General features: G+C 36.6%; 1 protein-coding gene across 1 annotated transcript; it reads right to left on the reverse strand.

The window, feature by feature from the left end:
* Positions 1 to 23,041: 23,041 nt before the first annotated feature.
* Positions 23,042 to 23,484, reverse strand: LOC118831586 (60S ribosomal protein L31-like). The gene has a single exon (XM_036738977.1). The coding sequence runs from the start codon at positions 23,464 to 23,466 to the stop codon at positions 23,089 to 23,091; it is 378 nt and encodes a 125-aa protein (XP_036594872.1). The 5' UTR covers positions 23,467 to 23,484; the 3' UTR covers positions 23,042 to 23,088.
* Between the last annotated feature and the right edge of the window lie 120,695 nt (positions 23,485 to 144,179).

Below are 144,179 nucleotides of genomic sequence, written 5' to 3' on the forward strand. Positions count from 1 at the left end.
GACTGGATGTGAACTCAGGTCCTCCTGACTTCAGGACCAGTGTTCCATTTACTGTGCCACCTAGCTGCCTTCTATGTGGTTTTTAAATACTTAAATTTCGTTTCAAGACTTGCCAGACCAAGAGGTGATGATATGTCTTAATTCTGTGCTTATCTCAGGGGGATGTATAACAGAATAAATACGATGGGCAGACAATGTGGTAAGAACAAGGGATAGCTAGCAAACAGCTTATATGCTTCATTGGTATCCTCACTGAATGTCAGGAGAAAGTGAGAATATGAATGAGATACACACAGACATGAGATAGGTGTGGATAGACTCTTTGTGGGGGGGCAGGGCTCCTCTCATATGTTATACCATACTATTCCATGCCTTGATATACTTAGCAACATTTCTCTTTCAACATGAATGGGGCAAAACCAAAACAAAGCAAAACTATACATAAAAGAAATTAAAACCCCATTTCATAGAATCGCAGAATTTCAGAGTTGGAAGGAAGCTCAGTAGACACTTCATCTAATCTATAATCAACAAATAATCCCCATAAGTCTGTGTTCGTGTGTGTGTGTGTGTGTGTGTGTGTGTGTATGCGTGTGTGTGTGTATGTGTGTATGTGTATCTGATTTTTTTCTGAAGACCTCAACTAGGCTCTTTATTAGTCCTTTATTGTCAAGGCAGCCCTTTCTATTTTAGGTAGTGCTCATTTTTAGGAACGTTTCCTGGACATCAAGCCTAAATTTCCATCTTCAAAACTTTTAAACGTTGCTACTAATCACGTACTCTGGGACCAAGCAAAATAAATCTAACATATCTTCCACAGGGTAGATTTTCAAATATTTAAAGACAGCAACCTAACATTACTTTAATTTTTATTACCATCAAAACACTGTTGAACTCTTTTGAGTTTACATTCCACCAAACACCCAGATCCTTTTAATTTTTCATAATTAATTAATTTATTTTTAGTTTTCAGCATTAATTTTCATAAGTTTTTGAGTTTTGGGTTTTTCTTCCACTCTCTCCTCCCCCCTCCCCAAGACAGCAAATAATCTGATATAGGCTCTACTTAGACATTCATATTAAACTTAGTTTCACTTTAGTCATGAGGTAAAGAAGAATTAGAACTAATGAGAAGAACCACAAGAAAGAAGAAACAAAACAAAATAGCAAAAGAAAAGGAAAGCAAATTGTATGTTTCAATCTGTAGTCAGACCCCATAGTTTTCCATCCTGAGGCTTTTGGCTTTGTCTTAGATCCTTGCGTTGCTGAGAAGAGCTAAATCTATCAAGGTGAGTCATTGCACAATGAGGCTGTTACTGTGTATGCCAGATCTTTTTTAAAAGGCAAATTGTAATTTATCAATAACTTCCCTATCCTTACATTTAAAGTTTATTATGAAGCTGTTTCACTTGTGAAACATTTTAAACATTTATCTCTATTACATTTCATCTTGGGAAGGATTTCGAAGCCTTGTTCCATGTCTTCTTCTTCAATACAGCCTCTAACCCCAGTTTATTGTTCTTAGAATTCCTTTGTGTTTTCAGCCCTTTCTGAACTTAAATATTACTGACACTATTCTCATGGGGCATGCCATTTTTTTCATCCTTCAATGTCTGCCCTAATAAATGTAATTTTCCAACTTCTTTTGCATTAAACAACATTTTTACATTAAAATATATGCTATTATATTTTCTGTGTATCCACAAAGGTGCTTTATGACAATTCCTACGTTTCCTCTGGATTATTTCTTTTTCTATCACCACAATGTCATGAGTTGCATCACTGGTATCTAACTTGGATTTTGTCTTTCTGTACTTTTTTGAGTCTCAATTTGTTATTCTTTTCCCCTTCATCGTAGCTATTCTCTGTAGCATATAGCTTAGCAACTACACAAAGGAAATTTTCTCCCTCTGCCTTTCTTTTTTTAGTTTAATGCTTTTGATTTGATTTGAAAGACAAGAAAATATATTCTTAGCTCACCTTGTTCACAGCCCTCTATCTCTAGCCAAGAGAGCTAGTCATTGCTACATTTTAAATTTGTTCCATAAATCTCAAACTCAGAAGCCAACTTCTTAAGTAGCTGTTTACTTTCCAAATCCATCTCTTTCTTCTGAAGCTCTTGATTTTAATTGACAGTAGCAATTCAAACACCACATGTGCCCCTGACATCATAAGTCTCTTACCTATGTCTTCATAATTCTTAGTAATGCTATCTCAATTCCATTTGGCAGCAGCATCTGTGTCAGAGTAAGTAACCAGAAGTAAGTAGCAGTCATTTGATTTAACAAATTCTAGAAGACACATGCCTGAAGAAAACAATATAGACCACTTTTTTATCAGCTTAACAAAGAATTGACCCAGCACCCCTCAGCAGGGATTCAGTAAGTATCACCACTTATCTTTTCTTCTTATTATTATTACTGGGTGGTATTCCACCTGATACCAACGATAGATGCAAATCTATGGATGCAAATAGTCATTTCTTGGAGCTCAAATAGCTGCTTCTCTTCAATGAGAACCAATTCCTTGCTTTAAGACAAAAGTGCCATATTAACTATTAAGTTCCAGTTGTTCAATGGTCTTTTTTTCCCTTTCCTCTCTATGTCACTTCTGCCTTACAGATTCATAGGAGAGGATTGCCAGCTGTTTTTTCACATGCTTTCTTTTCTTTGTTTTTGTAGTAAAACCTTTCTTCCATTTTTAAAGTTCTATCTGAAAACTAGATAAGTTTGTTCATTTTCCTGAGGCAATCTGAATTATTTCAGATGGAGTTTTATTCTCTAAGTTCAGAAGTTCTGGGTATTTCCTTCTATTATTTCCTACATTGTGGTATGTTTTTCTTTGTCCTGTCATGTGCTTCCAAGAGACCTATTAGCTTTATTTTGACTCTACACATCCTGTCTTGGAGATTAGTATGTTTTACTTTTATTTTGAGTACATTTTCTTTTAAGATTGTTTTCTGCTTCTCATCTTCTAAATTGCCTTTCACTTTTGTATACTTGCACTCTCAATCCATTTTTCTTTCTTTTGTTTCTTTGATGAGACTTGATATTACAGATTCTATTTTTAAAAATTCTGCCTGTTATTTTTGCTGTGTAGGTCACACATTCTGCCCATGTAACTCTCATTTCTCTTTTGAACCATTCAGGAACAGTATGTTGTAGGTCCATGTTCTCGTCATATTCCTCAGAGCCCTCTGTCTCATCAAGCTTTGAAAATTTGTTTTTGTTTTATGATATATATTTACAGATACCTGAACTCATTTACTAGATCTGGAGGCTATATTTTCTTCCTTTGTTATCTTTTCTCTGTTGATTTATCTGCTTATGTTCAAGATCTTTGAGCTTTCTCCTTCTTGAGATCTTTGAATATTTCAGTCCTTTCCCCACTCCCTCCACTCCTTATTTTTCTCTATTCACCATCTTACTTTGTTTCCTCTGACAGTGTTGCCCTTTGGGGATGAATCTAAAAGCATCTACACCTCCTCTCATACTAGGCAATTCACGGTTTCCCAGCCTAGATCTTTACCCCAACTGACTTTTAGGTGGTCAAAACTGGCCCCAGCGAATATTGTCCTCTTTTCCTCAGGCTTGATGGAAGACTATGTAGTACATTCCCACTCACAAAATGTTTGGTCCTGGTGCCCTCCCATGGCCTTCTGTTCCTTAGTTCTTTGACTCCACAATGACAGTCCAGAGAGCTGCCAACTGGTGCTGAATACTAAATGATTGTCTCTCCAACACCAGCTGTGCTAGTATTATGGGGCTGTCTTCTTATTGAGGAGGTTATGAGGTGGCAGCAGGAAGTGGTAGATTCCACTACTTTTCTTCAATATTATTGATAAATATGTTGAAGACCATGAGCAAGAATGAATCACAATTGTATTCTCCCAGAGACATCTCCCCACACTATCAAAAAATTTTTATTTTAATTAAATCTAATTAACTTAATTTTTAATTATTTGTCTATTGTTTGGGTCCTGATATTCATTCAGTCCTGAATGCTCTCAAGTGTACTACTATCAACTGGCTTACATTTTTATAAGCAAAAATATGTAACAAAATATGTTTTCCAGTGATAAGTTGAAATATAAATTAATAATTTCTGTGTAATTTTCCAATCTACTAGTTTAATGACTGTAAGAAAAAAGAACAGACTTGGTCTGGCATGTTCTTTTCTTGTTAATATTCTTAGTGATCATTACTTTCATTTGTAAATTAAAGGAGAGTAATAAAACACACTTGTAAAAAGTCATTTGAGAATGTTTCCAAGGATCAAAATGAAGCATATTGAGTAAGAAGTTGCAAACTCCATCCTCTTCCCCTCCCTCAATTTTTTTGAAAACTGAAATATTCACTATTCTCAGCTCTGTGACTCTTCTCTTGTTCTCCATGATTTTTTTAAATGACTATGACAGCCATTACCTCCAACTTTTGTTTTCTAGTACTATAGGAGGTAGTTTGGCCAGGTTTAGTGACTTAAATTTATAGAGGACTACTTGATACTCTCATACTATCTCACTTATCTTGGCTTTCAAATAAAAATTTCTGTTCTTCCCTTTCCAATCTAAAGATCCTCCTTGACAGTGAAAAGAAAAGAAAAATATGTTGATTGGTTTTATCTTAATTCTGTTGTGTGGTGTTATCCCATACATTTTGAGCCATAGTTCTCTCTAGGGCAGCTAGATGTCTCAGCTCTGGGTCTGGATTCAGGAAGCTGTAGCTGTGTAGTCATTTTTTCAGTCATGTGACTCTGTTTGGAGAGTTTTTGGCAAAGATACTTGACTCATTTGCCTTTTTTTCTCCATTGTGTTTAAATCTGGCCTCAGACAGCTGCATGACCTTGAGTAAGCTACTTAACCTCTGTTTGCCTTCAAGGCAACCAGATCACTCACTGGATATCATGCTGGGCCTGGAGTCAGGAAGACCTGAGTTTAAATCCAGCCTCAGACACTTACTGGCAGTATGACCTAGAACAAAGTCACTTAACCTTCGTTTCCTTTAATCCACTGGAGAAGGAAATGGCAAACCACTGCAAATATTTGCCAAGAAAAACCCCATGGAAAGTATGGTCCATGGGTCATGAGGAGTCTGATGCAACTAAATGACATAATTCTATCTCCTTTGATCATTCTAGTTTTTCTCACCATAGATTATTTTGTTTTCATGTCTTTAGCATTTTGAGTAAGGTTCTTTTGATCTCTAGTGCTATTAGCATGTGCCACGGATTCGTATTTATCTACTTTCATCTTCTCTTATTTCCTTGCATGTCTTATAAACAAACAAAAATTCTAGTTATTAATGAGGCCTCTGCTCATCTAAATTCTTATTGTTTCAATAGCTATACATTTTCTTCTTTATTGTAATTATTTCTATTTGTCTTCAGAATTGTATTTTTGAGAGCTTCATATTCCTCTGTAAGCCTCTTTTCCCTATATTATTCTAGGTTATGTGATGCTATATATTCTTTCTGTGAATCATTTGAATTTTACTTTTATTCTTTTCAAGTCCAAACTTCTTAGCATATCCCTGGATTTCCTCTACTTCTCTATTATGAATTGAAAGTCTATGTCCTATTCCCTTGTCCCTATACCAAAGTTTTGAAATTTTTTATTTCAGCAACCAATACCTTCTTGTGGGTCAAAATCACATCCAAAAAATTTTACCTTTTTAAAACAATCAAGTCAACACTCATTCAATCCAGGAAATTATTGGTTCCTTAACTTTTGGCAGAGGGAACTTTTCAGCAGGAATCCATATAATGAAACTAAGTCACTTTTAAAAATCAAGCATATATGTTGCATTTTCATCTATTTGTTGTATTCTCAGATTCACTTATAAAGTTCCAGGGGTGATCTGACTTGTTGGATCTCATGTCAAGTTTTCCACCAAGATATTTCCCTTCACTGCTTTTAGCTATCTTGTGAGGTAATAATGCTAGTAATCTGCTATATTTCCTTGTAATATTCCAGAAATACATTTGTAAAATAAACTTGTGTTGCTCTTGGCTAGCGTGGCTACTTGCGGCTTTCCTCTCTTATAAAATCAATTATGAAATTCAACCAATAGATTTGGTAAAGAGATCAAGTGTTTGATGGCTAAGGTGATTTTGCAATTCATTTGGTCCCCTCTTTTTAGCTACTACTTTATGTTGACTAAAGTTCTATAAGAATCAGTAATAATTAGAGTCAATATCTTTACTTTTGTCCATATTACATTTTTCTGAATCAATAGCTTGTTCAATTAATTTGGGTTGAATCTATTATAATCATATCACTTCTAAGCTTTATTCTATTCTATAATGTATTACTGATGTTGATCTTTAATGGATCAATGGACATGTTGTACAGCGATAATCAATATGGAAAAGATTGTCAAGTCAGTAACAAGCACCTGTAGGATGTATAGCAGCCAAACCCCAGGAAAACCATCTCAGTAGAAGGCCAAATCAGATTGAGGGTAATCAACAGGCTTTAAATCTGTTAGTGAGTTAGGGGAATGTCTACCCCGATCATGTGAAGATTTCTTCGAGTGAAATGGGGAGATGAGAACAATTTGTTCCAACAGCCATAAAGGCAGCTGAAGCAGCTGCTGTAGAGCACTTAGAACTTGGATGGACATCAAAGACACCAAGGTCATCCTCTGCATCCCAGGACATCACCAGTCATCTTACTTTTCTCTTGCCTCTAGATTCCAATGACTGTGGAAGAGAGAGTGAGGTTGATGACTTTGTGCAACTCTGCCTCAATTTAATCCAGCTCATTTGCAAGTCAAGACATCACCCCTTGATGTCATTGCTCCTCTTTGAAAAAATAATGAAGAACAGCTGAATTACATTACCCATTTAGTAATGACTTTCCCCACCATGGACTGCCTGTCTGATTTCCTTTGTACCTTTCTGAGGCATCATGCAATGCTAAGTGATATATTTATAGTAATTTTGTTTGTGCTTTATTCTCCTTTTCAAATGTAAAGCCCTTGTTTATGTCTAAATCTATGTCTTATCCAAGTTTGATGTTTTCCTAAGTGTTTTGTTTTGTTTTGTTTTAATGGCAGATAAGAAGCACATGTTTTTTTAATTAAATAAATGGCAAAATCTTTAAGTTCATATTCAAGATTTTACACAAATTTCCCATCTTCCTCCCACTATTTCCTTCTATGTATTATATGGTTCAAACTATGCCACCACCAACTCCTTTATCCCATGACCTGAATTTTTCATTCATTATTTTCATTCCTCATATAATTATTTGTGTCTGAGGCAGTCTACCCCCTTACTCCACACCTAATGAACTTTTGCCTTCTTTTAAATCTAAGTCAAATACCTCCTCTTCCATTAAAGTTTTCCTTGATTTTTCTTAACTCAGTAAATTGTTTTTTACATGGTCCTCCCCAACAAATTTACAAAACAGTATTTCTGTATTTTTGTTACAAATTTGTCCTTGCTTCTTACCCTATTGTTTAAAGTGAAACTCTATGAAGGCCCAAATCATGTTTTAAACACACACACATATAGACATATTCATATGTGTGCTGTCATTGAGAAGAGCAAACTATAGCCACAGTTTCTTCTATCACTTAATATGCTGCAAATGAGAGCCAGGATAGAGCAATGGACATATGTTAACTTTGGAGCTCAGAAAATTTGGAACTTTGGGAAATTATTGATTCTCTCTAGAACTCAGTATTCATCTCTATAATGAGGGAATAGGACTACATGGCCTCTTAGGGTCATTCAGCATTAAATCTACATTCCTGTGTGTTGTGGCAAATTGGGGCTACTTGAATGTTGAGGTTTTTTTTTCAGTTGAATACACAATTTTCAAATGTAGAATACTGTGACAGAAATTTATGTCACACTGTTGTACAAGATCATTAGTGTCTTTAAAGAGCTTTTTAAAATTTCCCTGACACAACTTAGCATTTTAGTAAGATGACAGATTGAAATAAAAGCCTTTTATAATGTCATCAGGCCATGGTGACACCAAATTGCTTGGTATTGTATACTTTTAAAAAATCATGCTTTGAAAGTCTGTTGAAATCTTGTCAAAACCCCAAAAATCAAGCTTTTCTTTTTCACCTTAACATCTTAAACACATTTAATGGCATTGCTTCCCCAAATAGTTGCTGAATAAATGAATAAATGAGGAGTGGACATACCTTCTCTCTTCCTATCTCTTGCTTTCTAGCTTGCCTTTATGCTTTGACTCTTTCTATTAAAGGGTTGAGCTACTCTCCAGAAACTGTCTTATTTTCTGGCATTTTATACCCCCCTCACTTAGAATAGCACCTGGCATATATAGTATGTACTTAAGAAATGTCCTTCCCTCCCTCCCTCCCTCCTTCCTTCCTTTCTTCCTTCCTTCCTTTCCTCCTCCCTTCCTTCCTTTCTTGCTTCCTCCCTTTCTTTTTTTTTGTTTTCCTTCTTTCTTTTTCCTTTTCTTTCTTTCCCTTTCTTTCTTTCTTTCTTTCTTTCTTTCTTTCTTTCTTTCTTTCTTTCTTTCCTTCCTGCCTTCCTGCCTTCCTCCCTTTCTCTTTTTCTCTTCTTTTTTCTTTCTATATACATTCTGTGTATAGTTTTTCTCATATATATGCATATATGTCTATGTATTTATGCATATATACTTTGAAAATTTTACTGTGATAGCATTTTAAATATGAGCTATTAAATGCAAACTTCACTGCTCTCTTCTTTAGTTAGCAGAGCTTTTGTTCTCAACACTGCCATCAGAATATCAAATCTCTTTGTAATTGGTGGCTTATAAGTAATTTCAGGATAAAAAGAACAGAACCCATTTTATAGAACATTTTCTATCTCTTTTCCAGGTCAGTGACTTGACTTGATCTATGCAGAGGCCTCCCTTTTCTTACTACTTGTGAATTAGCATATTGAAACGGGCGATAAGTATCAAGAAGTCTAAATTTTTATCTCAGATCCAGCATTCTAATGTTCCTTGATTGATTCTTTCTCAAGAAATTGCCATGGTGACCATTTTGTTGTTTCATAAGGGTTGTCAGAAGTTTATGTGTATTTGAAATCCACTTTGAAAATAGTCACAAATACTGTCACATGGGTGGATAAATGAGAGATTCCACCTTTCAATCAAGACAAATGGTAGCAAGTTCCACCTTTGACACATACTGTGTTTATAATACTTTTTGGCTAGCTGCTTCACCTCCAGTGCTCTAATCAATTTTCTGTGGCTGTACGTTGAAGTTTCCCAACTTCATTGGTGAAGTTACTTCCTCAATGACAGTGCCAAACACTTTTTTTTTTAAGGAATACGCATATGGAATGATCATTGTTTTGATCATTTGTTTGGTAGTCGAGAGACAACAATTCTGAGAAACTTGACAGGTCTTTGTCTGGATTAGTTCCCCAGATCTACCAAGCAAGAGAAGTGGGCTTCCACAGATTGCAGTAGAACACTAAGGCCAACATAATGAGGAGAGTGTATTACTTGTCCTCGTAACTCACTGACATATATTCACAGGAAAGAAGTTCAGATATAGGTCAAGTCCAACACTGAAGATGAAAATGTCACACTTCTGCAATAAGGTAACAAATTAAAGTTATGTGGATAGCCTATGAAAACCAATCAATCTCAGCAAGACCTTTGGCTGCCAATGGGATTTTTGAGTCCACACTATGAAAATGTCGAACATGATCATCATTTCCTTGTCTAGTGAATAGCCTTTACATTACAACCTTACTTAAAAGTCATAGAGTTAGAAGTGAGTGACTGTGAAGGTTCCATAAAACAACTTTAAGTCATGGAAAGTAGCAAATGTGACAGGGATGATTCATTTTTAGATCAACAATGCTGCTGGCTCCATCTTCTCCCTACAGTTTTAGTAGAAAATTAAGCTGCTGTAAGCTTACATTGGCCAACTTGCCAGATCACTGAAATTGAAAACCACAAAACTAATATGTATTCTATATAATTCTATCTTTCTTCACTGAAGCAGCTTATCTTAATTGATATTGGGAAGTGAGTTTCAATATAGAGACAGTTCACTGCTTCTTTAGTCCAGTCTAGCACCATTAATGGAGAGAGTGAAGCCTGAAATTTGCCAAGGAAATCGATTTTTATCCAGCTGTCATCAAAATTACTGGGTATCCCTTTTAAATCAGGCACATGGGTGACATGCATTTAATGCAGAGATGTTCCAAAATGATTGTTTGCTTCATGTGTGCCCAATGATGCCTGATAACTAAGACCCTGAAAATTAATGGAGAAATATGACAAGGGTTACCAAAGTGTCAGTGGGAGATAGAATTTGAACTATTCAATCATGTGATCAAACACAATGCTTATCTATGGATGCATTTCCCAGAATAGTTCACACCTCATTGAAGCTTTGTTCCATGTGCCATCTCTATTGCCTCTTACTTTCTTTGGTTAAAACCAATGTGATAAGAAGTGGTGATTTAAGGCTATGATAATGATGATAAATCATGTTTATTTACTGCCTAATACACATCAATTATATTATTTAATACTCTCAACACCCTCATGAGGTATAAAACTATCAAATTTTAGAGTTGAAAGAGACTTTAAACATCCTAGTTCAAAAAAAAGCTAGTTAGGATAATCATCATTATTTGCATGTTGATGTTTTCTTCTCCTCCTCAGATTGGCATGAAATGGGTATCCCTACTCATCACTTTACATCTGAAGTATCACAGTAACCTTTTGTTTATCTTTTTTGCTTCAGCCAATTCAATCTTATTCATCTTCTACCCTACTGCCAAAGTGACTTTCCTAAAGCACAGTTCTGACCATGTCACCTCTTTATTCAATAAGCTTCCATTGCTTTCTATTGCATCCAAGAGCAAATATAAATGCTTTGTTTGTCATTTAAAGTTCTTCATAACCTGACCACCTTCCCATCTTTCCAGTTTTATATCTTACTCCCCTCCATGTACTTTATGGTCCAGTTTCACAGACTTTATTGGTGCTTCTTCACGTTACACTTCGTCTCCAAATTCCTTTCCTTTTCACTGGATATCCTTACTACTCAGAATGTTCTTCCTCCTTACTTCCACCATTTGGCTTCTGTGGTCTCCTTTAAAAGTTCATTTCAAGCCTTGTGCAAGGAACCTTGAAATATCTCTCTTACTGCTGTCATCTTCCCTCTGAGATTGCCTTCAATTTATATTATATGTAATTTATAGGCACAGTTATTTGCATGTTGTTTCTCCTATTACAGTGTGAGCTCACTGAGAAATGAGATGATTTTTCTTTTCTTTTTTTCTGAAAGGGGGAGGTGAGACAATCACCCAAGGTCACAAGCTAGTAAATGTCAAATGTCAAGTGTCCAAGGTCGGATTTTAACCCAGGTCTTCCTGACTCCAGGACTTGTGCTCTATTTACTGACCCTAGTTGTCCCTGAGATGATATTTTTAGTGTGATTTTTTTTATTTATTTGTGTCTCCTCTGCTTATGACAGTATCTAGCACATAAGTGCTTAGTAAATGCTTGCTTATTGACTGATTTGGTTTCTCTCTCTCTTGAATTACTTGCAGTGTCTATCTTCCCATTGCTTGCTCCAATGCTGTCCCCAAAGTGAAAGTGAAAACTGTCAATGCTATGACACTATTACTGTTGTGACAGTACTGTGTCCAGATCTTCTAATAACTCCCCCCTCCAAACAACCTTAATTGTGGGTAGTCACAAATCAGAAACTGAAACCTCTAGGCTTTGAACCTTCTCCCTAAGAAAGGTAATCTAAATTTATTTCCAAAAATCAATTCTAAATAAATTTGATGAAGTTTCCAGCTATAGCTTCATCTCTGTCACTGATAAAACAAAACAAAACAAAACAAAGCCTAAATGAAAGTATGACACATTATTGTGCCAAAGACTGAGGTGTTCCATTAAATGCTATTTTCAAACATCTAACACATTTGAAATCTACCCAACTATATGAGCCTTCAGTGTTTCATATTGTCCTTCGAATAAGAAAATAGACTCTCAAAAGCTCTGCAAAAATTCCAGTACACGGTGCCTTTGGCTTTCCCCTCATCAACCAGTTAATTATTTCAATCTTTCAAGGATCTGTTATTTCACTGATGTTATTATTTCCTCCAGTGACATAAAAGACCAACTTTCTATAGCTTAATAGGTGGTTTTTGAGAACATTTGTGGCCTCAAATATCATTATCCTGCAGGAAATTTAGTGATAACATTCTCCCAACTTAGCTTGGATGGTCCTAGAACAACAGATATGTAGCCCATCATCAGAAATGTACATTTCTGGTTTGGTAATATGTGCAAGAGCATGTACCTTGGTGCAAGAGACTTGTGAAGTTTCTTGAAGCCCAGATCACTTCTGGGCCATGATGAGTAACCAAAGTAACATTTCAGTGATAACCCATTAACACTTTTAAAAGAAGATATAAGGTTATTCTGAAGATTCATTTCAATTAAAGATGAGTTCTAATTTCCTTTCTAAATGCTCATAAGTAATTTCTTCAGTATAACCCTTTATAATTTGATAAGAAATTATCATGAACCTAATTCTATCTACCTCTCTTATTGTGAAAATCATGAAAATATTTGTTAGATTCCGGTTCTATAACATTTTCAGGAAAGGAAGAAACAAAGGAAGGAAGGAAGGAAGGAAGGAAAGAAGGAAGGAAGGAAGGAAGGAAGGAAAGAAGGAAGGAAGGAAGGAAGGAAGGAAGGAAGGAAGGAAGGAAGGAAGGAAATAAAGAAGGAATTATGCATTTATTTATTACTGTCAGGCACTGTGCAAACAAGGAGCTTTAGGTGGTTTTGTCCTGGTAAAAGTCATATTGGGTAAAACCTTGCTATCCCCACCTCAAAAATATAAGGTGAGCTGGATACATGTTATATAGGTCTTTAAACACCAAACACAGGACTTTATGCTTGATCCTAGAGGCAACAGGGAGCCACTGAATTTTGTTGTTTAGGGGATTACATTATCAGACCTACATGTTAGGAAAATTACTTTGGCAGCTGAAATGAGGATGGATTAAATAGAGGAGAGATCCAGAGCAGGTAGATGAATTTTATTCATATTTTATATGAAGGTGATTGCAATAGTGCTTGCAAGAAGTAGCAAAATCCTCAATGGGGTTGTTGTTGAATGAGTAGAGAGAACAAAAAATTTGTAGAGATGTGGATGTAGAAATGAGATTTAACCACCAGATATGTAAGTTGGGGGAGAACAAATCAAGAGTTATGTAGGTGATCAGAAGAATGATGATAAATAGAGAAATCTGGAAGAAGAATGGGTTTGGGGGAAAATGTTAAGCTGCAGATTTTTATGGGACATCTGGTTCAAAATATCAAATAGGCAATGATATGGGACTGAAGCACAGGGGAACACAAATTACGTATTTAACAAATTATTGCAATAATACCTAGAGTGCAAGCCTTATAGAAATGTTGTAAGGATCAAATGAAATCATACATGTGAAGGTTTTTTATAAACCTAGAGAGAGGTCAAGTCATATGTGTCTATATGGCTTAGGCGAATTGCTCTCTCAGCTTTAGTTGTTACATGTAGAAAATAAGGGATTTAAAAATAAAAAAGGCAATATAAGGAGACAGAATTTATGTTCTTATGTTTTCTTTTGATTTCCCTTAAGCTTATTATAAATTTTGACTGTAAGTCTGTCATATCCATACACAGCTCATATTGGACATTTCTAATAGGGACCTTTTCTTGGTTCAGACAGATATCTATTCTTAATGGGTAATTTTTGTGCTCTATAGTTAATCAACAATGTTCTAAATTGTCCCCTTATTATGACCCCTAATGGGACAAAAGCTTAATGAGGTGTGTGTGTGTGTATGCACCAGGACTGGTTAACAGGGCCAATGACCTGAAAATGGGAAGGGAAAGGAAGGAGGGAATAAATATTTATATGGTGCATACTATGTTCCAGGAACTATGCTAAGTTCTTTTTATAAATATTATCTTATTTGATTCTCATAACAAGGTCTGGGGTTCTTATTATCCTCATAAGACAACAGAGGAAATTTAGGCAGTTAGACATTAAATGACTTGCCCAGGGTCATACAGCTAAGTATTTCAGGTTAAATTTAAACTAAGGACTTCTAACTCTAGGCCTTAAACATTATACTGTCATCTGCTTTAATGGTACTTCAGGTGATGGATCCCTTCAAAAAAGGTTTATGTCAGAGGCATAACTGTAAAGGTCAGGCTCTCAAGGATGTAATCTGGAAAAAAATGTCCATCTTATGTATGTAACATATTGGTTTATATTTGTTATCCTGTTATCAACTGAAGAAACATTGACATAATGTCATGAGACTTGGTTTTGAAATCTGGCTTCTACATTTACCAGAGTGATGGCCAGAACCATCACTTAATCTTTCTGAGACTCAGTGTCTTGTTTTGTAGAATTATGATAATAACATATAACTGCTTATCTCATCAGAGCATTGTAATGAAAAATATTCCAATAGCCTTAATTTTAATAAAAATATTAGATTTTATTACATCTGTATTAAAAACTGATATGGAAGTTGTAATATTAGGACAAATTATATAAATAAATAATAAATTACAATTATTACCTTTCTTATTTTTCAGAGAGCAGGATCTGTTTCATTTTTCTCTTTTTTCCCTAGCGCAGTGCTTGGCGCAAATTTGGGACTTAATAAATTCTTATTGATTCATCCAAAAGAAAAAACTAGAAGGAACGTTATAGGCCATTTGGTATAAATTCCTCAATTTGCAAGTGAGGCAAATGAAATCTAGCAGGAATAATTACTTGTCCAAAGTCACAAAGCTAGTCATCATAAAGATGGGAGCTGGACCTACAACCTCAAATTCTAGAGTAAGGCTTGTTTTTAATCATACTCTCTCAAATCTTTGGTTTCTTCATGTATCCTTTTAAATAAAAAGATAGATCTGTAGTGTCACAGGGAACAGCAGAGAAAAATGGTTAGAGAGGCTTTGACTATATTTGGGTAGAGCAACAGAAAGATGGGAGAATAGGTTGCTTATCCCTGAAAGGCAGTTTGGTATATTCAAAAGACCACTAGATTTAAAACTAGATAATTTCAATTTCAATTGCTATTTATAGTAAGTTCAAGTGCTGGAGAAATTGATTTCTTTCTCTGGGCCTCAGTTTCTCCATCTGTAAAATGATGGAGTAAAACTCCTGTATCTCCCAGATCCAATAGTATATGGTAGCATGATCACATGTCTTTTTATGCCATCTATATACTTTCATGCAAGATCCATCAGCTTTATTTCCCTCTTTACCTTCAGTATATACATCTCAGATTCGTTCTTGACTTCTGAATTGCAAATAACTGCCTTTGGAAATATATATGAAATGATCATTTTTCCCTGAAAGGGAAACTAGCTAAAATTTGGACTCTCTCCTTGACAACTACATACAAACAATTTCTGCACTACTATGAAAGAAACAATGTGAGAGATGCTTCAGTGAGGCTGCTGAGAACACTAGAAAAAGCAGGGTCAACTTTTCTTTTACAAGTTATCTATAAACAAGTACTGCAGAAGTTTCTGAAAGACAGGCTTTCTCTTGTGAGTTCTAAAGAAAACACAAAATAAACAGAGCATGAGTGTGGGACATGATTCAAAACATCAAGGTCAGGGATATTGGATTCTGTGATTTTATATCATGCATATTTTGTTGTTCAGTAATTTTCATTTGTGTCCAACTTCTTGTTATCCCTTTTTAGAGTTTTCTTGGCAAAGATACTCAAGTGGTTTACCATTTCCTTCTCCAGCTCTTTCTACAGATGAGGAAATTGAGTTAAACAGGGGTAAGTGAATTGCCCAGGGTGATAGAGCAAGTAAGTTTATGAAGTAACACTTGAACTCAGGTCTTCCTGGCTCCAGGCCCAGCACTCTATGCACTGTACCATCTAGCTGCCCCATGAACTATATAAAATAATATAAAATAACAACAACAAAAAAAAAAAACATTAGAGACAATAGCAGGCAGGGCAATACCATATTCACACTAGTTACTTTGCCACTTACTTGAATATTATTTTCTACTCAAGTGCTACATAGAGCCACAATGTTTTCCTAGTGAGCTTTATAGTACATGTCTGATGAAACTAAATGAATTAAATTGAAAATATGATATAAGCAATGACAGCAACCTATACCTTTTCTTGTATACATCCTCTAACGATTTATCTTGCTTGCTTTTATTTCCAATGCTTTCCCCAAAACTACTATTTCTAGTTTGATAAATCACGGAACAAAGGTAATTAATAACAAAATGAAAATTAAAGCAATAGAAGAAAGAGATCATTTAACAAGTTAAATATTCATATTTACTATAATTTGAATCTGAATTCTTTGATTACTCTATTTATGATAGTTTGTGGTAATTGAATGTTTTCTTTGAAATGATATCCATCTGATTAGTCTTTCAATACCTTCCTAAACAACTTTTATGATTTTATAGCATGATAGACCATTTATTATGAAATTACATAGTTTATAAAACGAGTCATGATAAGAAGTCTTTTATATTATCAAATGCCAATAGTTCAAAGAAGCTTATGGAAATGACTATTATTTTAATTTATGATATTTTAGGTATAGCAGGTTCCTTATTAAAAAAAGAATCATGACCTTTACAATAAGCTGAAAAAAATGTCATTTAATTGCTGCTAAACACAGAATAAAAATAGGAAGGATATACATGTTTCTACCTAAAGCATGAATCCTGTCTATGATATCATTATACTCTTACTCATCATCATCATTTACATTCATATATTTTAAGGTTTGCAAAAATCATTTACATATGTTACATAGTTTAATTGTTATAAAAATATGATGAGATAGCTGACATTATTACCCCCTTTTAAAGGTGAGAAACCAGAAGCTGATGTAAGTTGTCATTTTGTCAGAGTCTTCAAGCCTAGTAAATGTTATAGGCAGATTGATACTCAGTTCTCCCTGACTCCAAGACCAACAATCAATCTACTGGGTCACTTATCTAAAATCCCTCCCAAATGCTATTTCCATTATTTCTGGGAGACTTCAGTGGAAATAATGGTACCATATCTCCCTAGAACCAATGGCAATTACTTCCATAATTCAAATTACAAGGATATAATGAGAATTAGTTAACAGCTCATGTTGGTGTGGAGGGTGGGTGGTTGGAGCCTTCGTGTTCTGATTCTATATTAGATGGACTTAAAAATAGCTAAAATTGGGGGTGGAGCCAAAATGGCAGCTATAAAACAGGGATTCACTTAAGCTCTCCCCAAAACTCCTCCAAACACTTGTAAAAAAAGGCTCTGAACAAATTCTAGAGCTACAGAACCCATGAAATAACAGAGGGAAACAAGTCTCCAGCCCAAGATGGCCTGGATGATCAGTGATAAGGGTCTACCACACCATTCTGGGAGCAGAGCTGAGACTAGCATTGGTCTCACCACAGGAATGACCAGACTCGGAGTCGGGCGGAGCAGGCCTTAGGGCCATGAATCCCTGAGCTGTGGCAGTTACCAGATTTTTCAATACACAAATGCCAAATTCAACAGAGCAGGTTAATGGGAAAACTGCTAGATCCAGTCGAGAGAAGTGAGAGGTCTGGTCCCAGCCCCAGGGGTGGAAGAGGTTGCAACAGCAGCAGCAGGAAGCTCCTGCGGCTGCTTCAATCCCAGGCCCACTCAGTGGGAGGAATCAAGTGGCAGATCAGAATGAGAGTGCAGGGATTTGCTTTGCTGGTGCACAGGCAGGCTTGTCTTGCTTTGCCCTGCTTGGATCTGGGTTGCAGTGCTGGTTACCAGTTCTTGGAAGAGGAGGAGTGCTGGTGTTGCAGAGATTGCAGTGACTGGTGTAGAAGTAGCTTTGAAAACACCAGTGCTTGGATCCTAAAGTTTCGACAAAGTACCCTCTACTCTGAAGGCAATCATACCCTGGCAAAAAGTTTAAGGGTCAGGTAGGTGGCTGGGAACATGACCAGGCAGCGAAAAAGGACTCAGACTAAGACTCAGACTATAAAATCTTTTTTAGGTGACAAAGAACATCAAAACATATAGCCAGGAGAATTCAACAAAGTCAAAAAGCCAATATCAAAAGCCTCCAAGAAAAAATATGAATTGGTCTCAGGCCATGGAAGTGCTCACAAAGGGTTTGGAAAGTCAAGTAAGAGAAGTAGAGGAAAAATTGGGATGAGAAATGAGAGTGATGCAAGAAAATCATGAAAAACAAGTCAATGACTTGCTAAAGGAGACCTAAAAAATATCGAAGAAAATATTACCTTAAGAAATAGACTAACCCAAATGGCAAAAGAGCTCAAAAAAAGCCAATGTGGGGAAGAACACCTTAAAAGGCAGAATTAGCCAAATGGAAAAGGAGGTCCAAAAGATCACTGAAGAAATACTACCTTAAAAATTAGAGTGGAGCAAGTGGAAGCTAGTGACTTAATCACAAATCAAGAAATTATAACACATGATCAAAAGAATGAAAAAAATGGAAGACAATGAATAATAACTCATTGGAGAAACCACTGACCTGGAGAACAGATTCAGGAGAGATAATTGAAAAATTATTGGACTACCCGAAAGCCATGATCAAAAAAGAGCCTAGACATCATCTTTCAAGAAATTATCAAGGAAAGGTGCCCTGATAGTCTAGAACCAGAGGGTAAAATAGAAATTGGAAGAATCCACCAAACATCTCTTGAAAAAGATCCCAAAAAGAAATTTCCTAGCAATATTGTTGCCAAATTCGAAGTTCCCAGGTCAAGGAGAAAATATTGCAAGTAGCCAGAAAGAAACAAATTGAGTATTGTGGAAACACAATCTGGATATCACAAGAACTAACAGCTTCCGCATTAAGGGATCAATGGGCTTGGAATATGGTATTCTGGAGGTCAGAGGAGCTAGGATTAAAATCAAGAATTGACTACACAGCAAACATGATTATCATACTCCAAGGCAAAATGTGGATTTTCAATAAATAGAGGACTTCCCAGGTTTCTTGATGAAAGACCAGAGCTGAAGAGAAAATTTGACTTTCTTTTTTAAAATTTTATCATTTTTATTTAATATTCTAGTTTTCAACCTTGATTTCCACAAGATTTTGAGTTACAAATTTTCTCCCCTTTTCTACCCTCCCCCCATTCCAAGATCGCATATATTCTGATTGCCTCATTCCCCAGTCAGCTGTCCCTTCTTTCACCCCACTCCCCCCCATCCCCTTTCCCCGTACTTTCTTGTAGGGTAGGATAGATTTCTATGCCCCATTCCCTGTATATCTTGTTTCCCAGCTATATGCAAAAAAAACAACTTTTTTTTAAGCATCTGCTTTTAAAACTTTGAGTTCCAAATTCTCTCCCCTCTTCCCTTCCCACAGGCCCTCCCTAGGAAGGCAAGTAATTCAACATAGATCACACATGTATCATTATGTAAAACACTTCCACAGTGCTCATGTTGTGAAAGGCTAACTACATTTCCTTCCATCCTATCCTGTTCCCCTTTATACAATTTTCTCCCTTGACCCTGTCCCTTTTCAAAAGTGTTTGTTTTTGATTAGCTCCTCCCCCATCTGCTCTCCCTTCTATAATCCCCCCCCTTTTGATCCACTTCCTCTTACTTTCCTGTGGAGTAAGATAGCCAATTGAGTGTGTCTGTTATTCCCTCTTCAGGTCAAATCCGATGAGAGTAAGATTAACTCATTCCCCCTCACCTGCCCCCTCTTCCCTTCCAACAGAACTGCTTTTTATTGCCACTTTTACATGAGATAATTTACCCCATTCCATCTCTCCCTTTCTCCTTCTCTCAATATATTCATCTCTCACCCCTTCAATTTATTTCACCATTTTAGATACCGTCCCTTCATATTCAACTCATCCCGTGCCCTCTGTCTATAATTCTTTCAACTCCCCTAATACTGAGAAAGGTCTCTGGAATTACACACATCATCTTTCCATTTAGGAATGTAAACAAAACAATTCAACTTTATCAAGTCCCTTATGAATTCTCTTTGTTGTTTACCTTTTCATGCTTCTCTTGATTTTTGTATTTGAAAGCCAAATTTTCTCTTCAACTCTGGCGTTTTCACTGAGAAAGCTTGAATGTCCTCTATCTTATTGAAAAGACATATTTTGCCTTGGAGCATTATACTCAATTTTGCTGGATAGGTGATTCTTGGTTTTAATCCTGGTTCATCAGACCTCCACAATATCATATTCCAAGCCCTTCAATCCCTTAATGTAAAGACTGTTAGATTTTGTGTTATCCTGATTTTGTTACCACAATATTCAAAATGTTTCTTTCTGGCTGTTTGCGTTATTTTCTCCTTCACCTGGCAACTCTGGAATTTGGCGACAATTATCTCTCCTGAATCTATTCTCCAGGTCAGCAGATTTTCCAATGAGATATCTCACATTGTCTTCCATTTTGTCATTCCTTTTGTTCTGTTTTATAATATCTTGATTTCTTATAAAGTCACTAGCTTCCACTTGCTCTGCTCTAATTTTTAAGGTGGTATTTTCTTCAGTGGTCTTTTGGATCCCCTTTTTCAATTTGGCTGATTTTGCCTTTTCTAGGCATTTTCTCCTCATTGGCTTTTAGGAGCTCTTTTGATGTTTGGCTCAGTCTGTTTTATTTTTAATTTATTATATATATTAAGTTTTCAGAATTGATTTTCACAAGAGTTTGAATTACAAATTTTCTCCCCATTTCTACCCTCCTACCCACTCCAAGATAGCATATATTCTGGTTGCCCCATTCCCCAGTCAGCCCTCCCTTCTGTTGTTTCAACAATCCAGCTAGCAGCTTCTGTGGGGGTGTAAGATCCACCCACAGCCAGCACCCAGAAAGCTGCCAACAGCAAGGGTTCTTTTGATCTGCTTAACTAAGGAAAGCAAGGTTAAGGGGTTGACAAGTTTACTTTAATCCAGCATACAGACAGCATTCACTTAGTTCAGGGGAAATAGCCAGCACCCTGAATTTCAGAACAAAATACAAACGAATTACAAACATCAACAGACAGACCAAATACAGATTCATAGTTACCAACATCTAGGTTCAGCCTGGGAGCTCGCAACAAGGGCTGGCCCAGAGTCACGCATGCCACCACTAATGCAGGTAGAGCTCCAAAGACAGAGAGCCAACCCCTGGTTTTTATATCTTTTTCACCATCAGGGGTGAGTAGCACATGCAATTCACCCACCTGACCTAGAATCGTCACAAAGAGATGGACTTAAACCCACATGGTCTAAGAGCCTCTGCTCTCCCAGACATGTAAACTAGGCCCTCCCTGGAGTTAGCCCCATCTTGGGCCCCTCCTTAGTTGCCAATCCACACCCACTAAGGTTTTGCACCTAATAGCGGTTTGGGCCTGGGGCTTAGCACCTAGTAAGGCTCAATGAATTACTCAAAGGGAACAAAAGCCAAACTATTCAAGGGCACTTCAACTAAGTGCTAAGGAGCCTATTTTGCTTACCAACACATCTGTCACCCCACTCCACTCCCATCCCCTTTTCCCTTAATTTCTTGTAGGGCAAGATAAATTTCTATGACCCATTGCCTGTGTATCTTATTTCTTAGTTGCATGCAAAAACTTTTTTTTTGAACATCTGTTATTAAAACTTTGAGTTACAAATTCTCCCACCTCTTCCCTCCTGACCCACCCTCCCTAAGAAGCAAGCAATTCAACATAGGCCACATGAGTATCATTATGTAAAGCCCTTCCACAATACTCATGTTGTGAAAGACTAACTATATTTTGCTCCTTCCTAACCTATCCCCCTTTCTCCAATTTTCTCCCTTGACGCTGTCCCTTTTCAAAAGTGTTTGCTTTTGATTTCCTCCTCCCCCTATCTGCCCCCCCTTCTATCGTTCCTCCTTTTTTATCTTCTTCCTCCTTCTTTCCTGTGGGGTAAGAAACCCAATTGATTGTATATGCTATTCCCTCCTCCGGTCAAATCCGATGAGAGTGAGATTAACTCATTCCCCTGCACCTGCCTCCTCTTTCCTTCCTACAGAACTGCTTTTTCTTGCCACTTTTATGTGAGATAATTTTCCCCATTCTATATCTCCCTTTCTCCCACTCTCAATATATACCTCTCTCATCCCTTAATTTGATTTTTTTAGATATCATCCCTTCATATTCAACTCACCCTGTGCCCTCTGTCTACACACACACACACATATATATGTATATATATATATATATATGTGTGTGTATATATATATATACATATATATATATGTATATATATATATACACATACACATATATGTATATGCCCTTCAGCTACCCTAATACTGAGGTCTCCTGAATCACACACATCACCTTTTCATGTAGGAATGTAAACAAAACAATTCAACTTTAGTAAGTCCTTTGTGATTTCTCTTTCTTGTTTACCTTCTCATGCTTCTCTTGATTCTTGTGTTTGAAAGTCAAATATTCTATTCAGCTCTGGTCTTTTCACTGAGAAAACTTGAAAGTCCTCTATTTATTGAAAGTCTATATTTTGCCTTGGAGCATGATACTCAGTTTTGCTGTGTAGGTGATTCTTGATTTTAAACCTAGCTCCATTGACCTCCAGAATATTGTATTCCAAGCCCTTCCATCCTTTAATGTGGAAGCTGCTAGATCTTGTATTATTCTGATTGTGTTTTCAAAATACTCAAATTGTTTCATTCTGGTTGCTTGCAGCATATTCTCCTTGATCTGGGAGCTCTGGACCTTGGCAACAATATTCCTAGGAGTTTTCGTTTTAAGATCTTTTTCAGGAGATGGTCGGTGGGTTCTTTCTATTTCTATTTTACCCTCTGGCTCTAGAATATCAGGGCAGTTCTCCTTGATAATTTCTTGAAAGATGATATCTAGGCTCCTTTTTTGATCATGGCTTTCAGGTAGTCTAATAATTTTTAAATTATCTCTCCTGGATCTATTTTCCAGGTCAGTGATTTTTCTAATGAGATATTTCCCATTGTCTTCCACTTTTTCATTCCTTTGGTTCTGTTTTATAATATCTTGATTTCTTATGAAGTCACTAGCTTCCACTTACTCCAATTTAATTTTTTTTTAGTTGACATTTTATAACTTTATTTAAACGAAGTTCAATTTAGTTTTCATCCACATTGACTGTCTGTAAGCTTTTGAAAGTGGTGACAGGTACATAAGTAACCAAGGTATACAGCTTGTTAGGTGAATCTTCATCCTCATTGCGTTTCCTGGACAAACGCACTCGGATACGGTATGGGACATTCCTTATTCCTTTGTCCCAAACAGCTTTGTTGAGTCTGGTGTCAATGCGTACATCTGGAGTTCCCATTTCTTTCATGGCAAATTTGCGAATTTCTTTCAGAGCCCGGGGAGCTCGCTTTTTGAAGCCTACTCCATGAATCCTCTTGTGAATGTTGATGGTATACTCCCTGGTCACCACCTCGTTGATGGCAGAACGTCCCTTCTTTTTCTCTCCACCTTTCTTCGCGGGAGCCATCCTGCCGGGGACCAGGTCGGAAAGTCCAATTTAATTTTTAAGGTAGTATTTTCTTCACTGGTCTTTTGGACCTCCTTTTCCATTTGGCTAATTCTGCCTTTCAAGGCATTCTTCTCCTCATTGGCTTTTTGGAGCTCTTTTGCCATTTGAGTTAGTCTATTTTTAAAGGTGTTGTTTTCTTCAGTATTTTTTGGGTCTCCTTTAGCAAGTCATTGACTTGTTTTTTATGGTTTTCTTGCATCACTCTCATTTCTCTTCCCAATTTTCCCTCTACTTCTCTAACTTGCTTTTCCAAAGCTTTTTTGAGCTCTTCCATGGCCTGAGACTAGTTCATGTTTTTCTTGGAGGCTTTTGATGTAGGCTCTTTGACTTTGTTGACTTCTTCTGGCTGTATGTTTTGGTCTTTGTCACCAAATAAAGATTCCAAAGTCTGAGACTGAATCCGTTTTCACTGTCTGGCCATTTTCCCAGCCAACTCACTTGACCCTTGAGTTTTTTAGCAGTGTATGACTGCTTGTAGAGTAAAGAGTACTTTGGGCCAAGCTTGAGGGGATGCACTGTTGTTTTCAGAGCTATTTCTATACAGCCAGCTCTGTCACACTAGCACTCCTCCTTCCCCAAGAACCCCCAACCCGTATCTGACTCAAATCTTAAGCACTTTGTCCCAAGCTTTACAGGCCTTGCACTGCTGTTTTCAGAGCTTCTTCTACTCCACCATCACCACAGCTTCTGTCACCATAGTGCTCCTCCTCCCCCAAGAACCTCTCCTCACTCAGTTCTGCAGTTTCCCTCTAACCTGCTCTTTGGAGTTTGTGGGTTCGGAAGTCTGGTAACTGCCATGGCTCTTTGATTCATGGCCCCAAGGCTTGTTCTGGCTGGCTGACTCTGGGTGTGGTCTCTCCTGGCACAGCTCATGCTGGGTTGTGCTCTGCTCCCAGCATCCTGTGATAGACCTTTCCCAGTGAACATCCACACTCTCCTGGGCTGGAGACCTGTTTCCATCTGCTATGTTGTGGGTTCTGCAGCTCTAGAATTTGTTCAGAGTCATTTTTTGCAGGTGTTTTGAGGGATGTGGAGGAGAACTTAAGCAAGTCTCTGCTTTCCAGCAGCCATCTTGGCTCCACCCCCTGAAAATTTGAAGGGAATATATATATGTATATAGACAGAGAGCCCAGGGTGAATTGAATATGAAGGGATGATATCTAAAAATAATAACATTAAGGGGTGAGAGAGGAATATATTGGGAGAAAGCGAAAGATAGAGATAGAATGGGTTAAATTATCTCACATAGAAGTGGCAAGAAAAAAGCAGTTCTATTGGAAGGGAAGAGTGGGCAGGTGAAAGGGAATGAGTGAATCTTGCTCTCATCAGATTTGGCTTAAGGAAGGCATAAAATACACATACAGTTGTGTACCTTAACCCACGGGAGACTTGGGGGGAAGGGGATAAGAGAGAGGGGATGATAGAAGGCACTGTGCTAATTACTGAGGGTAGAGAAAGAAGTAAAATGTACTCCCTACCCTCAAGGATCTCAAAATCTAATATAATAGGAAGCATAAGTAATATACAGGGCAAGAAGGTAGCCATGGTAGATGGCTGGTTGAGATGTTAAGCTTGGTCTAATCTGAGGATACGTAGGTTTAGGGGGTCATATGAGTAGTTTATGTAAATTTGCACACAAATAAAAGATATGTGAAATATATATGATGTAAATCCATATTACACATATATTTGTGTATTCATACATATAGTTTGCATATGTGTGTACACATGTAATTCAAATGTTCATATATAAAATTATATTTTTAATATTTATGTGAAGAAAATTAATAGGATTTTTCAGGTATTTAAAAAAGTATCTATGATTCTATTATTGTGCCTCTTTGTGTTGAATACTCTGAAATATTTTCTTTGGAAGTTTCAATAGGTCCAAGAGGCCTGTGGAACCCTTGAGCACAGACATACATCTTGTCAATTTATACACACATGGATATAGACAGAGACCCATGAAGAGCCATCTTAAAGAAATCAAATCACAAGTGACTCAAAGAATAATGGAAAGGACCACCTCAATGGCAAAATTCTCTCAGAACCAGGGGGAGATCACCCAGGACCCTGGGCTTGGAATGGTGGCATCCCACCCCAATCTGCTTCCATACTGGCTCCCAAATACACATCTAGGGGAGCAACCCTTGCGATGATATTACATGGCAACTTCTTTGACAGGTGATATATCTCTTGCCTCTCCAGCAGACAAAGTTACTGAAGACTCAGAAAAGAAGGACCTCTCCACCAAAGACCTTAGCAGTATTGAAGAGTTTGATAAAAGAAACAGATATGCATTCGTCAATAAAAATTCCATTAAAGTAGATGCACTACTGTTTTGCTACTAAGTCCTTGTGTCTATAGGGCCTTTCCATTTGTCTTGTAGCTGAGGTTATCTATATTGATATTGATATAAATATCTACATATGTTAAGATACACAGATACAGATATTATCTCCCCCATTAGAATCTCAGTTCATTCTATTTCTATTTCCAGTGTGTAGCGCAGCACTTTGCACAATAATAAACACCATTCTTTTAAAAAAATCATTCAAACTTTTATTCATAAAGCATATCATCCCTATGAGAAGTGGCTTAAAATTCTTCACAAAGGAACCGTCTGGCCCCCAAAAGATGTGGGTAAGTCATATGATAAGTCTTAGAAGCAATAGAGAACTAGAATATTGAAGCACTCATAACCATGAAATATTAAATGAATCTAAGGTAGTAGTTTGACGTTTAGGTCTCTAATAATGAGGAACTCATCATCACTCAAGACAGCCCATGAGATTAGGACAATATATTGGAGAGAGACTTAAAAGACAGCCAAAAGAATTTGAATTTTATGCATTTGGTAATAGGGAGGCACTGAATGTCTTTGAATGGAAGTGAGTATTTTTTAGCACTTTACCAAAGCTTCCTTCCCCTTCCTTCATTCCTCCTCCTTGTGGGGTTAGGGAGACTGAAGTGAGTAATAAAACAATACTCAGCATAAAGACAAAAGAAAGATTAGGTCTCAAAGTAAAATTCAAGACTGGTAGGCTCCATTTCAGACTCTACTCCTGAACTACTCGCATTAAAAGTGATGTTAGACTTTGCAGTCTCTCCTTCTGATTGGCTGGTACCTCCCAGAACCTCAAATTTAAGAATGAGACATAGGTCAAAATTGTCATCATTCCTCCCTAGGCTCCACTACTGATAAATCTCCATAGCATCTCACCCTCTCACCACTCCCTCACCCCCCCGCCATCTTCTCTCCTCTTGCCCTATTTTCATCTCTTTTTAATGCATTTTCTTCTCTCTTTCCCACTATAGGTCTGTCTTTTTGCCATTTGGATAACCTCTACCATAGCAATTCTTTAGAGATTAGGATATTCTATGCTTTGCAGTCATTCAATATCTGTAAGTTTTGAGTGCAGGGACTATCTTCTTTATTCTTTCTTTAAAAATTTTTTTTAAAATTTATTTATTTATTTTTAGTTTACCACACACAGTTCTACATAGTTTTGAGTTCCAGATTTTCTCCCCTCTCTCCCGCCTCCCTCCCCAAGACAGCATGGAATCTCATATAACTGTCATGTATAACTTTGCATTGAATTAATTTATGCACCAGTCAAGTTGTGGAGAAGAATTTTGACCAATGGAACGAATCATGAGAAAGAAGAAACAAAACCAAAAAAAAAACCAACCCAAAAACAAAAACAAAAGAGAAGCAAAAAAGGCAAGCATGTAGTACGCCTCAATCTGTATTCAAACTTCACAGTTCTTTCTCTGGATGTAGATAACATTCTCCATCATGAGTCCCCTGGAGTTGTCCTTGCCCCTTAGGTTTCTGAGAAGAGTGCAGTATCTCAGGGTTGGTCCTCATAGAATCCATATATCTGTGGTTGTGAACAACATTCTCCTGGCTCTGCTCCGCTCACTCAGCATTATGTCGTGTAGGTTTTTCCAGGTTGTTACGAAGTCTGCATCATCCCCATTTCTTATGGCACAATAGTATTCCATCACCTTCATATACCACAGCTTGTTCAGCCATTCCCCAATTGATGGGCATCCCTTTGATTTCCAATTCTTGGCTACCACAAAAAGAGCTGCTATAAATATCCTTGTACATATGGGTCCTTTTCCCACTTGTGTGATTTCTTTGGGATACAACCCTAGAAGTGGTATTGCTGGGTCAAAGGGTAGGAACATATCTATAGCCCTTTGGGCATAGTTCCAAACTGCTCTCCAAAATGGCTGGATCAGCTCACAACTCCACCAGCAATGCAACAATGTTCCAATTTCCCCACATCCTTTCCAGCATTTATCATTTTCCTGTTTTGTTATTTTAGCGAATCTGACAGGAGAGATGTGGTATCTAAGAGTTGTTTTGATTTGAATTTCTCTAATCAGTAGTGATCCAGAGCATTTTTTCATATGCCTATAGATAGCTTTAATTTCTTCCTCTGAAAACTGCCTGTTCATATCCTTTGACCATTTCTCAATTGGGGAATGGCTTGTATTCCTATATATTTGGCTCAGCTCCCTGTGTATTTTAGAGAGGAGGCCTTTATCAGAGATACTAGTTGCAAAGATTTTCTCCCAATTTTCTGCTTCCCTCCTAATTCTTGTTGCATTGGCTTTTTTTGTACAAAAACATTTCAATTTGACATAATCAAAATTATCCATTTTGCATTTTGTAATGCTCTCTATCTCTTGTTGAGTCATGAATTCTTTACTTTTCCATAAATCTGATAAGTAAAGTATTCCTTGCTTTACCAAATTACTTATAGTATCAGCTTTTACTCCTAAATCATGAACCCATTTTGACTTTATTTTGGTATATGGTGTAAGATATTGGTCTATGCCCAGTTTTTGCCCTACCATTTTCCAATTTTCCCAACAGTTTTTGTGAAATAGTCAATTATTAGCCCAGAAGCTGGCCTTTTTGGGTTTATCTTTATTCTTCTATTTGCATTCCTAATGTATAGCTCAGTTTCTGGCACATAGTAAAAGTTCAATAAATACTTGCTGACAGGCTGACATTCTGACTTTTTTTAAGTAAGTAATCTTTAATGATTATTTACAATTTTCCCTTCCATTTACAAGGAATAAAAAAGGAGACCATTACTAAACTTATAATATTCCCTTTACCCATGAGTCATAGACTCAATGTGTGAAAGAGATCTTGGAGGTTATCTATTTTACATCAATCATTTCACTTTGCAAATGAAGAAACTAAGGCCCAGAGAAGGGAAATAAGTCATCTAAAGTCATACAGGTAGTAATAACTTCCAATGTGGTAAAAGTTTATGCAACACTAGAAGTCCTTAGCAAATTAAGGAAAAAAAATAAATATGTTTCCGCAGCTTCAAATTTGATCTCTTCATGGATATTATCCATGTTGTAGGCTGTGATCTATTATTTTGATGCTCCAAAACTCAAATGGATCTGGAATTACATTGGAATTACATTGATATGATCATTAATTCCAGTGGTATATATAACCAATCCATGTTTTCTTGTTTTTATGAAACCTATGCTTCTGTCCTACTATAAACTTTCTACTGAGGACTCATGCAATGTGCTAAGGAAACTTCACCTGAGATCTTAGTGCTCCATGGGTACTAATGGAACATATAGGCTAAACATGTTGTTCCCCACCCCTACTCTTGCTATAGAACATAGAAGAAAGAACCCTGAATTTAAAATCAAAGGACATGACTTTGAATCCTGCCTCTTCTTGATATCTGCATTACCTTGGATAAATCATCTAACTTCTTTGGGCTTTAGTGAACTTCTCTATAAAATGAGATTGTTGTAGTGCCTGGCTTCTAAAGTCTTTCCCAGCTTTAAATCTAAGATCCAATAATCAATCTACCTCACCTTCTGACCAAATATCACTTTTATAATGTAATTCACTATGATTTCAGTGGTTGAGTCTTCATTGGTGATATGTGGCAGCCTATTCATTCCCACCTTACATTTGCCTTTTGACATTTGGATGACCTCTACAACATCAGTTATTCAGAGATTGACATATTCTATACATTTAAAAATTCTGTGAATCTATAAATATATACACCTACATATGTGTATATATGAGTATATAAGTATATGTACTTGCATAAGTAAATATAAGCAGATATACTTACATAAGTATATATAAGTATACATATCTCTCTCTATATATATACATATGCAAACATTCATATATACATACATGTATATGAGTTTGTACATGTGTGTGTGTCTTTCTTTTCAGGATTGGGCAACTTCTTTTTGATTTATAGAAATAGCAGCTGAACCTGTAATTTCCTGATATAGTGAACTCTTAGATATGGAAACTCTCTGTATTAACTTCTACTTACCAGAGGACCGAAAAGCTAAATGTCTTACCTGAGTTTACTCAGACATTAGGTATCAGAGGTGTGACTTTAACTCAGGTCTTCCTGGTTCCAAGAACAGCTTTCGATCTGCTACTATACAGCTCATTTTAAATTATGATACAAACGAATACCTAAACTAAATCCAGGATTGGCTTCTGTTATTGAATCACAGTGCTCAGATTTTGGAGGATATATTTTGCCATCCAGACTTTATAAGATAATTGTCAAACAGGCTTATAGAATAGGTGACTTTCAAGCTACACTGTGTGTGTAGATATTGTAAAACAATAGATGACCTTGCACAGGGCTTAAGGTGCTTTCTGGATGCATACATACAAAAAAAATATACATGTACAGATGTATTTGAATATTTACATACATTTATGTATACATGTTTGTATATATAAAAATATGTGTATATTTGTGACCTTGAAGTATATAACATTATGCATAGATTGGTTTATATAATGCATAAGCACATAATCTGTAGAAACATTGCGTGCCTGTGTTTGAATTCATTGCCACTCTGATTTGGCTGAGTCATATGGGAATATAGTGAATCCAGCCAGTATCACAGTATCAGTAGTCTTTTGGTCATTCCCTCCTTATAGAAAATGGTATAATTAGAGTGGGAGAAAGAGTGTAATCTCTCCTATCGATAAGAAAATTCCTATTCATTTCTTGGAGGTAGATCAATATCAAAAAAAAAATTTCAGTTGTGAATGTGTTATTTTAGGGAAGAAATTGACTAATAATAACTTCTATTTGCCTATGCTCATGATTATTACATAATTATTCAACTTTTCAAGCATTTATTAAGAATCTACTGTGTTCAAGGCACCACTCTCAAGATCACCTACAGAGTAACATGTTAGTACTCATCTGGGAATCCATAAAGCCTGACTAATAGCAAATCTTTCCTGCAGACAATTAGCAATTACAGAAAATTGGGAAGAGAATATCAAGATTGGGGGAGAGGAGTGGAATAATATCAGCCAAGCAAAAGCCAACCACTTTTTAACCTTCATGAATTTGCTTTTAGGACTCTGATAGCAAAATATTGCTACCTCCCTGTGGAAAAATCCAACAGACTTTCTTCCATTACTAAAAGGACAGAGATATGAATCAATATGTGCATTGATTTCAGTGAGAGAGAAAATGATGAAGACCTGGAGAAGATAAGATCAACTCCCCTGTGGGTGATGGCTGTGGTGAGGCAAAGTAAATTTCATCTACGTCAGTCCCCCTCCCACTCACTTTCCAACTTCATATACTTTATCAAAACCTTGCAAACTTAGAAGGACCTACTAGAGGCTTTACTTTACTGGCAATGTTCAGGAAAAAAACAAATTCACCTCCAAGCCACAATCAGGTAATCGAGAAGTAAGGCATTAGTGGTGGCATGTATTTTGCAATTAAATTAAAAGATATCATCAAATAATATTAGTGCCTAGTATTATAGTGGTTTAACATTTGCAAAATACTTTATAAATATTATCCCATTTCATCCTCATGACGATTTTAGGAGTAGGTATTATTATTATTATTATTATTATTATTATTATTATTATCATCAATTTCCATTTTAATAGGCAAGGAATTTGAAGCAAATTGAGTTTCAGTGACTTGCTCATAATTACACAACAAAGCAATGTCTGAAACCAGTTTTAAACAGACTCTAGGTACAACACTATCCACTGTTCCACCTAGTTATTAAAATTATGGTGATTAATTTATATGTGAACTTTGAGCTGCTTATTATTAAAATGAATAGTTTTAGAGTTAGAATGGACCTTGTAGCTTTTCTAGTTCAATTTTTTCATTTTATAAATGTGGAAACTGATTTCCAGTTAATTGACTTGCCGGTTTAGACATGGATTTTGATATTAATATCAATATTGACATCTATATCCATCCATTGCCTATATAGATATTGATAAAAATATCTATATCAATAATGATATACATATATACATATGTAATCTCTCTATATATAATCCCTGTATATAATATATATAATCTCCCCATATAACATATAATCTCTATATAATATATAATCTTTCTAGATATAGATGTCTCTCTATGTATTTATATATAATCTCTCTCTCTATCTATATATTTAGATATAGGAATATATGTATATGTTATCTATCTGCACATATAGAAATATAAATGTACATGATTTGTATAGAACATATATCTTCTATATGGAACATATAACCATGCAAGTAAGTAGATGTATATATGTGTATAAATATGTGCGTAAATGTACAAACATGCTTAGGTGTGTGTATAAGTAGAAGGGACCTTGTAGCTTATCTGATATGTATTTGCATGTATGTATGTGTGTGTGCATGCCCCTTCTAACTCTAAATATACAATTCTATGATTTTCATATTTTAAAACTCAAACTCTGTAGGTAAATCAAGTCTCCTTAATATTGGTACTTAGGTGCCATAGTTGATAGAATGCTGTATTAGAGGTGAGGAAGATTTAAGGTGAAATTATTAGCTATATGACCCTGAACTGTTCTCACTATCTATATCAATATCTAGTTTAATTTAACCACCTAATTTTATACATGAGGAAAATGAGGCCCAGGAAATTAGTTGACTTGTCAAATGATGCAGGTAGTACATTTTTTGAGTCATGTAATTCCTGAATCAGCATTCTTGCCCCTCTATCTCATGCCCTGATATGTTTGTGTATGTGTATATATACACACACACATATATACGCACATATGTATATGTATATATACAATACACATACACATGCATACGCACATACATGCATGCATACATACATACATACATACACACATACGTACATACATGTAGGACACTTCTGCCTTTATCTTAACCCTATCCATTCCCCTAGATTTTCCCATCAGGCAGAAATACTTTCACCCTCAAACACATATATCATAAAACTGTTTGCTTCCCGAATGACTTTTTATCCCTTGCTCTACCCAGCTCCGGGCGTGACTTTTCCATAATCAGCCAGTCTTCAGATGACCATCTCCAGCCTTTCTGACACCCAAATATCATCAGTGCCATGGGGTTTCATAGTTTCAGCAGCTCTACTCATGGTCCCAATCTTTCATATTGTTCCTTACTTCAGGATTGCACTGACTTGCCATTCTTAAGAATTTCAGCCTCAGCACCTATCCACTGTTTTAGTTTTAATAAATCCCATTGTTCCTGTTTGTCTTCCAAGCTGGAGTTACCAGTTCAGCATCTTTAAAGATACTAGTTTCCCTTCTGACACATTCCCCAAAGGGAAACTTCTCTGGCCTAAAATATCTCTGTTCTGCTTCTGATTAATGTTTTCTTTTTATTTTGTAATTTAAAAAAATAGTATTTTATTTTTTCCAATTACATATAAAGAATTTTCAATGTTAATTTTTTGAAAGATTTTGAATTCCACATTCTGTGCCCCTCCCTTCCCTCCCACCCCCCCATGATGGTAAGCAATCTGATATAGGCTATACATGTGCAATCATGTAAAACATATTTCCACATTAGTCATTTCAATGTCATTTTATATTTTTGTGGTCTTATAAGATCATTCTTCTCACTCTCCTCCATAGTTCAAATATGTCTTAACAGGTTGCTAGAATCTCTTCATTATTGTCATTTTTTAATTAAGATTTTTTATTTTTAGTTTACAATACTCAGTTCCACATGATTTTAAGTTCCAGATTTTCTTCCCCCCCTTCTTCTCCACCCCCCCAAGACTTGATGTTAAGATTATGTTGTCAGATAGTCCACTGGCCTATCCAAGTGCTTCAGTAGTCCAATGGGAGGAAAATGTAGTTCCAAAGGGGAAGTTATGGTGCCTGTCAAACACTTAAAAGCAGTTCTGTATACAAAATCAACCTTTCTGAGGCTCAAGGAAGCAATATTTCCCCCATTATCTGAGATTCTATGACTGAGTTTATTTTGTTCCCTGGTTTTAACTGTCACTACCCTTTATTTTGTCCTTGCTTTACCTTATCCATGCATGCTGTTGACCTGAATGTTTGGTTAAAGGAGGCAACAAGCTAGGTGACAGAAAATTTTATATTACTTATTCATTTATTCCCTTAAAGCCAGCAGGTACATACATGTATGCAGCCAGACAAAATCTGACTGACTGAACAGAAGAATGAGAAGGTTTAAATACATTTTTAGAACAGTTGCAACTCAGCATGTCTGTGTTACTCAATTTTATGATCTCGATGTATGTTTAACCATGACACAAGAAAAGGGCTTCTAAATTGAATAGGTTGTAAATACAATAAGATAAGAGAGCTGACAAGGGTCAATTGAAACTACAACCCAGCATTTCTATGTTTAATTTACCATTAACATTCCATAACATAGTATATGCCCATAAAATATTAAACAAGATAGTTTCTCGGATTAAGGGTCTCATCCTTAATGGTTAATAGACAGATGAAAGAATGCCCTTAAGTAAGCCCAATCTGGCCTTGTTGACCTAGGAAGAGGTATTCTCTGAGTTTACTCAGAGAACAAAGAGGTTGTTAGGTTCAGACTCTTCTTCTGGTTAATCAGTTTAAGCTCTTCCTCTGGTTAATCAGTTCAGGCTCTTACTCTTATTGAAGTTACTAGATTGATATTAAATGATTATCAATGCCAAAGCAGGAGTTGCAGATAAACCTTTACCCATGGAACAAATGTAGGGGGAATATCTATTGCTCTCCAGGACAATCCCTTTCCTTCTACTTGTTTTCACCATCTTCATTCAGGCCTCAGAAGTGTTCATCAGAGCTATTTCCACAGCCTCCTAATTAGTCTCCCTGCCATGGTTTCCCCTTTCTAACCCATTATCCATATAGCTGTGAATTCAATACAATTTAAGATCTTTAAGAAAAAAATAGTCCATATCACTCCCATTCTTCAGATGTCCACTGGCTTCCCATTGCCTCTAGGATCAATTACCAACTGCTCTGCTTCCCATTTAAACCCCTTCACAATCTGGCTCCAGAGTACTTTTCCAGGCTTATTGTACAACATTTTCTTCATACACTCTATACTTAAGCCAAACTGACAAGCTTGCTATTGGTCACACCTCATATCCTAGCTAATGCCTGTGTCTCTGTGAAGAGGTTTGGGGTTGAGGGGTGCTTACTTTGGGGTACTTTTGATAAAGTACCGACATGCCGGGTCCTGCCGAAAGAATTCGACTGGAGCCTTCTCAGCCAAGGGAAAAGACAAAGTTTATTCAGCGTTTGCCATAACGGGTTGTCTTATGAAATCCCACCCTTTGTGATGCCTGTTCTCACAAATGGGCCAGATTCAATCTACTGAGCTAGATTGAATCTGAGCGCCTTCATGGAGGCAAGATGAGACTTATATACACAAAGATTGTAGGAGGGAATGAGGGGTGGTCTTGAGTAGTCTGGGATGACTAGAGGAGGGGTTTAGAGTGGACTGGGGTGACTGGGGTGAGGTCAGACTCCAGAGTGGCAAATAGCTGAAAGCTACCTGGAGCCCACAGACAATGAGAGCTAGGGTATAGATATTTTGATCATGGTCAAGGGTGGGAAACAGCCAGCAGGCAATCCAGAGGTAACCAAACAATGGAAGGCTAGGCTAGGCTATTTGGTCTTGAAAAGCTAGATCAAGTGGGTAGATTCAGGGTGGGGCTCAAGGGAGTTCCCACAGACTGTATGCCAGGTTCAAGGGGGTTCTCAGAGACTGTGCCCACATCATCTGTATGGACTGTCCCATTTCTAACCAGCTCTCCTTCATTCTCTCCTTGTAGACTCCATAGTTTACTTCAAGACTCAGCTCAAGTCCTCCTGGAATAAGCCTTTCTTGACTTCCTCCACAACATACCCCTCCCTCCAGTTGCTAGTGCCCTGTCTGTCTGAAATTATTTACATATGTGTGAGGTAAATAAAATGTGAAGACTTCACAGGGAAGATATGTATATATAAGAAATCTTTAAAAACCAAGAAATAAGGAAGTGGAAAATTCTGAGGCCATGAGAGTCTGATGACTCCGCCTCTGGGAAAGTTTACCCTGAAACTTTTTGTTCTTTCTTCTGGTTCTGGTTTAAAGATTTGCTCAGTAAGAATAGGGTCACTGTGACCTGCTTTCCCTTACTGTGAAAGTACTGTAAGAGAATGGAGAGGGTCCCCCCTCCCCTTAGCCTATTCTCCTTCTTCAGATTCATAGATGTCACCTCAGTTGTAATCATTAACTAAGGGAATGGGAATTGGAGTTTCTGTGTCTCAGTTTCCCAGTTCTTTGTCCAGTTTTCATGCTCAGATTGTAAGCCCACCTCCCAGCCAATGGTGAGAAGGGTCAGAGGTAGGTGGGAATTCTCTTTTGTTAGATATAATTATGGGTGCTTTCCCTCTTGTAAAGCACTTCCCTTGCTGGATTTGTTCTAGCGGGGGATGCCCAATTCTTGAGAATTGAATAAAATTTATTTCTGTTTCCATCCTGAGATGGCTTTTTATTAACTTTTAATTGGTGAGGGTCTTTCATCCCACACACATATATGTTATATTTTTATTTTCTGCAAGCACACTATATTTTCTCCTAAGAAATCTAAACTCCTTCTGAGCAAATAATACTTATTTTATGTCTTTCATGCCTAGTATTTAGCATAGTACCTAGCACATTGTAGATAATTAATAAATGCCTATCGATTGATAAGCCCAGGTAATCCACAATCCTATGTTATCCCACGAAATTTCTTTTCTCTGTTGTCTGGACTAAGGATCTTATCACTGTATCGTTCCTCTTTTGGGGCTTTCATTCTCAATTACTTTATGTACAAAATCAATTGGGGAAGCATATAGCAAATATCTATTCTGTATATATGTTGTATGCACATAACTATTTACGTATTTCCATCCCCTCCCATTAGAGTGTTAGCTTCTTTAGAGCAGATGCTATATTTAGCGTGTCTTTGTAGCAATATAGACAATTCTTTATAAATGCTTACTAACTGACTTTTTGTAAGATAAATATTTCATATCTTACTCGTTTGAAAGATTGGTTCACAAGCTTCCCATTAGCTGGAAATTTAATACATGATCCTGTTTGCACAGGGATCCTTGTAAAAGTTTTATTAGGAAATTGGGTCATGTGATGTTTGGATTCATATTAAAACACTCTACCACCCCCACCCCAAAATACACACACACACAAACACACACACACACACACACACACACACACACACACACACGAGTTGAATTTATCTCAGGTGCAAGGCTTCCTCACTCTCACTTTAGGTTTCTAGCTTTTCCCATCCTCTGCCCCCTCTGAGTGTCTAGAATGAGTACTCAGAATCCTTAGATTCTCCAAGTAGTTTTACTGTGAGTAGCTACAATGAAACAGGCAAGAACTCAAAATAAAAAAAGGAAATGGAAAAAAAGTTACAAAATTCTAAGAAGTCTTCAAAGTACTCAGGAGTAAAGAGAGGAAATTCAAATGGGGCCATGCCTTGATCTCCCTTAGCTCCTCTATTCACTGAACCATTTTTACTGCTTCCCTGGGGGAAGCCCTACACACAGGCCTGTTTCATCTTTCATCCTTTTTCTTCCTGAATCAGAGTCCTCCTGGAATTCACCCCGCTCTTTGTAAAGGGAAAAACCCTTCAGGTTCAGACCGAACCAGGGAGAATGTTGAGCTGAGTGAATCAGCAGTTTGTAGAGAACACTAATCCATTTCCATTTCAAACAGAAAATCTACACTATAGAATTCATTCTCTGGGACCTCCAGATTCCCAACCAGAAGGATCTCCTAGGCCATTTTGCTCAGAAGACCTATGGCATCTTATGAACATTGGAGTGATTTCTGGAAATATAAGCCTGGGTTTAATACATACTTTCATACCAAAATCTCAGTGTCATAAGGGGCCCTAAAGAGCAACTGATTCAACCTAGAGCTGAAAAACAACATCCATTTTACAAAATCCTGCACAAGTTGTCATTCACTTTTTGCTTAAAGATCTTCAGTGAGGGGAATTCTTTACCATCCAAAATGATGCATACTTCAATTTTGAATAGGGGACATTTTCCCTTAAATCATGAATAGACTTACCTCTTTGTAATCCCTGCCCATTGTTCTTATTTATGTCATCTCATTGAGTGCCAAAGAAAATAACTTTACTGTCTCACCCCTCTGATATCCCTTCAAAAACTGGATGGTAGGAATTGTTTGGCCTTCTCTTGCTCCCCCATTCAATCCCTAAGATTTGTCTTTCCCTGGCTAAGTGTTCTCAATTCCTTCAAACAGTATTCATATAGCATGAACTCCTGTCTTTTTACCATCCTAGTTGTCTTTCACTGAGCCCTCTCCAGTTTGTTAATCTCTTCCCTTAATTGTGGTGCCCACAGGGGAACACAATACCCTTTATATAGTCAGACCAGGTCATAGAATGATAAGTGTGACTCCTATGTTTCAGGCATTTTTTCAAACTTCAGGAATGAATGAAAGGAGTGCCCTTCAACTCATTTAGGAATCTGTTCTTTCCTGTGAGTTACCGTAATTCAGCTATAAATTCATGCATGTCAAGCTAAGGTTGGTGAAATGATCTTCAGATTTAGAAGCGCAAAAGTCTGACACTAGAGATCCTTGGTAAGAGAAAAAAGAATAGTTTTCTTCTTATTATTTTAAGAACTTTCTCTTTTCTTTCTCTTCCATTGTATCCCAGTCCTTGCTTAAACACGATCATGGAGTCAGAAGAAAACTCCTGACTGACTGATAAAAGAATGAAGAAGTTTAAATACACTTTAGAACAATCCCAACTCCAATTTTTAGTCTCCATATCATGACAACGGAAGTTTCTAAGTTGAATAGATGAGATAAGACAATTGACAAAGTAGTGTCAGTTAGAAATTACAATCCCAAGATATCTGTGTTTCTCCAGTATAAGCATATGCCTCTAGAATGTCAACATAAGAGAAGTCCCACTGCTCTAGTTTATCATTTAGTGGTTACAAGCGGGAAGAATACTACTTGTTAACCTTATCTGGTCTTTGAAGTTGCTGACACAGGAAAGGGTGTTTTTAGAGCCAAATAAAGCAGTTTGGTTGATTAGTTCAGGTTTTGGATCTTATTGGGTTTCAAATAATCTGTAAGGGTTGTCAACAGGAATGAACAACTGTAACAATAATCACCTCCTTGAAGGAGAAAAGATGTCATGGAGATCAGAGAAGGGAAATATTTTTTCCATGTTCACACATTCCCATAAGGAGCAGAACCCGCGACTCCAAATTCAGAACTCTTCCAACTAAACAATACTTGTATAAAGCAGCTAGGTGGCCCAGTCGATTGTGTGCTGGGATTGAAGTCAGGAAGATTTGAGTTCAAATTTAGACTGAGATACTTAGAGATATTTAGTAAATGTGTGACCTTGGATAAATCACTTAACCTCTCTTAACCCCAGTTTCCTAGAGTGTAGAATGGGTACAATACTCGTGTTGAAGTTTAGGAGTGCTGAGACCTAAAATAGCAACATGTGGGTCTTATCCAAATGAATTTGATTCAAGCCTTCTTTTAGGCAATGAAAAACAAAGTTTATTAAAGATCCACTATATTGGGTAGACATTTTTATTGCTAATGTAAGCTGGCCAGATTGAATCTGAGCACTTGTGACACTTGTATTGGTAAGAGGGCCATATTGAATCAGTGCATCTTCATGGAGGCAGGGATGGATCTTATATACAGAAAGACTTTGGGAGGGATCTAGGATTGGCCAAGTAGTTTGGGGAACAGAGGGTCCAGGGAGGATCTTGATGGGAGTGGCCAGTAGGCTGAGGTGACTAGAGGTTGGATGCCAGAAACCAGGAGAATGGGGTTTTGATAGGATCAGGGGTGGGAAGTAGCAGAAGGCAATCTGGAGGTAACAGACTATGGAGGGGTGGGCTAACAGAGACTTGGACATAGTGATAATGAAAGGCTTATAGCCTCAGGAGAACTCCAGATCAAGTGTGAAGATTCAAGGAGAGTTCCAGGGAGTTCCCAGTCACTAGGACCTATGTGATAGGTACTATATAAATATTGTTGTTTCTACTGCTGCTGCTGTTGTATTGGTTTTGTTGTTTTTCTTGTACTTCCTATCATTATGTGCTTTTGGGGGTACCATTATGGATAAAGTAGCTATTAAAATAACATTGTTTGATCCATCTGATAGGATTATACTTTTTTTTTTCAGGATCTCTCTCAGTGTGTCACTGATGACATTCTTTTCAAATCCTTGCCACACAGCATGTATTGATGAAAGATGCATTAAAATAACTTTGATGATGTAACAATAATGTCGTTAACAGTTGCTGTGGAGGTGAAAGATGAGCCAGACCAACAGCAAGAGCACACAAGAAAGCTGCTACTAGCACAAGTCCTTTGATCTGCTTTTCTAAGGAAAACAACTTTAAGGGGTTAACAATCTTATTTTAAACATACATATACCATTCACTTAGTTTAGGGGGAAAAGATAACTCCCTGAACTTCAGAACAAATACAAACAGAAATCACAAGCATATATTATATAAACAAAGCAAATAAACATGAATCAGCAGACAGGCTTCTAGCTGTCTGTCTAAGCAATACACAAACAGTTACCAGAGAGAGAAACAACAACATCTGGGTTTTCAAGTCCTGGGGGGCTGCTTTGGTGGCTACCCAGAATTTCATCACCAACACTCTTACAATGAGTGTGCCCCCAAAGGCAAGATGCTGACCTCTGAGTTTGTATACATTTCTTCAGGGTCAAAGGGCATCACAACCATGCAACTCAAACCCATGGGAACTATGCCTTCCCTTGATGAAAGCAGGTCACCAAAGACTCCAGACTCAATCAAAGATTCCTCAGTGCTGAGAAGCACTCCAAAACAAAGACAACAAAAAGTCCACTTTGCTTGCCATTACATTTGAAAAGCAAAACTCATCAAAGATACTTGATTACCTCAGCATTTCAAAAGAGAAAACAATAAAGAGTGCCACCCTAATTACCATAACAGATGATACAATTAAATTTGACAATCTTACACTAAATTTCTGTTTTTTCAGTTTTTCTTTCACTAGAATGGATTTAATGTTACTTGTTTTTACTACTGTTTTAGAGTATACACTAAATGAATTTGGGATAGAAGCATTATATTAATTCAAAAACGGATGAACTTTGTTAAAAATATCAACATCTTCTTGAGTGAAAACCTAAAAGGTGGAAGTTGTTGGAATTGACATTCAAACAAGATTCTACAGTGTGTGTGCTAATATTTTTTATGGTTATAACTGATGATAACATTTGATTGCCAGCACAATGTCTCCTACAACTTGTAATAGTAGCAGATATATGAATTCTACAAAGTAATTTTTCCCATTATCTTAAACAGTTCATTTCCCAAAGCATATGCTTCACTGAATTAATTTTTCTGCTTAGTCAAATCTGTCATCAACAGAGTAATTTTTCCCATGGATATTTTGAGACTGGATCTTTCTTAAGCATTAAGTTTCCTTTGATTAATCTAACATTTTCACTTAAAAAGGTTGATTTTTATATTTTTTGCTATTAAATATTACTTCAGGAGATGAAAATAGTCAGGGACTTTTTTGTATAGAATCTTTTATTGAACAGGTAATATTACTTCCAGTTAGGAGGCTCTCTAAGTTCTCCTAATTTTATTGTTCTTCCCAAGTAGAAGGCTATTTTGAGATTTTTCCACCTCTATTCTTCCCCCTCCCTCTCAATCAGTCATTCATGTATGCTGCAGTCAAATTAAGGTTCCTCATGCATATATCTGTTCATATTATTCCACTGTTTAAAAACCTTCAATAGCTCCCCCCACATACAGGACTCTGTGATTGAATAATATGTGGCCTCAGTTAAAAAAATCTAACTTCTAGAGACCATGTTTTTTAACTGTAAACCAGAGGTTTTCATGTGATCAGGAATTCTTACTCTGTGGTCCACAGTCTCCTATGTCTGTGAACAGATTTCAATGAGTCAAAAAACTTGGATGGGGGAAAAATTATTTTTATTTTCCTGTAAGTGAAAATTGTATTTCCTTCAATCATTAAAAAAAATGATCCTGAGAAGTGGTTCATAGGCTTCACTAGACTTCATTGGAATATCACACACACACACACACACACACACACACACACACACACACTCACACACACACACATATACACACATACACACACACACACAAAGGTAAAGAACCTTTACCAGATCATGTTTAAGACCCCTTTCCAACTCTGAAGTCTTAAGATCCTTGGACCTTATATTCTAAACCTTTTTCTACCCTGTTTCCTTTCAGATATTATGAGCTCTGTTGAAATTTGACAATTCGAGAAGTTGAGCAAAAAATTCCCTAATATTTTTTCCTAATTGCAGATGAATCTGAGATATATGTTGCAAGCCTTTATCTCTGCCTTGCCCTATAGTTCCCCTTCTCCAACACCCTGCTGAATTATCTCTACCACGATATATTCTATTGTCAGCTCTAACTTAACATATCCAAAATTGAATTTATGAGAATCTCACCTAATCTTCAACTTTTTTGAGGGTATAACCATCTTCCCCATCACACACTTTCTTACCCTTAAGTTCATCTTTGACTTTTGATTCTCCCTCACCACCATATCCAACTAATTGTCAATTTATAGAGCTAATAACTTTACACTTCCTAATTTCCCTGGTTTCCTTTAATCCTCAGCTAAAGTTCCACCTTCTGTGAGAAACCTTTCTGAGTCCTCTTTGAGAGTACCTCTAATTTATCCTTTATATATTTTGTTTGTAAGATATAGTTTTTCTGTGGTCTCCCTTGTTGAACTGAAAGTTCCTTAAGAGCACCTAAGGTAGTTGTTTTATTTCTTGTTGTTGATGTCCTTCTTAGTGTTTTGAGCACCCAGAACAGTACTTGGCAGATTGTTGGCAAAATGCTATTGACTGACTGACACTGTCTTTCCTAACCCATCACCTTCTCTCCAAGTATATGTTCTCCTCATTGTTCTGGAATTTATTTTTTTATCTTTATACAAATAAAAATAAGTTTATTTAACATATTTAGTTTTCAGCATTGATTTTCACAAGAGTTTGGATTACAAATTTTCTCCCCATTTCTACCCTCCCACCCACTCCAAGATGGCACATATTCTGGTTGCCCTGTTCCCCAGTCAGCGCTCCCCTCTGTCACCCCACTCCCCTCCCATCCGCTTTTCCCTTCCTTTCTTGTAGGGCAAGATAAATTTTACGCCCCATTGCCTGTGTATCTTATTTTCTTGTTGCATGCAAAAACATTTTTGTTTGTTTTTGAACATCTGTTTTTAAAACTTTGAGTTCCAAATTCTCTCCCCTCTTCCCTTCCCACCCACCCTCCCTAAGAAGCCAAGCCATTCAACATAGGCCACATGTGTATCATTATGTATAACTCTTCCACAATACTCATGTTGTGAAATACTAACTATATTTTGCTCCTTCCCAACCCATCCCCCTTTACTGAATTTTCTCCCTTGACCCTGTCCACTTTCCAAAGTGTTTGTTTATGACTACTTCCACCCCCATCCGCCCTCCCCTCCATCATTCCTCCCATTTTTTTTATCTTCTTCCCTCTTCTTTCCTGTGGGGTAAGATTCCCAATTGGGGATGTATGGTATTCCCTCCTTAGGCCAAATCTGATGAGAGCAATGTTCACTCATTCCCCCCTCATCCTCCCTCTCCCCTCCTCCCACAGAACTGCTTCCTCTTGCCACCTTTATGGGAGATAATCCATCCCATTCTATCTCTCCTTATCTCCCTCTCTCAGTATGTTCCTCTCATCCCTTAATTTGATTTTATTTCTTTTAGATATGTTCCCTTCATCTTCAACTCACCCTGTGTCTGCTCTCTCCCTCTCTCCCTCCCTCTCTCTCTCTCTCCATATATATATATATATATACCTATATATATATATATACATACACACATAGATATATACATACATACATATTCACCCATATGTATATATATACATAAACATATATGTATGCATATTCCCTTCAGCTACCCTAATACTGAGGTCTCATGAATCATACGCATCATCTTTCCATGTAGGAATGTCAACAAAACAGTTCATCTTTAGTAAGTCCCTTGCAATTTCTTTTTCTTGTTCTTTTTCTTGATTACCTTTTCATGCTTCTCTTGATTCTTGTGTTTGCAAGTCAAATTTTCTATTCAGTTCTGGTCTTTTCACTGAGAAAGCTTGAAAGTCCTCTATTTTATTGAAAATCCATATTTTGCCTTGGAGCATGATACTCAGTTTTGCTGCGTAGGTGATTCTAGGTTTTAATCGTATTCCAAGCCCTTCGATCTCTTAATGTAGAGGCTGCCAGATCTTGGGTAATTCTGATTGGGTTTCCACAATACTCAACTTGTTTCTTTCTGGCTGCTTGCAGTATTTTCTCCTTGATCTGGGAGCTCTGGAATTTGGCGACAATATTCCTGGGAGATTTCTTTTTGAGATCTACTTGAGGAGGTGATCGATGGATTCTTTCAATTTCTATTTTGGCCTGTGGCTCTAGAATATCAGGGCAGTTGTCCTTGATAATTTCTTGAAAGATGATATCTAGGCTCTTTTTTTGATCATGGCTTTCAGGTAGTCCAATAATTTTTAAATTATCTCTCCGGGATCTATTTTCCAGGTCAGTGGTTTTTCCAATGAGATATTTCACATTATCTTCCATTTTTTCATTCCTTTGGTTCTGTTTGATAATGTTTTGATTTCTCATAAAATCACTAGCTTCCACTTGCTCCAATCTAATTTTTAAAGTAGTATTTTCTTCAGTGGTCTTTTGGACCTCCTTTTCCATTTGGTTAATTCTGACTTTCAAGGCATTCTTCTCCTCATTGGCTTTTTGGAGCTCTTTTGCCATTTGAGTTAGTCTGTTTTTTAAGGTGTTATTTTCTTCAGTGTATTTTTCGGTATTTTTTGGGTCTCCTTTAGCAAGTCATTGACTTGTTTTTCATGGTTTTCTCACATCCTTCTCATTTCTCTTCTCAATTTTTCCTCTACTTCTCTAACTTGCTTTTCCAAATCCGTTTTGAGCTCTTCCATGGCCTGGGACCAGTTCATGTTTTTCTTGGAGGCTGTTGGTGTAGGCTCTTGCACTTTATTGACTTCTTTAGGCTGTATGTTTTGGTCTTCTTTGTCAGCAAAGAAAGAATGCAAAGTCTGAGACTGAATCTTGGTGCGTTTTCACTGCCTGGCCATATTCCCAGCCAACTAACTTGACCTTTGAGTTTTTCAGCGGGGTATGAGTGCTTGTGGAATAGAGAGTTCTATGTTCCACATTTCGGGGGGAGGTGCCAGCTCTGCCACATCAGCACTGCTCCTTCCCCAAGAACCCCCAACCCGAACTGGCCTTAGATCTTCAGCAGGCTGTGCACTTCTGCTCTGATCTGCCACTTAATTCCTCCCACCAGGTGGGCCTGGAGCCGGAAGTAACAACAGCTGTAGCTGCCCCACCTCCGCTGCCCCCGGGGCTGGAAGCCGAACCAAGAACTCTTTCTACTCCCGCAGCTTTTCCCACTAACCTTCTCTGCAGTCTTTGGTGTTTGTGGGTTAAGGAGTCTGGTAACTGCCGCAACTCACTGATTCAGGGCTCTAGGGCCCTCTCTGCCCAGCTTCTGGTCTGGATGGTCAAAGCCACCCACACTGGACTCTGCTCCACTCCGTTTCCAGCTCCCAGCTCCCAGCTCCGTGTGGGATAGACCTCACCCAGAGACCATCCAGGCTGTCCTGGGCTGGAGCCCTGCTTCCCTCTGCTGTTTTGTGGGTTCTGCCATTCTAGAATTGGTTCAGAGCCATTTTTTATAGGTTTTTGGAGGGACTCGGTACGGAGCTCATACTAGTTCCTGCTTACCAGCCGCCATCTTGGCTCCGCCCCTGTTGTGGAATTTATACTCTTCTATAGCCTTGCTCCAGTCTAATTTCCTAGCCTTATTTCATATAACTTTCATTTTTGCCTTTGATTCTTAAGCCAGACTGGGCTAGTAGCAGCTTCCTGAATTAGATATGTTGTCCCCCACTTCCATGTATCCTCATAGACTGTCTCCTATACCATGAATAATGTCCCTCCTTATCTCAGCATCTGTGATTCCTTATCTACCTTCAGACTCAGATCACTCACCACCTTATCTGTGGAGTTTTCAATAACTCCCTGGACCCACTGAAATTCTATTCCAATCTTACTTTTTAATCTGACATCTTGGTGAATATCTCTTTGGCCTTCCTAGTTGTCACCTTGTATTATATCAATTGTTTGCTTGTTGTATTTCCCACCCAACCCACAAAATAGTCTTTAATCTCTATTAGGGTAAGAACTAGATACATTTTCAGCTATATATTCCAAGATCTTATCAGGGGAGGAAGTACATGGAAAAAAATCACTATAATGCCTACTATGTACCAGGAATTGTGCTAAGCACTTTACAAATAGTATGTCATTTGTACCTCACAACAACCCTACGAGGTAGGTGCTATTATTATCCCCATTTTACAGCTGAGGAAACTGAGTTAAATAGAGGTTAAATGACTTGCTGATGGTCACACTTCCTGACATCAGGTCTAACCCTCTATCAATTATGGTACCACCTAATAACTCCTTAGCACAGCATCTTGCATATTTTAGGCACTTTAATGACAGATTGTTGAATGAATGAAAGTAGAAATTGTGAATAATTTGTGGATTTCTTTTGATGAAGTGTGATGACTTAAAGGAGACCTCAGCTTAGTGCCTATCACATTGCCTGCAAATTGTAGAAACTTAGTAAATTGCTTGTTGAAATGAAACAAATTGAATTGCTGATTGATTTTGTGATATCAAATGAAACAAATATTCAGTCAATGTTAAACAAATGCCACACAATCAAAATCAGTTGTAAACATATGCAGCATTACCACTTGTGTTTCCAAAGTTATTATTTTGACTGTATTTGAACTAAGTACTACATCATACCATCATTAGTTCTTTAAAGTCGGGAAAAATAAGATGCCCTTGAAAAACTAATGCTGGGAATTTGAATTCTTCACACTAAACACCTTAAATTTAAAAGGCAGTACAAATTCCCCTTTGGGAACCTAAACTAAAGAATTAATTGAAAAAAACATTTCTCAGTATGAGTTGTTCATGAACTATTTTCTCCCTTCAAGTTTGTCTATCAAAATGGGAGCTCTAGGCTACACAAAGCATTTCTCATGTCACCTTTGCATCTTTTCCTGAATTTCTACTGCCCTATCACTATATCACATGTAAAATGGATTCTAATATCCTAATAAGACAAGCTGTTTTGATCAATTCTTTTTTTTTTCCATTTGTCCTTTCAGCTAGTTTCTTTTCTGCCATTCATATAGGAAAAATTGAAGACTGACAAGAACCTAAAAAAATGGTGTCAGAAAGCTATAAAGGCAGTTAGGTGGTAGAGCAGATAGAGCTCTGGGCCTGGAGTCAGGAAGTCTTGAGTTCGAATCATCCTCAGAAATGACTTCTGTAACTCTGGGCAAGTCACTTAATTCTCTCAGGCTGAGTACCTTCTTCTGTAAATTGTGGAGGATAATGGCATGTACTGCAGGGCACTGTGAGCATCAAATAAACTGAAACTTGTAAAGCACTTAACACAGCTCCTGGCATCAAATAAGCATATGCTGAATGTTCTCTTTTTCCCCCTCTATCCTCTATTGTATCCTGAGGTGAAGTACGACACTGAGTTCTACTAAAACTATCCTTTGGGGGCAAAGTGTGACCAGAGCAAATATTCTCTAATTATTTATCCCTCAAAAGATTTTATTATGGTGAAATCACATGAGAATGAACATCAATGTCATTCTTTTATAAGATGTTTTCACAGAAGCAAGCTGAGAAGTGTGTATAAAGAAGGGCTAAAAGCAAGTCTTATGTTATTTTGTTGATGATGGTAGAAAAAACACATGGACCACCTAGAGGTATAGTATATATTTACAAGGCTTTACCTCCTTATTTTCCTATACATTTTTAAAGCAACAGTTGTTCAAGCCACCTCCATTTCTGTGATTACTTCCTTCTTTTATTGCCATGTAGGCCAGGGGAAGGAAGGAACCAAGCATTTATTAAGCATTTACTACCATCATTGCACTAAATGTTTTACAGATCTCATCTCATTCGATCTTCACATCCTATGAGCTAGGTGCTACTGTTATACTGATTTTACAGTTGAGGAAACTGAAGAAGTTAAGTTCTTTGCCCAAAGTCACACAGTTAGCAAATGTCTAAAGTTTAATTTGAACTCAGGTCTTTCTGACACCAGGGCCAGCACTCAATTCATTGGTCCATCTGGCTGTGCCTACAACTATAACATTTCCTTCCACTTTAGGGGCAAATAATAGTCTAATAAACATTAAAATATAAGAGAAGCAGTTTTCATTTCATAATAAACAAGCCCATTGTGCACACAATTGTATTTTAGCTGAATTAAATTTTATACCTAATCTTTGTAGAAACGACTCAGATTTCCACAGTGATTCCTACTGACTTCATTCTTCTCTGCCTAGTAGATTTTTTAATTATGTTACCATAACGTGCTATAGCAGACCCTTTGTTTACAAAGCCACAATATTTACCTCCTTTTAGCAGCCAAGATATTCAATATGACAAGTTTTGGAATCTGCCATTTTTTTCTCCTGGTAATATACCTGAAGATAAATTTTAGATAACTTATCTTCTAGATATTGCTGACTTTTGCCTTATCCCTTGATTTGACCTTTATCTCAGATGGTTTATAGCACTGTTTTGGTAGTCAGCTATTCAAACACACAGCTCTGAGCAATCATCAATGTGTCATTTTACTAGAATAAGCCAAAGGAAACATTAATTCAAAGCTAATTTATTTAATTAAATGGAAATATATAGTTAAAAACAAGCAATAGAGTCAAGTATTAAATGTTATTGGCAGCAATACACAAGTGGCTTCCACAATAGAAACGTGTTCCAACAAAGTCAGTTGACTTCCAATTAACTACTCTGCCAAATTCACCAGGAGAGTGACACATCCATTTCATGATGAAAAGTGGTTAAGCTTTAGCAGGTCATTTCTTCTCAATCATTTCTCTTTCCATCTTGGAACTCTATTAATCTTGTAAACATTGGCTTCCTAAACCAAAAATTAGAGGGTTTTTTTGTTTGTTTTATTTGTTTTGTTGCATAACAGCAGGCTTTGAAGTACTACTGGCTCCTCACAATAAAGGTAGTAAAAGCCTCTTGCCAGATCTCTCTGCAACAATGCTGTCTTTATTCCCACACTAGTTTGTCTCAACAACCCACTTGTGGGACCTCAGCATCATATGCATGTGTCTGCCAGTTTTTTCAACCCCTTTACCCGAAACTTCCCTATTCTTGTCAGCTTGTACTTCACCACTTTCAAAAGACTCCCCTTTTCTCTGCACACCTATAATGTCTGCTAAGTGATGATACCAGAAGGCAGAGCTTCAGGTTCCATACAGTCCTCTAGAACATATAGTCCAGAGTAATTTTCCACTAATGAATAAAGGTCTCTAACCCCTAAGCACAAGAAAACAGTGGATGCATGCACAAGTATACTGTGCTAAACTGGAAAACTTTAAAGTCATCTTTGCCTCTCTAATTCTAGTCCTCACTATTTTCTTTTGGTTACTTTAAAAATATGTTGTTTACTTTTAACATTCTTTTCTTTTAAAATTTCGAGTTCAAAATTCTCCCATACCCTCCTACTCCTAGAAAAACTATTGAGAAGATATGGAATGTGATATCAGTTATACATGTGAAATCATGTGAAACATATTTCTACATAAGCTATATCACAAAAAAGAAAAAAATAAAGCAAGAAAATAATCCCTTAATTCGCACTCACAGTTCATTAGTTCTCATCATTACAACTTTCCCGTTAATGTACACAATGGTCTCCTGGTTATTCTCATTTCATTTTACATTACTTCTAATAGGTCTTGCTATGCTTTTTTTCCTGTGACCACCCCCTTATTATTTCTTATAGCAAAATAATATTTCATCACAATCACATGCCACAACTTGTTCAGCCATTCCCCAATTGATTAGCAACCCCTAAATTCCATATTCTTCAATAGCACAAAAAAGAACTATTATAAATATTTTCGCATATAGAAGTCCCTGTCCTCTTCCCTTGATCTCTTTGGGGTGCAGACCTAGTAGTGGTACTGCTAGGTCAAAAGATATACACAGTTTTATAGCTCTTTGGACATAGTTGCAAATTGTTCTCCAAAATAATTGGACCAGTATACAACTCCACCATAACTTTAACAGCATTTATTTATCATAACTATGAGATAATGCCTCAGAGTTATTTTAACTTATATTTCTCTAGTCTATAGTGATTTAGAACATTTTTTTCATATGATTACAGGTAGCTTTGATTTCTTTTATAAAACTACCCATTCATATGTTTTCAGCATTTATCATTTGAGGAATGACTCTTATTTTTCTAAGTTTGACTCAGTTTTCTATATATTTGAGAAATAAGGCCCTTTTCAAAGAAATTTGCCCATTTTTTAAAAGTATTTTAAAAGTATTACTTCATAATCCGTGGCACATTTTAGGAAAATGTACTTTCCCTGCTTATTTCTTTTATTAGGTGTATTTTTGCTTTCACTTTGTCTTACGATCATACATGCTATCCTTGTCTTTTGTTTTAACTTCAACTGAAACATAATAGATTATGCTTCACATTATATTTTAGCTCTGTGAGCATCTTTCTGTTTCAAGTGTGTTTCCTGTAAAACAAAGAAACAACAACAACAATTTTTTTTAATTCTAGTCTCTAATCCATTCTGCTCTCTACTTCCCTTTTATGAGTGAGCTCATCCCATTCACATTCAGTTATGATTATTGTGTATTTCCCTAATCATATTTTCTTTTATTTCTTCTTCTTCTCTCTCCTTGTATCCTTTCCCTCTTCAAAAGTGCTTTGTTTCTGACCACTGCCTAACTTGCCTTCCCTTTTATTATTCCACTCCCCATATATCTTATTCCCCTCTCCTGTTTCCATATTGGATAGGATAGATTTCTATACCCAACTTAGTGTGTATGTATGTGTGTATGTATCTTTGAACCAATTCTGATAAGAGTGAGCTTCAAGCATTGCCTTTCACTTCCAGAATGAAGGGCAAAGGGTGATTTTTCATGCTTCCTTTTCTTGTCCATTGAATTCTTGCCTTTGTTTAGAAATACAAACAACACTATGAGTGGAAAATATTTGTTTGTTCACTTATCTTCTGCTATTGACATTATCATAACTTGAGGTATATTGATCATATTTCTTCTTGCAAATTCAAATTTCTTAGTTATTTTCTTTATGCGGTATACCTTTCCAGTTCATGAAAATTGTAGTAAAACTGTTGTCTGTTCCTCTGTCTTATTTTTCCTGTATATGGCTTGCTTACCCATTATTATTTTCATTTTCTCTCCCCTATTAGATTTTGTGCTCCTCAAAGGCAGGGACTTCATTTTACATTTCTTCGTATCTCTGGTGCTTAGTATGTCAGTGCCTGACACATAGTAGGAATGTAATAAGCATTTATTGATTTAATAACTGAACCTCTCCAACAAAAATGAACAATAGAATAAGAAAGTCAATAGGTTATATTTTCCCACTGGTAACCAGAACAGGACAGTGGATAATGGTAATGTCTTTGAAACACAGCTGAGCTCATCAATGTATTTCACTGTTGTCCACCAAAATTCATTAAATAGATTTAAAACACAGACCTAGAAGAAAAAAAGTATGATATAAACTGTTACTAATCCCTTCGATCATCCACATTGTCAAAAATTTTCTTTTAACATTATTTTTTTTTAATTTTGAAGTTGAAATTTTTTTTAAGAAATACTTGAGAAAGGTGAAGAAAAAATATCGATAAAAACAAAAATGAATAAGACCATATATTTATTCATTCAGCAGACTTTCACTGATGACCTGCTCTCTTTTAGTCACAAATGATAAAACAAAGACATTTTATGACTGTCTTTATTTTTACCTTTTGTGACTAGAACATAACAGGCTATTGATGAAAGTCTGTTGGATGAATGAATTTGTCATCTAAATGATTTCTGTTTCTATCAAGACTTCATGGAGCTAGCAGAAGGAAATAGGCATAGTCATATAATGATAACATAAGGTTGAATGCAAATTTGAATTAAGGAAGGTTCAAAGTACGACAACAGCTCAAATGAAGAAGCAATCACTTCAGGCTTGGGGGAGCAAGGAGGGCTTTATGATATTCAAACATTAAAGTGAAAGCCTATTTATATTTCTCAAACAGAATTACCTTAAAAAAAGAGGAAAGCAGCCTTTATTATTCTGTCTTCTGGGGGTTTTCTCCTTCAGTGAAACTATGATTCTGCTACTAAGAATATTGTACATTATCAAACAACAGAGAAGTAATTGTGTTGATGCTGATCATGATAATGATGGGAAAACCAAATATGAGAGGAAAATGGCTACACTTCTATTCTCACCCAACTCTATGAATGATCTGAAAAGACTCGATTCCTGTTGAAATGAATAGATGGCCTTGTTTTGCTGAAATGTTCCTGATTTTGTTTTTTGTTTTATTTCTCTCTCGTCAATTTATAGTGTCCTAGTGATTTATCTACCTGCATTAAATCTGGGGTTCATGTGCATTTTATGAGTGGTATGGAATTTTAATTAGCTTTGGATGGAACATTTTCTTTTATGTTTATATAGGGAGAATTTCAAAACCTAGAATCGAAAGGAGTTACGTTTTTCCCCCTCCAAATGGCAAGGTTTCACAAAACTGTTCTAAACTCATCATGAATGGCTTGATGTGTTATTTGTTTATTTGATTACTTATTTAATCACCAATAAACATTTTTAAGAATCTATTACATGCCAAGTATGCTGAGCCCTTGAGATACAACAAAATACAAAAGTCCCTGCCCCCGAGGATTTCATAATCTGATGTACTTATTCTGTTTATCACATATGTACTTATCTATCATCTATCTCTCATCTGTAGCTCTCTCTACATCTATCCATCAACCTATCTATCATCTTTTTAGCTACCTTATTTTCTATCATTTATCTGTTGGTAGTTGGATAGATAGTAAATTAACTAGATTAAGAAATCCTGAGTTCTCTTCTAGAGAATGCATCACTTTTACCATAAATGCTCATTGACTGACAGTAATCAGGTACTGAAGAAATCAGTCATGTTTTTTTCAAATCACAATTTAGCACTCTATGTATACCTGTACATAAATATGTATGGGGTCCGAAAAGGTACCCCTGCCAGCAGGTCATCAACAGCTTGATTGATGAGCTGCAAGGGTGACATAGAAATAGGCTTTCAATTCAAGGTTTAAATATTATAAAGCCTTCCTTGCTTTCCCCAAGCTCAAGGTGATTGTCCCTTCATCTGAACTGCTATGGCATTTTGTACCCCCCTTATGGAACTATATGTGTCATATAGATAGGAACCCTGGACTCAATCTAACTAGATGAAATATTCGAGGATCTATATTTCCCAAGATGCAGGTACATCCACTGCTGCAGCTTGCAAGCTACAGATGACTTCTCATTTGGAATGATGCTTGGCTCTGCCTTTACATACATTTTTCATGGAGAATTACCCCAAAATGATGGAGACATTTATAATACCAGTGCTACACTCAAGATGCACAGATATTATCTTGTCTTCTACCTATATGATTTGTACTAAGCCTACTTGCCTGGAGTATTACATTAGTTTTCTGATTGGTCTCTATTCTCTCCCAACTCAATTCAATTATTCATTCAGCGGCCAACATGATTTTGCTGGTACATGCCATCCCCTTAATAAAATGGAAAAAGAAAACAACTAATGAAAACCTTCAATGACTCTGTATTACCTCTAGGAACAAACATAATGTCTTCGCCTTGACATTTACAGCTTTTCATAATCTAACCTCTATTTACCCTTCTGGACTTCTTCCACTTTGCTCCGTATTTGCTATTCTTCAAACAACTCACCTCATTTACCATCTCTGTACCTTCACACTGCTCCCCCCACCACCCTTGCTTAGAATACTCTCCCTCCTCAACTCTGCATTTTTACATCTTTGGTTTCTTTCAATACTCCACTCAAATATTTCCTTCTGCAGGAGGCCTTCCTAGTTCCCCCAAGCCATTTGAAACTTTGTCTCTAGAGATACTTTCCTTCTACTCCACTAATTACTATGACTACAAATGCTTTGACTACCACTACAATGACTACTACTATTACTATTATTACTACTACTATTAACTAATTAATCTTTATCCATTATATACTGCTTACAATGATCCAGGTACTATGCAAAATATGTTGCAGATATTATCTCATTTGATACACATAACGACCATAAGAGGTAGGAGCTCGTATTATCTTTATTTTACAATTGAGAAAACTGAGGCAAACAAAGATTTTAAGTGACTTGACCAGAGTCACACAGCTAAAAAGTTTCTAAGACTGTATAATGAACTCAGGACTTCCTGACCCCAAGTCCAGTGTTCTATATATGAGCCACTTAGTTATTTTATATATTTTGCACATACCTATGTCTTGCTTCCTCCATTAATATACTTGATAATGCTTAAAGGGAAGGCCAGGGTTTGTATTTCTGAATTTCTTTTTATTCCTACAACTTAGCGGTTTTTGGTATACAGCAGAAAATTAATAATGAATGTTGGTTGATTAATTGGTTGATGGCAGAGTTAGCCCTATAGCCATAGTGATTTGATACATATTCAGTGCTTAATGCATGGTTTTTCATTCATTCATTCATTCATTCAGCACAAAGGAACTTCAGAGGATGTCAAGTCGAATCTCTCCTTTTTACCAATGAGGAGACTGCAATATCAGTCTTCTCACACATTGTATTTCCAGGCAAAACAGATTATTCAAGTTTCCTAAGTATACTACAATCTATTTTTAATTCAATTCAACAAATATTTCTTAGCCACCTTCTATGAATGAAGGATTGTCCTACATGCTAAGTATACAAAGATGAAGAAAAGACATCCATCTGTGGGCCTCAACTCATCTTGTTCCTTATCCCTCGTCTGCCCTTTCCCTGTACCATCACTTGTCATAGCTCTCTTCACTTTTCAAGATATGACTCAAATGGAACTTGAAATTAGTATAAGACAGATAATCAAGTCTGAACCTCCCATTTAATGGAAATTGAAGCCTAGAGAGGTGAAGAAATTTTCTAGTGACATAGAAGTAGGCTTCTTGATCCTTTTAGCCAGAACTGATTACTAATTCCTCTAAATTTCATGACTTGCATTACATTTTTTTATATTGCTGCCTTTTGTCTTTAAATCATAGTTATGTCAAATCCCACCCAAGATTTAAACCTTGTTTGAAATAAAGAAAAAAAATAAGATAGAATGATCCATACTGTTGTCACTGTATATATCTGACAAAGTGTAGAATACCTAGTAATTCCATGTTTACCTCCAGTCAAATAAAAACAATTATTCCATGACTATCTGAAAACATTTAGTTTTCTTCTATTTGGTCAGTTTAAAAGTTAAAACTCACTCTTATCTATGGATTCTTTGGAAAATTTGAGTATTTTCTTCTTCTACAGAATAGTTATTTTTTAATGTTTAAGCCCAGCTTTTCAGGATATATAATTTTGAGGGGTTAATTGTTTGTTCTACCAAATTTTACTTGCATCATTTTCTCCCCCACAATTCAGACTACCATCATTACCACACATATACACTCCCTGGTCCCATAATCTCCTGCTTTTTCAAGTCAAGGAAATATATTGCAATAAATATTTACTGATACTATGTCAGTCAAACTCTACATAACTCCTCACCATCCCTGTAACTACTGAAGGCAATATATTCCTTCCTTGACAACACTCCCTATGTGTTTTGACTCCTAATATTGAAATGTAAGCTTCTAGAGTCTAAATTAGGAAATTCTAGAGGGCTGCTTTTGTATACCCACCACTTAGCATGGTGTTTGGCACATAGTAAGCATTTAATAATTATTTTTTTATTCATAACATTGCATCCTCCTTTTTTTAACTTGTATTTCTTGTAACTACTGAGTGACCTTCTATCTAATTATTCTCTTTAGAATTTGAATTTTTTTAAAATACATTTAAAATGAAAAAAAATAGTTTGTTAATGTTGTAGTCCTAAAGTTTGACTGTATATATCTCAATTAGTGGAAGTTAGTAATGTGTCATTGTTTTTTGGTGTACTGTTGATCCTACTAATCTATTCCTCACATGTATTCAGATAATCATATGATTTTTGCTGGGTGATGTTATTGGTTTTATTTATTATTTGGTGTTTTTTTGATTGATATGATCAATTATGCTGATGGTTTTCCTAATATTGAACTAAACCTGCATTCTCAGTGTAAATCCCTCCTGGTCATAATGTATATTCTTTGTGATATTTGCTTTAATCTTCTTGCTGATATTTTATATTTAATTTTTGCATTAATATTTTTAAACTTTCTTTTATTTATTTTTTATTTTCAACACTCACTTTTATAAGGCTTTGAGTTCTCAATTTTTCCCTCCCTATGCCCTTCCCCCTCCCCAAGATGACATGCATTCTGTTATCAGCTATATATGTATAATCACATTAAACATATTTCCACATTAGTCATGCTGTGAAAAAATCAGAACAAAAGGGAAAAACCATGAGAAAAAAATTAAAAAGAGAGAAAATAATATGCTTTGATCTGCATTCAGGCTTCAAATTTATTTCTCTGGTTGTGTATAGCATTTTTCATCATGTATAACATCTTTTGGAATTGTGTTAGATCATTGCATTGCTGAGAAGAGCTAAATCTGTCAAAGTTATTAATCACACCATGTTGCCGTTACTGTGTACAATGCTCTCCTGGTTCTGCTCACTTCACTCAGCATTGGTAAATGTAAGTCTTTCTAGGTTTTTTTCTGAAATTCACCTGCTCATTATTTCTTATGGAACAATAGTATTCCATTACATTCATATACCACAACTTGTTTGGCCATTCCACAATTGATGGGCATCCCCTCAATCTCCAATTCTTGGCCACCACAAAAAGATATGCTATAAACATTTTTGTACATGTGATCCGTTTCCCTTTTTTAAGCTCTCTTCTGGATATAGACCTAACAATGGTATTGTTGAATCAAACGGTATGAACTGTTTGATTGACCTTTGAACATAGACTCAAATTGCTCTCCAGAATAGTTGGATCAGTTTACAACTCTACCAACAATGCATTAGTGTTCCAATTTCCCCACATCTTCTCCAACTGCATCAATATTTATTTGGAAAAGTGGTTTATTGTTTTCTTGTCTCTCTTTTTGCTCTTCCTAGTTTAGGTATCAGCACCATATTTGTGTCATAAAAGGAATTTGTTAGGACTCCTTCTCTGCTTATTTTTCCAAATACTTTCTATAATATTGAAATAAATTTTTGATGTTTGGTAGAATTCACTTTTTAGTCCATTTGGTCTTAGGGGTTTTTACCTTAGACAGTTCACTGATGTCTTGTTCAATTTGTTTTTATAAAGATAGAGTTATTTAAGTATTCTATTTTCTTATCTGTTAATCTGGTCTATACACACAGACACATGCACATATTTGTAAATATCCATCCATTTCATTTAGAATGTTAGATTGATTGGCATATTGTTGGGCAAAATATCTCCCAATTGCTTTAATTTCTTCTCAGTTGGTGTTGAATTCATCCTTCTAATTTTTGATATTGATAATTTGGTTTTCTTCTGTCTTTTTAAAATCAAATTAACCAACTGCTTATGTATTTTATTTCTTTTAGAAAATTTAGCTCCAAATTCTATTTATAAGTTCAATGGTTTTCTTACTTTCAATTTTGTTAATTTCTCCTTTGATTATCAGGCTTTCCAACATGGTGCTTCATTGGGGATTTTTATATTTTTTTTCTTTTTATATTTTTAATTACATGTCCAATTCATTGATTGGTTCTATCTGTATTTTAAAGATGTAAGCATTTAGATATATGAATTTTCCCCTAAGTATTCCTTTGGACTCATCTCATAAATTTTGATAAATTGTGCCTTATTGTCATTCTATTTTATGGAATTATTGATTGCTTCTGGAATTATTGATTTGTTCTTTGTCCCACCCCTCAAAAATTAGATTATTTAATGTAAAATTAGTTTTTAATCTATGTTTCCATAGCCCTTTATTGAATGTGTTTTATTGCATTTTGATTGGAAAAGGTGCATTTAATATTTCTGTTGATTGTGAGGTTATGATGCCCTAATACATGGTTAGTTGTTTGTGTAAGTGCCATGTGCCATTGAGGGGGAAAAAGTATATTCCCTTTTATTCCTATTAAACTTTATACAGAGGTCTATCACATCCATTATTTGTGCAGTCATTTCTCAGTTGTTTCTTTCCCTTCATGACCCTATTTGGAGTTTTCCTGACAATGATATTGGAGGGATTTGTCATTTCCTTCTCCAGCTCATTTTACAGATGAAGAAACTGAGGCAAACAAGGTTAAATATTTTTCCAGGGTCACAAAACTAGTAGATATTTGAGGCTGAGTTTGAATTCAGTTCTTCCTGACTGCAGGTCCAACTCTCTTTTCTCTGTACTACTTAGTTGCTTTGTCATATCTAAATTTTCTAACTCTGTCTTCTTAAATATTTTCTTGCTTATTTTTTGTTTAATTTCTATAGTTCTCAGAGGAGAAAATTTAGATCCTTCACTACTGTAATTTTACTCTCTATTTCCTTCTGTAACTCATTTAGATTTTCCTTTAAGAATTTGGATGTTATACCATTTGGTGCATATATATTTAGTATTGATATTACTTTAGTGTCTGTTACCTTTTAGCAAGATGTAATTTCCTTCCTTATCTCTTTTAATTAGATCTATTTTTTGCTTTTCTTTTGTCTGAGATCATGAGTGCTACCTCATTTTTTTAACTAAGCTAAAACATAAGATATTCTATTCCAGCTCCCTACTTTTACAACATTGGTTTCTCTTTAAATGTTTTTTTTTTGTTATAAACAACATATTGTAGGACTCTGTTTTTAAATGCACTCTGATTTTAGCTTCCATTTTGTTTTGGTTAGTCTTGCTGACAAGATGCTGTTTGCTCACAAGGCTTGAATTGCTGCTAATTTCCTGGATATGACCTGCTGCTGGCTTCCCAGGGCACAGCCTATGCTGGACTGCACTCCACTCTTATCCCAGTGAGACAGACCTTTATGCTCATCTTTTAAGTTGTCTTGGGCTATAAAATTGTTTCAACCCATCCTTATGCTAGTTCTGCCACTCTACAATTCATTTTGAGTCTTTATTTTAAAATTGTTTGGAGGGGAATTTGGAAGACCTAGGCAAGTCTGTGAGTCTACTGCACCATCATGGCTTTGCCCTTCCCCTATATCTGCTATTATACTGTAAACCCCAGAAAAGAAGGGTTTGTGCTTAATTCTTTTTGTATCTCCCATCAGCAACAAACATTATTTTGTATAACAATTTGTTATATGAATCAAAAATATGTATTTTTTCAGACTTTCTACCCAGAGTCATGCATCTCTAAAAGTGGGGATTTCTGGCATGGAGGTAGGCTATTATACAAGATATTCAGATGACTTTCTTCAGATATGACCCCTCCACCACAAACACACTTACACCTTCATCACACCAGAGACTCAGCTGTCTACTGACCAGCTGACTTCCATAATATAGAGAAATCTGTCAAAGAGGTTGGTTTTCATGGCAAAGTATAAATTTCAGGACCATGACTATTCAAAGGCTTATATTTCTTTTCTTCTGCTTTAATATAATCACATTTTTTAATCAGTGCCAAATTTTTTTCTAAAAGTTATGAACTTTTTGAGGCCTAAGAAGAACTGTTTGGACAATAATATAATGCTAACCATGATTAATATGCTACAAAATTCTTGAAGCAAGAACTATTTGGTTGAATGTGCATATATATTATTTGTTGGACCACACTTTTGAGTGCTTATAGACCTTTTTCCAAGATGTTCTGCAAAGTCCCAGTTCTTAAAGTGAGTGGTACATTTGTGTCCTTATAATGGAGTACTTCCCCAATCATCAGGAATACTTCACCTTGAACTCTGTATCTCCTTCATGACAATGCAGAGTATGTTTGGCTCATATTTATCTCCTTGTTTGTGCTTTACCTAGTATTTATGATAAGGGATTTCCTATTTCATGAAATCCTAAGCAAATGTGATAAATTATTGAGAGACAGTTTTTTGGACTAACAACCCTAGTTCATTCCTGATCTTCTCCACTTTCCAGAATTGAGGAGGTCAAAGGGAATCAAAGTTCTTTATATCACTGTCATCCTGAAAAAGGAAAACCAAATTAGTCCCCTAAAGACATTATTATTGTTAATATACCTAGATTTCTTATGATCTAACATCTCAAACAATGTTTTTTTTTTTTCACTAGGGAGTCCAGTCCTGGCAGGATATATGGTATTGGTGTGTAATAAAAAGTTTGGGGCTATGGAGTCTCTTTCTAATGTCATTACCATTCTCTAATTTCATTTACCAGCTCAGTATCTTGTAGCAGCATCCTTAGTAAATAAAACTATGAGGGGAATGTGAGGGCTTAAGTAAAGAAACAGAAAGAGACATGTGCTCTATTCAAACTGACCCCCCTCCCCCAAAATAAAATTGAATAGTTTGGAAAACAAATTGCAAAATGGATGTAATGATGAGAAAAAGCCCAATAATTGGGTGGCTATTTTAGATTACAAAAAACAACAACAAAAACCAAGTTAAAAAAAACTCCCAATACTACAATCCAAAAGAGCAGCTAGTCTATTCTGTATTAATAATCTCATGAAAGATGCCCTCAATACATGTTTAACTGATTCAGATAATTATTATAATAATTATAAACTAGGCAATAATTAATATTCTCATTTTCACATGAAATAATATCTAACGTTTCCTAATTTTATTCTTATGAAGTTAACAATTTGAACCCATGTAAGTCTTTACATTTATTCTTATTAAATTTAATAATATTATACTTCAGCTACAAATCCTAGCTTTTCAATTTTTTTTCTTTACAACTTTGTTATACTTATTAGGTATCCCATTCAGTTTCATGTCATGTGAAAAATTAATAACGATGCAATTCGTGTTTATATCAAAATTATTGATATAAAAGTGAAATAGTACAGAGCCAAGGAAAAAAAAACCCTGGATTATTCCACTGTAAAACTTCCAAGTTGAAGAAATATATATATATATATTTTAATCGTCAATTCTGAATATCCCTAAATGTCTTAATCATATCTCTCTGTCTGGATAGCAAGGATATCATGTTGTCCTAATGAGCAAAGGCTATAGAAACTTCTAGATCCTTAGAGTTAGAAAATTCTATGGGTCTGAGCAGGAACTGTTGTTATACAAAGGAAAGGGGCATAGTTGTAATAAACAGAACAGACGGGACTATCAAAACTGCAAAATTCTTTCATGTCATGTCTGAAGCTATCTTCAGTTCATCCCAGTTTCTGTTAGGTCACAATAGTTGATAATGAATTAATTAGATAATCAATCTAGCCCACATTTGAATACCCTCAGTTAAGGGGCATTAAATTCCTTATAATATAGAATGTGCTATTTTTCTTTTCTTTTTATATAAATTAATTAATTTATTTTTTAATTTTCAGCATTAATGTCCATAAGATTTTGAGTCCAAATTTTTTTTCCCATCTCTCTCCTCCTACCACCTAAATATAGTGTATAATTCGATATATGCTCTGAATTCACTATTTTTCAACAGTACAATTATTAACCACATTTTATTTACCGTGGCCCAGAAAAGTTCCTTCGATGTGACTTCTATGTGTTGACCTTAATCTTGCCCTCTGGAGTTTAACCTGTAGGGGGAGGGTGGGGGGGTGAGATGTGTGGGTGTGTGGGTGTGCAGGTATGGGTGTCTGGGTGTCTGGGTATGGGTGCACATATTCAAAGACACACAGAGACATGGCTACACAGCACAGAAGATAGAGTGCTGGACCTGGAAGCAGGAAGAACTGAGTTAAATCTGCCCTCAGGTATTTGCTATCTGTATGTAACAACGGTGCTGCTAACAGCTGTTGTGGCTGTGTAAGGTCAATAACACCAGCACACAGAAGGACTGCCAGCACGGGTTCCTTGATCAGCTTTTCTAAGGAAAGCAACTTTAAGGGGCTAACAATATCACTTTAATCAAACATAAATATATATATATATATATATATATATATATATATATACACATATACATACATACATATATATATATACATATACATATTCATACACACACACATATATGTGTGTGTATATATATATATATATACATATACATATTCATATACACACACACATATATATGTGAGTGTGTGTGTGTGTGTGTGTGTGTGTGTGTGTGTGTGTGTGTGTGTATACCATTCACTTAATTCAGGGGGAAAAGCCAGCACATTGAACTTCATAGCCAATACAAACAGAAATTACAAACAGAGACAATATAAACAGAACAAACACACACAGCTATCAATAGACAGGCCTCTAGCTGTCTGACCAAATAATTACATAGTTATCAGAGAGAGAGGCACCAACATCTGGGTTTTCAAAGCCTGGGGGCTCCATGATAGCAGCTACCCTGAGTCTCATCTGGTCAAATCACACGACATTTTCCAGTGAGAGCCCCCAAACAGAAAGCTAACCTCTGAGGTTATATACCCTGTTCAGGGTCAAAGGGCATCACAACCATGTGACTCAAAACCATGTGATGCTTCTTTAGGCATCACAGCCATGGGACTTGAAACTATGTGAGCTAGGCTTTCCCTTGATTTAAGCCGGTCAACAAAGACTTCTGATTTAATCAAAGAAACAAAGGCCAGACTCATCAAAGGCACTTGATTACCTAAGTGTTTCAAAAGAGAAACTAGTAAAAAAAACGTCCCATGCTAATTACCAATGTACTGTGTGACCCTGGACAACTCATCTAAATCCTGTCTACCTCATTCTCTTCACCTGTAAAATGGGAATAATAATACACCTAATTCTGAGGGTTGTTGTGGTGATGAAATGAGATGGTATTTGTAGTCTTACACTACCTATTATATATGTACATATATGAATATACAATACATATATATATATATATGTATATATATATATATATATATATATATATACATTTTTACAGGTTAATGGAAGATTAACTTGTTACATTAATAAGTCTCATGTTTTCCTCATACTTTATGTTTTCAGTGTGTATAGGTCAACTCATGCTCATTTTCATCCCCTTTATTTGAATTTTATTGAACCAGTCAGAGAGTGTAGACAGAGACATTATGGCCTAGCCTCAAGCCAAGCTTTTTCAGTTTTCTTAAATCACTGTGTTCAAATATATTTTATTAAACATATATTAACCATAGCTTCTACTGAATTTTTGTTCAAATATCCTAATTGGGTAGTGTGCTGATTTTTATTTTTACTCAAATGTCTCCTCACACAGACAAATACATGGATGACCTCCAACAGATGCAAAAAAATATGGGAGGCAAAATTTCTCAATAGATGATATGAGTTTTTGCTACTTAATGCTTCTGGGAACTAATCCTCTTAATCCCCCACCACTCACATCCACTTCTGCTCAAAGAACATGCTAGACTCTAAGGTATTATTTTACTTCAAAATTGTCCTTTCATTCTTTTGTTACTTCCCTTCAGAAAAGTCCTTTCTTTAGAAAATACTGTTCATTCAAAGTGCTGAAGATGGGCAGATTGGACTTCTGCCATGACAAGCCACAGCTGAGCAATAACCTCATATAAAGTATGTGGTGTGCATCTGGGCATAAACTTATGGGTAACAAAGCTGTCAAAACAAACCTCAAAATGACAGTGTATTATTTTCCCTCCTACCCTTCACCTGTTATTAATAAAGCCTGGGGAATGTAGGATGCCAGCCAGAGGAATGGCTAGTGGCTAAAGCTGAAGATTTATTTGTTCCCTGCAGTACTTTTACTTTATCTGTTTTCATTTGGATTTTCATGTACCTTTTATTCATTAAATAGTTCTGCAGTCATGAAGAAATCTGCCCATCGCCACTGCCTGTGGGCACAGCTAGGGATAAACAAAGATGAATTGTTAGAAGTAAGGTGAGACACCTTAATCAATGCCTTCACTTTCACTGCTCTGCCACTCAGCTAAGAAGAGATCTCAATTTTACACCACTCAAAAGGAAAATCTATATGAGAATCCTTTTAAAATGGAGAAGTAGTTAAATAGTCATTAAAGATATTCCTGCTAGATGGCAGCTGGTAAGCACGGACTAGAGTGAGCTCCGTACCCAAGTCCCTCCAAAAACCTATAAAAATGGCTCTGAACCAATTCTAGAATGGCAGAACCCACAGAACAGCAGAGGGAAGCAGGGCTCCAGTCCAGGACAGCCCGGATGGTCTCTGGGTGAGCTCTATTCCACACGGAGCTGGGAGCTGGGAGCTGGGAGCTGGGAACGGAGTGGAGCAGAGCCCAGCCTGAGTGGCGTGGACGATCCAGACCAGAAGCCGGGCGGACGGGGCCCTAGCGCCCTGAATATGTGAGCTGCGGCAGTTACCAGACCCCTCGACCCACAAACACCAAAGACTGCAGAGAAGGTTAGTGGGAAAAGCTGCGGGAGTGGAAGGAGTTCGCGGTTCGGCTTCCAGCCCCGGGGGCAGCGGAGGTGGGGCAGCTACAGCTGTTGTTACTTCCGGCTCCAGGCCCACCTGGTGGGAGGAATTAAGTGGCGGATCACAGCAGGGGTGCACAGCCTGCCGAAGATCTGAGCCCAGTCTGGACTGGGGGTCCTTGGGGAAGGAGGAGTGCGGCTCTGACAGAGCTGGCACCTCCCCCCCAAACGTAGAACATAGAACTCTGTAATCTACAAGCAGTCATACCCCACTGAAAAACTTAAGGGTCAAGTTAGTTGGTTGGGAATATGGCCAGGCAGCGAAAACGCTCCCAGATTCAGTCTCAGACTTTGGATTCTTTCTTTGGTGACAAAGAAGACCAAAACATACAGCCTAAAGAAGACAACAAAGTCATAGAGCCTACAACCAAAGCCTCCAAGAAAAACATGAACTGGCCCCAGACCATAGAAGAACTCAAAAAGAATTTGGAAAAGCAAGTTAGAGAAGTAGAGGAAAAATTGGGAAGAGAAATAAGAAGGATGCGAGAAAACCATGAAAAACAAGTCAATGACTTGCTAAAGGAGACCCAAAAAAAACTGAAAAATACACTGAAGAAAACAACACCTTAAAAAATAGACTAACTCAAATGGCAAAAGAGCTCCAAAAAGCCAATGAGGAGAAGAATTCCTTGAAAGGCAGAATTAGCCAAATGGAAAAGGAGGTCCAAAAGACCACTGAAGAAAATACTACTTTAAAAATTAGATTGGAGCAAGTGGAAGCTAGTGACTTTATGAGAAATCAGGATATTATAAAACAGAACCAAAGGAATGAAAAAATGGAAGACAATGTGAAATATCTCCTTGGAAAAACCACTGACCTGGAAAATAGATCCAGGAGAGATAATTTAAAAATTATTGGACTACCTGAAAGCCATGATCAAAAAAAGAGCCTAGATACCATCTTTCAGGAAATTATCAAGGAGAACTGCCCTGATATTCTAGAGCCACAGGGCAAAATAGAAATTGAAAGAATCCATCGATCGCCTCCGCAAATAGATCCCAAAAAGAAATCTCCTAGGAATATTGTTGCCAAATTCCAGAGCTCCCAGATCAAGGAGAAAATACTGCAAGCAGCCAGAAAGAAACAATTTGAATATTGTGGAAACCCAATCAGAATAACCCCAGACCTAGCAGCTTCTACATTAAGAGATCGAAGGGCTTGGAATGCGATATTCCGGAGGTCAATGGAGCTAGGATTAAAACCTAGAATCACCTACCCAGCAAAACTGAGTATCATGTTCCAAGGCAAAATATGGACTTTCAATAAAATAGAGGACTTTCAAGCTTTCTCAGTGAAAAGACCAGAACTGAATAGAAAATTTGACTTTCAAACACAAGAATCAAGAGAAGCATGAAAAGGTAATCAAGAAACGGAAATTGCAAGGGACTTACTAAAGTTGAACTGTTTTGTTTACATTCCTACATGGAAAGATGATGAGTATGATTCATGAGACCTCAGTATTAGGTTAGTTGAAGGGAATATGCATATATATATATATATGCATATATATATATATGTTTAAGTATATATATAAGTGAATGTGTATGTATGTATGTATCTATGTGTATATGTATGTATGTGTATGTATGTGTATATATATATATGTAAAAGAGAGAGAGCAGACACAGCGTGAGTTGAGGATGAAGGGAAGATATCTAAAAGAAATAAAATGAAATTAAGGGATGAGAGAGTAACATACTGAGAGAGGGAGATAGGGAGAGATAGAATGGGGTGGATTATCTCGCATAAAGGTGGCAAGAGGAAGCAGTTCTATGGGAGGAGGGGAGAGGGCAGGTGAGGGGGGAATGAGTGAACCTTGCTCTCATCCGATTTGGCCTGAGGGGGAATACCATACATACTCAGTTGGGTATCTTACCCCACAGGAAAGAAGAGGGAGGAAGATAAAAAAAAAAAAATAAAAGGCGGGGGGATGATGGAGTGGAGGGCAGATGGGGGTGGAGGTAATCAAAACAAACACTTTGGAAAGGGGACAGTGTCAAGGGAGAAAATTCAATAAAGCGGGATGGGTTGGGAAGGAGCAAAATGTAGTTAGCCTTTCACAACATGAGTATTGTGGAAGGGTTATACATAATAATACATGTGTGGCCTAGGTTGAATTGCTCAACTTCTTAGGGAGGGTGGGTGGGAAGGGAAGAGGGAAGGGAATTTGGAACTCAAAGTTTTAAAATCAGATGTTCAAAAACAAAAAAACTTTTTGTATGCAACTAAAAAATAAGATACACAGGCAATGGGGCATAGAAATTTATCTTGCCCTACAAGAACGGAAGGGAAAAGGGGATGAGAGGGGAGGGGGGTGATAGAGGGGAGGGCTGACTGGGGAACAGGGCAACCAGAATATACGCCATCTTGGAGTGGGGGGGAGGGCAGAAATGGGGAGAAAATTTGTAATTCAAACTGTTGTGAAAATCAATGCTGAAAACCAAATATGTTAAATAAATAAATTGCATTTAAAAAAAATAAAAAAAAAATAAAAAAAAAAAGATATTCCTGCTGACAGATGCTTCGGTACAGCTGAAGTACTGGTACCAATACACAAACATAGTTGCGACAAGAGCCATACTTTTTTCCCCCTAAAGATAAGTGCCACTGCTGTATAATAGGAACAACACTGGTTCTCAGGTTAGCTAACCTGAGTTCAAATCCCACCTCCACTGCCAACAACTACTATGACATTGGGCAAATCACTGAATTTCTTAGGACCTCAGTTTCCACAACTGTAATGATGGATTTGAATTATAAGACCTCTGAATTTCCTTCTAGCTTTAAATCAATGATTTTTTGGAATTCCAATGAATTGAACAACAACATGGAAAATGAACTCATTTTAAAGAATCTTAAATCTCAAACATAAGGAAATTGGGGATTCAAACACATCATACATTAACAGCCATGACAAAGTAGGATAAATCATATGCATCCATCATACAAAGAATAGGACTAGAACATGACTGAAAGTCTTTCCAACTCTAGGATCCTCAGATTCTAAACTGCCCCTAAGGCTACAAATACCCAAACAAATGAATATATACTGGGATATAAGGGAATTGTAAATATAGAGTCAGGGTAAAGAAGAAATATTTATGGTTTTTGGAGGGTGGCAGATAAGTCACTAGAAAAGGGGAAAGCTTAGAGAAGAGAAAAAGCTGAAAAGAGGAGCTGACAAGGCTACTGATGCTAAAAGACCCACTTATGAACTACAGTTACATCAAATATACACTCTCAGATCTCCTGGAATAACCCTCCATGGCCAAACAGAATGAGTTTTGACTCCCTCCCATAAGACAGCCCTTTGAAAACTTCAAGACAATGATTAATCACCACCTCAAAGTCTTCTCTCCTCATGAATAAAAATCCCCAATTCCTTCCAGCTTTCTTCACACCAAATAATCTCCTCTCCCCACACCATGCTGGTTGTCTTTTCCTGGTTGTGCCCAGATTGCAAATTTTCCTTCTAAAATATATTGCACCAAACTGAACACACTCCTTCAAATAGTAACTGAAATGGTTGTGTCTTCGTATGAAAGATAATAAGATCTAGAATTGAAAATGACCTTAGAGAAAATGTAGAAAAATCCCGTTATTTTTAGATGAGTAAACTGAGGAACTAGAGAGATAAAGAGTCCTGTACAGATACACAGTCACAAAGTATGTATTAAAATACACCTTTTCTGACACAAACTCCAGTGTCTACATGTATTTTTCCCCACAAAGGCAATAATTTCAGTAACAAATTGTCTTCTTGGTTCATTTTATATAGTATTTGAATTATCAAAATTCTCCATTCTCCTCTGGCTTTGATAAAATGAAAAGCATTAAAGACCAGGAAAGAAAGGGGGGTGGAGTCCATATTGCAGCTTAAATGCTTTCAAGTTGGATGGAAATTAAGAGAACTACCTAGTGATAACTGAATTGTTAACTTGGGGAATATCTTATCAAAGCCTCCTTGGACCAAGCAAAAATGTAATGCAGGCAAAGTCAATTAAAGTCCTCGCCTTACTTCTCCAATGACTCTTCTCTCTGAAAGGTAACAATAAAATAGGATAAACTTAGCAGACTTTATATTTCATACACATTAACCTCCTGGAAGACCCCTGAGTTGCTGATGTACAGAACTATTGATAGTAACGTATCCAGGTATTTGAGTGGTACAAATGACTGAACCAAAACAACCAAACATTGTTTAAATAATTTTACTTAGGTTGAAAAGATCCACTTATTCAAAACAGAAAATGGGCATGTGGCTTTAGTCCTATTTCTGTTTCTAGTGTGTGCCTGATATCGCCCATCTCCCTGTTTTTCATCAGATGAGGGATCCAGTAAATCTGAAAACATTGAGTACCCAGTAGTACTGAGACTCATACCATTTCAAACTTAGAGATCAAGTAAAATTCCTCAATTTTAAAGCTGAGGCAACTAATTCCCAAGGGGACAAAATGACTTGCTCAAAGTCATACAGTAAGCATTGTGAGATTCAAACCCAGGTCCTCTCCTTCAAAGTTCATGTTACTTCCCCTCTTGACCACTGTTCTGTGCTTGGTAAGCTCCTTGTGGACAGGGTCTCAGGGTCCACAAACTTTATATCACCCCCAATGAACAAAACTAACTTCTACAAAGAGTAATCATTTAGTGAATTTGTTCATTTTAATTGGATAGATTAAAGTTAGGTAATGAGGAAAACAAGACAGTAAATTACATTTTACAATAGTACTTTTGACAGAAATAAGGAAGTCAAATAGAGCAACAGGTCTTAGAATAAATACTATTTGTTTGGGAAAGATTGAGTTTTAGATACTATTGGGATATTCAGGAGAGAAGTGTGCAATAACCACTTGGAAATGAGGGTTTAGAGCTAAGTAAGGAGGTGAGGGTTCAAAAAGGCATACCAATTAAAAAAAAAGGATAAAAGTGAAAGATAGATTAAGCTAAGGTTATTATCCAATGCACCAAAAATCAAAATCAAGATGATTGGTCTTATTTAGACAACATAATATGGTCTTTGGAATTTTCACTTTTCAGTGGCTTGTGCTATTACATGGAGAAAATGTTCATCATTCTTTCTGATTTCAGCTTCACCCATACCTAATCCATATTTTTTTTATTAGCCAGGGTTATATTAATCAGGCTGAATCAGAAACATTGGACTACCTGAATACCATGATCAAAAGGAAGACCTAGACAGCATCTTTCAAGAAGTTATCAAAGAAAACTGCCCTGATCACCTGGAACCAGAGGGCAAAATGGTAACTGAAAAAATCCACCAATCACCTTAGGAAAGAGATCTCAAAATAAAAACTCCAAGGAACATTATAGCCAAATTTCAGAACTATCAAGTCAAGGAAAAAATAGTTCAAATTGGCCAGAAAGAAGCAATTCAAATATCCAAATACTGGGGATCCACAATCAGAATTGCACAAGACTTAGCAACTGCAACACCAAAGGATCAGAGGTCATGGAACATGATATTCCAAAGGACAAAGGAACTAGGACTACATTCAAGAATCACCTCCCCAGCAGAATTAAGCATAATAATTCTAGGAACAAATGGTCATGCAATGAAATAGTAAGATTTCAAACTTTCATAAGAAGAGCTGAATTGACAAAAAAAATTGATCTCCAATATAAATACCCAAGAAAAACCTAAAAAGGTAAAAAGGGAAAAGAAAATATAAGAGATTCAATGAAGCTTAACACTTTACATGCCTACATTGGAAGATGATACTTGTAATTCTTAAAAATTGTACACTAAAAGTATAGCTAGAAGGAATATACATAGAGAGTCTGGATATAAGGTGAATTTGAGGGAATGACATAAAACTAATTAAGAGATGAGAAATAGGAGTACAATCAGGGCAGAAGGAAGGTAAAGATATAATGGTGTAAATTATTTCTCTTGAATAGGTGGAAAAAACCTATTGCAGTGGAGGGAAAGAAAGGAGGATAAGCAACAGGCCTCCCTTGAACCTTACTCTCATCAGAATTGAGTCAAAGAAGAAGTAATATACACAATCAGTTGAATATAGAAATTTATCTTACCTGACAGGAATTTAGGAGGAGAGGAGACCATGTGGGGGGTGGGGAGGGCTGACAGAAGAGAAGGCAGACAGGGGTGGTGGTAGACAGAAGTGAAACACTGGTGAAGAGGGAAAGGATTAAAGGAGAGTGAGGAGAAACAGGAGGAAAAATAGATGGCAGGAAATACACAGTTAGTAATCATAATTGTGAATATGAATGGGATGAACTCTCTCATAAAATGGAAGTGGACAGCAGAGTTGATAAAAACCAGAATCCTACAATATGTTCTTTACAAGAAACACACTTGAAGCAGAGAAACACAGAGACTAAAGGTAGGAGCTGGAGCAGAATCTATTATGCTTCTACTGAAGTAAAAATAACAGAGGTAGAAATCCTGATCTCAGATGAAGGAAAAGCAAAAAATAGACCTAACTAAAAGAGATAAAGAAGGAAGCTGCATTTTGCCAAAAGGTACCATTGATAATGAAGTAATATTAATATTAAACATATATGATACCAAAAGGTATAGCACCCAAATTCTTAAAGGAGAAGTTAAGTGAGTTACTGGTTCATGACCGAACAAGAGATAGGATGCATTACAAAATATAAAATAGATAATGTTGTTTACATTAAATTAAAAAGGTTTTTGCACCAAGATTAGAAGGAAAGCAGAAAAATAGGAAACAATCCTTATAGAAAATGTCTCTGATTAAGGCCTCATTTCTCAAATATATAGATAACTGGGTCAAATTTATAAGAATACAAGACATTTCCCTAGGCATATGAAAAAATGATCCAAATCACATTTGATTAGAGAAATGCAAATTAAAAAAACTCTGGGGTACAATCTCCCACCTATCAAATTGGCTAATTGACAAAAAAGAAATATGATAAATGTTGGAAATGATGTGGAAAAACTGGGGCTCTAACATACTGTCGGTGGAGTGGTGAAATGATCCACCCATTCAGGACAGCAATTTGGAACTAGGTCCAAAGGGCAACCAAAATTTGCTTAAGAAGAGTTGCAAAAAGAAATGAGCAGAATCAGGAAAACATTATACATAGTATCAGCAGTATTATGAAAATTATATACTATGAATGACTTGGCTCTTTTCAGCAATACAATTATTCAAGACAAGTAAAAAATACTCATGAAGGAAAATACTATCCAGATCCAGATAAAGAACTGATAGAATCCGAATGCAGATCAAAGCATAATGTTTTCTCAGTTTGTTCTTTTTTTGTGTTTTTCCCCTTTGGATTTTTTTCTTCTTTCCCAACTGTGACTAATATGGAAATATGCTTTACATGGTAACACATGTATAACCTATGTCAAATTGCTTACAGTTTTCAGGAGAGGGGAGGGAGAAAATTTGGGACTCAAAATCTTTGTAAAATGAATGCTAAAAATGTATTGATATGTAATTGGGAAAATACTATTAAAATATAGATTAATCTTTTCTCAGTTAAAGCATCATGTTTAGAACTTTTTATTTGTTTGCTTTTTTCCTGACTTTGATTGGCTTCCTTTTTGTCTTTCTCATACTTTTGAACTTTTCTAATCTTGTTGTACAAGCAACCTTTTTCATTGTTCTCTTAGAATAAGGGGAAACATCAATTGAAAATGGATAATCTATCCTAATATTTTCCAAAGTAATGAGATCTGAGAAAATAAGGATGATATAGCTTTCAAAAACAAGGAGATAAAAGAGTATAGGACTGTTCTACTTTCCTTTGGCCAGGCCATCTAGAATGTTGTGTTTACTTCTGGGCACTGCAGCTTAGACTAGTTATTGATAAGCTGGAGAATATCCAGAGCAGGGAAAATCAAGTAGTAAAAAAGTCTTGAATCTATTCCAAATAAGTATCTCTTGGTAAAACTGGGGATGTTTTGTCTAGACAAAGTAATACTCATGAGGGATCTGATGTCTGCCTTTGAGTATATTAAAAGGTTGTTCAACAAAAAAAGTGGTTAGACTGTTTTATTTGTGCACAGAGGAATATAACAATGGATACAAGTTCAAAAAGAGAAATTTAGGTTTCATATCAAATCAGTGCTACCTAAAATAGGAATGGAATTTCTCAGGAAGTAGTAGGTTCTACCTCAATGGAGTACATCCAGTCACTAGTTGGGTATTTTTTAGCATGGATTAATTTTCAGGTATGGTTTAGCCTACTTGTTCTCTATAGTCCTTTCTATCTCTGAAGTTTTGTTTTTCTGCAATAACCATCTGATGCTGGTAGATTTTCTGGAAATGAAAGCAATCATCTGTGCTCAACTAGATTTGCACTATACAGATGTTGTGAAAAAATAACTGCAGTTTCTGGAGACCCATTTGTTTTATGCTATGATAATCATCATCTTTTATGCCTTTTTTCCTAACTAGTTATTGATACATTTATGTGCAGCCCCTAGAAATATAGACACTTATTTTCTACCCTTCTGGAGAATTAGCAGGGAAAAGTAAAGTATCTTTAAAGTTCTTAAGTACTTTGTTTTCTGAAATTACAGATGCCAGACCTGTGATTTGCTCACTTCATTAAGCTCTGGATTGGAGGAAAATTATAATTTTCATGATTAACTCACTACTCTCACATCCGTTTCTCAGTTTGGAATTTAGGCGAAAAAATGCTGAAGTGTTATCTCTCATCAAGATATTCATTGTTCATCTATACAATGTACCAAAGATTTTTCAACATGCCCTCCCAGGATCACTTTGTTCACTTACAAAATGTGTGTTGGATGGAAAGGGTGGTATCCATTATATTTTTGTCTTTTTGAGCCAGTAAATGAACTGGATTACTAAAGTACTCCACATTCAGTTTATTAATGAAATATTCTTCCACTTCACTGGCTAATAAATATTGATGTAAGCAACATTAACTTAAAGACTCCCACTGCAATTTATTTTTATTAATTAGCCTAAAATCACCTTCATTTCTCCAAGAAATGAAAGGGTCAGAAATCTTGGTTGAAATTTTATGGGTTTCTTTGTCATGGTTCTATTTTTTAGGCACACCAGTGCAAGTTTTTATTTGACCTTAAGGTCTTAGTTCTAGCTTATATTGTAAAATGATCTGTGAATAGTCACACTGTTATTAACTTCTTCACAATGTTATGTCCTCAAAGGGAGGGGGGTACTTTTTGAGACATGAAGCTCTATTTTAGTATTAATATTGATATAGGGTTGCAGTTACATTTAAATATTCAACTGGTTTGACCATTTTGATTGAATTGACCAATAAGCAACTGGCCAACTGATCATTCAGTAATTGAAAGCCTTTAAATTAACATTATTTATATTATTTATGTGTTAATTGGAGAGGTGGAAATAGAATCTCTTCTTGCATAATTGCATCTGGAGCATTTAGGAACCTCATTTTGAAACTCTAAGAAGTAGGCTAGATTAAGACAAGTAACCAGCAATTACCCAGGCAAAGCTGTCAGTTCAATTCCATTTATATCTGCAAACATTTGCTAAAATAGATGCTATGTGCAGAGTACCAGTCTAAATGATAAGATAGTTATAAACTTTAAATAACTCTCCTCCTCATGGAGCTTATTGTTTATTAACCTGAAAAACCAAGATATGCACTTCACAATGTAATGAGGGAATCAAGGAATCCTATAATGTTTTGTTAGAAGGGACTCAGGGAATGTTTAGCTCAACTCGTACTCAAGTCATGAACGCTATGTACAACATCTCTGGCAAACGACCATCTAGATTCAAATTAAACACCCACACTTATGAGAATCCCATATATTCCTTGGGCATTCCATTTCACTTTTTGATACCTCTAATTGATATGATATTTATTTTCTTTCTCCTCATATTGACCTGAAATCTTCCTCCTAATTTCCAGTAGATGGTCCAATCTCTTCTCTTTGTCAAGGTCAGAGTGGGGGAAGAGGACTGGGCAAAAAGAATATTTTTCTTTTTAATCTTTATTTTATCTACTCATTTTTATTTGTATCTTTACCATTTGTTTTTTTTTTTAATTTATTTGCAAACACATGTGTATGTGTGTATATTTCTATTTCATTATGACCTTCCCCTGTTAAAGTGCAATCCTTTTGAAGATAGAAAGCACAATTTTTAGTTATCCTTGAATCTACTTCAGGACCCAGAGCCATGTCAGATCACAGTAAATACTCAGTACATGATTATTGGAATACGTTACATGAAATTTCATGAACCTGGAAAGGTTTCCTTAAGAAAATAACATATAAGCTGGACTTTGACTTGCACGTACTGTTTTCACAGACAGAGATGAAGGTGGGGAGGGACAATAACTCACCTAGAGGGAAAATCTTGGCCAAATAAAACTGTGGAAGCACAAAACAGCAGGCTTTCTTTAAAAGGCTACAAATAATCCCAATTAGCCAGTGAAAAAGGTTCATGTAGAGAGTTGTGGGAGATATGAGTGAAAAGATAGGATAGGATAAGATTATATCAAGGAAGGCCTAGAATAAACAAAATATAATCTGTACTTAGTTTAAAATTATTTCAAAAAGCAATGGATGGACATTAAAGATTTTTGAACAGGTGAGAAGTATGAACTGGAGCTGCAGTTTAGGTATATTAATAGAATAAGAGAAAATAGGATGATGTTGCAAGAATGGGACAGAAAATATGAAATGATATCTATTAGAAGTTTATAATAATAGCTCCAGAAAAAAGAATATAAATATATTAATTGGTAGGTTGAAAGAAGAAATATAAAGGAGAAAGTTTTGTATAAGGAGTAATATGCTGAAGTTGTATAGGAATACACAGAAACTTCAACTAAAATCCTATTCTCATACTTTATATTGCTATTTTGAAGAAAGTGCTTCATAAATCATAACATATACATGTTGGATATGATTTAAAGTGTACAATGTACCATGAAATAAAAAAAATATTAAAAGGAAAATCACATTCTAAATATGGAGTTTTCATCTCAGTATTATTAATCCTGATCAAGCCCAATAAAAATACCTAAATATTCAACAAGTTCGAACATTTTGTCTCCCTTGACCAATACTGAACACTAACTACATGAGGACCTTTACATTAATATGATTTCTGTAAACATGTGTACATTGGAAAGGTAGAAACAGTCTCAAAGGCTGGGACAGAATGTGATAGATCTCTGGTGGGTCTTACCAGGTTGAAAAGTATTCTAGTACCATCTCACTCATGAACCAAAAATCTTCTTCAAAGACTAACATCACCAAGTTCATAGGTTTATCACCAGAAGATTGAGTATGGGGAGATGAAATTTTTCAGGCAGAAAGAGATGAAACTTTTTCTGCACAGCAACACAAAAAAGGAAATCAGCTTAGGTGAAGAAGGAAGGACCTAATCTGAGCAATTCATTTCATGTTTGTTCAAAGGCATTTTAAAAAATAACTTATTATTACATATATAGTTATGCTTATGGAATATGTATAATATGCATATATACACACATATTGATTGTATGTTCCCGCAAAATTTCAGTGAATAGTGATTTGTAATTCCTAATCTTAATCAAGTTTTATTTTAGGAATAATAAACTGAATTTTAATTGTGCCATGTTTGGTGCAGAGGTTTTATGTGCATATATATATATCAGACTTTAGAAATCAATCATGTTATACCATATTACGTAAAGAAAAAAAAACATAGAAAGAATTTTTGATAAATATAAATCTTGGAATATAGGATGTCTCAAAAACATTAAGGCAGTTTTAAAGTTTAAGTTTAAAATGCCTTAAGTCTTTTGGGATACAGTCTATTTAATACTCATTTTTAAAGAGTAGCTAAGTAGAAGAGTATCTAAGTATAAACCCCAAGAAATGCTTTTATTGGGGTAGAGCCAAGATGGTGGCTGGAAAGCAGGGTTTTGCTTAAGCTCTCCCCCAAATCCCTCCAAACACCTGTAAAAAATGGCTCTGAACAAATTTTAGAGCTCAGAACCCACAAAATAGCAGAGGGAAACATGTCTCCAGCCCTGGAGAGCCTGGGTGGTAGCGGAAAAGGGTCTATTTCATGGTGCCAAGAGCAGAGGGTAGCCCAGTGTGGACTGTGCCGGGACAGACCAGACCCAGAATCAGCCAGCTGGAAAAGGACTTGGGGCCATGAAACAGTGAACTGTGGCAGGTACCAGACTTCTCAACCCACAAACGCCAAAAAAGTAGGTTAGGAAGAAATTGCAGGATTGAGTTCAGAGCTGTCTGGCTGCCAGCTCTGGGGGTGGACTAGGTGGAGCAGGAAGCTCTTGTGGCTGCTTCCAGAGCTCCAGCATCAGCTCCTTCCCAAATCCCTGGATCACAAGGTGGGAGGAATCTAGCAGCAGATCAGAGCAGGAGTGCAAGGATCACATTGTGGGCACAAAGGCAGATTGTTTTGCTGTGCCCTGCTTGGATCTGTATTGCGGTCTTGGTTGGTGCTTCTTTGGGGAGGAGTAACACTGCAGTGACAGAGCCTGGGGTGACAGTGAAGTAGAAGTAACTCTGAAAACAGCAGTGCTTGGATGCTAATGCATGGCACAAAGTACTCTCTCCTCTACAAGCAGGAATATCCTGACAAAAAGCTCCAGGGTCAAGCAGTTGGCTGGGAACATAAACAGGCAGTGAAAACAAACTCATATCAAACTCAGACTCAAACTCAAACTCTAGATTCCTTTTTTTGGTGACAAAGAAGATCAAAACATACAGCCAGAAGAAGTCAATGAAGTCAAAGGGCCTACATAAAACCCTCCAAGAAAAATATGAATTGGGCTCAGGCCATGGAAAAGCTCAAAAAGGATTTGGAAAAGTAAGTAAGAGAAGTAGAGGAAAAATTGGGATGAGAAATGAGAGTGATGCAAGAAAACCATGAAAAACAAGTCAATGACTTGCTAAAGGAGACCCCACAAATACTGAAGGAAATAACACCTTAAGGGATAGACTAACCCAAATGTAAAAAGAGCTCCAAAAAGCAAACAAGGAGAAGAATGTCTTGAAAGGCAGAATTAGTCAAATGGAAAAAGAGGTCCAAAAGACTATTGAAGAAAATACCACCTTAAAAATGAGATTGGAGTAAGTGGAAGCTAGTGACTTTATAAGAAACCAAGATATTATAAAATAGAACCAAAGGAATGACAAAATAGTAGACAATGTGAAATTTCTCATTGGAAAAACCACTGACCTGGAAAATAGATCCAGGACAGATAATTTAAAAATTATTGGACTACCTGAAAGCCATGATCAAAAAAAGAGCCTAGACATCATCTTTCAAGAAATTATCAAGTAAAACTGTCCTGATATTCTAGAACCAGAGGGTAAGATAGAAATTGAAAGAATCCACTGATCATCTCTTGAAAAAGATCCCTAAAAGAAAACTCCTAGGAATATTGTTGTCAAATTCCAGAGTTGCCAGGTCAAGGAGAAAATACTGCAAGCAGCCAGAAACATTTTGAATATTGTGGAAACACAATCAGTATAATACAAAATCTAGCAGCTTCTACATTAAGGTATTGTAATAGTAATTAAGGTGGGACTTTTTGCTGTTGACCTTTAATGATTCTGGCCTTTCTTTGAGTGGGGCAGATAAAGTGGGATGTTTTTGTATTTCTTTTTTTTTTTTTTTAATGAATATTTTTTTTTCTTTATTTATTTTTAGTTTACCACACACGGTTCTACATAGTTTTGAGTTCCAGTTTTTCTCCCCTCCCTCCCCCCTCCCTCCCCAAGACGGCATGAAGTCTCATATAACTGTCATGTATAACTTCGCATTGAATTAATTTATGCTCTAGTCAAGTCATGGAGAAGAATTTTGACCAATGGAATGAATCATGAGAAAGAAGAAACAAAACCAAAAAAAAAAACAAAAAAAAAAAAACCCCAAAAACAAAAACAAAAGAGAAGCAGAAAAGGCGAGCATGTAGTGTGCCTCAGTCTGTATTCAAACTTCGCAGTTCTTTGTCTCCATGAAGATAGCATTCTCCATCGTGAGTCCCCTGGAGTTGTCCTTGCCCCTTTAGGTTGCTGAGAGAAGCGCAGTGTGTCGGGGTTGGTCCTCACGGAATCCACATATCTGTGGCTGTGCACAACGTTCTCCTGGCTCTGCTCCGCTCACTCAGCATTATGTCGTGTAGGTTTTTCCAGGTTGTTATGAACTCTGCATCATCCCCATTTCTTATGGCACAATAGTATTCCATCACCTTCATATACCACAGCTTGTTCAGCCATTCCCCAATTGATGGGCATCCCTTTGCTTTCCAATTCTTGGCTACCACAAAGAGAGCTGCTATAAATATTCTTGTACATATGGGTCCTTTTCCCGCTTGCGTGATTTCTTTGGGATACAACCCTAGAAGGGGTATTACTGGGTCAAAGGGTATGAACATTTCTATAGCCCTTTGGGCATAGTTCCACACCGCCCTCCAAAATGGCTGGATCAGCTCGCAACTCCACCAGCAATGCAACAATGTTCCAATTTCCCCACATCCTTTCCAGCATTTATCATTCTCCTGATTTGTTATTTTAGCCAATCTGACAGGAGAGATGTGGTATCTAAGAGTTGTTTTGATTTGCATTTCTCTAATCAGCAGCAATCCAGAGCATTTTTCCATATGCCTGTAGATAGCTTTAATTTCTTCCTCTGAAAACTGCCTGTTCATATCCTTTGACCATTTCTCAATTGGGGAATGGCTTGTATTCCTATATATTTGGCTTAGCTCCCTGTATATTTTAGAGATGAGGCCTTTATCAGAGATACTAGTTGCAAAGATTTTCTCCCAATTTTCTGCTTCCCTCCTAATTCTTGTTGCATTGGCTTTTTTTGTACAAAAACATTTCAATTTGACATAATCAAAATTATCCATTTTGCATTTTGTAATGCTCTCTATCTCTTGTTGGGTCATGAAATCTTTACTTTTCCACAAATCTGATAAGTAAACTATTCCTTGCTTTCCCAAATTACTTAGAGTATCAACTTTTACTCCTAAATCATGAACCCATTCTGACTTTATTTTGGTATATGGTGTAAGATATTGGTCTATGCCCAGTTTTTGCCCTACCATTTTCCAATTTTCCCAACAGTTTTTCTTTGAGTGGGGCAGATAAAGTGGGATGTTTTTGTATTTCTTAGCACTGAGGCAATTGGGAGCCATTGATTTGTATCTGATGTGATATTCAGGGCGGGGAACTTCTCCACACCCAACATGGGTGTGGTCGTGACACTGAACAGGACATATAAGGGCAGAGGCCAGTGTTCTCTCTCAGAACTCTGAGCCACAGCAGGAGTGGCATGTGACTCTGGGCCAGCCTTTCTAATGAGCTCCCTGGCTGTACACCCAGATGTTGATAACTACGAATTGTATTTGGTCTGTAGTTCAGGGTGCTGGCTTTTCCCCCTGAACTAGGTGAATGGTATTTGCATGCTGGATTAAAGTAAGATTGTTAACCCTTTAATATTGCTTTCCTTAATAAAGCAGATGAAAAGGACATGGGGTTGCAGTGTTCTGTGAGGTGGTTGTTCTTGACTTTATACCCTCAAGGCAACTGCTAGCTGGATTGTTAAAACAGGGATTGAAGGGCTTGGAATATGATATTCCAGAGGTCAATGGAGCTAGGATTAAAACCAAGAATCACCTACCCAGCAAAACTGAGTATCATGCTCCAAGGCAAAATATGGATTTTCAACAAAATAGAGGACTTTCAAGCTTTCTCAGTGAAAAGACCAGAGCTGAATAGAAAATTTGACTTTCAAACACAAGAATTAAGAGAAGCAAATAAAGGTAAACAAGAAAGAGAATTCATAAGGGACTTACTAAAGTTGAACTGTTATGTTTACATTCCTACATGGAAAGATGATGTGTGTAATTCACGAGGCCTTTCTCAGTATTAGGGGAGTTGAAGCGAATATAGACAGAGGGCACAGGATGAGTTGAATATGAAGGGATGATATCTAAAAAAATGAAATAAATTTAAGGGGCAAGAGAGGAATATATTGAGAGAGGGAGAAAGGGAGAGATAGAATGGGGTAAATTATCTTACATAAAAGTGGCAAGAAAAAACAGTTCTGTTGGAAGGGAAGAGGGGGCAGGTGAGGGGGAACGAGTGAATCATACTCCAACTTGAGGAGGAAATAACATACACACTCAACTGGCTGTTTTACTCCACAGGAAAGTAAGGGGAAGGGGATTAAAAATATAGGGGATGATAGAAGGGAGGGCAAATAGGGGGAGGAGGTAATCAAAAACAAACACCTTTGAAAAGGGACAGGGACAAGGGAGAAAATTGAATAAAGGGGGACAAGATTGGATGGAAGGAAATATGTTTAGCCTTTCACAACATGAGCATTGTGGAAGTGTTTTACATAATGATACATATGTGATCTATGTTGAATTGCTTGCCTTTCTGGGGAGGGTGGGTAGGAAGGGAACAGGGAAGAGAATTTGGAACTCAAAGTTTTAAAAGCAGATGCTTAAATAAAAGTTGTTTTTTGCATATAGCTGGGAAACAAGATATATATAGGGAATGGGATATAGAAATCTATCCTGCCTTATAAGAAAGTAAGGGGAAAGGGAATGGCAGGGGAGTGGAGTGAAAGAGGGAAAGGCTGGCTGGGGAATAAGGCAATGAGAATATGTGCCATCTTGTAATGGGGGGAGGGTAGAAAAGGGGAAAACGTTAGTAACTCAAAATCTTATGTAAATAAATGTTGAAAACTAAAATATTAAATAAAAAATAGAGAAAAAAATGTATTTACTTTGATTGTCATGTTGAGAAAGGAATGTATAAAGAATAGAATCCTTTCCTCTTCCCCTTTAAAAAGGGGGATTTTCAATTGGTTTGCATAATTTTTATCATTTCTCTGATTTGTAAGACTTAATTTAACACCAAAAAGATATTAACATCTTTTGTTTTTTCATGGTTGAGGTAAAAGTCATTTAGGGAACATGATCCCTTTATTCTGTAATCCCACAGTGACTCAACTGTAGCAGTAAATGCTCAATTAAAATTTTTTGATGATGGTGAACATGACAGTAATTAGGACTAATTGGGGGCTGTGTAACTCAATATGTCAGTAAAAAGCATTATGGGAGTTAGAAACAGCTTTCCCCATATGACCAGCCCCTCCCTCATTCCATTCATCAGTGGCTTTGATCATGATTGTTCCCTAACCCAAAAAACAGAAATTAAAAAGATGATTCCTAAAGGAATCCAGTGTCTGCATATGCTTTGAGTGGAGATAGATACCTTGTTCCTACCATACAAAAAAATACAATGTTACACTAAATTTAATGTAGTAAACATGTAACTCACTAAAATAGATAATATGTATTATTGTCATCTTTTATATCAGGAAAATAAACTTCAGATAAGACAAATGACTTGTGCAGGCTCATATTGCTAGTTTAATGACCCCAGGTAATGTGATTAGGGTGACTGAGTTATTAAGGATCAGAGCCAGTCACTCAATAAACATTTATTAAGAGGCTACTATGCATCAAGCACTGTGCTAAACACTGGGGATTCAAGGAAACATAAAAGACAATCACTGCTCTTAATCTGATGGGGTAGAAAACATGTAAATAACTGTGGTACTGTAAGAAGGGAAGAGGGGGCAGGTGAAGGGGAATGAGTAAATCTTGCTCTCATCGGATTTGACCTGAGGAGGGAATACCATACACACTCAATTGGGTATCTTCCCCCACAGGAAAGAAGGAGGAAGAAGATAAAAAAGGGGGGATGATAGAAAGGAGGGCAGATGGGGGGAGGAGGTAATCAAAAACAAACACTTTCAAAAAGGGACAGAGTCAAGGGAGAAAATTCAATAAAGGGGGATAGGTTAGGAAGGAGCAAAACATAGTTAATCTTTCACAACATGAGTATTGTGGAAGGGTTTTACATAAAGATACACATGTGGCCTATGTTGAATTGCTTGCCTTCTTAGGGAGGGTGGATGGGGAGGGAAGAGGGGAGAGAATTTGGAACTCAAAAAAGTTTTAAAAACAGACATTCAAAAACAACAACAACAACAACAAAAGTTTTTTCATGCAACTAGGAAATAAGATACACAGGCAATGGGGCATAGAAATTTATCTTGCCCTACAAGAGAAGAAGGGAAAGGGTGATGGGAGGGGAGTGGGGTGACAGATGGGAGGGCTGACTGGGGAATGGGGCAAATAGAATATACGCCATCTTGGAGTGGGGGGAGGGTAGAAATGGGGAAAAAATTTGTAATTCAAACTTTTGTGAAAATCAATGATGAAAACTAAATGTATTAAATAATTTTTTAAAAAAAAGAAAAGAAAATAACTGTAGTACAAAAAGTTTACGTGTATGTGCATGCATATTAGACATGTAGACATAGAGAAATAGACAGGTAGATGGATATATTGATAGATAGATAGATCTTGTGTTTTCTCCCATTGGTTCTAATTCTTCTTTACAACATGACTAATGTACAATTAGATTCAATATGACTGTATATAGAGAGAATATATCAAATTACATGCATCTTGAGGTGGGGGACGGGAGAGATGGGGAGAAAATTTGGAACTCAAAATCTTATGGAAGTAAATGTTGAAAACTAAAAATAATTTTTTTAAATGAAAGTTAATGAGATAAGTTTTGGACATTTTGAATTTATGAAATCTAGAGGATATCCAGTTCTATATGGCCAATTGGAAGTTGCAGATGTGAAACTGAAGGTCAGCAGATATGTTATGGAGGAATAAACAGATGCTGAATCATCAGCATAAAGATGACAATTGAATCCATGGTGAGTGATGAGCTCAACAAAAAGATTAGTGCAAAGAGAGCAGAGAAGAGTGTTTCTGCCCAGGTCCTCTGATTCTAAATCCAGCATTCTTTGCACATCTTGATGTCTGTCCATTTAGGGAATTGGGATGGGGATATTAATATAATTGTGATTTGGCTTGCTTCAGATTGTAGGTCTGCTTCAGATCACATAATTTAGAAAAGACACAACTTAAGATGACTCCAGACTAGGAGAAAGACATATGATGACTGTAAAGACATATGGACTGAAGCATATCAGCAACAATGGCTTTTTTATGAAAAGTAGTAAAATAACTTATGTGAATGGAAAAGTAGGTGGCCAGATCATGTAGACAGAGAGAGGAATAACAGATGGTCAGTTTAGTTGATGAGAAATGATCTGTGGTCTATTACCTATTTAAAAAAAATAACAAATAAAAGTTTGGGTAGAATCTCTATGGACAATAGATTTCAGAGGATCCTTGAACTCAGATGGAGTAAAAAGTATTGTACTAATTTCATCAGCTTTTGCCTTTCTTTATAATCCCATGTATTTATGCATTTTAAACATTATTCTGAGATGGGTTCCAGGGCTGTTCCAGGCTTCCAAATTGACACACACACATACACAAAGATTAAGAATCCATATTCTACAGAATATTTGAGATAAAAAGACTTGGATAGGTTGTGACTTCCACTGGGAGAAGTCCCCAAATGAGTAATATCACAAATGTATCTATCAATAGTCTCAATCACAAGGCTTTTTAGGCTCTTTTGTATTTTACAATGAGTCTGCTTCTTTAAAGATTAGAAACAATTAGATGCAAAGTGAAAATTATAGCCATAGTTGCTACTTGGTATTATACACACACACACACACACACACACACACACACACATATATATATGTCCTTTTCCTCCTACCATACTCCTAAGACATATTTGACTAAATCTAATTCTTCTTTAAACTGTACTTGATATGATCCATCAGTATGTACTCGTGTAGCAAAAGGATAGGAATGAATAGGGAAATTATTTAATAATGTTAACAATTTAATCTGAGCAAAAAGTAAAACAAATGTTCCCACTTCTTATGAATATTTTTTCACCTTATGTTAGCAAGATAGCTAGAAGTGATTTCACTCAGTGAGGATTTACTGAATGACTACAGCTAAGCACTTGTCATTGCTTTTGATATTTTCGAAAAAATGAAAAGAAAAGATAATTAGAAAACTTTTAGGGGAGGGAAATTTATTTGCATGAAGAAATGAAAATAATACATAGAAAAAAAAACTATCCAATGAAGTGTTAATTTCAAGATAATCTGGTGTCACAATATACAGATCCTCAAAATTGATGTTGCTGACACATTTCAAACTAGAACCCTGTGAATCTGCAATAGGGTATTTTTTAAGGACAGGGATGGCTTTTTTTTTCTCTTTCCTCCAGTGCATGGCAAAATGACTGGTACTTAACAAATGCTTATTGACTAATATGCTTTTTCCTTCTAAATGAATATAATGATGATGATGATGATGATGATGATAATGATATCCATGGTTAAATTAGAATAGACCATTGATGTAATTGTCTTTCAATTTCTTTGAAACAGTTATTGTAATTCCCAATTCTTATATGGTAATTGTGACTATTCAAATTGGAGTTTGTCAGTAATAGAAATAGTGAGGAGGCAAAATAGTTATATATATGGAGATTCAAGAATAAATGGTGTCAACACTGGCTTCTGATGAATACTGTTTTACAACAAATTCAGTCTCTTAGTTCCTCAAACAATTCTCTAATACAAAAAGTTACAGGTGAGTTGTTCATCTACAACAGTGGTAGTATCCACCCTCAAAGTTTTTTAAACAATGTGATTTTAGGTCTGCCCATCGTAACTAACATACCCAGGTGCCCCACACCACAAAAATAATTTTTCAAATATTATATAAATATATCTATATCTATATCTATATCTATATATATATATATATATATATATCTATATATATATATATATATATATATATATATATATATATGTATGTATGTATGTATATATATGTAGTTCCAAAGCTCTACACTCTGGAAAAGAAAACTAGTGAATCAATGGGAATATAGCTTCACCATCTCACAAATATTAAGGCAGCATGATAGACCTAGTAAACGCTACTTTATTTTTAAATTTCATTCAAAGAATAGTAAACAAAAAAACAAACAAGTGACAACAACAACAATAAACCCTGATTTTATCTAGTTCTCTGAGGCAGTCAAACTGCTTCTGAAATACTTTCAGTTTTGAATACTCCATTTTAGGAGGGCCATTGAAAAGTTCCAATGCCACTACTTGAGAACAATAAGGATGATGAGGGAACTTTAAATGATGCCATAATAATAAGTACAAGTACTTTATATTAGAGAACAGACTTCAATTATTGACAGATGGCTTCAATTATTAAATTATTAAATGGGAGAGGAGTTAGATTTTCTCTGTCCAGACGTGGAAAGCTAAACTTAGAGCAAAGGGGCAGAAGATAAAGAGCCATATTTAGGCTTAATATTTTTTAAAAGTTTCTAAAAACTAGAGCTGTCCAAAGATAGAATGTGAACTAAGCTATGTAGACCCCAATGACCTTGGATATTCTGTCCAGGAACCTCTCCCATTTTAGGCAGCAGAGATAGCATATACGAAATAATATTTGGTCAAAGAAACCCTGGTTTCAAATCTTGGTTCTGGTATTTACTGGCTGCTTCATATTAAGTAAAAACAATTAATTAATAATTAAATTAAGGACAAATTTTAAAATGGTTGCTTTATGTAGGGCCCAGTTGTAGGTATTGGAGGTTCAAAGGCAGAAGCAAATAGAGTAACAAACAAATAAACAAATAAAAACAACCTTACTCCTCAGTGACATTTACTGGGAGAACAGTGTATATATATATATATATATATATATATATATATATATATATAAATGCAATTATTGAGAATGAAGACTAACCTCTGGGAAGATTAGGGAAAGTTTCATGGAGGAAGTAGTAACTAAGGGACCTTGAAGATAAATTAGGAGAAAGTATATGATGCCATAAGAGATAGATTTTGTAAATTCACCCAGACATAAAATAAAATATTGATTCTGAGGAATAGATAGTAAGTAATCTTGTTTGGGAAATAATGTGTGAAAGGGAAATACAAAAAAAATATAAAGCTTGGAGCTATATTTTGGAGGACTTCAGACTTTAAACTCTATTAAAGGCAATAGTGAGCCATTAAACATTTTTGAGCAAGGAAGGATATAGTAAAAATTTCTGCCTTGGAAAGCTTATGCTGGCAAACTATTGGAGGATGGATTGGAAAGGGCACAAAATTTAGAGAGGGACACTGATTGGCAGGCAATTACAATAGTCCAAGTGAGAGATAATGAATACCATGTGAATAGTGTTAAAGGGAAGTATATGAGAAATGGGGAAGTCGAATTTGTGAGACTTGGTAGTTATTGGTTATAGAAGTGAAGGACAAAGGAAAGTAAAAAACAAATCCAAAAATATGGGGATGCAGTTGAAATAAATATAGAACATGTCTAGTCAAATCACCTTTTTCATGAATGAATTCTTTCTACTACATTCTTGGTAAGTAATTATGTATGTTGTACAATTTGTTATATGCAAATTTGTGATACGTAAGCAATAACACTATTTAAAAAATGAAAACATACATAGTTAATATTGGATCTAATGTGTTTCAGTGTTTCCTTCCGCATTATTGAGGAATATATCTTGGTGAAGACAATGATTTTGGATTTTGAATGATTAACCTGGATTATACTTAAAGGGTTAAGTTAATCTGAACAGAGGGAAGGGGTGGAAATTAGATATGATTACAAAGAGTTAGGGTATATTTTCCAAGTCTGAATGGAGTGAGTGATAATGAATCCCATATTTTCCTATAAAATCAGATACTTTTAAAATAATGCATATGTATATTCTTTCCTCGGAATGTTTATAGTTTGTAGCAGTGACTACGACATTCAGTATTTAACATAGTTTGGTAGAATGTCTTTAGTATGTGATTGATTATAACTTTTCCTGCATTTTTGAGTACACCTAGTCATGGAATTTAAGCTAGATATAAAATCGTATACCTGTAAGATAAGTACATTTAAAAAAAATCAACTTCCCAAATAGAATATTGGCGATAGGGAATGACTAGATATTTAATATACAAAAGAGAAAAAAATGAAATATTTCTCTCTATACCTTGATTATCTTTTCCTTTAGATATATAGATTCTATTCTTTTGGTGCATATGTAGAATGTGTTTATATTATTCAATTATCTATGATGCTTAAAGTGTAATATGGTTTCCCTATTTTCCCTTTTAATCATTCCAATGTTTGTGGTACCTTGTCTGAGCTTATAATAAATATATGGGCTCTTACTTTTTAAAATTTTTTATTAAGATTTTTTAGTTTTAGTATATAATACTCAGTTTCCCATGATCCTGAATTCCAGATTTTCTTCCCCCCACCCCCACTTCTCTCCCCAAGATGGCATGGAATCCAATATATCTTCTAAACACAACTGCACATTGAAGTTATTTACACAATAGTCAAGTTGTAAAGAAGAATTATTACCAATGGAATGAATCATGAGAAGGAAGAAACAAAACTCAAAACAAACAAAAACAAAAACAAAAGATAGAAAAAAAATAAAAGAAAAAGAAAAGCAGAGCAAACAGTTTGCCTCAATCTCCATTCAGTGTCCATAGTTCTTTCTCAGAATGTAGATATCTTTCTCCCTCGTGAGTCATTTGGAGTTGTCTTTGGACGTTGCATTGCTGAGAAGAGCTAAGTCTATCAAGGTTAGTCATCACAGAATCCATAAATCTGTGCTTGTGTATAATGTTCTCCTAGTTCTGCTCTGCTGAGGATTTATGTGGGTTTATTTTATATCCTTCAACTTTGCTAAAGTTGTTTATCATTTCAAGTAGTTTTTAATTGATTCTCTAGGATTCTCTAAGTAAATCATATGCAAAAAGTGATGATTTAGTTTCTTCTTTGCCTATTCTAATTCCTTCTATTTCTTTTGCTTCTCTTATTGCTACAGCTAACATTTCTAGTACCAGATTGAATAATAGGGGTGATAATGGACATCCTTGTTTCACTCCTGGTCTTATTGGGAATGCATCTGGCCTATCCTCCTTACAAATAATGCTTGTTGATGGTTTTAGGTAGATGCTATTTATAATTTTAAGGAAGGCTCCATTTATTCCTATGCTTTCTATTGTTTTTAATAGGAATGGGTGTTGTATTTTGTCAAAGGCTTTTTCTGCATCTGTTGAGATGATCATATGGTTTCTGCTAGTTTTGTTTTTGATATGATCAATTATGCTGACAATTTTTCTAATATTGAACCAGCCTTAAATTCCTGGAATAAATCCTACCTGGTCATAGTGTATTATTCTTATGATAAGTTGCTGTAATCTCTTTGCTAAATTTTTTAAAAATTTTTTCATCAATATTCTCTATAATTTTCTTTCTCTGTTTTGACTCTGCCTGGTTTGGGTATTAGTAACATATTTGTGTCATAAAAAGAATTTGTAGGACTCCTTCTTCACCTATTTTCCCAAATAGTCTATAAAGTATAGGAATTAATTGTTCTTTTAATGTTTGATAAAATTCACAAGAAGAACCATCTGACCATGGAGATTTTTTCCTAGGGAGTTCATTAATAGGTTGCTGGTTTTCTCTTTCTGAGATGTGGTTATTTAAGGTATTTTTCTTCCCCTCATATTAAACTGGGCAATTTATATTTTTGTAAATATTCATCCATCTCCCTAATGTTGTCAAATATATGGGCATACAATTTGGCAAAATAATTCCTAATTATTGCTTTAATTTACTCTTTATTGGAGGTGAATTCATCCCTTTCATTTTTGATTCTGGTGATTTGATTTTCTTCTTTCATTTTTTTAAATCTAATTGACCATAGGTTTATCAGTTTTATTGTTTTTTTTTCATAAAAACAGCTCTTGGTTTTATTTATCAATTCAATAGTTCCCTTGATTTCAATTTCATTAATCTCTCCTTTGATTTTCAGTATTTTTATTTTGGTATTTAATTGGGGATTTTCAATTTGATCTTTTTCTACCTTTTTCAGTTGCATGCCCAATTCATTGATCTCCTTTTTCTCTATTTTATTCATGTAGGCATTTAGAGATATAAAACTTCCCCTAAGAACTGCTTTTGCTGCATCCCATAAGTTTTGGTATGTTGTCTCATTATTTTCATTCTCTTGAATGAAGTTTTTAATTGTTTCTATGATTTGTTCTTTGGTCCACTCATTCTTTCGAATTGGATTATTTAATTCCAATTAATTTTTAGCTTATTTTTCCATGGTTCTTTGTTACAAGTAATTTTAATTGCATCGTGGTCTGAAAAGGATGCTTTGACTACTTCTGCCATTCTGCACTGGATTGTGAAGTTTTTAGGCCCTAGTACATGGTCAGTTTTTGAGTAAGTACCATATACTGCTGAGAAAAAAAACTATATTCCCTTTTAACCCCATTCAGTTTTCTCCAGAGGTCTACTATATCTACCTTTTCTAAAATTCCATTCACTCCTTAATTTCTTTCTTGTTTATTTTGAAGTTAGATTTATCAGGTTCAGAGAGGGGGAGGTTGAGGTCACCCACTAGTATGGTTTTGCTGTCTGTTTCTTCCTGTAACTCCCTTAACATCTCCTCTAAGAATTTGTGTGCCATACCACTTGGTACATATATGTTAAATAATGATATTGCTTCTTTATTTATGGTGCTTTTTAGCAGGATGTAGTGTCCTTCCTCATCTCTTTTAATTAGATCTATCTTTGCTTTTGCTTTCTATGAGAACAGGATTGCTACCCCTGCTTTTTTTTTCACTTTGGCTGAAGCACAATATATTCTACTTCAGTCTTTTACCTTTACCCTGTGTGTATTACTGGGTTTCAAATATGTTTCTTCTAAACAGCATATTGTAGGATTATGGTTTGTAATCATTCTGCTATCCACCTCCGTTTTAAGGGAGAGTTCCTCCCATTCACATTCACAGTTATGATTACTATCTGTGTCATATTCTCCATCCTATTTTCCCCCTCTTTATGCTTTTATTTCTCCCTTTCCCCTTCCATTCCTCAACAGAATTTTTCTTTTGACTGCTGCTTTCCTCAGCTTATCCTCCCTCTTGATTCCCATCCCTTATGGTACTGTTTTGCCTTTGCTACTTCTTCCCTCCCTTTTGACTCCCCCTTCCCTTTTTTCCCCTTTCCCTTCCTCCTGCACATAGGACAAGTTCGATTTCTATACTTATCAGGGTATGTTAATCCCTTCTTGAACCAAATTTGATGAGAGTAAAACTCAAATACTGCTTTTCTCCATCCCTCCTTTCCCTCTACTCTAATGTGTTTTTGTGCCTTTTCATGTGATGTAATTTACCTTTTCTACTACCTCCTTACCTTTTCTTCCAAAACCATCCCTTTTTATCTTTTAATTATTTTTATCATTACATCGGTTATTTTATACTGATACCCAAAGTCTATGAATATCCCTTTCAATTGTTATAATATTTATACAATTCTCAAGATTCACACACACACACACACACACACACACACATATAGTATGTATATAAAGCATATATAAAACAAAATCATCCTATATCAGTATGTAACTAATTAGCCTTATTGATTAATAAGGGTTTCCTGCCCCCCCCCCATTTACCTTTTAATGTCTCTCTTGAGTTTTGTATTTGGAGATCAAATTTTCCATTGAGCTCTGGCCTTTTCATTAGGAAGTTCTGGAATTCCCTTATTTCATTGAATGTCTATCTCCTTGCCCGGAACACTATGTTCAGTTTTGCTGGGTAGCTGATCCTTGGTTGTAGTCTATGCTCCTTTGCCTTTCACAACATCATATTCCAATTTCTTCTGTCATTTAAGGTAGAATCCGGGAGGTCCTGCATGATCCTGACTGTAGTTCTGTGATATTTGAATTGTTTCTTTTTAGCTGCTTGCATTATTTTCTCCTTGACATGGTAGTTCTAGCATTTGGCTATAATATTTCTTGGAGTTTTCAATTTGTGATCTTTTTCAGGGGGTGATCCATGGATTCTTTTGATGATAATTTTAACCTCTGGTTCTAGGACCTCTGGGCAATTTTCCTTAAGGATTTCATGGAAGATGCTGTCCAGCCTCTTTTTTTCATCATGGCTTTCAGGTAGACCAATAATTCTTAGATTGTCTCTCCTGGATCTATTTTCCAGGTCAGTTGTTTTTCCAATTAGATATTTCACATTTTCTCCTATTTTTTCATTCTTTAGATTTTGTTTGACCGATTCTTGATGTCTCATAGAGTCATTAGCTTCTACTTGCCCAATTCTAATTTTTAATGTTTTGTTTTCTTCCTTTGTCTTCTCTATCTACTTTTCCATTTGGTTGATTTTAATTTTCAATGAGACATTTTCTCCATTTAATTTTTGATTTTCCTTAGCCAATTCCCCAATTTTACCTTTTAAAGATTTGTTTACCTCATTGAATTTTTTTTCCATTTTTTCTATTTTTTCTTTTACCTCCTTAATTTGGTTTTTAAAGTCCTTCTTGAGTCCTTCCAGGAATGCTTTATAGTCTGGAGACAAGTTCACTTTCCCTTTGGAGGTTTCAGATTTGGGTGTAGTGTCCATGCTGTCCTCTTCCAATTGGTCTTTTGGTCTTTCATGTCTCCATAATATGAATCAATCTTCTTTGGCTTCTTAGCAGTTTTTTTCATATTTTTTTTCCTCCCGACTTCTAAAGTGGATCTCTGTTTCAGAGGCTTGGGGGGCTCTGTCCCAAGTCTCTTGTGTTGGAATCTGTGGGTCTGCTCACTTGCTTTATGTTCTATGGCCTCTGGTTTCGTGAGGTGTGGGAGAGGGGTGATCTGGCTGCTAGGGGGCCTTCTCTTCCCCAGGACTGTTCTACAGAATGGGTTGTCTTAGCTCTTGTCTGGGCTGGTGTCTGCCACTTCCCCAGCTGTGTAAAGCCCAGTCTGGGTTCCTGGTGTTGACTTTGGCAGCTCCACCCCCTGGGGCTCAGTTACTATCATTGTTCTGCTGAGGTGAGGGCTGCTGGGACACCTCTCTTCTTGCACTAGTCTCCTTCTGCCGCCACAGAAAGGGCCCTCTCCCCCACTTGTCTTGCTACTGAAGCCCCACTTCGGGCTCTTCTGTTTCTCCTGAGGTATTATTCTCTTGGTTTATTTAAAGGAGGGATGTGAGCAGTTTTACCTGCACATCATGGCTGCTGGAAGTTTAGCAAGGTGAGTTTCAAACCTTTAGACTATGGGTTGAAGGCCTCTGGGCTTGCTGCTTCTGTAGCAGTTGGCTCTGTGCTCCAGCAGGCTCCATGCTCCGACAGACTCCTGTTCTGGGCTGATGGAACTGGGGCCCAATCGCTGCCTTAGCCAGTACTTTCACCCTGGGCCTGTTCCTGCTCCTGCGTTCAGCTCACCCAGTGACCTCCCAAACTGGCATGCTGGCTGGATTTCTCTGCTGTTTATGACTGGTTTGGTCTGGTGCCCTTGCCTGTGCCTGGAGTTGGAGGCCTCCAGGCTAGTTGCTCCAGCAGCCACAGGCTCTATGCTCTGACAGACGCCTGTCCTGGGCTGAGAGGCCTGGGGCTTCAATCATGGCTGTAGCCAGTACTTCCACCCTGGGCCTGTTCCTGCTCTGGCGTTTAGCTCCCCCAGTGCTCTCCCAGATCTGCATGCTTGCTGGATTCCTCTGCTGTTCCTGCTTGGTTTGGTCTGGTGCCATTCCACGTGCCTGTTGCTCCTACCCCTCTCAGTCTACTAGTGGCTTCTAACTCTTTCAAATCTGTTCATTCACTTTTTTGGACATATCTGACAGAATTTGTGAGAGAGCTCCAGTAGTTCCTTCCTTTCACAGTGCCATCTTGGCTCCTGTGTTCTTTTTTAATTCCTCTTTTCCCTATCCTGTTTCTTTCCTAGTTGAATTTAATGTATTGCTTCACCAAACTCTCTCTGTGTATTCAGGTTTCTAGTTCAGATAACATTGAGATTCATGTGATTCCCCATTTTCACCAAGCATGTTTGTCTACTTTTCTTGAATGCTCTAATTATGAGGCAAAACTTTACCTTTAGTGTAATCCCACTTTCTCTTCCTTTTATTTCCTCTTTTAACAGCAGTGTTATGGTAAATGTTTAACAATCCCTTCCAAACATGCACAGAACATTTTTAAATTTAATCTGCATTGACAAATTTCTCCATTATTCTTTCTCTAGATTATCAACAGAACAATAATATAAGTCCTAATTTCTGTGCTTGCCAATTTCCCAAGAATAAATGCCCACAATGAACATTTAACAATTGGCTCCCACGAGCTGCCTCTGATAGAAACCTGCCTTAGTCTTTTAAAATGGTGGACACAGACAAAATCCCTGTCTAGTCCCTCTCTCTTTGTCTTATTTACATCACAGTGATCCCTGAAGATATTAAGATTTTGAGAGGAAACTTGTCTCTTCACTCCTGTTTAGAATGGAAATGTTATGTTTCCATTTTGTTTCTTCCATTTCAAATGTCTTTCCTAAGATTCTCTGGACATCTGGTTTGCAACTTAAACCAATTTCAGAGCTCTAGCCTTTTCTCCATGAAGTGTTTGTCATCTTCTATTCCATTAAAGGTGTGTGTGTGTGTGTGTGTGTGTGTGTGTGTGTGTGTGTATGTATGTATGTGTTTGTAGAATTATATTCAGTTTTGCAGCTAACATAATTTTGGTTGTAAGTCTTTATTTTTACATTTTTCAAAATTGCATTCTATAATTCTCTCCTTTAAGTAGTTGCTGCCAACTCTTGTGGAATCATGATAGTAATTGCTTGACATTTGAAACATTTCTTTCTGTCTTCTTGTGCTTTATTGTCGGGTTTTGTGTTATGATGCTTCTGAGAATTTCCATTTTGGCATTTTAGGACAGGAAAAGTTGATTCTCTATATTTTAACTTTGTCCCCTGATCCTAATTAATCTGGTTGCTTTTCACTTACAATTTCTTAAAATGTGGTATCCAGTATTTATTTTTTGGTAATGATTTTCCAAAAGTTTGATTATTAAATTATTATTCCTTGATCTGGTTTCTAGGATAATTGCTCTAGATATTAGATAACTTACATTTTGTTCTATTTTTTTTAAATCTCTTATTTTGTTTTAATGTTGCCTATTGTCCTATGGAGTCAGGTATGATTTGATCTATTTTAATTATAAGGATGTTTATTGTTTTTTTTAAGTTTTTCCACCTTCTGTTTTAAGCTATTCATTCTCATTTCAATTCTTTCCTCCATAGTTCTTATGAAAAATTTTGTCTTTTTCATTTCCTCAAGACACTCTTGTCATCTTTGTAGCCAACCATTTTTTTCCTCTGAGATTTTGCTTAGAGTTATCGTCAAGCCACACATTTCAGATTTACTTGTTGAGTATCTCTCTACTCATATCGCTTTCATGATTTTCAATATCTTCTATTACTCATATCTCAAGATTCAACTCCTAATTGGGTTTTTGTTTCATAGTCAGTTTCTGTCCCTTCCACGCTCTTGGGGATGTGATCGGGCACTATTTTCTTTTGTTATTACTTCATTTTCCTGGACTCTTGATACTGACTTCCATTTCTCCTGATGTGTCTGTTTCCAGAGGCTTGGCCATGACTTCAGTCAGAACTCTGTATTTAACTATCCCTATTCCAAGGGTTGCTTCTTTAGACTTTTGGCCTCCTCCTCTGAATTCATGCTGACATTTCTTGTAGAACATATCTTTCAGTGCTTCCTGATTCTGGATGTCTTTCTATGTAAATTTGGGCTGAATAAAGGAGCTTACCAATTTCTCTTTTTGGATCATTGCTTGACCTACGAATTTTTCAAATCCTTTCTGTAGCATCTGGAGGAGAATTTACTTTTCTGCAACATTTCACACTTACGGTGTTATTGGGAATTCATTTTTTTCCTAATATGTACCTGAAATTTTCCTCCCACACACTGATACTAGTTGTTCCTTTTGGAGCTGAGATCTGGCTCTCAAAATCCCACAGGCCCACTTCTATATTCACCCTCCTGGGGAAAAGCAGAATTCTAAAAATGCATTATAGGAGACTGATTCCAATTCCACATTGACAGCATACAAGCATACAAGGCTGCATTGTCATTATAGGCACACACCACAGGTGTGTCTGCCCAATTAATACAAACAGGTTTTGATAACCAATGCATTTTGTCAGGATTCAGTAGGTGATAGACCTACTGTGTTCTATATTATTCAGACACATAAGGAGTACTGTATTTGGTCTGGGTATCACATTTCAAGAAAAGCATTGGAAAGCTAGAGAGCATCCCAATAAACACAACCAAGATCCGTCATGAGGTATTTTATATTTTTCTTCATACACTAAAATAGTGTTTAAAAATAAGGAAGCACATTCAACCTTCTGGTAAGGAAACTATTTTTAACAATGAAATCTATCCCAAAGTAGAGTGTGTTGCTTCTAGAGACAATGGAGTTCTCCCATTAAAGGCTGCTTGTTTAATTCAAGGTTGGCTAGTATTAACTACCCACTGAACTTGCTTTGATCTCTGATATTTTGTTATCCTATAATAATCATTCAGTATAAACATCCTTAAAAATCATTTTTTATTGAAAATTGTAAAATGTGAAGAGAAATACAAATGGTGAAAAAGATTAAAATTATGGAAGCTGACCACAATCTTAGGCTAGAATGCAGTGAACCAGCTTAAGGAAAAGAAACAAAAAAAATATTGTGTAGTCACAATAATTCACTCTGAGGTTCTTATCCAGGGGCCTCAATTGCCAAAAGTGGCAATGACTGTCTATCTAAGATAGGAAGGACATAGAGAGATTTGTTAAAGCAAACTGGTCTTTTAAACAGCTTATCTGTTTAATCAACAAGAAGCAGAGGTGCCTTGTTTGGACAAGAAGAAAAAAAAATCTAGTTACATATTTTTAATTGCTTATATCTACATGTGCTCTTAGCTTTACCATATAACCATGATTAAAAGTATCCCAAAGCATCAATAGTTCTGAAGAGCAATTTAAATTCCAAGATGTAAATATCTAGTGGCATTTTTCTGTACCAGCTTATCTTCAAAGAGCAGAAGGAATTTTTTTTTTCCTTCTTGCTGGTTTCTGTGAGCAAGTTATTTCTTCTGTCACAACTTCATTACTAGAGAGAATCAACAGAATAGTACTTGTATGACATTGCAAGGTCAGGCCTGATTTGTTTTTTTTAAGGACAAGTTTCTCCTTTAACAGGATGAAAGTGTTGAAATTGGATCTTTATATGCATGACAAATACTCCAATCACATGTTTCTTTTTATGGAGTATTTAAATAAAGATTTAAATAAAAGCTCAGTCTTCAAGTGATTTGGAAGGCTAAACAAAGGAGATATTTCTGAATAAAATATTCATATGAGCATCAGATTTTTTAATAACCAATCACATACTAGTATCTTTGGAGAACAATTTATCAAAATGTAAGGCATATGGATGCATAAGCAGACAACATGAAGGATATTCTACTACATTCAGTTAGTTATGAGCTAATACAGATGCTTTAATTACATTAAAAAATCCAGTTTACCTTCTAGAATCCCTTCCATTCCAAATTGCTCTTCAAAATTGGATATTCTAAGAATGGGAAGGCTGCTGAAAAGTTCACCCTGATAATACTCCTTTCTCCATGGTAGTAGAAGTAAGAATCTGTATTCCTTATAACCACTCTGGCAAATTGTTCAGCATTGTTATACTCTTTGTTCAGCCAAGAAAAGGATAGAGAGAGATTGTCAGTTATCTAAAGCCACTGTGGGAGGAGAGGATTAGAATACAGTTACTGTGATTCCTGTGCTTAAAGTGAGCAATCTGGAAAGGTTGATTATAATCTTTTGTGATATATCTGCTACATACAGATCATCCTCAAGTCCTCACCATCAGACTGAATACTGAGCTCTGAATTGTGTGCTATTTTCCTGAAAGGGGTCAACACTTGCTACCAAAGCAATAGAAAATATCTCTCTCTCTCTCTCTCTCTCTCTCTCTCTCTCTCCTCTCTCTCTCTCTCTCTCTCTCTCTCTCTCTCTCTCTCTTCTCTCTCTGTTGTTTTTGTTGTAGCCAATTGTACCCAAAATTGTTTGTCTGTGTGCCATTAATAGAGGGCAAAGAAACTGCTTAGAGAAAACATGTCACCTCATAGGGGCTATCAGTGGTTGCCTTTTAAATTCATATGTTATTGATACTTGGCAGAATAAAAGTTTCCTCCTATCAAACCTTCTAATTGGAAGAAAAATATCTCATGGAATCCCATATGAAGTGGTCTAATCAAATTATTACTTCTCTCTGAGAATGAGGGATATTTCCATGACAGAATATGTGGAGAGAGGTCAGTGAAGATGTAGACATGAAGACAGTCTAGAGTGAGTGATGAGCCATATATATATATACACATGTATACATACACACACATATATATATGCATATATATATGTATATATATATATATATACACACTAATGAGCATCAATTGTATTGTGCAGTATCAACCTTATATACATGCTATCTAATGCATTCACGATTACTGTGCCAGAAGTTGTCTTAGTTGGATGACACTAGTAGACTGGTAGATTTGTAGAGTATTTACTGCACTTTGTTTACTCCTGAGTATAAAGGAGTTTAAATCCTAGTGCTCTTAATCAGGTCAGTTTGAAATAATAGAATAGATGAATAGCAACTGGTTGGAGATTGTATATGTCATGAAATCCCTTGATTTGGGGTGGGGGGAAGATGTAGGCAGCTTTGTTACATTCTAGTACCTTTCCTTACTATGATTATACTTTGCTTTGACATCAGTAAAATATAGTTGGCTACTTTCCCTTCCAGTACGGGAGACATTTCTCTTCCTTAAAGAGAGGAATGATAACCGCATTCACCTCCTGTAACATTTTTCAATATGGTCAATTTTCATAATAACCTCCTAATTGTTTTCTCTGTCTCAAGTCACCCTTGACCTTTTTGTCCTACCCAGAGTGAAAAAGTGATTTTCCTAAACCACAGTTCTGACTCTGTCATTCCACTTCTCAAAAAAACAAAACAAAACAGTGGTTCTTCTAGCAATACAGCTATTCTGGTATTTAAAGCCCTTTGCAATCATATCTTAACATATTGTTTAAGCTTTACTACTTTCATACTTGCTGTGTTCCACCCAAATAGGCTTTATTGGGCTTCTTCATATGCAATATTTGATCCCCTATCTCTATTTCTTTATACCTATTATCCCCCACGTACTTCTTATTCATTTCCACCTTCTAGAATCCCTAGATTCTTTGAAAGCTCAACACAGGTCTACCTCCAATACAAGGTGGTTGCTGGTGCCCTTAGCTGCTACTGTGTACTCCTAAAAATAGCTTTTTACTTGCTTTGTATTTACCCTTATGTAAAAACAAAGAAGTATGCACTACTGGGGCCAAGGAGTCTATAGTTCTCATCATTTCTTTCTAAAGGGACCCCTAGCTATGGACCATACTTAACAGACTTGGATCAGTCCTGGAGAAGCCAGAGTCCTACAGATAAAAGTTCTAGTTTTGGTTCATATAAAGGTTCTCATCAAAAAGGAATGTACACATATTTATACAATACATTACAGATCAGGAACAGTGCCCCTATGTTTTCTTTCACACAAAATAATACTTAGAACACAAAAATATACAAATTTAAAAAAGACTTAAATGTGAAGTGGAACTTGCGATATTTTCTAGTGGGAGATTAATTCTTTTTTTTTTTTCAATTTCTTTTTTTTTCTTTATTTATTTTTAGTTTACCACACACGGTTCTACATAGTTTTGAGTTCCAGTTTTTCTCCCCTCCCTCCCCCCTCCCTCCCCAAGACGGCATGAAGTCTCATATAACTGTCATGTTTAACTTCGCATTGAATTAATTTATGCTCTAGTCAAGTCGTGGAGAAGAATTTTGACCAATGGAATGAATCATGAGAAAGAAGAAACAGAACCAAAAAAACAAAAAAACAAAAAAAAAACCCAAAAACAAAAATAAAAGAGAAGCAGAAAAGGCGAGCATGTAGTGTGCCTCAGTCTGTATTCAAACTTCGCAGTTCTTTCTCTGAATGAAGATAGTATTCTCCATCGTGAGTCCCCTGGAGTTGTCCTTGCCACTTTAGGTTGCTGAGAGAAGCGCAGTATGTCAGGGTTGGTCCTCACGGAATCCACATATCTGTGGCTGTGCACAACGTTCTCCTGGCTCTGCTCCGCTCACTCAGCATTATGTCGTGTAGGTTTTTCCAGGTTGTTATGAAGTCTGCATCATCCCCATTTCTTATGGCACAATAGTATTCCATCACCTTCATATACCACAGCTTGTTCAGCCATTCCCCAATTGATGGGCATCCCTTTGCTTTCCAATTCTTGGCTACCACAAAGAGAGCTGCTATAAATATTCTTGTACATATGGGTCCTTTTCCCGCTTGCGTGATTTCTTTGGGATACAACCCTAGAAGGGGTATTACTGGGTCAAAGGGTATTAAATACCAAATTAGAAATACTGAAAATCAAAGGAGAGATTAATAAAATTGAAACCAAGAAAACTATTGAATTAATAAATAAAACAAAGAGCTGGTTTTATGAAAAAACCAATAAAATTGACAAACCTTTGGCCAATTTGATTAAAAAAAAGAAAGAAGAAAATCAAATTACCAGTATCAAAAATGAAAAGGGTGAGGTCACCTCTAATGAAGAGGAAATCAAAACAATAATTAGGAATTATTTTGCCCAACTGTATGCCCATAAATTTGACAACCTTAGAGATATGGATGAATATCTACAAAAACATAAACTGCCCAGACTAACAGAGAAGGAAGTGAAATTTCTTAATGACCCCATATCAGAAAAAGAAATTGAGCAGGCCATCAACGAACTCCCTAGGAAAAAATCTCCAGGGCCAGATGGTTTTACATGTGAATTCTATCAAACATTTAAAGAACAACTAATTCCTATACTTTGTAGACTATTTGGGAAAATAGGTGAAGAAGGAGTCCTACCAAATTCTTTTTATGACACAAATTTAGTGGGAGATTAATTCTTAAAAAAATCAAGGACTAATTAATGAGGCCATTGGATAGATCAGTGGTATCAAACTCAAATAGAAACAAGAACTACTAATGCCAACTTATGAATTCTTGCAAGTGCATATTTATTTAGAGAATACATATTAACTTTGTTTTATCATATTTTTATTTATATTCTTAGATATTAACCAATTCTATATTAATCTTGTTCTGGGGGCATTTGGGAATGTTGTGGGTCTCATATTTGACACCTTTGGAATAGACATTTCACTTTCACTTGAAGAGAGGGAGCTAGATGGTCTAATGGATGAAGCACTAGCCCTGGAATCAGGAAAGCCTGAGTTGAAATATGGTCTCATACCCTTACTAGCTATATGATATATCACTTAATTTTCCAGGGATCAAGTTATGCCATAGAGGGGAAGATTCAAAAGAATGGGAAATATTATATGTAATTTTTATGGTGCCAATTTTAAGCAGATTTTATTCTCCAGGATACACATTAAATTTCCACTTCTTTACAGGACAGATAGATTGCAAAACTGTTCACTTTTCTCACTCTGAACACATTTAATAATTCAGAATGCCCAGAATCCCAGAGTAGCTTAATTTTTACTTTTGAATTGCTACTGCCTTGGCTACACATTTGAGTTCTTCAATTTTTGGATAGTTGTGTGGAATACTCTATTTTCTGGCGCGTTTAGTCAACCTCTTCAAAGGTGGGTCTGGAAGAAGCACCTCTAGATGGGGCTGCTGCACATCCTGGGAGCCCACCAATCATGTCTACTGTTATGCCCCTGCACTTTGTTACAGCTTAGTAATGATGGGGCAGCAGAGCTTCTGCAATTCTTTCTGATGATGTTCAAATTCTTCTTTCTCAGTGGTCTGGTGCTTATCCAGCCAGTATATTATTTCATTATATTTGCCAAGGATCTTCTGTTTTGTTTTTTCCATCACCAGTTTTGCTTTAGAATATCTCACCCTCTATAGTAGCTTTCATGTTGAAAGCATGAGATTCAAGAGAATCTTTAAAGATACCTTATCTCTCTGCCTCTCGTCTTCAACCTTGCATTTCTTAGCATCCTGGATCATATAGTATAGACATAGATAGATATAGATATATAGAGATATATGTAGATATATAGATATAGATAGATAGATAACTATAGATACATAGACATGTAATTATATGTATAGATATCGATAGCTCTATAGAGATAGATATAGATAGATAAATAGATATGTAGATAGAGATAATTATAGAGACATCTATCTATCTATCTATCTATCTATCTATCTATCTATCTATTTTTGCTCAAACAACCATTGTCACTGATGATGGTGCTCTTATCCACAACAGAAATATTGAGGATGATGTTTTCATCAATGTCAAATATTATTTCAATTTGAACAACAAAAGGATAGGGGTGGTGTGGGGTTCCTGTGATCTCAAACTGGTCAAACAGGTATTTATCTTTTGCCATTGCTTTCTTGCCTTTATGAACCTGAATAAATACACACTGTCTGAGTAAATTTCAATGGTATGCATCTGATTGGTGGGGTTGGTGGTATTGTGTTTGACCAGAACTGTCATAATTCCATCATTAGTTTCATCTCCAAAGGAAAAAAAGACTGATGTCTAACAAGAGTAAGAACGTACCTTCTCAGATTTTCCTCCAGGCAAGCTGGCAACAGCCTCATCAGGATTGATACTCTTGTTGAGTTCCTTTTCATTGTAGAAGGCCTGCAGAAGCTTCTGCATTTGGGGCATCCAAGTGGAACCACGCAACAAGACAATGTCATGAATTTGTGATTTATCCAGTTTGCCACCTTGTAGGGCCTTTTTCACAGGGTCCAGTGTGCCACGGAAGAATTAAGCATTCAGCTCTTCAACACAGGCCCTGGTAATAGAGGTATAGAACATGAGATAGAAGTTATAGAATTAGTCAATCTTAATACTGGCTTGAGTCTTGGAATAGAGGGTGTGTGTTGCATACTCAAAAGTGGTGCACAATTGTCAAGCAGTCCTCTTGTTCTCGCTGATATCCTTCTTGTGCTTTCACTTGAATTCAGCAATGAAATGGTTAACCATGCAGTTGCCAAGATCCTCCCCACCCTAGTGGATGTCCCCAGAGGAGACTTGACTTTGAAAATTCAGTTTTTAATGGTCAAAGAGCAACACATTTCTCTTGGCACCAAGTTTTTTTTTAGTTCAAGCCATACTAAGTAAGAGTAGCAGTTGGCCCATTAATGATTTGGAGGATACTGAGACAAGCAATGGTTCCAAGAACTTTGGTGGCCTGATATTGTGAATAAGTTAAGCAGCCTAGTATTGTGACAGTATTTTTGACAGTCTTCCCAAAGTAAGCTTCAGCAATTTCTTTTATCTTGGTCAAGACCATAGAAAATACCTATTTTAGATAGAAACTTTTGATCTCTCCTTTCTACTCCACTTGGATCTTTAGTGGGCCTGGGTCATTCACCACCATGAAAGTTCAATACTCCATGTCTGACTGTAAAACTGCATCATCAAATCTATGACCAATTGAACACTGGGCATCAAAACTGTGTTGGTGAGTTTCATTGCAATTAGATTCTTTACAGGATCACTGATTAAACATTCTGTATCTGTGAGGGTGACATGGATTGGTGTGGTCCTGTTCATTTGGTCATTAGCAATGATATCAACTTTTCCGTGTTAGAAGACTCTCACACAGGAATAAGTGATGTTAAAATCAATGCCAACTGTGGGTCCCTTTAACATTGTTGCTGGGGGATCAGGAGTCTTACCCGACCAATGTGAAGCAAGAAGGGTTGCTGCACTGTAGTGTAGATGTGACAATTATTTTTTAAAGGGGGGGGCAGGCAGGAAAATTGGTGTTAAGTGACTTCCCCAAGGTCACACAGCTAGTAGGTATGTCAAGTGTCTAAGGCCTGGTTTGAATTCAGGTCCTCCTGACTCCAGGACAGATGATCTAATACCAGCACATTCAAAAATCATAATTGAGTTTGGACAAAAAAGTCCATCACAATGGTTTTCACCTCCATCCAAATTTTGTTTCCCAAGTCAGAAATCCTGACTCTCTCATCATCTTTAATATTTAAAAATGGACTTTCCTATTCCAATACACTTTCAGTCATTATTATTTGTTAGTACTATTATTACTTCCCAATGAGTCTTCTTACCCCCATATTCATCATAGATTTACGGAAATTTTAGGCACACTATTAGATGGTATCCTTTATGGAAAAATGAAAAGCAAACAGGCAGACTCTTATAGATGTTTTTTAACACAGACCACATTTTATTCATCACAAAAAAACACTATGGTGAGTAGAATAATAATGCCTGAGATTTATACAGCACTTTCAGGGTTTGCAAAATGTTTTTCATCTATCTCATTTAAGCCTTACTACACCCCTGGGAGGTTCGTACTGCAGATATTATTTTTTTTATATTTTACTCATGAGGAAACATGAGGACACTGAGGCAGAAAGAGGTTAGGTGTGGTATCTGTAGTTAAACAGGAAATAAGTTTCAAAGGTGATATTTACATCTGTATCTTCTTACTTCCAAATTAAGCATCTAAATCATAACATAAAACTCTACCTGGGATTATTATTTGTGTGTTTGTATGTGTGTGTGTGCATGTGTGTGTATGTATGCATACTGTAACTACCAAAAAAATTCTTAGGTAGATCAAGATATAATTTAGAGGTTTTTATCTAATAAAGTATTTGCAAAGCACATTGTATTAAATGGCATTGCAGAAATATTTGAATATGAAGCTACAGAGGTAAGATTTTTTTCTGAATATCAATATTAAATAAGAAAAGATCACTGTCTCTGGATTCAGAAAGCCTGGATACAAATCTTGCCTCTGATATTTAGTATCTATGTGACCTTCAGTAAATCACTTGAGTTCCATGGGCCTCAGTTTCCTTACCCATAAAATAAAAAGGTTGGAATAGAGCAATGCTAAGAGCCCTTCACCTCTAAATCTATGACCCAAAAGCATATAACAGATATTTGCTGCTGTCAGAGAGAATGTCACATAGGGTAAAATAAAAGAAAATCCCCTGAGAGTGGCAGAAGTCCTCCAGATCCTCTCATTCACAGATGTTACTGCATTGATTGTATCAAGCCACAAAATACTATTCACTCTCCTTGATGAGGTCTATAACCATATAATGAAGCTCGGTCCAATAATCCATTCAGGAATAAGCAAGCTGCTAACAAATTTGCCTAGCCAGACTATGATATCCTTTAGATAGGCAGTCCATCAGTAGCTAAATTTGGAGAGGGCACTACAGATAGTTGAAGCAGCTAGCCCCTGAAATGAATAGTAGGAGGAAATTGAACCAGATAGCATTTGTGCAGTGCTTTCAATGATACGAGTCTTACCTTTGCAAAAAAGACCATGTTTTCAATACCAATATGCTTCCAAGATTGTTATGTATCTGGGAGTCATGGAACAACATCATCTTAGAAGCAGAATTACAGGATACTCTTGGGTCAAAGGAGTATAGGTGTAGGACATCGTTGCGGAAGTATGATCCGAAAAGATGTGCCACTCATAGCACAAACATTCAGTAATGTATACATTGTCCAAGCATTCATTTCACTGGAAGCCCATGGAATCTTAAAACTGTGAGGAAAGTTTATGCCACATTTTGTACGTTCTCTCTGGATAAGAAATGCATAGCCTTCAGCAAGAATTTTACTGGGTCCTTAGATAGATAGATAGATAGATAGATAGATAGATAGACTAGATTAGATAAACAGAGTGTGTGCATGTGTGTGTGTGTGTGTGATAGAGAGAGAGACAGAGAGAAAGACAGAGAGAGACAGAGAAAGAGAGAGAGAGAAAGAGAGAGAGAGAGACAGAGACACACACACAGAGAGAGAGAGAGAGAGAGAGAGAGGGTGTGCTTTTATTTAGCCCTATGTGCCTATGTGCCAGGCACACTATCCTAGGTAATTTGCAAATATTATCTTCTTTGATCCTGGGAACAACACAGGGAGGCAGGTGATATTATTATCTTCATTTTATGGTTGAAGAAACTGAGGCAAATAAGTATTAAATCCCTTGCCCAAGGTCACAGTGCTAGTGTCTGAGGCCATATTTGACCTCATGTTTTTTTTAAAACTCTGGGCCCCGTTTCTAGCCACTGTGCAACTAGCTGCTACAAGCTGATATAGTAGACCACTCTATGAGATGAATGTGCCCAGGTTTGTGAGATGATGGATTCATCAAAGTATGTTATTGTGAAATAAGTGATCTGAGTCAGAGGAACTGTGTTTGCATCCTCTCTTTGATAAAGGAATAAGCCGATGTATAATCTAGCATTTCAATAACATGTTTGCCGAGTAGGAGAAAAGCTCCTTGAAAATCTCTGAGAAGTAACTACTTGGGGATGTGGGCGGGGAGAGTCTCCCTCACAGTTTTGACCAAAGGATAACTTCAAACTCCTGAACTTCTAAAGGCTGGAATATTTGGGCACCCTATTGGTATTGATAACAGTTTACTCATAAGAGCAGTGGCTGGTGTCTGCGCTTTCACAGACCTAAAACAAACTGTACACACCAGGAATGGGCAGCCTCATGAATCTGCATAGGCCAGAAGAGAACTACACGTACTGAAAAGGAAAATCATGAGTACTTCATCTAAAACAGTAAAGGAGCTGTGAGTTACCATTTACTATGCACTCTCTCAGCTTAAGTCCATTCTCCCCAGGATATTGTATGGGAGAGTTAGTCCCAAAATATAGGGAGGGATATTTTTTCCCTCAGACATTTCAGTAGTTGTGTGACTTCACCCTGGTCAAGTCACTTAACCCTGTTTGCCTCGGTTTCCTCATACATAAAATGATCTGGAGAAAGAAAAGGCAAGCTACTCAAGTATATTTGCCAAGGAAATCCCAAATGGGGTCACAAAATGTTATAGAAGATTACAAAATGATTGAACAATAAATCTATATGTACATTGTAAGGCACATAGTATCAAAGAAGTACAGGGGGCAGCTAGGGGGCACAATAGATAGAGTGCTTCATTTGGAATCAGGAAGACATTGGTTCACATCCTACTTCACATTTATTAGCTCTGTCACCCCCAGGTAAGTCAATTTACCACTCTGTGCCTCATTTTCCTTATCTATAAAATGGGAAGTTGAACTCAATGTCTTTTAAGGTCCCTTCTAAGACTAAAACTGTTATCCTATGTCACTAAATGCTACTAATCAGGCTATCACATCTACAATACTCTGTCTTATTCTTTAAAATATCTGGAAATGACATTATGAAGACTCAGCTACCAGTGACTGGGGATAACAAAGAACCAAAAAAAATCAGAATATTTGGACTTTTTATTGGCTTCAATAGCTATGTTTCCAGAATAGCAGTGGCTAATGTTTGCTGTATCAGGGGCCTGAACTTTCAATTCATGTTTGGGTTATGTAGCTATGTCACAATAAAAGTAATGAATCCTTGTAGTTGGATTTTTTGAATCCATACTGTGTTTTGGAATGGAACTGATTAACATATCTTAAGCAATAATAATTTTAAATAGTCTGATTTTGAATATATTTGACCTTTTCACAGGATTTTTCATTTATACTAATCAATGGATAATAGCTTTTCAAACTCTAGCCTTCCATGATTATGCTTATGGATCTCTCTACTATACAATACTTCAATTCCACAATTTTCTCAGTCAGGTAGTAATTCACAAGGTCAACTTAAAAGCAGAGGTAGAAACTGTAATTGTTCTTCCATAGCCACTGGATCTCTTTAATTTTATATAGAAATACTTGGCAAGTGTGTGGCATCACTGGAGATTTGAGGAGAACATGGTCATGATGCTAGAATTTGGACAGACACTGAATGTGACAAAGAAAAATTCAAGAGAAATTGTGCCTGTACCTTATTTTCTTTGGAGCCCCAAAGTTAGAGAACAGTTTTGCTATAGGATTTCCATTTCACTGGAAATTTGAAGGATAAATCTCTCTTTTGTATACTTCCCTTTGGCTATATTTCCTTTTCCAAATATCTAGATGCAAATTTGATAATAACTTCACTAAATTCAGTACTCTCATCAATGATGCATTAAACTGAATCTTAGAGGTCAGAAACTTAGTTAAACTGAAATTACAACTTGTTTCCTAGAAAAAAAATTAATTCAAATTTGTGTGTGTGTGTGTGTGTGTGTGTGTGTGTGTGTGTGTGTGTGTGTGTGTGTGTTTTGGACAAGATACAAAGGAATAGTCAAAAATGCTCATAATTATCATGAGAACAATCCAGAGGCAGTGCTTAAAAGAGTACTTAAGAAATTATTTTTCTCATTTTATTGGGCAAAAGAACATTAATTCAAATAATAGGATCATACCATTTTAGGATTGAAAGGACCCTTAGCAATTATTATGGGGAGAACATTTGGAATACTGATGCAAAACAAGATAGTGTTTCATTTTCCTAAATTAGAATTATCAAACATGACACAAGGTTCTTGGATGTACAGATTGTTACATTCATTGAACTTGAAACCCTAGTTTGTAACACAGTGCCTAGCACTTAGTAGGAGCTTAATAAATATTTGTTGATTGATTGTTGACTTGGAAATTTCTGAACTTGGAGCCGACATGACTAAGATGTAAATCCTACCTGTAATGTCTATTGGTTCTGTGCTCATGGGAAATCACTTAATTTCTCTTGACCTGAGGCAACTATTTATTATAAAGCTAGGTAGCATGGAGGACAAAGAGATACTGTTGAAGAATGGAGGACCTGAGTTAAAATTAATGCCTGACCCACTTATTTAACTGCTTTACCATGGGCAAGTCACTTAACCTCTCTCAACCTCAGTTTCTTTATCGTAAAATAAGACAAATAATAACATCCACTGCTCAAATTTGTTGAAAGGATGAAATGCAATATGTTTATAAAGTACTTGGCAAATTTTAAGTAACTGTACAAATGCGAGGTATTGCAATATTATTGCAAGAGATACTTTGGTATCTGAATTAGTACTCCTCCTAGGAAATCATATATCCATGTTTTATATTAAAGAGAGAATCAAATAAAATTTATTTACTGATATTAATGTTTCAGCTTTTCCACACTAATTTCAGAGCAGGTTTAATCTGATATTATATTGTTTTCACATCCTTACACACACACACACACACACACACACACACACACACACACACACAAACACAAACACAAATAGCATATGCTTAAGGATCTAGGGGCTTCAAAGTGACCCTATTTCTAACAGGCATTAAAACATCAAAGGCACCAAGGTCAACTATGTCAGATACCCCCTTCAAGGCTCACTGTATTCTGAAATATGCCACAGAAGGCTATAGTTTTGTAGAAAATAGAAATGAGGTTCTTCTCTCATACCTTTATGAGTATCATTGCTATCATACTGAAACTGAAAAGATTTGAAAAAGAACCTGTCAATCATTCTTCTAAAAAATACTTCTGGTAGATAAAGTGCAAATTCTAAATTCTGACTTGAATTTTATAGGGAAGAAATCAAAGAAAGAACAAAGTAAAGCTGATCTTCCAAAGGTACTCAGGTAATGATTTGAAGTTAAAAAAAATGTTGTCCATATATCTTAATCATCCCATTTCATATCAGTGAAAGATGTTATATTCCCTAAAGTGGACTTTGATCCTGACTGGGATACTCCTGTATATACATAAAGAGTCAGAAAGTGATTGTGCTTGCATTATTTTCTCTTCCTCAAGTTCTCCTGGGTATGGACTTCATCTGTTTGTATTGACTTCTCTAAATATGGTTTTATTCTTGTCGCATTGCCAAGGAAATGAATGCAGTTGACCGGGTGAAGTTTAGAGCTCTGACACTTATTATCCCTTACCAAATGGCATATTTACATGACAAAATGAGCTAATGTGGCTTAGGGAAATTCCAGATAGGAATAAACAAGTACTCATTGCTCACGGCATAGAGAATTTGAAAAGGACATCACTGGAGTAAAAATATTGTTAAACTAAATTATCTGCATAGCAATCAGCCTGGTTCATTTTATACTAAAGCATTATTTCTCATAACCCCCAGATCATTTTAAAACACTAAATATCTTTAGGATAAAAACTATTAAAAACTTTGAAACAAACAAGCCAACAAAAACCTGGCATAATAAATTTATCTTTAGAAGGTCCACCTCACTTTGTGATTTCTATGTTCCATCACTTCAAATTGTCACTTGTAATAGATGAAATGATCAAGGAGTTCATATAGGTATGGATGGAGAGAAAATACAGAAAGTGGCAGTGATTAACAGAACTAAGGAAAGTTGAGTTAAGAATCAACAGCTGAATCTTAGGTGAGGGAGCCTCCCTAATACTATCCTGTGATATTAGTTCTGCCCAAGATTGAATTTGCATCAAAGGCCTATTTCTTTTAGCTCTAGAAGTAGAAACAATTTAGGGAATATTTTTTTGTGCATTCCTTTCTTTATAAGAAACTTGCATTTGTCCAGAGTTATGGTAATAATAGCTTGGTTTTGGTAGATCTAATTGGACCAATGTCATACACATACACAAACATGCACTTGCACATGCACATGCACACACACGCACATGCAAGCATACACACACATACACACACACACACACACACACACACACACACACACACACACCCGGCCTCAGCTTATTCTGAAATAATGTTCTGCTTCAAAGCAATCCAAACCTGCAACCTAATCTTTACCCACTTTTTAAAAATCATAAATAGATAAGGATTTGGCAGGCATCTGACTCTATGTCATATAAAGGGGGAAATAGTTTCTTTCTCCCTCCTTGTCCCTTTTCCATAATGCTGGGCCATTCCTGATATGTTATGGGACAGGCAGTGGAATCCCTCCTTCCACTGTGGGAACCCTTACTCTGTCTCCCCACCTTGCCCCATGCCTTTTTACCCACGCTTTTTTTTTTCCTTCGGAGCAGCCATTTAGGACTTGCTTCATTGTTCATATGGCTCAAATGAGATTAAAGTAACCAACTCTATTCTTGAAGTTTCTTTTATATGTTTTTTCCCCTAATTGGAATTTGAGCTCCTTGAGAGCCAGATAAGTCTCACTTTTTCTGTGTTGCCAGAACTTAGCAAAGTGTTTAATAAATACCTGTCTAATCGATTTCATTACCTATGTAATCAATTACGTTGTCTGATTCCCCTAAGTATAATGCCAAGAGTAATGCCTATTGAGTCAGACTGCACCTCTCATTAACCCTTGAGAGCTAGGCTGTGATATTCTGCTTTGTATCTGTCCTTACGCACAAGAGGGCCTCAAATACCATAGACATTTAACAAAGATTTCTTGAATGAATTTTTAATTGTATAGGAAACATTATGAATTTATTGATATTCCATATTCCATATGTTTATTACATTAATAAAGATTACATGTTTATTTATTACATTACATTCATTACTTATTTATTGATATTATATATGAATGGTTATTTCCACACTACCCTTTGTAGGGAAAAGTTACGCTCCACTACAAGTAGGCTACAGAATGTTAACAATGAGGTATTTAAATTAATTCCATTTTCAGCATGTTGAGTTTAATATTTTTGTGGGAGGTCTAGGTGATGTCCAGCAGGCAGCTGGTAATAAGGACAAAGAGTTCAAGATAGAGAGATTAAGTCATGAAATGTACTTACTTTACGTTTGTGAATTTGAAAATGTCTCTAGCTCCCTTTGCCCTCCTAAGCATAAAACAGTGTCCCTACTCTTAATACCTTTTTCCACTCAGACATATTCTGTAAATTTCTAGACCAGGGTTATTTTTCCTGGATATCTCTCCTGTGCTGCTTTGTCTCAGAGATTAGAATGGCTGATAAATTAGGGCCTAGTGAAGCTCATCAGTATGTATATCCTTGAAATCTTTTTGTAAATATATTCAATGAATGAACCATTTAATCATTTTTAAATGAGATATTATAGCTAAAAAATAGCCTAAAGGAGAAGTGTCTGACTGGGGTAGTAATGGAAATATAGGCTTCTCTTGAAATAAGAATAAAAAACTACTGATACATTGTACATACAATATCAAAATGTTAGAAAATTCCTTCTGTATTGAGTGACTTGCCTATGATCAACTGATAAATTTATGAGAGGACATGGTTGAGAATCAAACTTGATTGACAGTCATTGATAGTATGTAATCTACATCAATAAATCATAGATCCAATAGAATATTGGATTATGTACATTTGGATTTCTCTTTTAAAACTAGTTAAAGTGAAATAAGTCAGATGAATTTATTTACAATCTTTGCTGGACATGTTGGCACTTCAGGAAAAGAAATAGAGAGAATTTCAGAAAGAAGGTCCAATGATCATGTTTTTATCACATTTTTGGGAAAATTATTAATATTATGATTTCTTGGAGTTTATCTACAGAAGCTAATAGGTTAAATCTGTCAATGACAAAGATGACTGGTTTAAATTCATAGGTGATGGTCTTTGAAGTAAACATAATGAAAATCATAAATCAGCTGCTCTTTGATGATAAGGTACACTAGTTTTCTTCATTTATCCTTTTCAACTTTTTTTTTCAACTATATCACCTTGTTTATACTTATATACACACAAAAGCATACATCTGTGATTACATATACATTGCATATGTATATGCATATATAAATACATATATGCATAAATACACACATATACATTGGAATCACCCTCTGACAGTGAGGATGACTACATCTCTTTTTCAAGATTCTAGATTATACCAAGGTATTGGGGTGGTGTTTTCTCCAATAGCATTGACTCAAGCCCCAATTGGTGTGCCCCCTCCCCATTGTTAGGCACTAATGACTTACACTCTAAATACATTTAACCTTTTAACATCATTTACTTTTAATTTAATTTAATTTAACATCATTTACTTTAAATTAAATGCAAAGATATAATTAGAATAACATGTGAAGGTAATGGAATATTATTGTGTCACAAGAAATGGGGATGATACAGACTTCATGACAACCTGGAAAAACCTACATGACATAATGCTGAGTGAGCACAGCAGAGCCAAGACAACACTGTACACAACCACAGATATATGGATTCCGTGAGGACCAACCCTGACAGACTTCGCTTTTCTTAGTAACACAAGGTGCAGGCACAACTCCAAAGGACTCACGATGGAGAATGCTATCTACATCCAGAGAAAGAACTGTGGGGTTTGAATGCAGATTGAGGCAAACTTCATGCTTGCCATTTTCGCTTCTCTTCTGTTTTTGTTTTTGGGTTTTTTTTTTGGTTCTGTTTCTTCTTTCTCATTATTCATTCCATTGGTCATAATTCTTCTCCGCAACTTCACTAGTGTATAAATTAATTCAATGCGAAGTCATTCATGGTAGTTATATGAGATTCCATGCTGTCTTGGGGAGGGAGGGGGAGGGAAGGGAGAAAATTTGGAACTCAAAATTATGTAGAACCGTCTGTTGTAAAATAAAAATAAAAATAAATTAAAAAATTAAAAAAAGAATAACATACAAATATTTTTTCCAAATATCTGTCTCCTATACTACCTTAGTCTCTTCAGTGTTTCTACATAGCATTTATCTCACCAATTTACATTCAGATGTCATATAGCAGTCAGATAAGTCCTCATTTCAGCTCCTCCTGGCCTATGTCAATGAGGTCACCCCCAAAGTTAGCTCCTTGGTTTTTTGAGTGTAGATGCTGGGCTGGCTGCAAAACCCAGCCTAGACTCTAACTATGAAGATGCTTGTGTTTTTTTTTCTCCTGAGCTTTTAAAATTTGCAGGCTTGGAGAATGTATTTTCCACATACATGGAGAAGAGGAAACAGTGGTTGATAATGGCAAAACTTTCATATGACCACATTGCCTCAGAGAGGAGAAAACCCCCAAAATCTTGCTGCCCCCTACACATTGCCACTCAGTAGTATCTGTAAGCCAAGGAATATGCCACCAGGAAGAGAGTAATCAAAAACAGTAAGGCAAGAGTTATGATGGAAGTCCATTAAGGCCTTTTGAATGCTTCCAAAGCTAATCAAAGATGCTCCCATTCACTATGTAGTTAGTAGACTGAGACCAGTTACATAATATTTGTGTATGCTATACAGTCTTTCTAAAGTACTTCCTTTAGACTTCATCACTACTTTCTGGGAAGCAAATTTCTCAACATGGAGAGATGTTATTTTAGGTAATGCATTGCCAATCCTGCAATGTATTAATACACACACACACACACACACACACACACACACACACACACATATATATATATATATATATATATATACATATAATTTATAATCTAAATCAATCATTGAAAATTACTGCCAAAGGTCACAAAGTCTGGAGGAAATACAAAGAAAACCAAAAACAAACAAAAAATCACTTGACCACCATAAAGGCACAGTTTGTGTTTTCTTTACTGTTGTCCTTTAAAGGTAAGGAAGGCAGAAGTGAAGGTAGTGTATTAGGAATAACACTACTTCTTATAAAGTGAACAGTTTGCTAAGATCTTATATAAGAATAAGATTTTAACTTAAAATAGAGGGATAATAGACTTTTGGCTGAGGTTGGAATATACACAAGAAAGAAAGATTTTGAATAATATTTTTTCTGAGTATCTAGAACATATAATCAGAACACTAAGCTACAGAGATTGAGAGAGGAAAAAAATCTCTATGAAATTCCACAAAGCTAGACATCTTAGAGCAAGAATCTTAACCTGGGGTCCATAAGCTTTTATTTTTAAAATTTAATAATTGTACTTCAGTAAAAGTTGTGGGTTTTTTGGGGGGGTAACACTAGTTGTATTGTGTATTTTGAAACATTAGATAGAGGAATCATGAGAATTCTCCAGATTACAAAGATGGGTCCATGATAAAAAAAAGAAAAGAAAAGAAAAGAAAGGTGAAGAACTCAATGTTTCTGTTAGATGACTGCTGCAAGAATTGAAGAAGAATATCAGTCAGGGCAATTTAAGAGGAGACAAAATTCAGGAAAGTCAGTAGTAAAAACAAAAAAGCCATGTCCTCAAATGTCTATGCACAGTGTAAAAAAAATGAAGGTTCATAAAAAAGGAACCTGATTTGACCTCATAGGTATGACTGAGACTTGGAGGGATACAATACATGATTGAAATGTGCCTCTGGTTGCATTCACTTTACAGAATATGGGATGAAGAAAAGATAGGTGAGTTAGAATAGCATTGTATATTAAAATTGCATACTCATATGAGGAAATTTTGGAACCAGAGGGAGGAAGTATAGCAGAACATGTGTGTAGAAATTTCAGTGCAAGTAGCAAAAGAAGCTTTTTTTTCACTGAAGTATACTTCAAATCTCTTGGCACAAAATGGAAATAGATGACAAATTTGGAAAAATGGAAGCAAAACTAAAACAAAAGTATTCTACAGTAATGATGAGAAATTTCAATTATCCAGACAGTAGATGGAACATTTTTTGTGACAAAATGAGAAAAGATAAAAACTATTTAACATGGCATAATGAAAATGTTGTCTTCAGAAGATGGATGAACCAATGAGGGGTTTAAAAAAATCTTTCAAGTGATTCCCACTTAAAGAAAGAAACTGTTTGATGGTATAGAAATTATGGGAACCATGGGAGAAGTTACTAATCTCACATAGACTTGGTGATAAAGAAGGAGAAGAATGACAGGCATAGTGTGATATGCATCCTAGATTTTAAGAAACATTTCAAAAACTTCAAAGGATGGATGGGCATAATCTCATGTAGTAAAAAAAAATATGGAAAGTTAGCACAAGTGACATGGGAAACTGAAGAGTGAAACTTTGAAGAAAGAAAGGCAAATAGTTCCAATGAGAAAATAAGGGGATATTTTAATGGTACTAATACATCAACCAACTCCTAGTTTAAAAAATGTTTAGAAAAGATGAAAGAATAAATAAGTAACTGAAAATCAATGAGAGACACATAAAAAATGTTAGAAATGCTAAGGTTTAGAATAGGTTGAAATTTTGCTCTTGTTTTGCTTAAATTCTATTGTGTGAAAGAAAAGATCCAAGCCAGTATAGGATCACTGCTTGGGGTAGATAGGATGATGACAAATGAAACAAGAGAGAGGACATAACTGCTCAGTTCTTAGTTTTCACCACCCTCCCAAACCTCTTCCAAAAGGGATCATCAGAGAAGTCTTTTTCCTTTGCAAGTCCTTACTGAAATTCAATTTCAAAATTGAGTCTGGTAATTTACCCAACCCCTCTAAAATTTTCTGCAGCAATCCTTCCAGATTTTCTTGAATCTTTTAGAGCAGGGCTATTATTATTATTATTCACATGTTACAGAAAAGAAAATAAGTGTGGGGAGATTGAATGAATTGCCCATGGTGGCAAATCTAAGTATCTTCTACGAGTTTTGAGCTGAAACCTTCATGACTCCAATTCTAGAACTTCCACTACATTATACTGTCTTGTGTTTTTCTTTGCATCTGGGGAAAAATCATTTTAGTAATTGTAAAGGGTAGTTTAGTAATTGTAATTTAGTAATTGTAATTTAGTAATTGTAAAAAATTCCCCTCTGAAGTATCCTCTAATGTAAAAACTCTTATTTTATCAATAAAGATATTTCATTTTCTAATAAAATTTTAAAAAAAGCTTTCTTATTAACATAATCATAATTGTTATAATTCACAGAAGACTTTCCTGAAAAATTTTGAATTGTAAAAGAACTTATTCAAAACTTTATTTTTTTTTCATTTCATTGTGAGGATCAAATGAAGTGGGTGTACTCTGACATGCCCTAAAAGACTATCCCACTCCCTCTTGCAGCTCCTTGACAAGGTGTGAATTTCCTAGACATAGGGAGCATTGTTCTAGTTCTGAATCCTTTATTGTACCACCTATGAGATCTTTGTTCTGCCATTGACCCATGTTCAAACTGATATCTGTCCTTGACACTGGCTTTTAAAAGTGAGCCTGGAAATGGAATGCTAAATCACTGCACAAGTAGAGGAACTTTATTCGCTGAAGAGGAGCTTGTACACTCCAAATAATGATATTCATTGAGAATGTTGGAAAATATGGGTAATAAAATTGATTGGCAGTTTAGGAAAGAGAAACATTTTAGAACTTGGAGGACATGCTAGTATGTTCGTGGATATGAAAGAGGGGAAAAGGCTGTTGCCTTCTTTCAATATGATAGAAGAAAAGGAGACATTTCCAAACAGACCTAAAAGGGTCTGTTCAACAGGAAGCCATGATAAAGAGCAACAAACTTATCCATTAACTGTTAGTATGGGTCACATCAATTGTATAGTTCCCGAGGGTCCTATAAAAGGAACCTAACTTCCTAATAATCCAGTGTAATCTAAAATCTCAAGGTTTATTCTTACCTCAATTTCCTGATCAGAAAGTTCAGGGTGTTGGAAGCAATGACCTAAAAGTAACCTTCCAGTTCTAAATCTTTGTTGCATATACCCTGAGCATTAAGGTCTATCATCCTTCTATCATCCTTCTCTTAATCTAAATATAACTAAAAACCCTTTTGTTGTTGTGGTAGTGGTGGTTGTTCTTTTATTTATTACCAGAATCTGCTCATCTCCCATATCCAATATATATATACACACACATAATAAGTTGTGTAGATCAGTGGTATCTAAGTGAAATAGAAATAGGGATTACTAATCAATACATAAGAATCCTTGTGGCTTGGATATTAACTTAGTTTTAAAATTGAATATTATCTCTCTTTTATTGTCCTTTTTTATTTTATTAAATATTCTTCAATTTCCTTTTCAAAATTGTTCCAGAAACTCTCAGGATTGTTGTTTGCAGTTTTGACACCTTTGGTAGAAGTACAATCTGCAATGTATATTATTATTGTCCCGTTCTTTCAGTTATGTCTAACTCTCCATGACCTGTTGGGAATTTCCTTGGCAAAGATACTGTCATTTCCCTCTCCAGGTCATTTAATAAAAGAGCAAACTGAAGCAAACAACGTTAAGTGACTTGCCCAGGGTGATGTAGCAGTAAGTTTCTAAGGCTGGATTTGATCTCAGGTCTTCTTGATGCCAGGCTAAGTGTTCTTATTCACTGTCCCACCTACCTGCCCCAATGTACATTCCACTTAAGTAATACTTCTGGCATCTCTCACTTCCCCTCCATTTCTATTCCTACCATTCTAGTTTTGAACTATCTGAGCTTTATTTCATCTCGGCATTACAATAGGTTACAAATTAGCCTGTATATCTCTAGTTTCTCCCTTCTATCTGCCAAACAATGTTCAAGTCTGATTATATCATTCACCTACACTAAAGTTTTAGTGGGTCATTGTTACCCACAGGTTAAAAAATGTATGTTCCTCATAATGAATCCCAAGGCCCACCACAATCTGGTTGCCACATGACTTCACAGCCTTATGTAATATAATTCCTTTTCATTTATTCTACACTACAGTAAAAACCATACCACTAAATGTACCTTAATATTTTTAATACTCTCTCTCCTCTAAATATTTGAGCATAGTACCTTATCATGCCTAGAATGAACTCCCTCTACATCTCCACTTCTTTACGTCTTTCCCTTCCTTCAAGGGTCTAGCTCAAGTGTTATTTTCTTCACGAAGACTTATGGGATATTTACAGTGAGAAGTTATCTCTCACTTCTTGAACTTCTCTAATCACTCTAGCTAAATGCTATACTCTTAAAGGCAAATACATTATAATTGCTTTGTAACATTTGTGTATTTTTCTTTTCTAGCCTTCTAGAAGGCAGCTAGATGGCTCCCAGGGTTTAAAGCACTCGCTGGGTTTGTCCTCAAATTCTTGTGCCTCTGGGCAAGTCACTTAATCTCTCTTTCCCCAAAGTGTAAAATGAGGATAACAATAGTGATTGTTGTGAGGATCAAATGAAGTATTTCTAAAATACTTAACAAGAACCAGGTACTTACTATATCCTTCAAAAAAAAGTTTGTTCTCTTGCTCTCTTCCTTCTCTTTACTCTCCCTCATTTTAGTTTTTGTGACATAGATGCTCCAAGGGTACACATTTAAAACGTGTCTGAGCCCAGATTTGAAATAAAGTCTGCATATATCAGGCCTAGCATTCTCTCCAAACCTAGGTGCCTCTATGGGATGGTGACCTAAATGTTCCACTTAATCTTTTGTGATTCTCAACAAATGTTCCTGTAATTTCCTCATAGAGGAACTACTCCAGATGCAAAGGCTTTCCTGAGGTTCCTTTCCTCAAGTAATCAGTTGATTCATTGATCAATGAATAAAAATCTCATATTTAGAATATCAACTTTAAATTAGTTTTAATGAATTGCCTAAAACTATGTGATTCTTCATTCTACTAACAGATTTTTGTATCATTCTATTACCATAAGGCTGAATTTTTTATTTTTTTTCATGGATTATCATAATCAAAGAATTATCTTAGTGGTGGCTAATGTCTCAGTTGTAGCTACATAACTATTGGGAGCTCAGTGTTGGAAAGGATTTCCAAGGTTATCTAGAGTAAGCCATATGTGCACAAGAAATCCCTTCACAGCTTATTTGACGACCGTCCACGTGGCCTTTAATTGAAAAACTCAAGTGAGGAAGAACCCACTTCCTCCTGAGACAACAAATTCTGCTTTGGAACAGCTACAATTATTTAGATGATGTTCCCTAACAAATCTAACCCTGCCTATGTAGCAATTCTTCCTAGTTTTGCTCTCTACTTTCAGTCATGGATTTAGAATTGAAAGTGGCTTTAGTCTTACACTCTCATATTATACCTGAGGAAAGTGAGTCTGTGAAAGGTATTATAGGGAATTAAGAGCAAATAAAGTTACAAGTGGGACAGCCTGAATCCAATCCAAGATCTTTTCCTGTTCTCCAGCCCTATTGATCTACATACTGTCTGTGAATCTGTTCTGAACATTCTGATGCTTATATATTTGTTAATATTTACCTTAATCTTTGTAATCATCCAACTTCTTCTTGACCCATTAAATTTGTATCCAGTCAGTCATAAAAGGACCACTTCAATTTTCCTTGCATCTATGATACTTTGACTTATTCAAACCTGCTTTTTCTCCTTTTTATTCCACATAGTTCTTTGCACATAGTAGGTACTTGACAAATACAATTGATCAAGTTAATGAATATGGAATAAATGGATTTATAACCCAAATGAAATGCAATGGACCCCCTCCATTTTGTTTGATTGAAATGAGTTTCACAAAGAAATGTTGAGAGATTTTTAATGAGTGAAAGATAATGATGGAGGAACAACATAACATGCAAAACAAATTAATTGTGATATGTGGCACTTTGTAATAAACAGACCAGATTAGAGTAACAAGAGCTAATAGAAATATAACAGAAGGAAAATTAATGAGAAGATCTATGTTGCTATTTCGGAAAGAAGAAATGGAAACAGATCAGTCATCAGGACAAATCATATATCAAAGTTTGCTAAAACTATGAAAACAAAATAAAGTTTTATAGCCCCAGGATATTAATGTGCACAAAACCACTTTAACTTGATGGATTGCAGTGAAGAAAAATCCTAGTGTTTTAATTAGAGCTTCAGTGATTTAAGAACCTAAAATAGAGTTTTTAATATGCAAGAACATTTCCAAAACAAAGAATAATATCTAAGACCTTTGATCACAATGACTTACTTAGACATACTGTTAGAACATAATGTGTTTCTTATTTTTGCAGATGGCAAAATGATTTCCACACATGCTGCTTTGTTGCAGAAAATTTATACAAAAGCATGATCTCAGTGCCTCAAATAATAATTATTTGTTGAGCACCTATCATTTGTCTTTTCATGTCATGAAGCTATTAACATTTATGAAGTGGCATCAGCATGGCTGATGGTTTCCACGGCTCATAAATAGCTACAATTTTTTTTAAGTTTTATATAGTATTTTAGTTTTTTTTTCCAATTACATGTAAAGACAAATATTAACATTCACTTAAAAAATTGGGTTCCAAATTTCTCCTTCTCTCTCTCACCTCCCATGTCCCTAACATAGTAAGCATTTTGATAAAGGTTATATATGCATAATCACTGAAAACATATTTCTATATTAGCCATGTTGTAAAAGAAGAAACAGACCAAAAGAAAAAAAATTAAAGAGAAAATAAAGTAAAAATAGTATGCTTCCATCTGCTTTCAGACTCCATAACGTTCTTTCTCTGAATGTGGGTAGTTTTTTTTCATCAGAAGTCCTTTGGATTTGTTTTGGATCATTATGGTATTGCTGAGAAGAGCTGAGTCTGTAGTAGTTGATCATCATACAATGTTACTGTTATTGCATACGATGTTTTCCTGGTTTTGCTCACTTTATTTTGCATCAATTCATGTATGTCTTTTCAGGTTTTTTCAGAAAGCCACCCACCGGCCATTTTTTGTAGCAAAATAGTATTCCTTTACATTCATATCCCACACCTTGTTTAGTCATTCCCCAAATGATGGGCATCCCCTCAATTTCTAACTCTTTGCCACCACAAAAATAGCTAGCAATATGTTTGTACATGTAGGTCCTTTCCCCTTTTGTATTGTTTCTTTGGGATACAGACTTAGTAATGGTATTGCTGGGTGAGAGGGTATGCAAAGTTTGATTACCCTTTTGGCATAGTTCCAAATTGTTCCCTAGAAAGTTTGAATCAGTCCACAACTTCACTAACAATACATTCATGTCCCAATTTTCCCAATGCCCTCTAACATTTATTATTTTCCTTTTCTGTCATATTAGGTAATCTGATAGGTATGAGGTAGTACCTCAGAGTTGTTGGAATTTTCATTTCTGTGATTAATAGTGTTTTAGAGCATTTTTTTTTGCCAAGGGAAAAGAAAAAGTTCATTAAGGGTTTGCCATGATGGGTTGTCTTAAGAAATCCCACCCTTTATGATGCCTGTTTTCATAAGCCAAGTGGCCCAAATTCAATCTACTGAGCTAGATTAAATCTGAGGGCCTTCATGGAGGCAAGATGAGACTTATATACACAAAAATTGTGGGAGGGTTTGAGGGGTGGTCTGGGGTAACTAGAGGAGGGGTTTAGGGAGGGTCTGGAAGAGGAGCCTAAGGAAGAGCTTGATGGGACCAGAGATGAGGTCAGACTCCAGGATAGGAAGTAGTTGAAGGCTACCTGGATATGAAAGACAACAGAAGGCTGGGGTAACAGGGCTAGGGTATAGATATTTTGATCAGGACTAAGGGTGGTAAGTAGCTGGACAATAAAGGGCAAGGTTAGGTAGAGATTTGGGCCTAATGATAATGTAAAGTTATAGCCTCAGGCCAAGACCATATGAAGTGGGAACATTCAAGGAGAGTTCAAGGGGGTTCCCAGAGAGTGTACTCTAGGTTCAAGGGGGTTCCCAGAGAATGTGCCCTCATCATTCCCCCCTCAAACAAATAGGACCCAAATTCTTTTGGGGTCCAAGGGGATTCCCACAGTCTAAACTCCATCATTCCCCCCTCAAACAAATGGGACCCAGATTCTTTTGGAGTAAAGGGCAAAGGTCTCAGCTTCTGAAATTTCTTCCTGCTCTCAAGGGGGCATAGAGCTGTCCCTGCCTTGATGGGTCCAGTTCAAGGGGTACACAGTCTGAGCAGTCATGTGGAAGTTGATGGCTTGGAGCCTATCAGAGAGAAATCTGGCAAGGAGGTTAAGCAACCAACCAAACAAACAGTAAAGGAGTATAGAGAAAGGACAATTTCCCTGGTGTAAAAGACAATTTCCCTGGAGGGAATTAAAGATGACTATTTTGTACCTAGCTTTCCTAAACACTTGTTCTGTGTACCACACTGCTTTGGAGTCCAGGAGTGTGTAGCACAGCCAAATTAGGTCAGGGGTATCTAAGAGCAAGGCTTGATATTGGGTGAGCCTGTGGTTAGCCAGCCACTGGTGGCTCTCAGCTTCTAGGATGAACTCAATGGGGATTCAGAGCTTCTAAGGACTGGTCTGCTAGAGATTTAGAAGCTTCTTGAATTAGAGAGGCTGTAATACCTATGGAGTCTAATTTTTTTGAACAACAGGCAACTGCCTTAGGGTCAGGTCCTAAGGACTGGGTTAAGACTCCCCAAGTCTGTCCTATCCTTTCATCAACATACAGAATGAAAGGTTTTTCTAGATTAGGTAAAACTAATGCTGAAGTGATGGTCAAATTAGTTTTCAAAGTCTCAAAAGCTTGTGCCGGGTAGAGGCCCCGCTCTACAGGGAGTGACTCAGGGCCTTGAGGGGAATCATAAGGAGGTTTAGCAATGAAACCAAAATTAGATTTCCACGATCTACAAAATCTGGCCATGCCTAGAAAGGTTCGAGGTTGTTTCTTAGTGACTGGAATAAGAATAGACAGTATTCTCCTCTTCCTGTTGGAGAGGAAGGTGAGAGGTAGGCATTAATTCATGGCCCAGATACTTTACAGGCTAGCATGCTATCCAGACTTTGTTCAAGGTGGTCCTATAGCCTCGAATTGCCAAGAAGTTCAGGGCTTCTGCAGCAGCAGCCAAGGAAGCCTCCCAGTTGGGGCTACAAATAAGAATATCATCCACATACTGAATTAAGCTACTATCAGCTAATTTCAGATCCCTTAAATCCTTTCCCAAATTCTGGCCAGATAAATGGGAGCTATCCCAAAACCCTTGGGGCAAGACTGTCCATGTTAGCTGACATGGGCTTGATTCCCCAGGAAGTATCCACTCAAAGGCAAAATATTGTGAGTCTCTGTGCAGAGGTATACAGAAGAAGGCATCTTTGAGGTCCATGGTAGAAAACCATTGGGTGCCCAAATATGGGTTGGGGCCTTGAGTGGCAATTAATGGTTGCAGTTCCTCCCAAGCTTTGGGCTTAATTGGATATTGAAGGCAATGGAGGGGAGCTATGGCTGAGGTGGCAGAAGTAGCTTGCCCAGGAATTCTCTGACCCAAACAATTGGTGCAACCCTCTTCCATACCTCTAAGGAAACATGGGGAGGTCTGGTAAACAGAGGGAAAAGGGAATTATGAGGTATAACTAGCGACAATTGGCTCCCCTACTTCACCATCAGGTCCCTTCCAAACAAGGGGGTAGGTCAAGAGGAGAGCATAAGAAAGGAGTGGAAAAACAACAGATCCTTAATGCCCATGACCCAATGGGTCAAGGAGCATGCAGGGCCAGAGCAAATAGTTAAAACAAGAGAAAGCAGCTGTGATAAAGTGGGTAACCTTATCTTCAGCCTTGATTTTGTCCAGGGCTCCATGAGAGAGGTGGAGAAAGTGGGAGCACTGCCAAGCCCCAGGCTTTCCCCTCCTTCAGAGTCTTGAGAAGACTGGAGGACAGGGTACCAGGAGGCAGCTTTACCATTTTTCTAGGCTCGGGGATAATCCTTCCTCCAATGTCCAACCTGGTCACATGCTGGGCATGGTCCTGGAGGCATGGATCCTGGGGGCTTCCTCCAGGGGGACACCCTAGAGGGGCACTCCTTGGACCAGTGACCCTCCCTGTGGCATCAAAAGCAGGTTTCCCCACTGCCCAAGTCTCAGGGCTTCCTCCAAGGGGGCACCCTGGAGGGGCACTCCTTGGGTCTTTTCCTGGCCATGGCAGCAACCAAGAACTGAGCATGTTCTCTGTCTCTAGCCCTTTCCCTGTGTTCTCTTTCCTCAACTGAAACTAGGTCTTTATTGTTAAAGATTCCAAAGGCCATCTCCAGTAATTGGGCCTGAGGCATTTGGGGTCTCATTGCCAATTTCTGCAGTTTCCTCCTAAAATCTGGGGAAGTCTGATTAATGAAATAGATGTTAAATATTGCTGCCCCTTCAATAGAATTAGGATCCAAATTTGTATACTTCTTAATAGCTTCTACTAGCTGGGCTTGGAAAAGGGCAGGGTTGTCCTTTTCTCCCTGAGTAATTTCCCTAATTTTTTGAAAATTTATCTACTTTTGAAATACTGCTCTTAGGCCTTCTAACAGGCAAATTATCACATGTTCTCTCTTTTCTCTATCCTCTCTTTTTTGATAATTCCATCCTGGGTCACTATTGGGAACAGTAGCTGTTCCTAGGGGTTATTTTATGGGCTTATCGCTAGCCAAATGATTCCCAAATGTTGGGGTGTGTTCCCAAATCCTTCTCTTCTCCTCAATGGTACAACAGATAGAGAAGAGGGTGAGCAATTCACCCCAAGAAAGCTCAAATTGCAGGGACAAACCCCTGAAACCCTCAGTAAACTTAGTGGGGTCTTCCTAGTATCTCTCCAATTTCTCTTTAACCTGAATGAGACCCCAAATGGAGAATGGAACATGCACTTGGTTTGTCCCCGTAGAGGAGGCAGGCACTTCCCTCAGGGGAAAAAGCCTTGAAGTTGCTGTGGAGACTGAGGCTTGGGGAGGGATATAGGAAGTCCAGCTTCTTGTGAGGAAGGGGTAGGAGTGCCAACTGAACTAGATTGGACTGCAAGGCCAGGGGATCCAGCTGATGAGGGAAAGGGTCAGCTGGCACCTGAGGAGGGAAAGAGTTCAGTGGGGGAGATACCCCAGAGACTGCCATAGGGGCAAGGCCCATGGTGGTAGATACTGAAGGGACTGCAGTAGGGACAGCCCTTCAGGCCAGAACCTGAGTAGGGGTGCCTTCAGGGGAAGGGGCCACTGAGGGAGGTACCTCAACAAGACCCTTGGCTGGGACCTGAGCAGGGGTCATGAAGTGGGGAGGGGCCAAAGCCTTGGGGGACATAAGACGGGGGTCATCCAAAATGTCCTGTTCACCCCCATTGCCCCTTTGTGGGGCAGATCTAGCCATAAACATCTTACAGCCTTTTCTGAGGACAGGGTTCTTTTTAAGCTCTTTAGAGGAACTAGATTTTTCCCAATTTTGCAAAAGACAAGCCACAGATGAACTTATAGGAATTAAAAAGGATTGACCCATTTTGGGCATTTGGGCTGGAAGTCCCTTCCGCCATAGTAAAGGAGAAGTTAGGAGTAAGTGTAGAGAGACAAATGAAATAAAACAAGACAAAAAACCTACAAGAACATACCTGCTGGTGTTTCCCAATTCCCTAGCATGAAGAGAATTGAAATTATCTGGCACACATTTCTGGATGGGGCATCTGTCCAGGACCTCCATGCTTCAGAAGCTGTGCCTAGGTCCATGGCCACCAATATAACCACGGGATGGAGAACCACCTGAGAGCATCAGGCTGAGTACAAGATAGCGAGCAGCTGTCTCTGACCTACTGGTTCCTGGGAAGTCAGGCCTGAAAAGCACCTCCAAAATGCTTGGAGAGTGAGAAGGGGATTGGGAGAGGGGGAGGGTTAGATACCTTCAGTCTTGGCTGGAGAAGAATTTGAGATTAGATGTATTCGTGGTCAGGGAACCAAATGAAGAGGTTTGGGGTCGAGGGGTGCTCGACACCTCAAAGTACTGACACGATAGGGCCTTCTGGAAGAAATCAACTCAAGCCTTCTCAGCCAAGGGAAAAGACAAAGTTTATTAAGGGTTTGCCATAATGGGTTGTCTGAAGAAATCCCACCCTTTGCAATGCCTGTTTTCACAAGTGGGCCAGATTCAACCTACTGAGCTAGATTGAATCTGAGCCTAGAGCATTTTTTCATACGATTGTAGATAGCTTTGATTACTTCATCTGAAAACTGTCTGTTCACATCTTTTTACCATGTATCAATTGGGAAATGACGTATATTCTTATAAATTTGACTCATTTTTTTATAAAATTGAGAAATGAGGCCTTCATTAGAGAAACTTGTAGTAAAAAAATATTTTCCAGCTTTCTAATAACTACTGTTTCAATTTTCTAGGACTTGATATGGTAAAAGAGCTCTCATATAGATGAAATTAATGCCTATTTTCCTCTGTAGTAGGAATAAGGTTGATATGTTTTCTTTATTAAGATTATAACTCTGCTGCCTCATTATGGCATGGATATGACCATGGCTTCTTGAAATCTATACTGGCATGGCGTGCTTAATCAAGTCATGGAACTGTAGAACCTCAGAAGGAGAAATCATGCGAAAGGTCATAGAATCACATCATGACATGACATCAAACTGGGAAGAAATTTAGAGAACATATTTTTTCATTCATTTATTTCTCATATGAAGGATAAGGTGACTTCTTTAAGATCACATAACTTACAAATGGAATAGTTAGAATTGAAACAAAGATCGTTCCACTCCAAATCCAGATTCTTCTGACTGATCCACCCTAAACTAAGGATTACTTACTTCATTATTTCATCATGGCTTCTACCTACAAAATACTCGACAAGTTGACATCCAGCCTCCTGTTGTTGATCTCCAGTGATAGAGGCCTTACTAGTGTCCAAACTACCCTATCCTATTTGAGTAGCATTGCTTGTTAAAAAATTTATCCTTACACTAAGCTGAAATCTGCCTTTACAACTTCTCACTGATCTTAGTTTTACCCATTTGGGCCAATCTAATCTTTCTTCCGTAAAACTGCTCTTGCAAAATTTAGCGACATGTAGGATATCTTTCTAAGCATTATCTTCTATAGGCCAAGTGCCTATTATTCCTTTCAACCCATTATAACATAGTGTTTAGGTTTCTTTTTTGTTTTTTTTTTTTTTTTACTAATTTCTCTGAATCCTGAGCATATTGTATTTTGTCAATATTGATAAATATGGCACTGAGAATTTGACCTTGTCTTCCAGATGTGGATTCAACAGGGCAAGTTGACAGTAGAATTACTGCAAAAAACCCCTTTCTTTCTTCATTGCTGCTCTAGGATCTGCTCTCCCTATTATGTGGAAATACAATATTGGGACTACACGGTGGTATGATGAATAGAGTGCCAAACTGGAAGTAAGATTCATCTCCTGGGTTCAAATCTGGCCTCAGACATTTCTTAGCTGCATGATCCTGGGCAAGTCAATAACTTTGTTTACCTCAGTTTCTTTATCTCTTAAATGAGCTGGAGAAGGAAATGGTAAACCATTCCCATATTTTTATCAAGAAAACCCCAAATTGGGTCATGAAGAATCAGATATGACTGAACAACTAAACAACAAAAACAATACTAGGTGTATATTTTCCCCCCTAAGTGCACTAGATCCATTTTTTCCCTCATCTTTTTTTAAAGATTAATTTATTTATTTTTAGTTTTTAACATTCATTTCCACAAGATTTTGAGTTACAAATTTCTCCCTATCTTGCCCCTTCCTGCCAACCTGTAATGACAGGTATTCTGATTGCTCCTTTCCCCAGTCTGCCCTCCCTTCTTTCACTGCACTCCCTCCCCCACTCTTATCTCCTTCCCCCTTACTTTCTTGTAAGGAAAGATAGATTTCTATACCCCTTTGCCTGTATATTTTATTTCCAGTTGCATGTAAAAACAGTTTTTTACATTTCTTTTTAGAATTTTGAGTTCCAAATTCTCTCCCTTCTACCCCCTCCCCCTTGAGAAGGCAAGCCTTATCCAATATAGGTTATACATGTATCAATATGCAAAAAACTTCCATTATAGTCATGCTGTGAAAGACTCCATACATTCTATCCCATCCTCCATTTATTCAATTTTCTCCTATGACCCTGTCCATTATCAAAACTGTTTGCTTCTGACTAACCCCTCCTCCAATCTGTCCTCCCTTCTATCATCCCCCCAACCTCTTCCCCCCTTCTTTGCTATAGGCTAAGATTCCCAATTGAGTGTTTATGTTATTCCCTCCTTAAGCCAAATCTGATGAGAGTAAAGTTCACTCATTCCCTTTTATCTCTCCTCTCTTCCTTTCCATTATAACAGTTTTTTCTTGACTCTCTTATGTGAGATAATTTAATCCATTCCATCCCTCTCTTTCCCCTTTTCCCAATATATTCCTTTATATGTATAAACATATATCTATATATGTATATATGTATGTATACACGCACTTGTGTATATGTATATACGTGTGTGTTTATATATATGTATGTGTATATATATACATATATATATATATACATATATATACACACACACATATATATCTGTATCTATGTATGTATATGCCATTCAACTACCCTAATACTGAGAAAGATCTCATAAGTTACAAATATCACGTTTCCATGTAGGAATGTAAATAGTTCAACTTTAATAAATCCTGTGTGATTTCTCTTTCCTGTTTACCTTTTCATGTTTCTCTTGATTCTTGCATTTGAAAGTTGTATTTTCTATTCAGCTCTGGTCTTTTCATCAAGATTTCTTGAAAGTCCTCTATTTTATTGAAAATCCATTTTTCCCCTAAATTATTATACTCAGTTTTTCTGGGTAGGTGATTGTTGGTTTTAATCCTAGTTCCATTGACCTCCTGAATATCATATTCCAATTCCTTCAATTCCATAATATAAAAGCTCCTAGATTTTGCATTATCCTGATTGTCTTTCCATAATACTGGAATTGTTTCTTGCTGGCTGCTTGCAATATTTTCTCTTTGACCTCGAAACTCTGGGATTTGGCTACAATATTCCTAGGAATTTTTCTTATGGGATCTTTTTCAAGAGGCATTTGGTGAATTCTTTCGATTTCTATTTTACCCTCTGGTTCTAGAATATAAGGGCAATTTTCCTTGACAATTTCTTGAAAGATGATGCCTAGGCTCTTTTTTTGATCATGGCTTTCACGTAGTGCAATAATTTTTTAATGATCTCTCTTGAATCTATTTTCTAGGTCAGTGTTTTTTCCAATGAGACATTTCACATCATCTTCTATTTTTTTGTCATTCTTCTTGCTCTGTTTTAGAATTTCTTGATTTCTCATGAAGTCATTAGCTTCGCATTGAATTAATTTATGCACCAGGCGGAGCCAAGATGGCCACATGAAGGCAGCGTCTTACCGGAGCTCTCTCACAAGGTCTGTCAGATTCCTATAAAAAAGTGAATTTGAGCAGATTTGAGAGAGTCAGAAACCGCGAGCAGTCTGCGTGGGGCAAATTTCCGAGCCGGGAGAGTCTGAAAGGCCGGAGGAACGAACCTGTAGGCTCGGAGAGTGCTCGGTGCGGAGCTGCTCCAGACCAAGGCAAAAGCGGCTGGCCAAGAAATCCACGTGGGAGACGGGCTGGGAGAAAGCTGGGCGCCCGAAACCGGCAGAGATCCCCAGGACTCCCAACACAGGACGGCAGTCTGTGGGAGCGACGAGAGGCAGCGCAACGCCACCAGCCGTGAAAACACCCACTCCTGACGCTTGCAAAACCCAGGAACTCGGCTTCTTGAACTTCCGGAAGACTCAATGGCCAGGTAAACGGCTCTAATCCCTCCCCTCCCCACCCAGAGAATTCCTCGGGAAAAAAAAAAAAGAGAACTGAAACAGAGGAGAGAGTAGTGGGGCCTCACAGGACAAATACTAGAAGCTCATTAGTCCCAGAGGGGAAGAGTCGGCAGGGGGGCACGTAATCTTGCTCCCCCAGGGGAAGTGCCAGACATCAGCTCAAACAACAAACAGCTGAGACCATTGCTGAAAAGCAAGTGCTGGAGAGCACCCACAGGGAGTGAGACGCCAGGGAGCCAGACCCCTCCCCCACACCTCAGGAATCTATTCTAATTTTTAAAGAATTATTTTCTTCAGTGATCTTTTGGACCTCCTTTTCCACTTGTCCAATTCTATTTTTTAAGGCATTCTTCTCTTCATTGGCTTTTTTGGACCTCTTGCCATTTGGGTTAGTCTATTTTTTTAAGGTGTTATTTTCTTCAGTAATTTTTGGTTCTCTGTTAAGAAGCTGTTGACTCATTTTTCATATTCTTGCATCCATCTCATTTTTTCCCAATTTTTCCTTTACTTCTTTTACTTGATTTTCAAAATCCTTTTTGAGCTCTTCCAAGGCTGTAATGGCAAGCAAAGTGGGGCTTTTTGTTGTTTTTTTGTTTGTTTGTTTTGGAGTGCTGAGAAGCACTAAGACAGTCAGGTTCCTTTGAGTCTTGCCTTTGCTTCAATCAAGAGTCTTTAATTGAATCAAGAGTCTTTGATGACCTGCTTAAGTCAAAAGAAAGCCTAAGTCACCTGAGTTTGAGGCTCATAGTTGTGATGCTGTCTTACCCTGATGAAATGTATATACACTTTGAGGTTAGCTTTTTACTTTGGGGCTCACTCACTGGAAGAGTGTTTGTGTGGAGACTCTGCTTAGCCACTAAGGAGCCCCCAGCTTTGAAAAACCCAGATATTTGTGCTTCTATCTCTAGTAATTATACATGTAATGTTTTGGTCAGACAGCTAGAAGCCTAACTGCTCATTTGTGTTATTTTGCTAAGTTTATAAAATTTTGACTAGTAATTTTTGTTTGTGTTTTCTCTGAAGTTCAGTGTGCTGACCTTTTTCCCTGAACTAAATGGATGATATATGTATGTTTCATTAAAATGAGATTGTAAACCGCTTAAAGTTGCTTTCCTTAGAAAAGCAGATCAAAGAACTTGTGCTGGCAGCACTCCTGTGTGCTGGTGTTATTGGTCTCACACAGCCACAGTAGCTGTAAAATTGTTGTTACAATAGTCTGTGACCAACTCATATTTTTTCTTGGAGGCTTTTGATGTAAGATCTTTGACTTTGTTGTCTACTGCCTATTGGTTTTGATCTTTGTCACCAAAGCAAGATTGTATACTCTGAGATGTTTTTATGCTGTCTGCATAAATTATTTGACTTTGGAGCTCTTTGTCAAGGTTTGACTCTGCTTCCAGAGTGGAGAGTGCTCTGTCCAAAGCTTCAGGGGTTTTGTGCTGCTGTTTTCTGGGCTGTTTGTTGGCACCCCTAAATTTTTAGTTCTTCTGAGGTGGTATGATCCAAGGAGAGGAGTTAACTCCTCTACCAGACAGTGCTGCTGTCTGTGAGTGACCTCGAGCACTCTTTTCTGCCTTGGAGCTGCTAAAAGGACTCCCTCTCCACAGCCACCACAAGCTCTGCCACACTAGCACTCCTCCTCATGCCAGGACCCCCAACCAGGACTGCAACATATATCCAAGCATGGCAAAGCAAGAGAATCCTGCCTCAGTGCCAGCAAAGAGATCCCTGCACTCTTGCTTTTATCAGCCCCTTGATTACCCCCGCTGTCTGTGGGCCTGGAGCTCTGGATGCAACTGCCACAGCTGCTGCCACTTGCCTCGGGCTGGGGCCTGACTGCCCCCTTCTTTCACCCAGTTCCAACAGAGTTTTCCCGTTGACCTCCTAAGTTGTTTTTGGTGTGTGGGTTGAGAAGTCTGGAAACTGCCACAGCTCAGTGATTCAGTGTCCTGAGGCCTATTCTGCCTGGTCTGCTGTGGTCTGGTTTGTGCTGGCAATATTGGGCTGCGCTCTGTTCCCAGCATGATGCGATAAACCCTTTGTAGCAACCATCCAGGCCCTCTTGGGCTGGAGACTTGTTTTGCTCTTTCATTTTTCAGGTTCTATAGCTCTAGAAATTATGTAGATTCATTTTTACAGGTATTTAGAGTGATTTGGGGGACAGCTCAAGCAAGTCCATGATTTTACTCTGCCATCTTGTCTCCCCGCTCCATTTTTCCATCATCTCAAATCTACTACTGGCCATGGACTTAGAGAACCTATTCCACTAAAACTTTACTGATTTCCATGGGAAAATGACTTCTTTATTTTTTGTTCACCTTGGGTGTCAGGATTTGATACCTTTTCTTATCTGAAGGAATTTATGCTCTAGTCATTCAGAAGTTCTTTACAGTCTCAGATCATTCTCTTTTCTGTCTACTCTCCTGAACTAAATTTGCTTAATCTTTTTTTGGCCCTGTAAACCAGAGTATCATGGTAGAATCTACAATAAAGTCTCTTGATTTTACCTTCCTCATTACATGGCCATTTCCGCAAGACTGACTTGTTCTCAATTTCTTAATTAAGGCCCTTGAGCCCATTCCTAGATTGACATTAATGAGGTAGCTATGTTGACAAACCTTTAAACAATAAGAACTAATCATGTTGTTCTCTTTCTTCATTAACAATACTTCAATTACTATTCCAAATGAGCATGTTTAGTCTCTTAGCTCTCATTTGATAACTTTTCTTCCAAAGTATTTTCTGATAACTAATATATATACATATATATGTGTATATGTGTATGTGTATGTATGCACACAATGATAATGAGTACATGGCATTAAACATAACACACCCACCATACATACACGCATATGTACACATATATCCATAAATATTTGTGTATTATCATACATACATACATTCATACACCACTCCATAAACTTAAACTAAAAAGTAGAGGCATTTCACTATAGGTGATCTCCTGTCTCTAAGCAAAATTCAATAACAATGAAAATCTCACATGAAACATTTCAGAAGGAAAGCTCTGATTTTGGCTGTGGAAAAATGTCCAAGCAATTGTTTTAGCCTTCATTGTAAGGCATTCTCCATCAAAGATTTCTTCTTTCTCTCTAATATGGCAGAAAGAAAGCTAACAACAACACCAAGAAACTTGTATCCATGTTGATGGCAGGATAGAGATTAATGCTGACACAAACTACTTAGAAAGGTATAAGTTGGAAAACATTTTAGTTCTGTGCTGGCCAGTTTTAATTTAACAGTAACAGTTAAAATATATAACACTTCAAAGTTTACCAAGCACTTTACCTATATGAGTTCTTTTCATCCTCACAATAAATGAAGAAAGGTCCTAATAAATTGCCTTATTTTGATGCGTTTGTCCCATAGGGTGACAATACTTGGAGGAGAAAAGCATTACTGGATATGTTATTGGATATTATCATTATGTAATAAAAGATCAGGATGCAAGAGTAAGACTATCGCTCACCTAGAAAACGCAGGGGAGCAATATGACAACTGATATATGGAATCAATATCTCTTTGATAAGTGAAGCTGGTCTTCCATATAGCCTACTGAACAGGGTGATGGCTAAATATCTTTTAGAGAAGTTTTCTATCTCTTGTCCAATCTCCTGGAGTTCTTAAGACCAATCATTTGTTTCCAAGCTTTCAAAATTAGCCAATTATATGAGATCCCAGCATAACCTTACACTTCAATGTTTCAAAAGATTAGTGATTTCATCAACTTGGGACCTCACTCCATTCATATGACTGCAACCTTACCACACCTTAATGGATGATTTCATGAGTTGTTGTGGCCAAAGCATTCATCTCCTTGTGACCTGCCTTCAGTGTTGACTCCCTTGGCAAATAGCTAAAGGTCAGTGGCAGGACCTATGCTCTGCTGAGACAGCTCTTAACTACCCAGCATTACTTTCATGCCACAGAGATACAGCACAGCTTATTACACCCTAAATGAGAACTAATATATAACTGTGGATCAGTAATTCCAAAAATTACATGGTCTTGTCTACTCCAAATTCTTCATTTTGCTGATTAAGGAAACTGAGATCAGAGGGTGGGAAGTGATTCAGCCAAGGTTATAAACCTAGGTAGTTCATTATAGAGGAGGGTCTATTGATTTCCAGTTCAGTGGTCTTCAAACTACATATCCCATCTTGCCCCACTGTTAAAGATGTTCCCTAATATAATAATATATCCTAAATGCATCTATTTACCTTGAAAAAATTTAGGTAGTTGTAGAGACACATACCTTGAATATTATTTAAATGATTAATTTAGAGATTCACTTGTTGATTTCCACTGTTTCTGCCTATAAAATTATCTCCAATGTATTTCATATCCTAAGTGCATTTCTGATTTTATATGTATACTAAATTCAAATCAGGATAAACAAAATGCAGACATATGATAGGATGGTCTCTCATCCTTTGACTGCATTTCAAGGTTCATTTAATGGTATTTCTGATACTAATGCTAGATGAGAAAGTCATTTGACTGAAATCCACTGTAATAACACTTTGTAATAGCAGTTCAGACCATAATGCATTACATTGCTCTCAGAAAGGAAAAAGAAAAAACTGTATTAAACTTTTCTTCAGACAATCAACTTGATCGTCATCCTTTCAAGGGAGAAAATGTTCTGCCACACACATAATTTAATTGCTTTAAAATATATTTTTTTCAGTTTCAGGGTTATTTGAATTTATTGCATGTGGAAGTTCAAAATATATTCATGAACATTTTTGCTCTAATTCATATTTTTTTTTAAAGTTGCCAATTATATTGCTACCTTGTCTTCACCATTCAGTAGTTTAATGCATCTGTAATCTCACTGGTTCAGATATACCTTCGCTGGTACAGTTCACAATACATTCATGCCTTCTTTCTTATCCTATGTGATTCTTGTCATTTCCCCACACCCTCCTTTTTCCCCCTTAAAGCTTCACTAGGGGATCATTTTTTAAGTCCTTCCATGATGTTAACATTTCATAGGTATGAGTGCAACTTTTGTTCTGTTCATTATTCATTCCCTCTGCATGACCAGTTATACATGTCCTTGATTACTTTTGTCACCTTTTTTAAATTAGATTTTTCATTTTTAGTTTACAACACTTAGTTTTACATGTTCTTGAGTTTCAAATTTTCTTCCCTTCCCTTCCTTCCCCTCTCCACCCCCCAAGACAGCATGCAGTCCAATATAAATTCTACATAAAACTTTGCATTAAACTTATTTACACAACAGTCAAGTTGCAAAGAAGAATTATGACCAATGGAATGAATCATGAGAAAGAAACAAAACCAAAAAAAAAGAGAGCAGTTTGTCTCAATCTGCATTCAGATTCCATAGTTCTTTCTCTGGATGTAGCTAGTTTTTTCCATCATGAGTCCTTTGGAGCTGTCTTTGAGCCTTGTATTGCTGAGGAGAGGCAAGTCTATCAAAGTTAGTCATCACAGAATCAATATTCTGTGGTTGTGTATAATGTATTTTGTCACCTTTTGCACACAGGTCATCTTTTGTAATATGCTGCACCCTATGTTTATACCTACAATGTATCTTTTGCCTTCCCTCTGGCTCACATTTGACTGATATATCTGAGAATATGATGTTCGAAAATTCACAACCAAACAGGTATCCTCATGAAATCACAAATCTTTAGAGTATTAAAATATGGTCAAGGAAGTTCTTATTGTTAAACTGGTTTAAACCTCCCTTAGGCAGAGGATCTGAGATATTCATCTACATGAGTTTTGGTAGAAAACAGCTGAGTCAAGAGAAGGTATTGATTATTTGCTGGAGTAGTTTCTCATTGGACAAATGACTTGACACTCTTATGCCTACCATATTACATTGACCTTATGTCACCTGCAACACTGATCATTTGGAGAGTGGGATTTTCTATATATTGCTGACATAAATTATAACAAGTTCTTGTTTATGGAAACATGGAAATCCTTGGAATCGTTAAAATCCTTGACCAATTTCTGAAATACAATCCTTGCCCTCTCCACTACTATTCAATTCTGGGCCCAGTTCACTGTCTTTGCCCAAAAACTGATGTGCTGATCCATTGAACAGAAAATCCAATTGTATGTCATCAATAAGAAAGAGATCATTTTAATCTTCTTGTTCTGGTATAGATTGTTAGACAATTTTCATTTAAGTAATTATAGGTTCCATGAGGAAGACTTTGACAATTACAATCTTAGAGTCTACATATTGTACTTTTATTGTAGCTGATGTATTATGTTACAAATGCTAGCAAAGCCATTTTGGGAATGATATGCTATTAAAGGAAGACCTAGCTTGGGCTGGTGCTCAGAACACAGAACACGTTAGCACAGTAGTACTTGGGTAACACAGACGGAATATGGTCAGCAAGGAAGGGTTCAATGGCTCCTTTGAGTTACCTCAGGACTTTTGCCATTTCTGAAGTAACTTGAGTCCAAGAGACTGGCCTTTTTAGGCCCTTAGACAACAAGGAAACATGTTAATCCAGCCTAAATCCACCAGAGTTCATGTCAATGGATACAAAATTTGGCCTTAACAATCTATACCAAATAAATCCCAGGGGCAGATCTGTCATCTTTAAGGGAAACAAACATATAAACAAAAAAAATAACAAAGCAAAACAAACAAACAAAACCCCTAAAACATTCTATGTGGCAAGAGAGAATCCTGGCAGATATAAGTCCTATTATATATACTCAAATATATGTTGATTTGACTTGGCTTCCATTTATTTCCAATGTTTTACAAGCTAATGCTGCTTATGCTCACCACACTCTTCATCCTCTATTTATCTGCTTCTTCACTAATCATTTTCGTATAAGTGATTTTATATTCTAATTGGGCTTGCCTTTGGACAGAATGTCCTTATGATTATGAAGTATGATAGCATCATGGATCTAAAAGGTCCCCCAAATGCTGCCTAATATATCTACCCATTTTTTAGAGATGAGGAAAATGAGGTCCTGGGATGTTGAATAATATGCCTAAGAACACACATATAGAAACTATATATGTATTATTTCAATCTTTCAAGCCAAAGCTTAATGATTTTCTTTGTGATGTTTCCTATGAAGATTGTTTACTTGTCTGAGACAATTTCTCAGTTTTTTGGTCTCCTAATCATGGCAACTATTTTATATTGGTTAAACTCTTACAAGAAGTGGTGAATATCAAGTTAAATTTCTTTTTCTTTTTTGTGGAACAACCAGATAAAATTTAATTAGAAAATGTTTAACAAAATAAAAAAACAACAACCCTAATTTGTGGTTTCTAAGTCAATATGGAATGACCAGGTGTCTATTTATAACTGAATTTGATACCATTGAGTAGAATGCCTAGCATTACATTAAAAATGCATACATTGGATTAAGAATACATGTCATACAGTATGTAATAGATAACATTACATGTTAAGATTATATTCCAAGTACATATTACACCCTTGAAATTTTTTTTTCCAAAAAAGTGCAGTCTTAAGCTTTATAAACTTCAAAGATACAAATGATAAACTTGGGGGTGGGGAACAACATTTTGAAAAGTTATTAACATTTGAAAATATTGATGTTTCTTATAAAATTCAGAATAATCACTATTCTGTGCTATATATCACTGCAGTTATTTTTAATTTTTAATTTGTAAAAACAGTCATCAGCTGCTGCTCAATGATTGGAAAGATTTTATGTGCAAGCTTAGCCTTAAAATAATCCAAAGGAGGTTTTGATGCATAAATGTTAATTTTGACGTGACCTCATAAGAAAAAGTGAAATGGAGATAGATCAAATGACCAAGCAAGAAGACTTCTCCTACCCATCCACTGGTCTTGAAAAAGTGTCATCCAGAAACTGTCACACATATAGTGCATAATGACCGGGTACCCCATATTGTTAAATTACAACTAGTTTTTAAAAGTCAAAATTATAGGATAAGATTTAAATATATTTTTAAATGATTTTCAAAATTTTTAGCATTTATTCTTCTGAAGTTCTTAAAGCTTAAAACTGCACCACCAAAGATTTTTAGGACACTCTATATAGTCCATTGATGACTTTTGTACCATTATATTTGCTGCCTTCTCTCCCATTATTCTTCTTGTATCACTTGGTAGATTCATTACTTATCAAGTAGTCATGGCTTTTCTTTTAATTTTAAATAGTATTTTTCCCTTTATTACATTACCAATAAAAAATTTTAGCATTGATTTTTACAAGATTTTGAGTTCCAAATTTTTCTTCCTCCCTTCATCCCCTGCCGTCTTCTCAAAATGGTAGGAATTTTGATAGTTTATATATGTGCAATCACGTAAAACATATTTTATTCTGATCCAGCCATTCTGGAGTGCAATTTAGAACTATGCCTAAAGGGCTATAAAATGTGCATACCCTTTGACCCAGAAATACCACTTCTAAGGCTGTATCCCAAAGAGATCATATGGAAAATGGACCCGTATGTACAAAAATATTTATAGCAGCTCTTTTTGAGGTGGCAAAGAACTGGAAATCAAGAGAAGGCCCTTCGATTGGGGAGTGGCTAAACAAATTGTGGTATATGAATGTAATGGAATACTATTGTGCTATAAGAAATGAAGAACAGGCAGATTTCATAATAACCTGGAAAGACTTACATGATCTGATGCTGAGTGAGGGGAGCAGAACCAGGAGAACATTATACACAGTTACAGATACACAGAATCTGTGGTGACTAACTTTGATAGACTTGGCTCTTCTCAGCAAGAGAAGATTCTAAGACAGCTCTAAAAGATTCATGATAGAAAAAGCTATGCACATCCAGAGAAAGAATTACGGGGTCTGAATGCAGATTGAGGCGAACTATTTGCACTCTTTTTTCCCTCTATTTTGGTTTTGTTTCTTCTTTCACATGGTTCATTCCATTGGTTATAAGTCTTCTATAAAATTGACTATTGTGTAAATAAGTCTAATGTAAAGGTATACGTAGAACCTATGTTGGATTATATGCTGTCTTGGAGGGGGGAGGAGAGGGAGAGGGAAGGGCAGAAAATCTGAAAGTCAAAAACTTGTGGAACTGAGTGTTGTAAACTGAAAATTAAAAACAAAGTTAAAAACATATTTTCATATTAGTCTCAGTTGTGGAAGAAGAAAGATCAAAAAGGGAAAAAAAACACAAGAAAGAATAAAGCAAGTGAAAAAATGCTTTGGTCTACATTCAGAGTCCATCAGTTCTTTATCGGATATGGACAACATTATCCTTTGTGAATCCTTTGAATTTCTCTTGGATCATTGTTTTGATGGGAAGAGCCAAGTCATTAATAGTTGATCATCCCATGATGCTGCTGATACTGTATCCAATGTCTACAATGTTTTCCTGGTTCTGCTCATTTCACTTTGCATCAATTTATTTAAGTTTTTCCAGGTTTTTTGAAATATGCCTTTTCATCATGTCTTATTGCACAATATTATTCCACTACATTCATATTCCAGAGGTTGTTCAGCCATTCCCCAGTTGATGAGAATCTGCTCAATTTCCAATATTTTGCCACCATGAATAGAGATACCATAATTTTTTTTTTGCATATGTAGGTTCTTTTACCTTTTCTAAGGTCTCCTTGGGATACAGGCCTAGCAGTGGTATTGCTTGATCAAAGGGTATTCACAGTTTCAATTTGAATGGCAGGTGAAATTTGTTTTAATTATATTCAATAGCCACAACATTTTCTTTTCTTCAAACTTGAAGCAAATTTTATCTTTTGCTTGGAAATAATTGATAGTCTGATTGCCTAATTGTAAGATGATACCTTGACCAGTAAAAAAAACTTTTTTTTCATTGTTGTGATATTGTTGATGGTCACAATGACCAGAAGCATTTCAATCTTTCAATAAAGAAAGTAGACATGATTTTTAGTCATGAAGCAGCTGAGTGTATTACAGGCCTTTGAATTATTTCTTTTGCCTTTTCTTCCATGTATGCCCCTCTTTACAGAGAAAATTGAAGTATGTGTTGACTCAGTCTGGAGGACCTAAACAAGTTGAACATAAAATTTCATTATATTTCCCTGTTCTGTTGCAGATATTTTGCAAATCCTGCTATTGCATTTCTGGAAATTTTTTTTCTTTCATTTCTTTTCATTATGAACACTGTAGGACAAGGTGACCAAGCCACCCATTAATATTGTTATTGACTTTCGGAGTATTAAAAAAAAACACAATCGCTACAATTCCTATACCAACCCCTCCAAGGAGAATCTGCTATCCATCCTTCAATTTGGCTATAATTTCTTTGTCTTCTGGCAATACGAAAATATCACTAGAGATATTGTTCTATTCTTCCAATTGTATGCACACAATATTGGATTTGGATTTTATTTATTGATATATGTGTACATGTAATGCATATGCTTTACCAAATAAACACATATATGGATGTGTGTCTATTTCTAGGCTACTCTTAGTAAGTATGCACACATATATCCACATATATGTATGTATACATTTAACATGCATGTACAAATGTCTATGTGTCTATGTGCATATACATACACTTATAGCTACATATCATACATACACATACACTTTATATATTTATCTAGCATGGATGTGAATATATTTAAGACAGATTATAAAGGACAAGCCAAGAAGCTGCTAGAATTAAGGGAAAATTGTGTGTGTATACATATAAATATACACAGATATGCACACGTATGTGTATATGTATTTATGTGTGTATATATGCACAAAATATGCATATACACACATACACATGCACACATATACTCATACATATCTTGTTTGTTTCATTACATTGCCAAGGATTTCATTCACCCTTGTGGAACTACACTCCTGGTGATAAGTTAGCAAAGCTATCTTGATTAGATCTAGGAAAACAGATTCTGACTATCTCTGGAACTCTACTGAAGAATCCTTTAGAATAACAAGTGTAGACAAATGTAAAGTTACTAAGAGTAGCCAGGAACTATATGAAACAGAGCTCCAATATATGGAATTTTATAATATATTATATTTAATATGCTATATTTTATAATATAGTAGAGTAAAACAAACCCAGACCCACAATTCTCCTTCAAACAACTGTAATGTAAATTATTCATTGAAAATGGAAGTGTGATGGTAAGTGAAAGATTGTTTGAGGAATAGTTCCAGGGAAAGGATAGGAATAATTGAATAAACACTTATTTATAAGATACAAAGAGTCTGACATAGTATACCTCTGTATTATATGAAAATTCAAGAACTCAAAAAGAATTTGAACTTTTAAACTCCAATGCTTGTAACATTCAGCTTTGACTGCTAGCTGTTGTTGATCTAACTTGTACTTTGCTTATGGGCTTGGGGCATGTATAACCAGCCTATCAAAAGAATATCTAATTCAAAATCTTGCTGTCTGTTAATTTCTTTTTCTTTATTTTTTTATTTAATATATTTAGTTTTCAGCAATGATTTTCACAAGAGTTTGGATTACAAATTTTTGCCCCATTTCTACCCACAGCCCCACTCCGAGATGGTGTATATTCTGGTTGCCCCGTTCCCCAGTCAGCCCTCCTTTCTGTCACCCCACTCCCCTCCCATCCCCTTTTCCCTTCCTTTCTTGTAGGGCAAGATAAATTTCTACACCCCATTGCCGGTGTATCTTATTTCTTAGTTGCATGCAAAAACATTTTTTTTTTGTTTTTGAACATTTGTTTTTAAAACTTTGAGTCCCAAATTCTCTCCCCTCTTCCCTTTCCACGCACCCTCCCTAAGAAGTCAAGCAATTCAACATAGGCCACATGCTTTTCATTATGTATAACCCTTCCACAACATTCATGTTGTGAAAGACTAACTATATTTTGCTCCTTCCTAACCTATCCCCATTTATTGAATTTTCTCCCTTGACCCTGTCCCTTTTTGAAAGTGTTTGTTTTGATTACCTCCTCCTCCATCTGCCCTCCCTTCTATCATCCCCCCTTTTTATCTTCTTCCTCCTTCTTTCCTGTGGGGTAAGATACCCAATTGAGTGTGTATGGTATTCCCTCCTCAGGTCAAATCTGATGAGAGCAAGATACACTCATTCCCTCCTCACCTGCCATCTCTTCTCTTCCTATAGAACAGCTTTTTCTTGCCACTTTTATGCAAGATAATTTGTCCCATTCCATCTCTCCCTTTCTCCCTCTCTCAATATATTCCTCTCTCATCCATTAATTTGATTTTATTTGTTTTAGATATCTTCCCTTTATCTTCAACTCACCCTGTGCCCTCTCTCTCTCACTCTCTCTCTCTCTCTCTCTCTCTCTCTCTCTCTCTGACTGTCTCTCTGTCTCTCTCTCTCTGTTTCTCTCTCTCTCTCTCTCTCTCTCTATATATATATATATATATATATATATATATATATATATGCATATATATATACACACACATACATGTATACATATATACACACACATATGCATATATGTATGCGTATTCCCTTCAGCTACCCTAATGCTGAGGTCCCACGAATCATACACCACATCTTTCCATGTAGGAATGTAAACAAAACAGTTCAGCTTTAGTAAGTCCCTTGCAATTTTTTTTTCTTGTCCTTTTTCTTGATTACCTTTTCATGCTTCTCTTGATTCTTGTGTTTGAAAGTCAAATTTTCTATTCAGCTCTGGTCTTTTCACTGAGAAAGCTTGAAAGTCCTCTATTTTATTGAAAATCCATATTTTACCTTGCAGCATGATACTCAGTTTTGCTGGATAGTTGTTTCTTGGTTTTAATCCTAGCTCCATTGACCTCCAAAATATAGTATTCCAAGCCCTTCAATCTCTTAATGTAGAAGCTGCTAGATTTTGGATTATTTTGATTGTGTTTCCACAATACTCAAATTGTTTCTTTCTGACTGCTTGCAGTACTTTCTCCTTGACCTGGGAGCTCTGGAATTTGGTGACAATATTCCTAGGAGATTTCTTTTTGGGATCTATTTGAGGAGGCAATCGATGGATTCTTTCAATTTCTATTTTGCCCTGTGACTCTAGAATATAAGGGCAGTTCTCCTTGATGATCTCTTGAAAGATGAAATCTAGGCTCTTTTTTTGATCATGGCTTTCAGGTAGTCCAATAATTTTTAAATTATCTCTCCTGGATCTATTTTCTGTGTCAGTGGTTTTTCCAATGAGATATTTCACATTGTCTTCCATTTTTTCATTCCTTTGGTTCTGTTTTATAATATCTTGATTTCTCATAAAGCCACTAGCTTCTACTTTCTCCAATCTAGTTCTTAAGGTAGTATTTTCTTCAGTGGTCTTTTTGACCTCCTTTTCCATTTGTGTAATTCTGTCTTTCAAGTCATTCTTCTCATTGACTTTTTGGAGCTCTTTTGAGTTAGTCTATTTTTTAAGGTGTTGTTTTCTTCAGTATATTTTTCAGTATTTTTTCGGGTCTCCTTTAACAAGTCATTTCTCGCATCCTTCTCATTTCTCTTCCCAATTTTTCCTCTACTTCTCCAACTTGCTTTTCCAAATCCTTTTTGAGCTCTTCCATGGCCTGAGACCAGTTCACATTTTTCTTGGAGGCTTTTGTTGTAAGCTCTTGACTGTTGACTTCTTCTGGCTGTATGTTTTGGTCTTCTTTGTCACCAAAGAAAGATTCCAAAGTGTGAGACTGAATCTGAGTCCATTTTCTCTGCCTGGCTATGTTCCCAGCCAACTAATTGACCCTTGAGTTTTTCATCGGTGTATGAGTGTTTGTAGAGTAGCGAGTACTTTGTTCCATGTTTGAGGGGATGCTCTGTTGTTTTCGGAGCTATTTCTATACAGCCAGCTGTGCCATACCAGCACTCCTCTTCCCCCAAGAACTGCCAACCCTGACTGGATTTAGGTCTTAAGCAGGCTCTGCGGTCCTGCTCTGATCTGCCACTTAATTCCTACCACCAGGTGGGCCTGGGGCCTGAAGCAACTGCAGCTGTAGTTATGTAGCTGCACCTCCCCCGCAGCCCCTGGGGCTGTGGCCAAACAGCCGACTCCTTCACTCTGTCCCCACAGCTTTTCCTACTAACCTTCTCTATTGTCTTTGGTGTTTTGGGGTTGAGAAGTCTGGCAACTGCCACAGCTCACTGATTCTGGGCTCTATGGCCTGTACTTCCCGGCTCCCAGTCTGGTTGGTCAAGATGCAGCTCACGCTGGGCTCTGCTCCACTCTGCTCCCAGCTCCGTGCACGAAAGACCTCACTCAGCAACCATCCAGGCTGTCCTGGGCTAGAGCCCTGCTTCCCTCTGCTATTTTGTGGTTTCTGCAGTTCTAGAATTCATTCAGAGCCAATTTTTTTAGGTTTTTGGAGGGACTTGCTGGGGAGCTCATGCTAGTC

This window comes from Trichosurus vulpecula, chromosome 9, assembly GCF_011100635.1.
Source record: "Trichosurus vulpecula isolate mTriVul1 chromosome 9, mTriVul1.pri, whole genome shotgun sequence".
NCBI classification, from domain to species: Eukaryota; Metazoa; Chordata; class Mammalia; order Diprotodontia; family Phalangeridae; genus Trichosurus; species Trichosurus vulpecula.

Excerpts from the sequence above, each read along its gene's own strand:
- LOC118831586 (XM_036738977.1), bottom strand. The coding sequence starts at position 23,466 with ATGGCTCCCGCGAAGAAAGGTGGAGAGAAAAAGAAGGGACGTTCTGCC.